At 32.9% G+C, this 144,179-nt stretch overlaps 2 protein-coding genes across 3 annotated transcripts; both read left to right on the top strand.

Moving 5' to 3' along the window:
* The first annotated feature begins 10,297 nt into the window (after positions 1-10,297).
* On the top strand, positions 10,298-39,735 carry LOC127729878 (high-affinity choline transporter 1-like). Its single transcript, XM_052237812.1, has 8 exons — positions 10,298-10,607; positions 21,212-21,319; positions 25,457-25,612; positions 29,338-29,486; positions 30,776-30,928; positions 32,742-32,871; positions 33,590-33,813; positions 38,956-39,735. The coding sequence occupies exons 1-8, from the start codon at positions 10,445-10,447 to the stop codon at positions 39,589-39,591; spliced, it is 1,719 nt and encodes a 572-aa protein (XP_052093772.1). The 5' UTR covers positions 10,298-10,444; the 3' UTR covers positions 39,592-39,735.
* Positions 39,736-65,333: 25,598 nt separating this feature from the next.
* On the top strand, positions 65,334-124,987 carry LOC127729877 (high-affinity choline transporter 1-like). 2 transcript variants are annotated; one of them, XM_052237810.1, is made up of 8 exons: positions 65,334-65,591; positions 93,383-93,490; positions 114,214-114,369; positions 115,757-115,905; positions 117,272-117,424; positions 119,281-119,410; positions 120,115-120,338; positions 123,799-124,987. In XM_052237810.1, the coding sequence occupies exons 1-8, from the start codon at positions 65,429-65,431 to the stop codon at positions 124,435-124,437; spliced, it is 1,722 nt and encodes a 573-aa protein (XP_052093770.1). In that variant the 5' UTR covers positions 65,334-65,428; the 3' UTR covers positions 124,438-124,987. The 2 variants fall into 2 exon arrangements, with proteins under 2 accessions (XP_052093770.1, XP_052093771.1); XM_052237811.1 differs by lacking the exon at positions 65,334-65,591 and adding an exon at positions 79,517-79,637.
* The last annotated feature ends 19,192 nt before the right edge of the window (positions 124,988-144,179 follow it).

The raw sequence follows: 144,179 nt of genomic DNA, 5'->3' as shown, positions 1-144,179 counted from the left end.
CTGGCTATTTAGACAAGAAAGTGCCATACCAACCGGTTTGTGCTCTACTGCAGCCAACACAAAGATCATCTATCCCACTTGACTTAGATATTACACCTGCGATAATTTCTTATAGTTACAGTAAACATGGAACAACAAATGTACTTATTTCAAATCCTTCGACAAGGACCGTTACAGTTTCACCAAACAGTGTTTTATGTGAACTTCAACCAGTCCATATTGAAAATATTGAACGATATGACGATGAACAACATCAAAAAGATAACACAGAAGTCATAGAAGGAATAACTATGTGTACAGATGGTCTTACTCAGACACAGATACAGAAAGGAAAACAACTTGTACAGAAATATGCTGATATTATGTCCAAAGATGACCTTGATATTAGACACAATAAAATGGTTAGGCATAGAATACAGTTAATAGACGAAACTCCATTCAAACAGAAACATAGACGAATACCACCATCAATGTATGAAGAAGTTAGAGATCATCTTCATCTATTATTAGCAAGCGGAATTATACGTCAATCATTTTCACCATGGGCATCAAATGTAGTTTTATGCAGAAAGAAGGATGGTAAACTGCGCATGTGCGTGGACTATCGCCAACTCAATGATAAATCTGTAAAAGATTCACATGCGTTGCCTAGAATCGAAGAAATTTTAGAAGGGCTTGCAGGAAACAAGTTCTTTACAGTAATAGATATGAAGTCAGGGTATCATCAGATTGAGATAGAAGAAGATCATAAGGAAAGGACTGCGTTTACAGTTGGCCCGCTAGGCTTTTATGAATATGAAAGAATGCCATTTGGTTTAGCAAATAGCCCAGCAACATATCAAAGATTTATGGAAACCATATTGATGGACCTAAATTTGAAGATTTGTTTTGTCTATCTTGATGACGTTATAATATTCTCCAACACATATGAAGAACATTTGAATAGAATAGATCTTGTCTTTAGTCGACTGAGAGAAGCAGGTTTAAAATTATCACCAAAGAAATGTTCTTTCTTTATGAGAAAAGTACGCTATGTAGGACACATAGTGTCTGAGGAGGGAATTGAACCTGATCCTGATAAAATAGAGAAGATAAAATCTTGGCCAATACCAACGTCACCAGAAGAAGTTAGAAAATTCTTAGGTTTTGTTGGCTATTATCTTCGTTTTGTAAAAGACTTTGCAAAGATTGCTAGACCACTTACCAATCTTATGCCAACACCTATCAAGAAGAAACAAGACAAAGGAAAAAGAACAAAGAAAGTAGAGAAAAAAACAGAATGGACATGGGGAACAGCACAGGAAGAATCATTCAGTACTTTAAAATCTTGTTTAATGACACCACCGGTTTTAGGATACCCGAATTTCAAAAAGCCATTTGAACTTCACACTGATGCTTCGGGTCATGGCCTTGGTGCAGTTCTTTACCAAGAACAAGACGGATTGAAACGAGTTATTGCATATGCAAGTCGAGGACTAACTAAAGCAGAAAAACATTATCCTGCTCACCGTTTGGAGTTTTTAGCGTTAAAATGGGCTATAACTGAAAAATTCAGCGACTATCTGATTGCCTCCACATTTGTAGTGTTCACTGACAACAACCCGTTAACTTATGCAATGAAATCTGCAAAATTAGATGCCACCACTCAAAGATGGGTTGCTGCGTTATCTTCTTACAATTTTGAAATCAAATATAGACCCGGTTCGAGTAATGCAGATGCTGATACTTTATCAAGACTGCCAGGAATAGTGTCTGAGAAAGAAGATACAGTTAACTTACAGAAAGAAACAGTTAATGCAATCTGCAATATAACATCGATACCAGTAATAGAAACAATTTCTTTTTCATCAGAAATAGTTAATAATCTTGCAGATCCAATGACAGGCTTAAAGATAGATTTAGCTGAAATTCAACAGAAAGATAAAGTTTTAAAATACTGGATAGATAAAGTAAAAATAGGTCAAAAACCACTGAAGACAGATACTCCAAAGACACCTGAATATCATGCAATGTATAAAAACTTTGAAAAGCTAAGCTTAAGTGAAGGAGTTCTACAAAGAACCATTACAGATAACATCAGCGGGGAAAAGGTCAACCAACTAGTCATTCCATCATCACACCGTTCTATGATATTAAAATACCTTCATGACGAAATGGGACATCAGGGTAGAGACCGTACACTATCATTGGTCAAAGATAGATTTTACTGGTATGGACAGACAAGAGATGTAGAAAATTATATAGCTGCTTGTGGAAGATGCTTACGTAGAAAGACGCCAAGCAGAGATAAGGCTGAATTAGTAACTATTCAAACATCACAACCACTAGAATTAGTCTGCATGGATTTTCTTGGTTTAGAAACATCAAAAGGAGGGTACCAGTATCTTCTTGTTATCACAGATCATTACACCAAGTATGCTATTGCTGTACCAACTAAAAACACTACTGCTAGAACAACAGCTGAAGCATTTATGAATAATTTTGTTGTTCACTACGGATTTCCACATCGTATCCACAGTGACCAAGGTGCAAACTTTGAAGGCAAGTTAATGAAGGAGCTCTGTGATATAACAGGAATGAAGAAATCAAGAACTACTCCATATCATCCCATGGGTAACGGAGTATGCGAAAGATTTAATAGAACCTTGATTAGTATGTTAGGAACACTCAATCCAGACCAGAAGAAAGATTGGAAATCTCATGTTGGGACAATGACTCATGCCTACAACAATACAAGACATGACACTACAGGATTTACTCCTTATAAATTAATGTTTGGTCGAGACGCAAAGTTACCAGAAGATGTTATTTTTTCAACAAAATCACCAGATACCAGTAAAGTTCCTGTTACTAAATATATCAAAGATCTGAAAGAACGAATAGACACTGCATATAAATTAGCATCAGAAACAGCTAAAAAGTCTCAAAAAAAGCAGAAAGAATCATATGATTTAAAGAAAAGGGGATCTATTATTCATGAAGGTGATACAGTACTAGTTAAAATAGTAGCCTGGGACGGAAAACACAAATTATCAGACCGCTGGGAAGAAGAACCATACACAGTACTGAAACAGCCAAACACTGATATTCCAGTTTACACCGTAAAAAGAAAAGATGGGGTTGGTAGAAACAGAACTCTTCACAGGAACTTGTTATTACCAATTGGGAACCTATCTGACGGAACCACAGATCGTCATTATGAGGATGAAATCGAAGATGAAATCGTCTATACAATTGAAGATTCAAGTACAAGTAGAATTGGTACAACAGATGCACCAGAAAAAGTTCAACTTGAAGTGCTTGATACAAGTAATTACACAGTGTCAGCAGATGAGCCCTCTGCAACTGACACATGTGGAGAGGATATGACAGGGGACGCCCTATATCCAGAAAATATAGATGATGTTTCATCTCAAGACATTCCTAGAAGCGAGACAGAAACTGAAACCATAACACGCGAATCTCCTACTCAAGTACAGCATACAGTTGAGTCAAGTCCACATAGGACTGAACAACAAGGACCGGGAGAATGTGATAGGGTCATTTATATATTGAAATTATTTATTTGCAATGTACATATATTTTATTATTTATTATTTTCCATGTCCAGATAATTGTAGTTTAAAATATATGTAGTATTGATTTATTACGAAAGTATGGACATAAACAGTAGATTAATACAGGTGATCAATACTTTATATACATGTTTTTACTATTGTGATGTCATATCGACTGTTTAGTTGTGATGTAAGTCTTGTGATGTCATTTCGTATATCTGTGTGATGTAGATTTGGTACAGGAGTTTCTTTGGACGATTATGTCACAAGGGATTAATTCTATTTTCTGATTGGTTAGATTTGACCGAGGGAAATTACAAAATTTTGATATTGTTTGAGAGAAAGCACTGGATCATTTTGTCTTGTGTAACTTTCGGAAATTTATTATATTTCTGTGATTATTTATTAGGAAATGTTCCTGTTGTCTCTAAGAATAAAGGTATTTATATTTGTATTAATAAATACACTTGGTGTTCAAAAGATTATAAAATTATACAATCAGATGTCCTGTACCATAGTCATGAAATTGTTAATAGCATTACTTCATTTTAATATTTGTATCTCATTATTTTAGTATAATGTATTGAGTGATTAAATGTTAAATAGCAAACTCTATGAAGTTTCCATACTCAATAATTGACAGTTGTATAAAGTCCCCTTTTTATGTTACTTTTGTAATTTATAGTAACTGGTATTATATTTGTTTTGAATATAAAATAACTATACATCTAAGACATAGTGTGTATTATTTTATTGTCTTATTACGAAGGGTAGTGAGAATTTGTTCAATTATGTATTTTTCAGATTTAAATGTTGACAGTTGAATTATTGTTACCAGTACGTGTGGTATTATAACCTAAGTCCCATAGACAGGTAATTAAATGTTTTATGTTATAATGTAAACAATGATTAAATAATGATTGATCTTGATTGTGGTATTTAATCAGTGTTTGTATAATGTTTACATTCTTGAAACTTTCACAGTTTGATAAACGTATAAATAAAGAAATACTATTTAATAATTATTTGAATATTGTATATTGAATATTATAGCAAATTACTATAAAGAATAACCTTCTTTTCATACTTATGTATTTGTGATACTTTGCAATAGCACTTTTATTTATTTACTGTTAATTATCAGGGACTAGATGTACAATTGTCTTTTAATGCATAATGTGATATTTTGTTTAATACATCTGTTTATACATATTATATTGTTAATTGCAGGGTTATATTCTTACCATCTATTAAATATTTCCTGTACACAAGGGTGTCTAGTTTTTGTGATTAGCCAGTGGCCACCCCTGTTACAGACACGAGATTCAACATCTAGATATAAAACATTCAAACCGAGATGTGCGTTCGACCCTTGCAATTTGCTCGCGTGGCAATTCGCAGCAACGTCATCGGCGAGGAGGAGGATACCCACGACGATAACAAAATTCATTCGGCAAACTCGGAGACCGAGTTTAGGTGGAGTAGTGGCGAATACAACCAGGAAGATTTGGACAAATGTGAAATAGAAATAAAGCTAATTCCGACAATATATTTTAAGTGCTATAGTGACAATTTATTAATCCGTTTATCAAACCTTTTACATTTCTTTGTGTTTAATTAATTCTATTGTTAAATATATGTTTGTCCTAATGGAAATCACTCTGACGATGACAAGTTAATCCTTTGGACACTAATCTTTTGCTATAGTAACTGTTTTCTATATATGCTTTTGTATGTTATTTTGTAGTCAGTTTAGGTCTTAGGTCTGGTACTGTCCGGACCTTGCTAATAAAGTTTAAAGTATTGGTATTCCGTCTTTGAATTACTATAACACGGAAAACGCCCGGTTATAGTTTTGCCAATCTCTGCATACAAAGCCTATAGAAAATTTGTAATTCGTTGAACATCTGAATTCGTGGTTGATCTGTACCCACGAAACCCACGAAAATTGGTATGCAACGAATATTAATGAATCCACAGTAGTATGAATGAAGAACGCCCCTTGCTTAATTTTGCACAGAACATGTTGCTCATTACAGAGAGTTTCCTCCAAATTTCTTGCTATTTCTACACTAATAGCCAACACTCATTTCTCATTATTTCAATTTTGTTTCCTAATTAGCAGGGCAGCAGAAAATTTATTTACTTCTATACCTACTATTTTTGGATGTAAAAACTAGATGGCGCCAGTCATCTTTATTTAAGTAATGTGCATGATAATATACTCGAGCATCACGTGACGCAACGTTCTTCCTCGCACGCGGGTCTTATTTTAGATTCAAAAGATTTCCCAAACTTTACGGGAATAATTGCATTTTTTCAACAGGAGGGAGATTCCAAGGCATGGAAGTTCTGGCATGTATACATTGTATAGATGTGCCATTTGACTTTGGTATACATGCATTCAAAATGGTTGCTGCTACTGTGGCAATGTCCAGTACGGGGGTTACATCCTTCGCTATTGCTTGCAATATCAATTCTATTTGTTTGTGTTGTTGTTGTATATATATTGTATTTATGTTTATGTATTTAATGTGATGTTATACACCAAGCCGCTCTATAGATTATACATTGAATTGAAAACATAACTTGTTTAGGGGCCAGCTGAAGCCCGCCTCCGGGTGCGGAATATTCTCGCTGTGTTGAAGACCCATTGGTGGCCTTGGGCTGTTTTCTGCTCTTTGGTCTGGTTGTTGTCTCTTTGACACATTCCCCGTTTCCATTCTCAATTTTACTTCAAATTTAAACCCAAGCGACTATATATATATATATGCAGTTTGTCCTAGTTTTCCCGCCTACCATTTACAAATGAATTAACCAAAGGTACTGAGAACAAAGCTTACAAATTGATACCAGACCTTTCAAAGTCCATGCTTTGGTAAGGGAAACCATAAAAAAAAATGAGATAAAAAACAAAATAGGAGGTGGACACTGGCGATTGTGGTAAAATTTCATTAAATTTTGATAATGATTTTTATGAGTAAAGGGGATATAAATGTTTACTGTAGTGTGCATAATGGTTTATTGAAAGAAACCGCAAAAGAGATTGCAGTCAAAATACAAATAATGTGAGGAAGTTTCAATAAATATAATATCTGGTTTAAGAGGAGTTTTGGGTACACGATGGGGACCCTAATCATAAAGCAATTTCAAAGTGCATGTTTTGGTAAGGAAAATAAATTCAGACCAAAAAGCAGGTTCGCAATGGCATTATGCAGTTAAGATTCTGAGAAAGTTTGATTAAATTTCAATAAGCTGTTAAGGAGGTGAAGAGAATGCAAATTTTCAAATATGTACTAGTATAGTGTGCAGATATGACGAAGTCAATGCCCATTTCATCCCAAAGTAAACACCTGAAAATCATTGAGATAAAAAAATGAAATTAGAGGTGCAAAAGCTCATGTCACTACAATTCTATGAAAGTTTCTTTATATTCAATTTCTAACAAGCATTTCAGAAGCAGATGCCATTTCAAGAGGGACAGAAGTACGAAAGGACATCAAGATAGATGGATGGATGGATGGATAGCTGTTTAACGTTCAGCGGCTAATTAATTAACAATTGTTACAACACCCATATTGTATTTTGTTTGTAGGCATAGGTTAATTATATACTAGTATTTTTCACTGTATTTTGTTTGTGGGCATCCATAGGTTATAATTGCGCGAGGTTAATTATATATTTTTCAAATGTTGATATAGGTTGAAGACACCTCCTAGAATGTAAATTAAAGATAGTTTATTATCCCCACTTTTCATTGTTTAGTTTCGGATTATATTTATAGTTTGGAAAAATAAAATCTTACTGAATGTTTATTTCCGTCATTTTTTTTTGGAAATGAATGATATCGGAACATACTCTCTTAACGAACGTCCCAATAACTATCACACGTATTTTTTTTTTGTATTTATGCATCCCGCACAGATGACGAAATAAGTTCAAGTGATCATTATTCTAAACCCCACATAACTTTTGGATGAGATAAAAAAAAATACGTTCATCTGCATGCTCGAAGAAATACCAGTCTTTAGTTATATCAGAGACATATAATAATAATACACTATAGTAATGATGATATTATTGTATCATATGTCTCTGGTTATATGCAATTGTCCTGAAGGAATCTGATGTCCGTGGCAGATCTTAGTATAGAATAAATCTTATAAGTTTATCATGAACATTTTGACTCCGGCGATTTAGTGCCTGTCATACCGTTTTTGACATTATCCTATTGTTGAAGACTGCCATAGATCCTTTTCAAAATATCTAAAAAATGTACCATAGTATGTATATGGGGGTGTGGATTGGGGTTTACAGAATAGAGATAATGGGCAAAAAATATAAAGAATAGAGAAAAATAGACCAAAAAAAAATAAAGAATAGAGAATAATGAGGTGCTTAAATATAAAGAATAGAGAATAATGGGCAAAAAATATAAAGAATAGAGAAAAATGGCATAAAAGATTAAAGAATACAGAAATGAAGGATCCCCCACCTATCAAGACCCTCATATTTAGGATTTTTTGTTAATCAGATAATAATATCGTGATTGGTTTTATTCATTTCAGAGACAAGTGCCTGTGAACGGCTGCCAATAATGAAACGGTAAACGGACAGAAAATCACAGGACAAAAAGTCACAGGACATAAAGTCACAAATTTGATAGGACAAAAAATCACAGGACAAAAAGTCACAAATAGTTTGTTGACAATTGTTTGAATATATAAGAGAAAGATCTTGAAATATTTTCTTTTTATTACATATATTCATTTTTAAGTTTAGGAAATTGTTCATAAGCCTTGATAAATGGAAATTTATTAAATTTTAATCGTGCACAGGATATATTTCTTGGCACCATGAAGCCATTTAAGGATCAAGCCTCTTAGACATTTTGTTTTCATAGCAATTATTTGATCATTATTAATATTTAATTGCATAAATTTTAATTGCAAAGATGCTTTATAAATAATAGTTTAAGAAAACAAGAGTGCACACGCTGAAATGTCTCGCCTTCTTTACTAATCATTGATATTATGTTGATAGTCCTAAATATAAAGCTTTATTACAACTGTCACATAAACTTAACATTAACCAAGTAAACTAAACATTGACCAATGAACCATGAAAATGAGGTCAAGGTCAGATGAACCATGCTAGGCAGGCATGTACAGCTAACAATTCTTCCATACAACAAATATAGTTGACCTATTGCTTATAGTTTAAGAAAAACAGACCAAAACACAAAAACTTAACACTGAGCAATGAACCTTGAAAATGAGGTCAAGGTCAAATAAAACCTGCGTGACTGCCAAATAGATCATAAAATATTTCCATACACCAAATATAGTTGAACTATTGCATATAGTATTAGAAAAAAAGACCAAAACTCAAAAAACTTAACTTTGACCACTGAACCATGAAAATGAGGTCAAGGTCAGATGACACCTGCCCGCTAGACATGTACACCTTACAATCATTCCATACACCAAATATAGTAGACCTATGGCATACAGTATAAGAAAAACAGACCAAAACACAAAAACTTAACTATAACCACTGAACCATGAAAATGAGGTCAAGGTCAGATGACACCTACCAGTTGGACATGTACACCTTACAGTCCTTCCATACACCGAATATACTAGACCTATTGCTTATAGTATCTGAGATATGGACTTGACCACCAAAACTTAACTTTGTTCATTGATCCATGAAATGAGGTCGAGGTCAAGTGAAAACTGTCTGACGGGCATGAGAACCTTGCAAGGTACGCACATAGCAAATATAGTTGAACTATTGCACATAGTGTTAGAAAAAAAGACCAAAACTCAAAAACTTAACTTTTGACCACTGAACCATGAAAATGAGGTCAAGGTCAGATGACACCTGCCCGCTAGACATGTACACCTTACAATCATTCCATACACCAAATATAGTAGACCTATGGCATACAGTATAAGAAAAACAGACCAAAACACAAAAACTTAACTATAACCACTGAACCATGAAAATGAGGTCAAGGTCAGATGACACCTGCCAGTTGGACATGTACACCTTACAGTCCTTCCATACACCCAATATACTAGACCTATTGCTTATAGTATCTGAGATATGGACTTGACCACCAAAACTTAACCTTGTTCACTGATCCATGAAATGAGGTCTAGGTCAAGTGAAAACTGTCTGACGGGCATGAGGACCTTGCAAGGTACGCACATACCAAATATAGTTATCCTATTACTTATAATAAGAGAGAATCTAACATTACAAAAAATCTTAACTTTTTTTACAAGTTGTCACTGAACCATGAAAATGAGGTCAAGGACATTGGACATGTGACTGACGGAAACTTCGTAACATGAGGCATCCATATACAAAGTATGAAGCATCCAGGCCTTCTACCTTCTAAAATATAAAGCTTTTAAGAAGTTAGCTAACGCCGCCGCCGCCGTAGCCGCCGCAGCCGCCGCCGCCGCCGCCGGATCACTATCCCTATGTCGAGCTTTCTGCGACAAAAGTCGCAGGCTCGACAAAAACTAAAATATTTCTTTTTAAATTAGTTCTTTCTTGTTCAAAGAAAAATAATCTCAATGACTTGTTTAACCTTTGTCATATATCGTTTTCAACACATAAAACAATCATTTTGATATCATTTCTAAGTTTATAGCTTTAAGCGGTTTTAAGGTTATGAATACATTATTTTCGATAAAGGTAAAATGTAGTTCAGACTGCATGTCGAATGCAAATATATACATGTGACGCCTGTTCTTCTTCTTAATCTTGAAAATGTGTGTCAGAGTTCAACGTGGTTCGATCATCCGTAGTTTTCTCTTAAATTTTCTGATGAACATTTTACCTGAAAGTGCTCAATATCTAAAAGTCTGATCATGGCTGTCAATGTACCAGGACTTATTGCTGTTATTATTTTTTATATACTTATATTAGTGATAGGTCTTTGGGCCGCAAGAAAAACAAAAGGGAAAGACAATGAAGATATGATGCTGGCTGGGAGAAATATTGGTATGACAGTTGGCATTTTCACTATGACAGGTAAGCATGGAACCACCATAAAACGTTCTATTATAGTTTAAACATATGTTATTGTCTAAATAAATAATAGGATCAGATACAAGTTATAAAAACTTAACATAATCCTTTCCAAATGATTACAATACACAAACATTAAAGATGACCGCAATTATATAATTAAGTACAATATGGAAAATATATACAATATAAAATATATTATGTTTAAACAATAACAGTTGGATACATGTACGAGTAAAGTTCAAGATTCAGCAATATTAATCTAAGGTCATCAAATAATCGTTTTGCATGGCGTATATAACTATGCATATTTCTGAAAAGGATTGTGTTTTGTTATAATTTCGTCTGTTCCAAATGAAATATGTTCTTCCTTCTGCCATATCTCTATTTTTTGTATTATAATTTTCTAATATCGTCTCGATCTTTTCAGGATAATTTATGATGAGAAATATTTTTAGTGTGTTTAAGCAGAGGTTGAAATTATTGGGAATATTAGTACAAATAGCAATGTAATGAACTTTTCAAAATATTTCTGAAAATATCGAGTACATGTCCCTTTTTTGAGTCTATACTTCCAGATCAAAAGGAAATAAACTCTTACATGTAGAACTAGAATTGGGATAGAAAAGCAATATGGTATTAAAAGGTGCTATATTGAATATTTTTGAAGGCCGTACGATGACCTATTTTAAATTGTTAACTTCTTTGACATTTGGTCTCTGGTGAAGAGTTGTCTCATTGGCAATCATACCACATCTTCTTATTTTTTATAAAAACACAACACAGGAATTATTTTAGAATAACAATATATTAATAAGACATTTTATTCATTGTAACATATGACAATATGTAGATTATGCATTATATTCATCGGATATGTGAACCAACTGTCAATTATAAAATAATTGTCACCAATAATTAAAGGGGTTTTTTGGCATGCGTATGCTACATTTTTTGTAATACTGATATGAGGGTCTAGCTGGGTTTACAGAATAGAGAATAATGTACAAAACGTGCAGAATAAAAGACAAAAAATAGAGAAAAATAGAAAAAAAAGTAGAGAACTATAAGCAAAAAAATATAATGAAAAGAGAATAATGGGGTGCTAAAATATAAAGGGAATAGAGAAAAATGGCTAAAAAACCTAAGGAACACAGAATTGACAAGACAAAGACAAAATATTTTATTTCTTCAGACACAAACGTGTACAAGAGGTCAAAACATGATAAAGTATACACATAAATCGACAGCAGAGTAATGTATAATAGCACGTGATTTTCATGACATTGAGATATATACATTATATATTACCTATTAAGTTTAAAGGATTACATTTGTACAGATATCTTCCTATTTATTCAGTGATTGTGAGTACCTAAATATATATATAATATATAAAAATTGTATCTACAACAAATAAGTAATCTTTCTAAAAAAAGTACATACTTTCCTATACACCTTTATGTTGCACAATGAAAGTAAACCGATTAATTTCTGCCTTGAAGGATATAATTTGTAAGTAATAATTAGGTACGAGATTTTGTCTAAGAAGTGACACACTAAGATGTGAACAAACACTCATATAATGATATTCGTCGCCAATATTTTGATTACATAGATGACATATCCTATTTTCTTTTAAAATATTTTTCCATCTTCCCGTTTCAATTGGGAATTTAAGATTTGAGCATCTAAATTTAGCCATATACAATCTATCAGTATTTCCCAATCGTAGTAGATAGGGTTCTAATTCAAATATATTTTTGAATTTACCATAGAATTCTCCTCTTGAAGAATTATTAATTACAGAAAACCATTGTGCGTGTTGTATAAACTGATCCACAAGTTTTTGTTTGACAAGAGATTTCAACATTTCTCTATTCATAGGTATCTGATCATTCCATATAAAAGTAAGACCACTTTCATCAAGAATGGATTTGATGTACGCAACCCATTTAAAATGTTTGGGTTTACTCTGGTGAAGTTGTAACATAAGTCTATATAAAATATTAGATAATTTATTCTCATTTGAGAGCATATCATTCCAAAATATAACCATGCGTAGTTTAATAGTAATATCAATGGGATAACGACCAAGTTCCCCGTAAACCATAAAATTTGGAGTACTTTTTCTCACGTGCAGAATATTTTTACAAAACTGCAAGTGCATCCGTTCCAGTCCCTGTTTATTTTCAAATCCCCATACTTCACTAGAGGTATCATTATAGGTAGAATAAGACAATCAAATAACTTTAGCTGTATATCTACGGGAATTGCAATATTTCTTATCTTTCTATATAGTGCATACAATGCTTTATTGGACTGTTCCAATAATTTTTTCTAGCTGAACAAAAAGAGCCATTATAATTAAATACAATACCCAGATAAGTATATGAGTCTAAGACATCAATATTTTTACCATAAATTTTAAATTCTGATTTAACCTTGTATTTCTTTTTACTGAAAATTACAATTTTAGTTTTACTTGTATTAACTGTGAGTTTCCATTCATTACTATATTGCTCAAAAACTGCCAATGCATGTTGCAGATCCTCCTCTGACTCAGATAAAATAACTCTGTCATCTGCATATAATATTATAAAGATTTTTACATAACATAATAAGATTTCTTGGCATTTATCTGATATATTTTCAAGGTCTTTTACATCATTATCTAGTAAAAATTTCTCCAGATCATTCAAAAAGAGGGAAAAAAGAAAGGGGGATAAATTCTCCTCTTGTTTCACTCCTATATCACAACTAAAAAATGCAGAAATATCCTTTCCCATTCTAATACATGTCTGGATATTCTGATACATGTTGTGTATAACTCTCAATATTTTGCCTTGAATATTATACTGTAGCATCTTTTGCCACAAACCAGCTCTCCAAACTGTATCAAATGCACTTTTGAAATCAATGAACGAGCAAAATAATTTTTTACCAAATGAAAAATAGATAGAAATAAGTGAATGTAAAATAAAAATATTATCCATAGTAGAAAACCCTTTTCTGAACCCAGCCTGTGCTCCTGTAATTAAGCCTATTTCATCTGACAATTTATTTAATCTGTTATTGAGCACAGCAGTGAATGTTTTACTTAGACATGAATTGAGAGTTATACCTCTGTAAGAATTCGGGTCAGATTTAGAACCCTTATTCTTGAAAATTGGAACCATTATTCCTTTGGTCCAGCATTCTGGTATAATACCGGTATCTAACACAATGTTAAATAACATTACATACACATTCATCATATCATCTAATGTACATTTAATATATTCATTCAATATGTTATCATATCCAGCAGATTTATTATTCTTTAAATTTTTTACAGCACATTTTATTTCATCTGCTGTTATTGGAGAATTTAATAATTCTTCTATATCTGGTGGTAAATTATTAACATCAATATCTATATCAATTTCATCATGTATATTATTTTCATTCATGGATTTAAAATAATCATATAATGTTTCTACAGATATATCACATTTCTCATCTTTTTTTGTAACAAATTTATTTAAAATTTTCCAAAACTCTTTCCCTTGTTTTTTTGATGTATTTCTCAATTTTTGTTCGAAGTCAAATCGATAGTTTTTGTATGCTTGGTTTTTAACCATCTTGTATGATTTACTTGTCTCGAGTAGTTGTTTGCGTGTTGCTTCATTTTTAAAACATATACACACGTGATACATGTACCCAACAAGACATCGACAACGTCACCGGAGAAATAAATGAGCTTTTTCACAATACTGCAAAGACAACACTTTCAAAACCGCACTAAAAATCACGAAAGAAACCGAACCGAAAAACCCTGGTACACTAGTAAATGTCTTTCGTCGAGAAAAAATTTCATAAAGCCAGAAAACGTTATAACGTTTTTAAAGGTCATTCATAATATTGGTCAGCTGATCTTGACTATTGTGAAAAGTATTTACAAACTCGTTTCTTTTATTGTCGTTCCACTTGATTGAAGTAGAGTTTTGTGACGTATCATGTGAAATTTCATTATGTGTCAATACTGATTTAAAACAATGTGTATTGCATTGTGAACATCAGAAAAAAGTGGTACAAAATCAAATATTTCAAATTCATCTACTAAAGAGAACAGTTTTGCTGATAAAAGCAAATAATCAATAACAGTAACATTTTTACATGTAGTACGTCCAATACCTATATCAGAACCAAGTCTGGAGTTAGCTATATAAATATTGAGTTTTTTACACATATCTAACAATTTATGACCATAATTATTAATATTACAATGACACTCAGATGTTCGAGATAACGGTATATTTTGAAGCTTCAATTGTTCATAGTCTAACATATATGACAAAATTTCATTATCACTTTTTAACTCAAAAATATCAATCAATGACTCGTCGGGAACGATAAAATCATCTCGTGTTCCCGTTTTTGCATTAAAATCTCCAATAAGAGAGACAAACGAATTAAATTTATCAGCAAATGTCAATAATTCATTTTCAATTTCTTCAAATGCATCAGTATTTCCATATTTAGAATTTTCCGGTGGTATATAAACAGCACCAAATAATACATCTTTTTCACAGTTTAGTAGACATTTTTGAAATCTAAACCACTGTACATATTGACTTTCACTTTCTATAAAACTGATGTATTGTTTCAATTTTTTTTTGTATATAATTACTATTCCACCTGACTTTTTTGCCGCACCTATTCTATTCTTTCTTACATATGAAAAACCGTCAGGAATATCAATTATATCTAAATCATCTAATTTAGTTTCAACAAAAACTAATACATCATATGTATGAAAGATATTTGAAAATTCAGTAAATTTTAGTTTAGACCGTAAACCACATACATTAAGATAATAAACATTCAGTTCAGATAAGTGTTTATTTTGATTGGATACAATATTGTTCCGTTCCCTTTGTCCTCTTGTACGCCTGTCCTATTGTCCTGTGGTGTTCTGTGGTGGTATAGACTGCATAGGATTATTCGGCATGGTCCTGTTGTTGTTCTGAGGTTCAGACATCGGAGGGCCTTGGTCAGATGGTGGATGTTGAGGTCCATGATCAGTTGGTGGTTGTGGGGGTCCTTGTTGATGTTGTGGGTTCATGTGTGGCACAAATTGACGTGGAATGAAACGCCTTTTGTCGGTAAACAATTTATCCTCGACTAATACTGCTTCATGTCCCTTTTCACGAGCATCTTTCAGAATTGGGATTAGTTTACGCCTCCTTTCTATTATTTCAACTGGAAATTGTTCATGCACATAGTATTCAGGTTTTTGTTTTAGTTTGTTTTTGGCTGCCTCCAAAACTTTATTTCTGTCCTTTCTTCTTTCAAATTTTGCAAGTATACTGCGTGGACCTCTGTCCTCTCTGGGCCTAAGCCTGTGCACAACATGAAAATTTATTTCTTCACTTTCAAGTCCCAATTCTCTTTCAATAAAGTCTTTTACTTTTTCTTCTGTGTTTTCTGTTGGGTTGTGCTCATCAGAAATGCCTTTAAGGATGTACTTAGGTGAGGTTTTGGAATAAGTGTCAAATGTTCGGACTCCTCAGTGTTTTTCGATACGATACAAGGTAAAATATTTTGCCCCATAACACCTATTTATCTTTTAACATAAGACTTAATAGCTCATAAATGGTCATTTGACAAAATTTAAGCAGATTCTTGATTTTCTTTCTTTTGATTTGAGACCAAAATAATACCAATGCAAATATAAGGTATAAGTCCGAGTCAGCCTTTTACCGCCATATTTTATAAATCAAATATCTCGAAAAGGAGCTCCATGACCTATCAATATTTTTAGCTTATTTTGATCCTTAACTAATACTCTTCCAGCTTAAAGTATCAATTTTGAATTCTTGATTTATTTAATTTTACCTTAGATCACCTAAGTACATCCTTAAATATCAAATTATCTCTCATAGACCTTGTTTGCTGATCAATGATTTTTTCCTGTAGTTTATAATTTTCATCAGTTAATGACCTATTTTGTGTTTCTATTTCTTGTAGTTTCAAGTGTAGACCACTAAGACCCTTGTCCAATAACACAATATTAGATGTATGGTCCTTTATCTCTGTTTTAATGCCACAAATATCACTGTCCAGCTTATGACAATGTGCTTCCATATCAACTAGCCTTGAAAATATATCTTCCAAAATGTCAAGTATTTGTAATTTTTCTTTGACTTCATGCATAAATTGTAGTAAATCAGGATTAGGCGGGGTTGATATGGAGTGCATAGGAATTGGCATGGAATGTGTCTGCTGACCCATCTGAGCTGGTGTTGTATGTGGGGCTTGCAGGTGATATGGGGTGAATGCATATCCATTGTCTGCTCCATAAAGTACTTGTCGAGATGAGGAAATAACATTACTTGATAGCGGCGTATCATTTAAGTTTGGTGTATAATACTGTGTAGGATATTGATTTAGACATGGTTGCATTTGGGTTGGAGGTAAAGAGTACTGTTTTGAACCTGAGTCGTTCAGGTCAGCCATCTTGTTTGGTTTGTTTGGAGAAGGAGTATCCGTTGTTTTTCGTTTATTATTATTCATACCCAATAAAATTCTTCATAATGTAGTTAAATCATCAGTGCGATTAATGTTCTCACAAAATAACTGATCACTGTGCTTTAAAACCACTTAAAACTTCATGATAAGACGTTTAGTCTCTGCACAATTTTTCATGTCTCCTACTCCTGCCGCCATTTTTCTCGACTCCCAAATCCAGACCCGCTTTTAAAGCCCATCAAAACATTTAAAGTCAGTTGATTAAAAAAAAATAACGAAAGTGGCAATGACATTGATGAGCAATTATAGTAATTTCTTTCTATTTTTTAAAACTTTTATCCTAATAATGTTTTAGTTCAACTTTACATGATGTCGGTGCAAAACTATAATGCATATCAGTTTTTGAAAGATCAAAAACAGAGTATTTAATCTACCTAGCTATTTTAGTAGTTTCTAAGTTATATCGATGTACTTTTATTTAGATGCATATAAACTGTATACTGTGCATGTGTAAAGATGTATATAAAATGCACAGTCAGTTTATATGCATCTCAACAGATGTACAGTTCATATGAATCTTAAAAGATGTACAGTTCATATGCATCTCAACAGATATACAGTCTATATGCATCTTAAGAAATGTATAGTTGACTACAGAGGAAATGAACGAGTGTTTATTTGAAATACACATCTCGCCACTCTTAAATGACCAGAAATCGCTCACGGATCAACTATGCAGTATTTGCTGGTTTGGTATTCAACAGTTCGAATCAGTATACCCGCAACATGTTATTCCAACGGTTTGCACTAGAAGTCCAAAGATCTGATAAGGCTTCTTATTTTTATTTTAAAAGTTGTATTTATTCCATATAAAAATAAGGAGATGTGGTATGATTGCCAATGAGACAACTTTAAACCAAAGTTCAAATGAAGTGGATAAAAGCTTTTTATAGGCAATCGTACAGTCTTCAACAAAGAGACAAACCCATACCGTATAGTCGGCTATAAAAGACCCCGACATGTAAATTATGAAACAATTCAATAGAGAAAACGAACGCCCTAATCAATAACAAAATAATTTACGAAAAACAAATATGACATAACATGGGACAGTAGTGTAACAGTACAACATAAGAACAAACGATAAAACTCCGTTGAAAAAGGCTTAAGGTGGTACCCAACACCTTGACTAATATTAATTTGGCTCGTTTAATTTTCATAAAATTTTGACAAAATGTTACTTTGACCCTTTGACAAAAATATAAAAATTTCAAAAAATTTGAACCAACCACTTTATCAGAAAAATTTCATTGGTTATATAGCAGTTTGACAAACACTAATTTTGATCATTGAGAAGCTTAATATTTCCTTAACAATACAACGTAATTAAAACGTTTAGCTGATTTTTACAGAGTTATCTCCCTGTAGTGTTAGGTACCACCTTAACTCATCAGATCGATATAAAGCAGAAAAACATCTGACAGAATGACAGACAAGACGTGGCAGGGTATTTTTACATCCCTCACAACAAAAAAGACACAAAGTACAGATCTGAGAGTTACTGAAAGCTATTCAAAAGCAAATAACAACTAATAAAAACTCATGTATCTAAGACTAAAATATCAATCAGTTCACATCCAACATTCAATAGATTTAGGATAAAGACGTCATTAACAGTCAGAAGAAAACTCGACCTTGTGCAATGCCAAAACATAGGTATCTCGACAGATTGTAGTTCCGTGAAAGGCATATATGTACAACAATAATATTTAGTATGGTTTTAATTTACTGATACCGAAATTATACCAATAAAACAATATCCAAAATATCTAATTACAAGCAGTGTGTAATTGGTATCTTTAGTATAAGTTTATTGAAAGGATTGATACATTTGTAAGTTTACCCCATGTATTCTAATGTCTTCCTTCGGTATATATGAGGGTCTGGGTGGGGATTAACATAATAGAGAATAATGGGCGGAAAATATAAAAAAAATAGAGAAAAAGATGTTTTAAAGCTATTTTTGTCATGCTAAGCACATAAAAGTATAAATTGTGTACTATATATCAATCCGAACTCGTTATTCCCTCTAGCGGAATGTTTTACTATAATATGTCATGATGGTTTTTATTATAACGATAGTTTTGTCAATTTCAGTGTTGAAACGTATGTCATGCTCCTTCTCTAAATGGCAAGGACATTAGTTGTGACTTTGTATTGCACCCTTTCTTTCTGTTTGTGGTTAAATACATGCGCAAACTAAAAAAAAGTTTAGATAAATATAGCATCATAGAAATAGAATCATGTGCAAAACAGTGTAGGCGAGACCATTGATTGGCGCGCTAAAATATCCCATTGACTGGGTCAGATTAGGTGAACGTTCGTCTGTAACGCCCACAACTCACGACGTATTTATTATAAACATTTAAACTGTGTGGTTGCCAAAGGGTTTCAGTATATATACGAACTACAGTGCACAGTATATTATATACATATTTTATTTTTGATCATAAAATGTACGAAGTCGTCCATTACTATGTAAATTGGGTCGATTAAAAAAAAAGCTGAATATGTTTCTGTTGCCAAGGGTTTTTCACAAGTATAGTAGTTAGCAGAAAAGTTCACCAAACTATACATTTTACCTATTCAAAAACGTAAATGCAAATTCCACAAGGCTTGATCCAAATAGCCTTTTTATTGTCTAATAACTTGCAAGTACGAAAAAGACAGGACAGAAGTATATTTTGTCTATATGTTTTGTGTACGCACACTTTTTAAAGTTGATCATGCATTCGTTCTAAAATAAAATTTTGACCAGATAAAAGTTAAAAGATGACATAATTGGACAACCGCAATTGTTAAATCGCTTTGACGTCCGAAAAAAAAGATAATAATCAACACATGCATTGTAACTTTTAAAACCAGTTAAATCCTTTTTTTGCTGAAAGAACGTGCGATATCATAAAAATTGATTATCAAAACATAACAAAAACACAAGTAAAGAACGTTTAAGTATTCAATATAAATCAAAACACAAAGGTTATTCCTGATTAGTTTTTCGAATTATTTTATTTAGGCGTTGAGACCCTTTGGTGACCTCATAGTTTAAATGTCTATAATAAATACGTCGTGAGTTGTGGGCGTTACAGACGAACGTTCACCTAATCTGACCCAGTCAATGGGATATTTTAGCGCGCCAATCAATGGGCTCGGCTACACTGTTTTGCACATGATTCTAGTCTCTAACAAAAGTTGATATTGAAAAGGTCTCTATCAAACGATTACATCTGTAAATTGTAAATATATTGTTAATTCGATTAAAAGCTTTACAACGTGAATAAGTGATCACTTTACAAATTTTTTTGTTGGGGGGGGGGGGGGGAGGGGGGGGCGGAGTGGGGTGCATCCATGGTCCTCGTAAGGCTAATCATGCCATAATGCGTCTTGGCTTGAGAAGTCCTATCGTGCTTAAATAACCACTTTGTCATTGTCGCTAATGGTGAATTTATAGCTCCCTAGAATACCACCAGACCAGGTGCCAGTGCTTCAGATCAGTACTTGTATTGTTTAAATTGATACATTTTGTATGTAAATTTTCAGTTCAATAGTTCATAAGTACCTAAGGCTGTCGATAAATCCTATCAAGTAAAGTCGGCTTTGGTTGTAACAATTGTGTTTAGGTCCAGATTGTACGGAAATTGATATGCTTTGCTATTTAGCACTTAACTATAATTTGAATTTTGTCAAGGTTTACAGTTTCAAAATAAGTATACAGATTTCAGTGTACTATTTACTAAAATGCGATCACTAATCATTATCATTTACTGAATGATACAAAAGATAGACAATGCCACAATGTAAATAAAACAAATGTGCGTGTGAGGGAGACACTAAAGGGACAATCAACGGTCGGACCACATAACACTACACAACACACTAATACATGAGCGAAACGATCCAGACAAATCCCAGGGTTAAACTTATTAAATTTATTTATTAAATATTGATTGTCCGCAGGTTTTATCTTTAAGACAGAGCTATTGTTAGAGAAACCTTTAAAAGAGTTTAATTATGTGTTTATATTTTACATGTAGCTACCTGGGTTGGCGGAGGATTCATAAATGGATCGGCGGAGGCAGTATATGTCAGTGGTTTGGTGTGGTGTCAAGCTCCTTTTGGATATGCAGCCAGCATGTGGTTTGGTTAGTTGATAGAGATATATTTTTTTTAGACAGGAAAAAATTAAGAACGTTAAAGGTGATGATATACGAACAGTACGTCATCCTAGTTCTACAATATCGGCAGTTATACATGTACTGATTATATAATACAAAATGAGATAAAGTCAATGGTGTGTCTGATAGCTGGGAAGTATATACATGAGTGATGATTTTCCATTCAGTGACGTTTAACAACCTTGTTCCTGGCTAGGTCTCACTTTTTGTCATATAAATAATAATAATAATAATGTTACAGTATTTGAAACCAAATAAAAGTATACGAGAGTAATACAAATAAAACTTATTAGTACTTAAAATGAAATAAAACTCCTTTTCCTTAAAAAAAAACAACTGACGAGTTGATTGTAATTTGTTTACTGATGCATGCACAGTTTATTCTATTTTTATATAAAATGTGTTGTATATACATGATATATGTTCAACTTGTAAATTTTATTTTGTATTTTGTGTTACAAGGTTTTTTTTTTATATGCATTACGCCAATTAAGATTATATATAATGACATTTGTGATCTATATGCATTTTTATATCAAAATTACAATGTGACAATACTGTTAAACGATGACGAGATATACATTTTGTAATAAAAACTATTGATTTACACCTAATTTGAATCTAATTTTAAAATATTTCAAATGAAATTGCATTAATGATTTGAAATTTGTTTGAAAGTCCACAATTTATTAGAGAAATGATAACAGAAATATTTTTCATTACTTTAAAATGCTAATAAATTACAACAAAACTAATATTTTTTTTTATGTTTTAAATTAATACAAAATCTTAAACGAATACCTTCAATTCGGAAGTAAATCAAATAAATACACGTATAACACCAGCACACAGGCGCTATGGACGTGGACCCCCTTTTGTAAACATGTTTTTAATTTAGTTTGGAGGGGGGGGGGACAAATGTTTTATAATTATAATTATTTTTTTCCATTTACTTATTTAAAGAGTTTTTTAATATCCATTCGATATCTTAATCAATCAAAAAAGTAGTTAAACTTCATATTCTTGTCTTCCACGAAAATAAGAATAGAGAGGCAGCATATACAAAATCTCATCAAAGATACCAGGCTTATAATTTTTACGCCAGACGCGCGTTTCGTCTACAAAAGACTCATCAGTGACGCTCGAATCAAAAAGGTTAAAAGGTCAAATAAAGTATGAAGTATAAACTATCGTATGCACAGGAGCAAGAACACATCAAATAAGTGAAAATAAGTTAAAATATTGAAGAATGTTAACTATGACAAAATATTTAGCACAGCAAAGAAAACAGCGGCGCAAATCGTTTGTACTCAGTTTATTCCTCTATCAATAAGCTTTAATTTGGTGTATAAATTTTTCCTTGATTAGGGGCTGACGGGTTGCACCAGTCCATTCCATTATTCAAAATAAGCTATTTCTTAATGTTCACGCGTATTTCGATATTTAGGTCCTTCGTTACTCCTCTAATATGCGTTGCGGAACATATTGACTATATACCTTTTGTTTCTCTCTTAATAAGCTTTCGAATGAGGTATAAGGTATATCTATAATTAGGGGCTAAAGGGTCGTAGCAGTCCATTCCATTATCCAAAATATCCATTTCATTATTCAAAATTGGCTATTTCTTAATTTTCACGCGTATTTTGGCATTTACTCCTCCGTAACCCCTCTAATGGTTATTGCTGAACAATCGACTTGTTATATACATGATTAGAGGATGAAGAATAGCAAAGGTCCAGTGAAAATAAAAAAAGACTACGTAGAGTATTTTAATTTATATATAAAATTAAAAACCAATTGTTCAGAGAACAATTGAAGGTCTTTCCACATCAAATGTCTAAATTATTGATGAGAAGCTACATCCAGTTTACTCAAAATTACTATTGGCGTCCAAGCTTTGGTTTCTTCGTACTGATTCAATTTATATATGGTTTCTATATACTTTTGCCTGAAATAAGGGAGATAATTGCCAACTTCCGGTTTAGAAAATTTCACTTCCGGTCTCATATGATAGCTTTATTTATACTGATTCCAAAAATATATGGTTTATATATACTTTTGCATGTAAAAAGGGAGATAATTAGCTACTTCCGGTTTAGAAAATGTCACTTCCGGTCTCATATGATAGCTTTATTCATATGATTCCAAAAATATATAGTTTGTATATACTTATGCCTGTAATAAGGAAGATAATATGCTACTTCCGGTTTATAAAATGTTACTTTCGGTCTCAAAAGATAGGTTAACCTATGGTCATTCAAAAAATATATGGTTTCTAGGTACTTTTCCATGAAATAAGTGCAAAAAATACTACTTCCGGTTCACTCAAGGTCGCTTCCGGTTGACATTTTTCAAGGTCATATGTCAACCAACGGTTTGCAAAAGACCCTATGGCTTTATCATGTAACAAGTTGGAGTAATAATCAATTAACCTTAAATTGAATCATTTCAAGGACAATAACTCCTACAAGATGTCATTGGATTGTTTCAGACCAAATGTATCATATCTTAATCACAATTAGGCAAACATTTTGCACTTGTTCTTTAATTTGTATCTTTAAAAGTGACAGAGGAGATCAAATAACAAGGAAAAGTCAAAATTTAGAATATGACCTTGACCTTTGACCTTGGCCTCAATTTCATTTAAATGAACCAAGGAACTCAAATCAATATACCTTAGGTCTCTATTACTTACCATTCATGCTATACATTTATATATCCCTTATGTCAAATACAGAAGGGGAAATAACTCTCATATGGAGTTTACGTATCGCCTGAGGATATAACGAGCAATTTGGTAAAATAAATTTGTCGCTTTCTTTTACGGTTACGGAGGAGATGCAGTAACAAGGAAAACAGTGTTCAGGGAGATAACTCCTACAAAGAAAATTGTTCGGCTAAGAATGGGTGAAAATAAAAAGCGCATAAACTGTATGATATTATATAAGAAATATCTAAGCGACATCTTGCGAAACAAACATTTTACGTGAGAACAAAATTAGGCGGAAGAAAAAAAAAAAAATAATAATAATAATAATAATAATAATAATAATCAGAACAAATACAATAGGTCTTTCCACAGAAAAGTGGAAAGACCTAATTATGTTTTGGTATTCAGGTCGTCCATACATTGAATCAAGGAATTTCTGTTAAAAATAGTTAGGAAAACCCACTAGTTTATCCTCCGAAACTAGGAACCAGATAAATAAATCAAATTAAAATTTAAAGAGTGTTTATATTTATTTTTTTCTGATATCAATTTGAATATTTGTTAGATAACACAAAAAAGACTAATTTAGAAATACGGGATATAGCTATAGTGTCACAGTCATTTTTTTAATTTTTATTTCACTGTTCACCGCTTCAACTTGAATAATGAAACATAAACTATTTCATTATTCATCACTTAACATTGAATAGTGAATAGTGAATTATTCATTATTCATTATTGAATTTTGAATAATGAAAAATGAATAATGAACGTACTTTAGCGCGGTCAAAAGGTCCATGTCCAAACCGCCTTTGCATCGGTATCAATTTTTTGTTAAACATTGTTAAAACTACTCTGTATAATGTAAATTAAAGCCATTGGATTTTGTTGGTTTTGTTAAATATTTGAATTCGTTGTTTCTCTGGACCCACACAAACAGCCAATATTGGAAACCACGATTCAAAGTAAATTGACCAATTTCATATTATACCAACTTTGTTTTCAATTTTAGATTTTTTTTTGGCTGAAACAGAAAATGAAAATCTTCTTGAGCTATTCACAGGACTAAACTGGACCAATGTTGAAAAAATGCCAGGTGGTGGAGGGGGGGGGGGGGGGGGGGGTGGGGGGGGGGGTGGAGGGGGGGGAGGGACATTTATGGTTAATGCATATACTTTTTACATGTCCCACTTCTAACGTTGCGTATTTTGTGCTCCCTCCCTTTCCCTTTTTTCAAAATGCTATACCCGCCGCTGTTTGCATTGTCTCATATGAAACATAAAATTCTCATTTAAAACGTGGAAGTGTTGACTTGAACATAGTGTATAAGAGAAGGAAAGGGATTTGATTAAGCTGAAAGAAGTAATTCATTATTATCTATTCTAATCTAACAGGTGGATATTTCTTCGCAAAGAGGATGCGTACCTTAGGATATGTAACAATGTTGGACCCATTGCAACTAAAATACGGGAAAAAGATGGGAGCTTTACTTTACATTCCCCCATTGTCTGGTGATATATTCTGGTCTGGTGCAATACTTGGTGCTCTTGGTAAGTTTAATATTTTATCTTTCTTTAATTAAGGACAAACATGATTTTTCATATTTTCATCACTGATAAAAGAAGATATATAGTTAAAATATATGTGTCAATGTATAAAGTAAATAATCTTCTACACAGCAAGCAAAATAATATTAAGAATATTTTTTGTTAACATGAATACTTTTTTATTGCATTTTTAAAACGATACAACCATAAACGCAGTAAACCTAAGTTCAGGTATAAGACATGGGGCGCATTACATTTGCGCCAATTTTTACAAAACCCAATCTTTCATTTGCGCCACAAGGTTATATTTCATTTGCGCCAAAAAATAAAAACTACGTTTGCGCCATTTTACAGATAAAATATAACGGAAAAGTTTAAAATATTTATTGCTACATCGCGAATAAGATTTTTTTTAGAGTAAGTTCATACTCATTTTTTAATATAAAACTGACAGTCACTTAGGTTTAAAATTATATAGTGTTCATATGTTTGAGGTGTCAAGATGGACATTGTCAATTCTGAGACAAACAGTTTTCTCGGAATTGGATTGTTTCATGTTTTTCATGTCGACTATACGGTATGGATTTTTGAAGGCCGTACGGTCGTCTATAATGGCTTTCATCCACTTCATTTAAACTTTGGTGGATAGTTGTCTCATTGGCAATCATATCACATCTCCTTATTTGTATATAGAGGAAATAAGTCTGTAATTTTTTATGACCACACATATAGGTTATCCAGTGTTGCTTACAAGTCTTGTGTCAGAACAAACTTTTAGTTTACTCCAGTGTATAGTGCCTTCTTTTAGGTTTTATGATCTCGTTTATTTATAACAAAACTGGTTTAACATTATTATGAAAAGTCTCTTATTATAGTGCTTTCATTATGGTTACGATGACTGATTTCGGAGGAATATGTTGTATTATGTAATCAAAAAATGTGTTTTAAAGTTATTATTAAAAGTCTCTTTTGAATACAACTTTTTTTTAATACTATTTACCTGTATTTACCTGTATTATTTGCGCAAATGAAATGTTTTATTTTGACGCAAATGAAATATGGTTTGTGGCGCAAATGACCAAAACCATAAAATCATTACAATAATCATGGTCATTACGTATATTAATTTACATTTCGTCTAGCATCTAGACATTTAATGATATAGTTCCTAAAATATTTTAGGACAGACACATTTTCATTAGTAAATAACCAAACAAATTTTGCCTCATTTGAGAGATATGAAAAATTAGACAAATACTGTTTATTTCCTTGAAAAATATCTCCCTATCATCTTTGTATGCTGGACAACTAGTAATAAAATGTTGTTCATCTTCAACCAAATTAAGGGTACATTTCTTACAAAGCCTTTGATCTCTTTCTATATATAAATTTTATTCCTGTCCGTTTCTATTTTGAGATCATGGGCACTGATTCGGATTTTACACATGGCACTTCTCAATTGAAATTTGTTAAAAGATAGATACATTTCTTTAGAAAAACAAGTTTTTAGTTTGAAATAAGTATCTACTTTACTACTTTTTGTATCTGTTCTTTTTGTGTTCCAAAATTTTACAAAACTATTACAAAGTGTTTGCTTAACTGACTTGATAAAAAAGTTTAGCTTTACCTCCAAAATTATAATATTCAGCTTTTTAAAAATATAATGTATGGATGAATACCAGCATTCAATATTATTAGTAAACATGTTTTTGTTACACATATAGGTATCGTACAGTAAACGATCTTTCATATTTTTTTTAATTCTAAACCAATATTTCAACATTAATAATACAACTGAAAAATATAAAGGAATCTACCAAGTTCTCCTACATTGTAGCACAGCTAAGTTAGAAAAGTTTTGTTTACACCTAAATATACTTCATATATCTTGAATTGGATTTATCTAAAAAATCATTAATATAAATGTGGTGTAATAAATATTCACTTTCTTTCTGGCATGCTACAGATCTAGTTTTAAACATAGTTTTACCTGTAATTTCACTGCTATACATTAAAATAGGTTTTATTGTATGGCCATATATATGTAATAGAGTAGAAATACTTGGATTGGGAGATGATAATAAAAGATCTTTGCAATTTGAATACAGCTTTTAGTGATTTTTTGTGCAATTCTTCCTTTCCTTGCTTAAAAAGTCCACTAGATATAAATTTAAAACCTAAATACTCATAACTGTTTACACATTCTATAGTATCTCTCTCGAAAATGAAACGAAAAACAGTTTGAACTACTAAAGTACATTTTACTTTGAAATCAAATGAAAGAAGTTTCTTGTAATAATAACGTTATTGAAGCTATTGAGCCAATGCATCCATATATACTAGTCAACAAAAGAAACGATACACGGCAATGTATTTTCCATATATAATGAAATTGGATACACTGTTCCAAGGTTAATAATTGCCCAATTGGTCTAATATTTTCAGAGTGTTATTTTCTTAACAAAACCATCGATTTAAGGCAAATACGGGAATTTTTTGTGTGTGCAATTTTTGTTATTTCAAAAATCGTATTTTCACCCCCCCAAAAAAAAAAAAAAAATCGATATTAGAACTTAAAACTTTAAACTTAAACATGGTCTGCTTAAAATTTTGTATGCCTTTGCAGATATTTGAACACTTAATTCTCATCTTCGAAATTAAGTGCCGACTTTTGTCATCATTTTCCGCAAAATAAATTTGACCCCTGTGTTCAATAACACGGTATTTTCTCACTTTCCAATTTGGTCAGATTCTTTTAATCATATGCATTTGCTTTGCAAATGAATGTTTTTCAATGGATAATTTAACAGTTTTTCCTATTTCTTATATTTTATAACAAATTGGAGTTCAAACTTGTGTATCGTTACTTTATTTGACTAGTTTATATACTAAACTAAGACCTGTATGCATGTATTTTACATTTATTAAGAATCTATAATGTATTACCGACAAATAATATTTCATTCAGAGACTGTTGAATGCAAGCTAATTAACTTTCGAGTTTGTTGCCGAAGTTTACCGGATCGTAACATTGATTAAGCATTCACCACAGAGCACGTGCTATTATTTTGTTAAATTATCTATGCGTTCCCATTTGTTAATTACACTTTTCCTTTACAGTTGTTATACGATTTGGTGTATTTAATTTGTTTTTAAGAATCAGTTATTACTTTTACCTTCAAGTCCACGTTTGTTTACATTCTTTCATCGCGGTTTTTACATCGCACTTGCGATGTACGGTGGCCGAAGTTCTAACGAGAGGTCTCGTAGTTACGGTAACTGCATACGGGAAAATATCTGCGAATTAGTGTACGGGATGACAATAATTCAATAGTAATACATCTATGAAGATTCTGATAAGATAAAGGGTTTTCTTTTACAAGAAAGTTCACGTACACGTGTTTTATAGTAAAACTTATAACCTGTTTTAACAGGGAAGTCATCTTCTGTGGAGAATGCATCGCTGATATATATTTCCGAACCCATGCATATACCTAGTCAGCTGGAGGGTAACAAAGTAATTTTACTGTATTACCAAACGTTTGTTGTAATATCAGCCCACACATTTGAACAAATATGTTGTAAATTAAAATGTTCAGCATTATAATGTATAAATGAACATTTGGTGTATAGGATATTCTTCGCCAATTTAGATTTTTTTGAGTCTTGAAAAAATGATACCTTTTATATAAAACAAGCATTCTTTAATGAGAAGTTTCAAATTGTAGGTACAACTCTCTCAGTAATTATAGACCTTGATTATAACACGGCTGTTATAATATCCGCTGGTGTCGCTGTGTTTTATACCTTGTTTGGAGGGTTATACTCGGTTGCCTATACAGACGTCATACAACTGATATGTATTTTTGTAGGTCTTGTAAGTATATAGCGTCATTCTTTGTATCGTAAGAAAGTAGGTCCTGAAATATACACTGCACCAAAGAAGAAATAAAAATCATAAGTCAAAGTAGCACGGACAAAATAAAAACAGACACCAAATATCTTCAACCACAAGACTGAGCTACATGAACTCTAAATAAATCAGAGGGAAGCTTCGGAAAGGTAGACATTTCATGCAACCATCGTGTTGTATGTTCAAATAAAGTCAAACACATATTTACAGTGAGCTGTTGTTATTTGAGAGTTGTTATTGATTGAGCAATTTAGTGATACTCGTCCTGAACATGACATATTTGCCACTGGACGTTAAGCAACCAAAAATCAATCAATCAATTGGTGATAGTTAAATCTTTGTTTGGTACTTGAAGTTTGTTACGATTCTATATCTCCATGCAGGCCATCTCAGTAGATGTTGACAATTTGCATGCACATTTGTTTATAACTGAAGACCATATGTTTACTATTTGATGTTGTTTATAATTGAAGACCGTATTTTAACTATTTGATGTTGTTTTGTGTTATCAGTTTGTGGTCTCATTGACGTAAAAATCAAAATCTTCGTTTAGTTATACTTATGCAAATTAAAACCAGAGAACATGACTGTGAATGAGTGGAATGTGAACAATCAATTAGTTAAAAACACTGAAAACTAGTTAACACCTTGGCCCAGACATCTCGTTGATCAGGTACTTGGATGTGTAGGCGTGTAATGGTTTATATGCACGGCCAACCTTCATTGTCGAGAACACAACATGAATAAAAGTATTAAGTCCATTAGGACACTTGAAATGTAGGAATGTACTGAAATTGATAAAATTATCTAGGTATTGACTTGAAAGCAAACTCACGGGCTTTGTTCATTGTTGATGTCCGTACTGTGACCTATAGTTGTTAATTTTTGTGTCAGTTGGTCTCTTGTGGAGAGTTGTCTCATTGGCAGTCATACCACATCTTCTTTTTATATCAACAGTATTGAAGATTTCCCGTGCAAACTCCCGTTAAAAGTCGGTACCAAGATAGACATAGAAACAGCAGGTAATATCAAGCGTCAAGTTGCTCTGTTGACGTCAGAATAAAGCTTTTTAAACAAATGGTTGTCCTAATGATATTAATTTAGTTCAACAGCATAACGTATACTTTTCAATGTTTTTCTTTAAATCTCCTAAACATAATTTTGCACACGTTGTAAGAGCTTTTTCTCAATGGATAAAACATAGTTTGTTGTGCTCGCTTATGAGGTTTGAAAAAAATTGTTATTACTTTCAGTGGTTAACAGTACCATTTGCAATGATGCACGACGCAGTAACAGACATATCAGTCAACTATACAACAGTCTGGATAAAAGATCTCGATCCAAAATATGCTGGACAATATATTGATTCGTACCTCCTCCTTATTTTAGGAGGAGTAGGTTGGCAGGTAAAACCAATCAACTGATTGTCAAATAAATAAAACTTCGTTCAATAACTTGTACGGTAATTTATGGATCTATCATTGATAAATAGGTAGTTGAAATTGATTTTGAAAATATTTGTCATAGTTTATTTATTTATTTTGAGATATTCCCGATATTCTGTGGTCGTGTGACAGTTTGGATAAGATTAGTAGTAGGATTAACGTCAGTTAAGAGACTTATGCAACCAAACAAACCAATAGACTCATCATAGATAACAGGCGTCAGACGCGCGTTTCGTCTACAGAAGACTTATCAGTGACACTCAAATCAAAAAGTTTAAAAAGCCAAAATAAAGTAAAAAGTTGAAGAACATTGATGACAGAAAATTCTGAAAAGTATTTCCAAATGTTTGAAAATTTAAAGTTTTGGAAACAGTTAATTTATAGTTGTGACCATGTTAATAATAGTTCATGTCAACACAGAAGTGCTGACTACTGAACGGGCGACTGGACTACTACCAAGTTTAACTTGAAGAACGGAAAACCATCATTTTAAACAATTACATTGTAATCCTCTTAGCATGGCTTAGATGTTATTCTTTGTGTGTATGGCTTGTTATTCCGAAACTATTAAAAGATAATTAGAATTATAACTAATAATTAACATATGAAAACATAATGATACAACTACACGTAGTTTATATATATATGATGTATGTTGTAAAGATAAATTAGAAGGTATTGTATACACTGACTGCCAAATAAAAATAAGAAGATGTGGTAACTACAATTTATGATTGCCAATGAGAGAAGTTACTATCCACCACAGACCAAATAACTAGGATACGAGCAATTTAATGTCACTGTAAGACCTTCGACAATAAACAAAACACATACGGTATAGTAAGGTACATGTATAAAAGGCCCCGGCATGACAAGTTGTGAAACAATAAAAAAAGAATACTGATTAAAATGGATTACACCCCCTGATGTAAGACACCTGTTTGTTAACTCCCAACACTAGACCGCCTCCCCTAACCGTGGAAAGTGGCGTAAAACATAATACAAGAAAATACTGTGCTAATCAATTGGAAAGTGTTTGATTCATCAGATCGTTAGAAGTACAAAAACAACCAATCGAAAGACAAAGGACACTTAGTACCAGTCTGAAATCACTTTCAGTTACTGAAAGCTAGTTCAAAGTCCAATTTCATCTCATAAATTGTGTTTTCCAAGACTAAAATAGGACTTGGAAAACACGCAACGAATTTACTGTAAAGACGTCATATGCAGACAGAAAAAGCATTGCTTACCTATAATTTGGTACTTATTACAGGCATTATGACCATAATTCATTATTAATGGGAAGTGTTGTAATCATTTAATTTCGTGGGTACAGATTTTCGTATTTGATTAAAAAAAAATGTGGATATTTAATTTCGTAGTTTTGCAAAAGTCTACATTCCAGACTACAGAAAATGTGTACTTTGTTGAACATTTAAATTCGTGGTTTACCTCAACACACAAAAACCACGAAAATTAATTTTCAATGAATAAACACGTTTAGTTCTGTATTAAATTATTTGAAGTACAATCGATGTTAGTACAGATGAAGGCAATAATCGAAGATCATACTACATTGTTAAACTGAAAACATTTAAGAATAAGAATAAGCTTATTTAAAGGATCAATAAATGTAGATGGCATTTTATTTAATATCTAGCTCAAAACTAATACAACATTTTCAATTCATTATCAAACCATATATTTTAGTTGTTATTAGAAAATCTTATCTATTTTTCTAACACTTATTAACTTCCTTATTTTTACTTTTAAGGTATATTTTCAAAGAGTTTTCTCTGCAAAAACGTCACGTATTGCAGAGATATTATCGTACGCTGCAGGGTTTGGTTGTATATTTTTGACAATTCCAGCCGTACTGATTGGTGCTATTGCAGCCAACACAAGTGAGTCAAGATAAATGATGTTCCTGGTATTCCGTACAAAACGTTTTTGTTTTACTATACCCTTATATGTTAACAAACGATGCTCAAACTTCGTATTCTCTTTTGTGTTATATTCTTGTGTTTTCTCTCATGAGCTCAGATAATTATTATGAGGGTCTGAATGGGGTTTACGGACTAGAGAATAATGGATAAAAAGTATTAAAGAATAGAGTAATATAGGCGAAAAAATAAATAATATAAAATAATGGGGTGTTAAAATATAAAGAGGAGAGAAATGAGGGATCACATCAAGACCCTCTATTATGTGCATTTTAAAAAATGATTCGCCCACAACATACGCTTCTAGACAACATGGCCCTTTTCACGAAGCATTTATATCGTATACAAATATTCGGTAAAATGGTTAACATTATTAACTGGTCTTAACTTCGGCAAATTAGAATTTTGATACGATATGTTCAAATATGTCCAAAAGGTTTTGCCAAAATGTTTCAACAAAACATTTAAAAACCAATTTTAGACGCTATCGATCGACCTTTTTAATTTAAAAAAATCCATTTGTTCGTACAGCATAAACCATGGAAACACAAAGTTGTGTCGAACGAATAAAATTCACATTCACTAATTTAGTTTTTATCATTATGAGCATGCATGCTTTCATCTATATCATGTAGATTTAAAATTTAATAGAATATCATTTATAACGTCTTTATTTAAGATTGGAATGAAACGGCATACTACAAGGCCACCGAATATGGACTGCCAGACGGGGATGAAAGATTTACATTGCCTTTGGTTATGCAGTACCTTTGTCCAACAGCTGTTTCCTTTTTTGGGCTAGGAGCTGTTGCGGCAGCAGTGATGTCGTCTGCTGATTCGTCTGTGTTGTCTGCAAGTGGGATGTTTTCCAGAAATATATACGGGGCTGTTATACGACCAAAAGTAAATAGATCAATATTTTTGGTAACTTTAACACGCTCACCAGTTAAAATGAATTACGACAGAATATAATTTTAGTTACATTAAACTCAGATTGAATATATCCAGAATTGATAGTAAAATACTGTTCAACCCAAACAATCTTAAAAAACTTAAACGATTTTGTAAAAAAGCACGGTTAGGCATATATGGCAGCATAAAATGCCATTACCTTAATAGTGTTTATAAATTGATAAACGTAAATCAAATGCCTTTCAGCGGGAACGAAAAAGTTCAGGGCTAAGTTCAATGCGAGAGAATGCAATTTCTAAAATTCGAAGAATCTTTTGATGTTTGAATAGTTCACTTATTTTGCATGGTTATTTGATAAATGGAAATTGATAGTAAAATACTGATCAACACAAATAGTCTAAAAGAATATATACGAGGCTGTAAAATAGCACTGTTAGGCATATTATATATATATATATATATATATATATATATATATATATATATATATATGACAGTATAAAATGCCATTACATTAATTGAGTTTATAGATTGATAAACGTAAATCAAATGCCTTTCAGCGGGAACGAAAAAGTTCATGACTAAGTTCAAAGCGAGAAAGTGCAATTTCTAAAATTAAATAAAAAAAAACATTACACATATTCCTCGTGGTTAATTTCTAAAATGAAATGTCTGGTTGTATCTGGCTAGAACTATTTAGTATAATTGTCAGTAATCTAAAGTGACACGGTCACATGGCGGTCACGGTCACATGGTGACTTCTGGCGCAGATCCAGGATTTGAAGTACATGTAAGTTCTGTCGCAACCCTAGTAATTTTGAAAACAGTTTTTGACGTATCATTTAAACAAATTACTTTTTTCGATTTGTGGGGGATAATGTGACCCAGAGCCATGCCTTGATTCTCAACTGGATTTAATACAAAAAGCGTAACTAACTTTTATTATTTGAATTTCTATAATTATTTATTGACAATTGTGAAATAAAAACATGATACCGACGTCAGTGCTGACAACACGCGTCTCAGATATAACCATAGTTGGATATGATCGAGCCAAAAACATTGAAAGCAAACAAAATGAACAAATAAGATAATGAACACTGAAGCAGTCATTAACAGGACAGTTAAAATATTTTAAACTCAACTTTGCATGAGAGAGGTGTAATCTAAGGCCGTGTTCACACCAAACGCTGCGTACTGTAAACCTGTTTACAATTAGTTTCATGTAATGAACACTGGTTTCACTTAAAATTTGTTCTCATATCTACATCGGTTTTAATTACTTGTACATGAAAATTGTTCACACCAATAAACAACATGCACACGTAATTTGCATGTACTTTTATACATAGAATTGAATTAAAAATTTCTCTGAAAACTTTTGTATCAGTTAGGTGCAGACCAATTTTATTTGGAGGGGGAGGGGGGGGGGGAGAGATAACTTGTTTTTAGAGAAAAAAAAAAAAATTTGTTTCATGAGGGAAATAGAAAAATTGTGTGATTCCATTGAAAATGAAGGGCGGGATTCAACATGGAGTTTGAAAAATGTTATTAAAAAAAATAGTGTTAGTTTTTTGTATTGAAGTAATAGAAAATGCTTTGTACCACGAAGATGAATGGTCGGTACCTTTAGAAAATCGTTCTATTGATTTAGAGGACTTTGAGAGTTCCAAAGATGTCATTATTACGCATGCTAAAACAGCGCAACATAGGCAAACAATTGATTTTGAAAGATTGATGGATTGATGACTGCTTAATGACCAGTGACAAATATTTCATGCATGTACATGACGAGAACAAATTCACAATAAATGCAATCGGTAGGTCCTGTAATAAAGGCTGTCCGAGATGAAGATCGGGACAGTTTGAACTACCATTTGAAAATGAGTATATATTGGATAGGGACAGAAATTTTGCCTTGCAACAGGCTACATACGGACCACTCAAAGAGTTGTTGCAAAGGTTCTACACGAGGCATCGGATTTAATGTCCCTGTTCTGACCGGACTTGGCCGAGTACTTGTACTTTCCACACAGCCAAATGGACGACCACTTTGGCATTGGTTTTACGGCCGATCGGATGAAGACCTAGGTGCCCATATTTTTATTCCCAAGTTACACCTTGGATGATTTAGGAAACGAAGTCTGAACTGGTACTAAATGTAAAAAAAAACTGGTCCAAGACATGATGAAAATGAATATTTTGTCTCACAAAATGTAGGATTTTGCAATTGCAAGAAATAGAAAAAGTGAAAATAGCTTTAATGAATATTCTATCAGCAAAAAAGAACCCCTCCCACTGAAAATCAAGTTGTGAACTAATGCTTTTAAAATCATGTTTTAAACTGAGCAAGTTTTGAGTTTTTGTCCTATGAATAGGTAAATAATTTATTTCATAATATCATTGTAATCATTGTTAATCAATATATGTATCTTCCGTAAATGTTCACAATACAATCCACATTCTTAAAATATCTAGTTTTATGAACACTTAACCCACAAAAGGCCTACATTGACTATCGAATGCATGTAGTCTACACCCGTTTTAAACTACACGTAAACATTGATTTTTATCAATGGAAACGTAATAGAGTTTAGTTTAAGTATGGAATGCACTTACACAACATCGAGTTAAGCTCAATCTGAACACGGCCTTTAAGTTAGTTTTAGTACGGTTATAACCTTAACTGGAAATTGTACAATTAAATTTTTAAAATCATACCATTACCCATGCAAAGTACTGAAATTGGGCGAGTTTTAGAACTCACTTCATTGTTAAAAAATTAAAATGTTAAACTGTTAAAGAAAACATCATAACCGTTTATTTTGAATTTAGAACGAACTGTCAAATTGTTTTATGTCCTGTTTGAAATACAACTTTGACATTCGTCAATTTCAATTATTGGTGCTAAGTCAGCAAAAAAAGACTTCTTACTTCTAGTGGTATAAGGGTTTGCTTGATATAGAAGAAAAGTGTTTATACCCTCCATTAGCGATTACTAAGCTGTGTACATGTTGAATACATTTAATAATATCTGTCAATTCATACGACAGTAGTAAATTTTCACAACTCTGCGCGTAGTCAAAAAAGTGATTAACCAAATTTTGCTTGGTTACTAATAAATTATGAAATTTAGTTATAATTTACCCCTTTGCCGCTAAGCATCAACTGTACAGGCTACAGTCTATAGTAAATGATCTCATCTTTTTTTATCAGCATGATTGTTTTTTTGTGAATTTAAAAAAAAAATAATTTGCTGCTCGCAAAGAGAAACATCTTTCAGGTTAAATATTGTATCATGTTCTTATGTAGTCTTTTATGTTTTGTAAAGATATGTTGAGGCGAAGAAAATTCAAAAGAATGTGTGATATTCCATTTTTCTTCAGCTTAAGTTATTAAGTGACATTTTATCAAATAAAGCGGCATAACTGAGATTCATACTGGTAAAAATTATATGTATTTTACTACTACGGTCCTTATTCTCCTCACCATTGCAGGTATCCAATATAAAAGAATAAAACAATTAGAAACAATTGATGCCTTTATAATAGCCAAAAGTTTTGTAAAAAGAGAATATCATACGGCTTTTTTTAATATCACACCTGTATCAACCCGAGACACCAATATAACAGTGCTCTGCTCGAGGAATTATATTGGTTGAGGGTTGATACGGCGTGTGATATTGAAAAAGCCATATCATATACACTTTATTATATACATGTACCTCAAGTACAACTTATCTCTTTTATGTATTTGTAACGAGAAATGACGTAATACTAGGGGTTTGATAAAGCTTTTGTCAGTTGGAAAGCGGGTCACGGTTTGACCCCAAGTCTATCAGCAACAATAGAGTCACGTGACCGTGAAAATTCAGTAAAAACTACGGATGAGACAAACCTCATTTTTACTCACTAAAATACCACTGTCATGATAACAACTTATTGGTCAAAATAATCTTGAATATACATAGTTTTAATTCGTCAAAACTTACACATCAACTCAAAGTCCTTTTTCTTCATTTTATCTTCAAACTTGAAGTTTGTGTGAAAATTGTCAAGTCTCTGATCGAAAAATCTAAATATTTTCGAGGAAACTGAAAATGATGGGCTGAATTTGAATTTGATAAAGCATCTCATTAAGACAAACACTCGATATGAATATCTAGGCAATAGAGATGGCTGATAATTTTCAGAACGGAATGGATAAAGTTATAGCAAATAAAAGTTATTTTTGACAATGTTCTATGTCGTATTGAAACTATATTGTTCACAAAACCTACAAACTTTAAAAATCAATTATAATAAAAGCATGACAAGTTGAAAAAATAGTTTAAACGTCATTTTTTTTTTGCCGATTGTAGCGCCACCTAATTAATTCCCCCTGCTATTGTTGCCGATAGAGCTTGACGACAACGGACGTTTCCGAGGACTTGCTTTCCAACTGTTGTAACCGTTACTGATTTTGATTACGTGACGTCATACAATTAAGGGGTTTGATACACCCTTTGAACCGTGACTGATATCGATATCATCACAGATGGCTGATACAGATACAGCACGATTGTCATCAATTGTATTACACATACAATTTACCTATATTTACTACTATGTATATAACAAAGGACCAAAACTATAAGCTTGAAAAAAATGAAAACAACACTTTATAAATGTCAATCATCAGAAGAGTTTCTTCTGGATTTACCTTTATCAGGAACACTCAAAGCTGAATATATGAAAACCAAGGATGTATAAGAAAACTAAAACAGTTGAAGAACAATTTGACCAAGAGACCAAAAAAGGCCATAACATAATAGCCAATTTCATCTAAGGTCAACACTGCCTGAGGGAGTTAATACCTTAGTTCCTTAATAATTTCAGTTTAGATTTATTAACGATAGATAAACTTTAATAGTCAATATGTATTTTTAATGCTGAATGTTATTTATTAACACAATATTGTAAGTACCTGTTGGACTTTCAAAAATGTTTGAATGCCTACAACAACACAAAATGCAGATAGTGCTAAGTATAGGCAAGAACAGATAACAGTTAAAACTAACAATTTGATTAAAGGGACAGCCTTGAATTTATTACTAGTTTCTAATAATATTACTGTATAACATTTCTTCTTCAGGCTTCAGACAACGAAATTACATGGGTTATGAGAATAGCAATAGTTGGTATTGGATCGTTAGCAACAATCATGGCAATTCAAGTTGGATCTATTTATGACCTGTTTGTGTTGTGTTCTGACTTTGTGTATGTTATGTTGTTTCCTCAATTGACATGCGTGATTTATTTCAGTGATATGAACACATATGGTTCTCTTGCAGGTTATATAATGGGACTATTTTCCCGATTAGCAGGGGGTGAAAAAACCCTAAGTATACCAACGTTGATAAAGTTCCCATGGTACAATGAAACGGAAGATTCACAACTTTTCCCGTTTAAAACATTCTCTACGTTGATAACATTTATCTTTATTTTTCTTGGTTCGTATTGCACGAACTATATTTTTGAAAAAGGACTTTTACCCGCCAAGTGTGACATTTTTAAGTGTTTCGTCAATCTCGACGACAAAAAAGAGAAACTTGGGACAGTCTTTTCAAGGCATTCGTTGACTACAATTGATAAATTAGAGTGTCTTGCTGATAATAAAACAATTAGAGCAGATTTAAACGAAGATTTATCAGAAAAACAAAACGGATTTATTCCAGTCGACGACGAAATAAATACACCAAATATGCACTACGGTAATACCAAATTATAAATCCATTTTTAGTTTAGACAATCCTGGAATTATAAGTCCTTAGATTTGGTGTTTGTTAAATCCATTGCTTTTGTTTTTTTTACTTTTATATTTACTTCTCTTATGGTATGTCATTAAACTTTGTTTAAAGTCTTTATTCTAACACTTTGCCTAGTTGCTTGATATTACTATTTAGAAATATTACACGCTGATATTTGAATTCGTGCAATATTGGGATTTTTATTAACAGCAACAAGATTTCTTTTCGAACGCACACAATTTTAAAGTGTTATTTTTGTTTACTAGCACTGAGTCTAAATCGCTGATTGTGGACTGTTAGTCCCCGAATGTATTTTTTTCCATTGCTTCGCCAAGATTTAGGGGACGACCATTTGATATTCTGGGGGGGGGGGGGGGGGGGGGGGGTGGGGGCAGGAGGATTTTGAAAATAAATAACTCAGCCTTGATAATCACAAAAATAAATGGTTTGTTCTGTGGTAGTTTGAAAATAAATTACCTGACTTGCAATGTATTGAAAATAAATAACTCAGCAGGTCTAATCGAAAGTATGAGATGGCACCAGATTCTTCATAAATTCATTTTTTTTCCAAAAAAAAATAATCGGGAAACACTTCCCATATCTTTTAATAATAAAAGTATAAATATTATTTAAATATACTTGAAATGTCAGAAAATTGGTTTCATTTAACTTGAGGTTAATTGTCCCAGGAACACTTACCTCACTTTTATTAAATCAGGGCCGTAACTACATTAATTGAGACAAATGCCTCATGTAGGAAATTTCAAAACCAAACGCTTGTCTCCATATCAAATTGTGTTCACCGTGAGTGCCTTGCAAGAAGCAAGTTCTGTTCTCCCTCAGACGTAGCCCCTGATTTTTCGGGATCAATGTTTCTTATTTATTTGTCTTTTGTTCATTGATTGCCCTTTTGTATTCTGTTAGTGTTGCATTCATTTTGTAATTTAGTAATTTTATTATTAACTTGATCATGAGTTTAAAAAAACACAGCAGCCACAGACTTAACTATGTGAATTACATTTTTGCTTTGTCATGCATATTTGTCTTTTGATGTTGTTCCTAGAAACTTAAGTCTTACACTGAATCTATAACGTGATTTTGCTTTGAGACCAAAATATTGTCATAAAATTATTAAAACAGAACTTGCATTTTCAGTTTAAGAAAGGGTCTGGGGAACACCCAGAAGGCATGATTTTGCATTATTTGTTCTATTATAGCTTCTTTGGCCTTCAGCGGTTCAAAAACCCGTCAAAAAATTTTTGCCTCGCTCCGCTCGGCGAAACATGTTTGCCTATACTTTTAAAAGAGCCTAAGTTACAACCAAAATACTGTGTATGTATGCAATACAGGAATATGCATTGGGGAATATAGAAGATTCATTTCTGCAGAGGATAATAATTAATTCTGATTAAATGGTACATAATGACTTGACTATACATGAATTATTTATAATAAACAAATAATTTAAAAATTGTATGTTTTCGAATATTATAAATATAGTTGTGAAAATAAATAATCAATCCCTTGCTTTAATGAAAATGAAAAATCTTGCTTCAATAGTGCAGAAAATAGATAATCTGTCCTCTTAGTTTACAAAAATAAATAACCGATCCAAAACATATCCTCCTGCCCCCCCCCCCCCCCCCCCCCCCCCCAGAATAGCAAATGGTCGTCCCCTTATAACATACAATTGTTAAATTTTCCGTTGATAAATTTAGAAATCATTAAGACACTAAAAGAAAGGCGAAGAATACCAAAAGGGACATTCAAAGTCGAAAATAAACTGACAACGCCATGGCTAAAAAAGAAAAAGACAAACAGACAAACAATAGTACACAAAACAACAAAGAAAACCAAAGATTGAGCAACACGAACCCTACCAAACACTTGGAGGATCTCTTAGCAGGGTAAGAAGATCCTGCTTCACATGTGGCACTCGTCGTGTTGCTCATGCAAGTACAAATCCGGTGATATGTCTAATTCGGTAGGTCACATTCTGGGCAAAGAGGAAGAGATTGTAGTTAGGAAAATTGGAACATATCCGTTGTCATCTGTGAAACGGATATTTCATAACGGTCAACTAACTCGTTATGCCATCCTTACAATTTACGGAGCGATGATTTCAACTTCACCACTTGAAACTCTTGATTCCAACTCCCTCAGGTAATGTTTACCTTTGGTTTTGAATATACTTTTAAAATTCCTTTGGTCACAAAGCTCCTCAAATATTATGCATCATTTCTGTTAAAAGTTCTGGTTTAAAGCTACCCTAATGAAGGTGAGTCCAAAAAGACGCTTCAGACGCACCAAATTGATAACATGTCATTTTTATTTTTCCACATTTCTCAAATACAAATTATTAAAATAAATGTTTAAATCGACTGTTTTGTTACAACAACTTTAAAATAGCCAGAATGTCCTCATCTGCCTGTCCATGTCAAAGTCCTTTTAATTTGTCCTACTTGCTGTATCCTTGTTTGAACTGTGGACTATGCACGATATGCAAACATTATCATTTGCATGTTTCTTTTTTATCATCATTCAAAGTTAATCCGTTATTATATCCTTTTAATCTTTCCCCAAATCGTTACCATATCTTTTTTTTTTTTTGCATGCGTTATTGTATCAGTGAAATCGTTGTGAAACGTAATACATTGTTAAATCCTGATACTGTGGATTCATTTATTTTCGTGGGTTCCAATTTTCGTGGATTGAGGAAAACTTGCATTTTCGTGGGTATTTGATTTCGTAGTTTTGCTAAAATCTACATACATTTCTATAGAAAATTGAAAGTTCGTTGAGCATTTAAATTCGTTGTTCCTCTGTAAAAACGAAATCAACGAAAATTGGTATCCAACGAATAATAATGAATCCACAGTATGCAAATGAATATATGGATAGAAGGTTCTGGTTCATCGATATGACAGACAGTTGTTTTCAAGTTTTTCTGTTGGTTGATATAGTCCAGCGTTTGACTTGTCATGTTTTATGGACGTCATCTTTTTTAACTAACCTTGGAGTTCGGTATTTGCGTCAATACATTTTTAATTATGGTTTTTGTCTCGCGTACGCCTTTCCTTTGCAGAACGGAGACAGGGCTTACTATCCGACGGCGGCAGCGTAAACTATCTGTATAATGCTTTCAGAAAGTAGAAGACCTGGATGCATCATACCTTGTATGCAGATGCCTTATGTTACGAAGTTAAATACTGTCATATGTCCATTGTCCTTATTTTTTTATTGTTCACCGACAGCCTGACAACAATTTAGTTTTATTGTCATGTGGAAAACGCAAATATTATGAGTTATAGGATACCTATATTTGGTATTTGGGATATTTCTAATGTCTGCATATAAGGATAAGGATCACCTAACCTCGACATAATTTCATTGATCAGTGATAAGGGTTTCAAGTCTTCGTGGTCAAGTCAATATTTTAGATATTACAAGCAATACGACAACTATATTTGGTGTATGGAATAATTGTAAGGTGTACATGTCCGACTGGAATGTTTCATCTGATCTTGATCTCATTTTCATTGTTCATTGATCAATGTTATAATTTTGTACATTTGTCTATCTCTCATATTTTATAAGTAATAGGGCCACTATTTTGGTGCATGGAATGATTGTAAGGTGAATATGTCTGTTTAGTACGGTTCATCTTACCTTGACCCCATTTTCATGGTTCATTTCTCAATGTTAAGTTTTTTTGTAGTTTTGTCAGTTTATCTGACACTTTAAACAATACTATTAAGTAAACTATATTTGGTGTATGGAATGATTGTGGGATGTACATGTCTGTCTGGCAGGGTTCAAGTGACCTAGACCTCATTTAAAAAAATCATCAAAGAAACTCTTTTAACTACTGAATAAATGCAAATGTATAAGTGAATTTTTATTATCATTATCCGACAGCTTGGATTTTAGTTGTAAAATTTCTGGTGAAATATTGTCAATACAAAAACATGCTTCAAAATTATTTATCGATTTTCGAAATATATTAATTTTCAATTGAAGAACTCAATGCAAGTGAAAGTTAAACAAATTGTTGTTTTCAACGTTTGCGACTGCGGAATGGGAAAAGTAAAAACATACCTATTGGACACACACTATAAGTGGAAGAAAGCCGATCAACACCATGGTCCAAATACAAATTACACAGGAGCAACAGTCTAAATCACTGCACAATAAACTAAAGATTGAGCAAAACGAACCCTACTAAACTGTTCATGAACTCGGAAGGGTAACCAGTTCCTGTTCCATAAGTTACACTAACAACCGTCATGTTGATAATGTCATGAACATATGCCGGTTAGAACGGACAGGACCGAAGTCTCAGTCTAAAAAAAAAGAATAGAAATGTGTCGAAATTATATATGACAATACCAGACAGACACTCCCAAAAATCCTTAAAATGTATACAGAAAGAAAATCGGCTAACGATTAAGTTTAACTTGGAAGGTTTCTGTTGTTCTGTTAAGGTTTTAACTAGTAATGCGTTCTTAAACGTTTCATATGTACTGTTGGTTTTATCAAATTTTATCTTGAGCTGATGGATGTCATTCTAGAAACATATGCATTGGCACAGAAATCTATATTATATACTATCTATCACTACATACTGACCAATTGAAGGAAGTATAATACATTGTTGTTAAAGTCCTATGAAACGAGTTTCTTGAAACTTTAATGTTATCGAAATTATTGAACCAATGCATGCATATACTAAACTAAGTCTTATATGCACGTTTTTCTTATATTTATTACGAATCTATAACGTATAATCGACAAATATATTCCATACAGTTATTATTGATTGCAAGCTAATTAACTTTCGAGTTTGTTGCCGAAGTTTACTGGATCGTGACATTGATAAACAAAAACACATAGCACGTGGAAAACATGACAAATAAGTGAATTGAAAGAGCCATGACATTTTGTTTTTATATTTTCCATGCTTTCCCATTTGTTAATTAAACTTTTCCTTAATAGTTGTTAAATAATTTCTTGTAAAAAAATTGTTCTTTACGAATCTGTTATTACAATTTACCTTCAAGAGCACGTTTGTTTACATTCTTTTATCACGATTTTCCCCTCGCACTTTCGCTGTGCGGTGGCCAAAGTTATAATGAGAGGTCTCGTAGGTAAGGTCACTGCATACGGGTAAATATCGGCAAATTAGTGTCTGGGAAGTCAATAATTCAATATCGGTACATTTATGAAGATTTTGATAATATAAAAGGATTTTTTTTTGTTTAAAAGAAAATTCACGTTCACTTGTGTTATAGTAAAACTTAGCCAATCAAGTATGTAAAAAATATTCAACTTTTTTTTGAAATTGAAGTTTCATATGACTTTAATAAAGTTCAAATTTGAAGTAGCAAAAAAGTTCCTGAATTATGATTTTCAATTAAAAAAAGACATTTATTCAAATTATTAATTGTTACATATAATTTACACCTATTGTAACATATTCTATTTCAAAGTATGATATGTATTTAAATTAAATGACACGTGTACATAACTACACACATTTCTGTATGGTCTTAATTTAGTCGATATCTATGTATTGTTTGGTACACAAAAGGCGATGATATGACTTGATCATTTAAGGCATGAAAGTTTATCCTACAGACAAAAGTCTGTTCATCTTCTACAGGTCTTATAATAGAGATCAAGGTGCAGTCAACGCAAACAATTACATTCAGCATAACGTAGATACTGTAAAAATCTTGTTTAATTCCTCTCAATGCTGCTTGTTCATTGGAAAAATTTATTTCGGTCAGAAAGAGATGCAAATTAACTCTACTACGGAGGATATTGAACGACTGACCGATGACTAGCTTATCCCATGAATATCTTCTATCTCTAACACGAAGCCCCCCTTTTGCATAATACATAAGGTAACTTGTCAATACTTGGCAGAAAGGAGGTTTTGCGAAATTTCTCAAAGTTGCCCTTTGCAAGGCGTGGTAAAAGTTTATCTGCAAACTCAAATATGCCCGTCTATCAAGACGGTATAACGAGATATATAATATCTGTGTCGTTTAAATTGTCCAAGATTTCAATCCTTTCCCTGAAAACCCTTTGTCGGATAAAGTCTCGGCGTCGGTTGTGCCTCAAGATGTGCAAGGCGACGGCCATCTTTGATGTAACAGGTTTAACTACACGCAAATAGCGTTCGCGATTCACACGTAATGTGTAAAACCGGGGTAACGGATTCACAATCATCAATCAGAGATCACGGATTATCAATCCGAGATAACGGATTATTAATCCGAGATCACGGATTGGGAATCCAAGATAACAGATTATCAATTCGAGATAACAGATTATCAATACCAGATAATGAATTATTAATCTGAGATCACGGATTGGGAAACCGAGATAACAGATTATCAATCCGAGATCACGGATGGGAATCCGAGATAACGGATTATCAATCCGAGATCATGGATTAGGAATATGAGATAATGGATTGTTAATCCGAGATCTCGGATTGGGAACCGAGATAACAGATTATCAGGAATCAGAGATAACGGATTATCAATCCGAGATAACGGATTATTAATCCGAGATCGTGTATTGGGAATCCGAGATCACGGATCAATTTTATTTTTTATGCCTTTATGGCTTCCATCTTTTTCACATGTTTCTGTTCTGAAACATCATTGGCTTTTAAATACTTGGTTTTGAACGTTCCTGATGAAAGTAAATCCAGAAAAGCGTGTTATTTTCAATTTTTTGTAAGAAGAAAAAACAGAAGAAAGTGATGTGTCAGGATATCCTAGTATCCTATTTATTTATCTGTTAAGTCCGAAACTTCTATAGCCTATATCACATGTGTTATAGTAGTTTCATGTTACTTTTAGGTAAGTGACTTAAAACACAGGGACTCGGTTAGTGGATACATATATTTTTGAATAATTATAATTATGCACCCCCCCCCCCCCCCCACCCACAAACAAAGTTTGTATGGTATATAGAAATCACCTTGTCCGTCTCTCTGTCCGTCCGACTGTCTGTCTGTCCGTCCTACTTCGTATCCAATGCATAACTTTTGTACCGTAAAACTTAGGTCAACCAAACTTGATATGCAGTTGCATTGTTGACTGAGAGGAAGATATATAACAAAGGCAGGACTAATATGCATAAAACCACTTCAGTTAAGATATCCAATCGTAGTACTAACTTATCGTAGGACATGTAGAAAAATCCGCCCGTTTGCAATAAATCTTAAGTTAAGTAGTTTTATGCATATCAGCCCAGGTCACCGTATGATCTTTACCTATGACCCCTATGATATTAAAACCTTGTCCAATTCGTGTTCGACTCATAACTGTTGTATCTTAACATTTAGGTTAACCAAACTTGATATGCAGTTTCATCATGGGCTTGGAGTGTGTCATATGCCAAAATCAGGTCACTATGACCTTTGACCCCATTGATAGTAAAACCTTGTCGGATTTGTGTCTTGCGCATACCTTTTGTATCATAGAACGTAGGTTGATTCAACTTGTTATGCTGATGCATTAGGATGTGTCATATACCAAAGTCATGTCGCTTTGAACTTGAATTTGACCTTTGAACCCTATGATAGTAAACCATTGTCGGATTTTTGTAAGCAGCAATTTTTTGTACTCTAGCACTTAGATTGACAAAACGTTGTATGTAGAATCATCATACTGACCTTTGATATGTCCTTAGATTTCTGTATTTACAGCATACAAACCTCAGACTTTGTTCCTGGGTCAGTATAATTCTTTTAGAATGACCTATTAGTATTCATTGTCATTCTAACACAGAGGCAATGATTATATAAAATGATTGACTGAAAGCCAAAAATCTCAAAATGTCATTGTTTTAATACTGAATTTAACAGCAGCAACTAAAATACTATATATATACTAGTAGTTAAAGATTTATAACATCAAGCGGCTATGAATTGAAGCATATTTTAACTTTCAAACACCAAGCCGCTCTATAGATTATACACTGAAGTGAAAACATATTTTCAAATTTAAACCCAAGCGACTATGCAGTTTGTCTTATTTCCCCGGCTACCCATTAGTTAACAACTAAATTAACAAGAGGAACTGCGAACAAAGTGACATCCCAACCCTTGCAAAGTCCATGCTTTGGTAAGGGAAACCATAAAAATAATTGAGATAAAAAACAAAATAGGAGATGAACAATGGCGATTGTGGTAAAATTTCATTAAATTTTGATTAGGATTTTAGGAGTAAAGGGGATATAAATGTGTACTGTAGTGTGCATAATGGTTTATTGAAGGAAACCACGATAGAGATCCCGGTCGAATTACAAAGAAGTTTGAGGAAGTTTCAATAAATTGCAGTATATGGTTTAAGAGGAGTTTGGGGTACAAGATGGGTAGCCTACACATAAAAAGCAATGTCAAGGTCCATGCTTTGGTGAGGAAAATAAATTCAGACCAAAAAGCAGGTTTACAATGGCATTATGTAGTTAACAATGGTTAAGATTCTGAAAAACTTTCATTTTCAAACAGATGTATATGATACTACTTTATATTCTAATTCGTCACCTCAAACGCATATAAAGTATTCATAAAATAAAAACAAACACTTGTTACATAGGAATAGCTCGCCAGCATGTGCAGCTTACTGTTAAATTTTATTAAAACAAAATATTGAGTCCCGATGTCATGATATCGGCAACACCGCTGCGTAGTACACTACAGCCTTCAAAATAGAAAAACAAAATCAGAAATCATATATACATATAAATCTTAATAATCAAACAAACAATGTCCTACTGATAGTATAAATATCTATCTATCTATGCGTGAAAACATTTCAAATATACAAGCATCTTAATCCGGGTGGGGGTGAGAGGGGTCTTAACCTAAACTAAGCTGCCTTACTGAACGGTATACGAGCTTCGAATGACCATATATCTTAAATTACTTAAACAAGACAACTATTCGCGCTTTAAAAATCCCGTGCTATTTACATAACAAATATCATACTCAATATATTTACGCAACGCGAAAAATATTGACCAATCCGAAATATCATATATTTAAAACCCAAACCTGTTTATCCAATATAAACACCAATAGATGACCACTATGCGGACACACAATCACGTGTGATTGTTTACATAATAGAAAACACGTGTATGCTCAACTTTAATAAATACATTTATAGTCTAATTCGTCACCTCAAACGCATATAAAGTATTTATAAAATAAAAACAAACACTTGTTACATAGGAATAGCTCTCCAGCATGTGCAGCTATTTTCGACAAAACAAAGAAAGGCGCAAATGTGTGTTTTTAAATTCCTAAATTAGTTACTGTCAGACGTTCACTGATGTTCTCTTTGACATATCCGTCCTTAGCCCGGTCTGATTTCTAGCGACCATGTTTTTTGAAGATTCGATCTTCCACATGCGCGTTTGCAGCAGCAGTTGCGCCTCCGGACCTCAAACTATGCAAACCAAAATACTTTTTTGTCTAATTCAATAGATGTTAAAGTAGATAACAGAATTTCTCTTGCAGTAGTATAAGAAAGCTTCCCATTTCTTAATTTGTAACCATTTACACATTTACAAAAAGATAAAGGACGAAAAATCAAATCATTACTGTCTGACTTGATGTTTGCTAAATCTAAATATTTCATCAACATTTTAACGGGACATGTAATTTTGTCCGTTTTTGAAATGAGTACATCTCTACCCTCACGGTAAATATCAGTTTTACTACTATCTATCAGTAAAACGATGTACGAATCATGAAAAACAATATTATTTCTTGTCAGATTTGCTAATTCTGAATACCTCAAAAATCCAGCAAAACTTATAAGGCACATACATGCTATTCTAACATCTTTAAGATTAGATTTATCGTTACCATAAAGCATAACAGTTTGATACAAAATTTCTGGTGTTATAGGTTCTTTCTTAACCACAATGTGTCCAACAGATCTCAAAGATCCTTCCTTCACAGAAATAACCAAATCCGATTTAACCAGACTCAAGCTAGTTATTTCTGTCGCATCGTATTTAGTTTATTTGACTAATATTGGTAAATCTACTAGCAGCATAAATGAAGCTTTTTATGCTATAAGTTGGGCTCATAGATTAGCCGGAGTTGAAAATCCGTGTAAATCGTCACCAGACTCAAGCTAGCGAACAATAAGCCAGCGAACAATAAGATGCATCAAGCTAGCGAACAATAAGCCAGCGAACAATAAGAAAACGCGCCAACATGATCATGCCTAAAAACCGAAGACTTGCAATAACACAAAACGTCCTTTTAATTCTAATGAAACTAATTTCCAGTAGGATAACGAAATGCAATTCCATTTTAACACAGACAAAGTTAATTAGTTATTCGTGTATCTAATACAACTGTTTTTTAACCGGACATCTAAAATTCCTATTAGGTAATCCTTTCTCTTTTTAGTGCTGTCTGATTAGAGATGGGTTTGTTGTTTTTATAATAATGAAACTAAACTAGTGTACATGTAACGATACAAATAAATCTTCTACTTTACATATGCGTTTGAAAAGAAAAGAAAAATAAATCATCAGATTTTGGAACGTCCAGTATTTTTTGTTAGATTTTCTTTAGAAATAAAATCATTATACGCAGTTTTCTTCTTTTGTCAAAGAACTAGTTCATTTTTTACTAATTATTCAAAAGTATGTCGTCACTCTGGTAATGTATTTACTATATTTCGAAAGGAAGAGTGATAAGTGTAAGAGAGGCACCCAAATAGAACGAAAAAAGAATTGACATAAAGATTTTGGTCCAAAGTTGGGGTAGGGTGACCCTACCACCATCCAATTTTAATTCATAAAAAAGTCCCTACGGCAAAGCTTTTGTCCACACTAGGTACAAATGATAGGCAATTGCCTAAGGTTGCCTGGATCCAAAGACCCAGGTGGGTAAAGTTACGGAACTTTTTTAATTGAGGTCCAAAGTTGGGGTAGGGTGACCCCACCACCATCCAATTTTAATTCATAAAAAAGTCCCTACACCAAAACTTTTGTCCACACTAGGTACAAATGATAAACAATTACCTAAGGTTGCCTGGACCCAAAGACCCAGGTGAGTTAAGTTATGGAACTTGTTTAACTGAGGTCCAAAGTTGGGGAAGGGTGACCCTACCACCACCAAATTTTAATTCATAAAAAAGTCCCTACGGCAAAGCTTTTGTCCACACTAGGTACAAATGATAGGCAATTGCCTAAGGTTGCCTGGAACCAATGACCCAGGTGTGTAAAGTTACGGAACTTTTTAAATTGAGGTCCAAAGTTGGGGTAGGGTGACCCTACCACCACCAAATTTTAATTCATAAAAAAGTCCCTACGGCAAAGCTTTTGTCCACACTAGGTATAAATGATAGGCAATTGCCTAAGGTTGCCTGGACCTAAAGACCCAGGTGGGTAAAGTTACGGAACTTTTTTAATTGAGGTCCAAAGTTGAGGTAGGGTGACCTAACCCCCACCCAATTTTAATTCATAAAAAAGTCCATACGACAAAGCTTTTGTCCACACTAGGTACAAATGATAGGCAATTGCCTAAGGTTGCCTGGAACTAAGGACCAAGGTGGGTAAAGTTACGGAACTTTTTTAATTGAGGTCCAAAGTTGGGATATGGTGACCCAACCCCCTCCCTTCTTTAATTCATAAAAAATACCCTACGGCAAAGCTTTTGTCCACACTAAGTACAAATGATAGGCAATTGCCTAAGGTTGCCTGGACCTAAAGACCCAGGTGGGTAAAGTTACGGAACTTTTTTAATTGAGGTCCAAAGTTGGGGTAGGGTGACCCAACCCCCTCCCTTCTTTAATTCATAAAAAAGTCCCTACGGCAAAGATTTTGTCCACACTAGGTACAAATGATAGGCAATTGCCTACGGTTGCCTGGACCCAAAGACCCAGATGGGTAAAGTTACGGAACTTTTTTAATTGAGGTCCAAAGTTGGGGTAGGGTGACCCTAGCCCACCCAATTTTAATTCATTGAACAGTCCCTACGGCAAAGCTTTTGTCCACACTAGGTACAAATGATAGGCAATTGCCTAAGGTTGCCTGGACCCAAAGACCCAGGTGGGTAAAGTTACGGAACTTTTTTAATTGAGGTCCAAAGTTGGGGTAGGGTGACCCTACCACCATCCAATTTTAATTCATAAAAAAGTCCCTACATCAAAACTTTTGTCCACACTAGGTACAAATGATAAACAATTGCCTAAGGTTGCCTGGACCCAAAGACCAAGGTGGGTAAAGTTACGGAACTTTTTTTAATTGCCTATCATTTGTACCTAGTGTGGACAAAAGCTTTGCCGTAGGGTATTTTTTATGAATAAAAGAAGGGAGGGGGTTGGGTCACCCTACCCCAACTTTGGACCTCATTTAAAAAAGTTCCGTAACTTTACCCACCTGGGTCTTTGGGTCCAGGCAACCTTAGGCAATTGCCTATCATTTGTACCTAGTGTGGACAAAAGCTTTGCCGTAGGGACTTTTTTATGAATTAAAGAAGGGGGGGGGGGGGGGTTGGGTCACCCTACCCCAACTTTGGACCGTTTCCCCGATTATAATTCCAATGTTAAAATGAAATAGTTTGTATTATTGTGATTGCATCCTGTTCTTGTTAATTTAAATCAGTGTAAAGAAATTGTTCTTCTGATTTCGGTTTTTCCGTCTGTTTCCCGATTTTTTTTTTAAATATGCCTCCTTGAAAAGCTTTGATTTGAAAATTTTGTCTGTTAAAGTAGCTAAAATCTTTATATCCATTCAGATATCGTGTCACGTGTGTCATTGTCACATAAAACACATTTCCTATTGAAATGTAATAAATAAATTGCCAGTTTTCAATCATTCCTAACGAAAACTGTGGATATTTATTAGCTTTTATTTCAACTTATAATTCTGACTGCAAAATTCTGTACTTTACGTTCCAAAATCGGTATTTTGTTTTCTTTTAAAAAGAATATAAGCATGTGGATTTAATTTTAGCTTTACACTAGTTAAGTATGGTCTAATTTTTTTATTTATTCACTATTATCATGATTATAAAGACAAACCGTTTCTACTCAAAGGTAATCAAAAAAGGGAGAGGAGAACCTAAAAGGAATTTTGAAAATCCTACAAGAGATGTCCTGTGGTCAAGAACAATTATGTTGTCTTGAATATATAAATAAATAAATAAATAAATAAACAGTTTTCAATTAATAGTCTTTTTGAAAATGTATTGCATTTCGTCTTCCTACTGGAAATGATTGTCATCAGATTTCAAAGAACGTTTCATGTTATTGCAAGTCTTCGGTTTTTAGGCAAGATCAGTTTGGCGCGTATTTCTTATTGTTCGCTGGCTTATTTTTCGCTAGCTTGATACACCTTATTGTTCGCTGGCTTATTGTTCGCTAGCTTGAGTCTGGTTCCGATTTACACGGATTTTCAACTCCGGCTAATCTATGAGCCCAACTTATAGCATAAAAAGCTTCATTTATGCTGCTAGTAGATTTACCAATATTAGTCAAATAAACTAAATACGATGCGACAGAAATAACTGAAGCAGGTAACGTGTTTGAAATATTAATAGATAAACACCACTTACAAAAAGCGTTGAAAACATATCTATACTGTCGTTGAGTGTTGGGTGCTCTAGATGACAAACAAAAGGAAGGTATCTGGTCTACAAGGAGCTGCATGGGTGGAGATTGTGACTGACGAAAAGAACTAATATCAATCCATCTTCCGGTTTTGAAAACATCTGAAAAATGTGTTACCCAATAAAGGAAAATTAAACAAGTATTCATATAAATTATTATAATAAAATGCATATGACATTAAACAATCAACCGTGCCTACTACAATATCATACTACAACATATGATACTAGGGCCATGTCGCTAAAAATCCTTCATCTTTTACATTCTCAACTGAGTAATATGTACAACGTAAAATCTCATTCACCATGCCTCTGCAATACCGAAATTGATATCAGGACCATGTGAAAAATCACAGACTAGCGTCTAGTCTAACTGCGAGAACAGTTGATAAAAATTTTTCAGTTCCAAAGATACACTTCGGACTACTTCCTTTCGAATAGATTCTATTCGTTTCTTTAAATTCTAGCACATCTTTAACATAAGCTTTGTAAGTCAAGTTTTTATTAAAAATATATGACCAGAATGGCGCAGACACCCATCGTGGGACAATCAAAGACCCTTTAGCATTACAGTAAATCAGATGTTTAATTGTGCGTATAACTGAATAAATAGGGGGGACAAGCCAATTATTTTCTCCATGCCAATTTTGTGTAAATGCATCTACAGCTTCTGCGGTCGGATTCCAGAAAAGTGAGTTAAACCTTTTTGTCTTGTTATTCATCACGCTCGCAAACCTGTCAACAGTGAAAAGTTCCCATAAACTTTCTAAAAATTCAAAAAATTCATTTGAAATTTGCCAATCCTCATGATCACTCATTTTGCTAATGTAATCTGCCTTTGAATTCAATGTGCGGGGAATCCATTGTAATTCAATGAATATACTGTGCTCTTTACAAATACAAAATATAGAATAGGCAAGATTTTGTAAATCTTCCTTCATGCTTCCAGCTTGTACTATACGTACACAGTTTTGGTTATCAGTAAACCATTTTAAACTTTTGCCCATAAATAGAGTACTAAACGACAATAGGGCCTGTTCGATTGCTCTCATCTCTCTCCAGGTGGAGCTTTTACATCTTTCTAATTCGTTCCACATTTTGTGAAAAATCTTATTTTCTAATTCTACAGTATAAGCCCCACAGGCTACATTACTAGCATCTGAAAAAATTACTATCGAAGAAGGGCTGTACGTAGCCAATTTCTTTTTATTCAAAGTAAGCACATTAGATTTCCAGAACTTAAGCTCATTCAAAATCTCAGCTGGATAAACTATTTGTAATAATTTATCCCAGCTCAATCTTTGCACGATGCACAAGTAACAATATCTTGAATCAATCTAGTCAAATTTCCGAACACTGGTGATAAAGAAATAATCTTACCAGTCACTTGAGCTAATTGCCTAGCAGAGAAAAACAAAAATCTGTCTAAAATTTCATCTATAGACTGTAACAAATCATTTAATCTTCTTTCGGGAATAGAAATGCAGAATTGAGCAGAATCCCAAGTGATTCCTAACCATTCTAACTTTTGGGTAGGTTCAAAAACAGATTTTTCTATATTGACTAAAAAACCAGCCTCTTTTAGTGATTTTTTGACAAAATCTGAATCTTTCCGACATAATTCGTAATCCGAAGCCATTCCGAAACCATCATCTAAATACAAAACAATATCAATCGAATTTTGTCTCCAATATTTGACCATAGATCTCAAACATTTGGTAAACAAGTAAGGGCTAGAAGCTAGACCAAAAACTAAAACTGAAAAACAGTAATACTTGTTATTCCAGGAAAAACCAAGAAACGTTTGTTGCTGAGGACAAATGTCGTAATGATGATAACCAGACTTTAAATCGAACTTAAACAGATAAGAACCTCTGTTGAAAAATTGAATAGCTGTTTTCCAGTTTTCAAATTTAAATCTCTCTTTTTTGACGGATTTATTTAAAATTGAAAGATCCAATATTAACCTCTTTTTTCCGGACTTATTGGTGGCTACGGATAAAGGATTAACAATATAAGGCGTAAATAGAATTTCATATGCACATCCAGAATCAACTAATTCTAAAACGGCTTTATCCACAAATTCTGAGTTAGAAACAGCAGATTTATTGTTTTTAATGTGCATACTAGCGGGAGGCACTAAAAATGGGATTACATAACCGTTTTTAATTGTATCTAAAACAAAATCACTAGCTCCAATCTTAACCCAAAAATCGTAATGTTTTGCAAGCCTGCCTTTAACACCTTTAAAGTTATGACTAGCAGAAAAATCTAATTTTTCAAGAAATTGAACTTGTGACATAAATTCGTCAAGTTCGTCGTTATTGCATTCATAGCTAGAAGATAACAAACTTATATCTAGATACTTATCATTAACAGTAACTGTATCATTGCTGTTTGGATGGCTGGTAACTGGGTGCAGAAGCTGAGGCTGACTTGAAATTGAGTGGGCAGTTTCTTCTCCAGTGACCATACTGCTTGCAGTAGTGACAGATGTCCATGGGGCACGGCTCACGCCGTGCAGTGCTGGTACGAAAGGGCTGTTGATAGCGACTGAAATCGTAAGCTGGAGGAGGAGCAGTGGCAGTAGCGATACTTCCAACTGCTGGAGTAGGTCTAGCTGTATACGGCTGAGGGCGGGTCTTTTTCTCCTTAATAGCTTTGAGGGCTCTAGTCTCGGCCTGGCGAATCCTTTTCTCGTCCTCATCATTTTCGGCGATATCGTTACTTTCATATTCTCTAACCGTAACCCATCCCCCAGTGGAGTTATCAGCGATCCTTATGAGTTTGTTCCTTTCTTTAAGTTTACCCACCAAATCACCAGTAATAGAAGAAAGGGGGGAAGCAACAGATACAAGATCCTTGTTGATTTTGTTAAGACCATCCATAATGTTCTCATTAAAACGAAACTGAATCCGATTCCCTTCTGATTTGAACTTAATATTAGCCTCATCTCTGTATTTCTTGGATAAATTGTCTAGTTCTGACAGAATGTCGGACTTAAAAACAACAAGTTTCTTATCCAATATAGTCTTTAAAAAGCCCAAAAGTGTCTACTAAGTCACGGTTTTGTTGATTAGCTTGTGAATTGGAAGCGTTAAGACGTTCGGGCTGACCATGTAAGGGGTCCCTTAACAAATCTTCTTCATTCAGATCGAGTACTGGTTCGGACATATCTTAACCTAAACTAAGCTGCCTTACTGAACGGTATACGAGCTTCGAATGACCATATATCTTAAATTACTTAAACAAGACAACTATTTGCGCTTTAAAAATCCCGTGCTATTTACATTACAAATATCATACTCAATATATTTACGCAACGCGACAAATATTGACCAATCCGAAATATCATATATTTAAAACACAAACCTGTTTATCCAATATAAACACCAATAGATGACCACTATGCGGACACACAATCACGTGTGATTGTTTACATAATAGAAAACACGTGTATGCTCAACTTTAATAAATACATATATATATGTTTATACATACGTTTATACATGTATATATTCTGATTCAAACAGATGTATGATACTAATATATGTTTATACATGTATACTTACACATGATTATAATAATGTTATAGATATATTACTAAGCTATACAGCTGGTTTTCAGCCATTCATTTCACTTTTGATTAATAATGAATCAAAACTCTGTAATTGAACAACTTACTATATCTGCATGGTATATTTATGGTCTTGGTGACAAATCAAATGATGATTTTTTTCTAAATAGTTTAAAAGGTGACATAAATATCTTATTAGAAACTTGGAAAGGAGAATGTAAAGAATATAATATTCCTGGCTTTAATACCTTTTCTAAAATAAGAACAAAAACGAAGAAAGCAAAAAGATAAAGCGGGGGGGATATTAGTATACTTCCAAAATATTACAAAGGGATTTCTCATATTCAAGAAGGTACTAATTCACAAAACAGACTATGGCTTGAACTGGACAAAAATGTCTTTGTCTTTACATATGACATATACCTGTGTGCTGTTTATACCCCCTGTAAATTCCACTCATTATGAAAATGACTATATTCAGCTAGAAAAGAAAATAAGTACATTTTCAAATAAAGGAAAAATTGCTTTAATAGGAGATTTCAACTCCCGCACTAGCAGTCATCCCAAGATTTATAGAAAATGTTGACGCAGATTTATCTAATATCCATGCTCAAAATATATTACCACAAAATTATGATGTGGATCAATATTTGAAAAGAAATAACCAAGATAAAGTACTAAATGCACAAGGTAACAATCTTTTAGAATTGTGCCTGTCATCAAGACTATGTATACTTAACGGCAGATACAACCAAACTCAAGCTAGCAACCAATTCCAGCGACCAATCAAGCTAGCGACCAATTCTATCGACCACGAAAGTTAGCAATGAGAACCAACTTGTCAAAGAATCATAATGCGGTATGTGTGAAAACTACAAAACCCCATTATGAAAAAACCGTTCTGTTTAAAAGAAATTCCATCTACCAGTACGGTATATATTGTTTTTTAACTTTTAAATGACCAGAGAAATCCAGCATTTGAAATGAAAGTGGGACACATCAACACCAATGACGTCTGTAGCTGAATGCACTGACTAGCTTGCTTGCTAAATGCCGACATATTGATATCAATGAGTAAAGAAATATATAGTTTCTATAAAAAAAAAAAAAAAAAGAAACGTGCCAACAATTCGAAAAAAGTCAAAATATCTTAATAAAGCCTGTGTCAGATGTATGATGTTTGATGAAATTCTGTATATGTCTATTATTAACACAGTCTTTGTAAACGAACTATTTTTATTCCGCTGCATCCAAACACATACTTAACATTATCATACATGTATTTATATAAATGAAAGTGCGCACCCTCCCAGGATTTTACACCATCGGGAAATGGACAAGTTGGGAAAATAACCACATTATGACGTCTTCTTTACGTTTTCTGTGTTTTCCAAACTCTAAACCTATCATATTGTAAACTTGTATCAATTTTTGCAAATAAAATATTAAAGACGTCTATCTCCTAATCATATAATGGCTATATATTAGCACATGGCGGATCAGAAATGAGAATAAAAAGTAAACACATTGAATTAAAAAAAAAACAAGAATATTTGTGAATGATGATTTGCTCGCACAATCATTTTCCATATTAGATGAACCGTAAAACTTGTGTCAAAATGCTAATTTTGGCATTCGATCTAGAAAGATCACATTATAATGAACATGTGTACTAAGTTTCAAGTTGATTTGACTACAATTTCATCTTCAACTACATTCATTCATTAATAACGTTAATCTTATGCAGTATGAATGGACGGACGGTCGGATAAAGGAACGGACGAACGGACAAACGAACGAACGAACGAACGAATGAAAGAACACACAGACCAGAGAATATCATGCGCTTTACTATCGTAGGCCGAGCATAAAAATATATATTTAATGTGAGTTGACTTAAACTTATTCCTTTATACAATGTATATGCTTTCAAATAAACGAAATAAAAAAAATACTATGTGCGATACATGTATTTTCCCGCGTTTCGGAGTATAGCGGGAAAATGTTGTCTAAAAGGAACGTTGTTTAAGAACGGTATGTTTTTGGCGGTTTTTTGTTATGTGTAGTTGTACACGTGGTTACGTGTACCAATCTTTTGGATTGTCAATAAGTATTCCTATGTTAATGAGGTGAAAGCGGGTTTTTTATTTTCTTGTGTTTGAAAATCATTCTAGCCGCAGACGTTCAACACTAAACATGTCGGAGCCGGCAGAAATAAACATGCTCATCGACCGGAAAATTAAAGACGCTATGAGCCAGAACCAAAACGAAATACTGCAGAGCATCGACAGATTAATGTCTAGTCGTTTAGACACGTTCCAGAGATCCGCACATGAAACGCAGAGGCAGCTATCAGAAACTCAGATGTCAAAAATCCAACAGATGAACACCGAAAATTACGTTTTCAAAAGAAAGGGAAACGAAGAGCAGTTCAAGGTCAACACGAAAATCGCCAACAAGATGAAAGAGGCCAGAAGTCTGCTAACAGAAACACAGGACAACAACGAAAGCACAGAGGGCGCAATGAGGAACATTTGTGAAGGTTTGGACATTTTTTATCATCGACAAAAATTGATTAAGCTCGCGGATCAGTCCGAGAACGGATGGAGAACAGTTACCGAGTATGAAACGCACAGTCTAGCAGATGATTCAGAAGACGAAAAACGCATAATACGAGCAGAAAACAAAGCGTCGAGGAAAATGAAGAGCGACAAAAAGTTTAAGACACGTACAACTCCTTACAGTGCCCCACAGTCTACCCGATTCAGCTCAGTTAATCAACATAGTACAGTTAACATTCCTGTGGTGAATCGACCCGGAAAATGTTATGAGTGTGGTTTATCAGGACATTGGAGGTCAGACCATTATAAACAGGGTTGGCAAACTCAGAAAGAAAAGTCTGATAAGATAAGTACTAGATTATTTAGTAATGATTTATCTGTTAACTTTTGTAGAGAAAACGCAATAGTTTCATGTAATTCATCTGTAGGTAAATTAAGAAGTTCAATTGATTATTGGCGAAATATTATTTGCGCTAATGAGACAGTAGAAAAAGAGATTTTAAAGTTGATAGAATTAGGATGCATTCAAGTATTTTCACGTAGACCTAAAGTGGTCAATCCGTTGACGGTAGCTAACAATAAAAACAAATTAAGATTAGTTTTAGATTGTAGACACATAAATCCACATCTTCATAAATTCAGATTTAAATATGAAGATGCTAGCGTAGCCAGTCAGATGTTTAAGAAGGGAGATTACTGCTTTACTTACGATTTGAGATCGGCCTACCATCATGTAGAAATATTCGAACCACACAAGACATACTTAGGTTTTGCTTGGGTCAAAAACTGTGAAAAAATAATATTACGTTTTTGATGTTTTACCATTTGGTATATCTACTGCTGGTTATATATTCACCAAAGTTGTAAGGTGTATTGTTAAATATTTACGAAGTTCAGGTTTGAAAATTATCATGTATTTAGACGATGGCTTAGGCGGGGCTGGCGAGATAAGTAAGGCCCAGGACACCAGCATAGTTGTTCAGAAAGTATTGAAAGCTTCTGGGTTTTTAATAGCAGAAAATAAATGCAATTGGACACCTAGCCAAAATGTGGTATGGTTGGGTTTGGTATGGCAATTTGACAAAGGCATGGTTTCAGTCACGGAAAGGCGACTTTCCAAATTGTTAGATACATTAAATAAAATTATACACAAAATAGGTAAAGGAGAAATACACGTTTCGGCAAGGTTTCTTGCTTCAATAATTGGTCAGATCATATCTATGCAAGGGGCAGTTGGTCCTGTAGTCAGACTACGTACAAGAAGTATGTACGAATGCATTTTGTATAAAGCAAGCTGGAATGCTAATGTTCTGTTGAACAGTAGATCTCTTGATGAGATAGTTTTCTGGAAGGAAAATATAGAGAAAATGAATGGCAGAGAATTGCATATTGTTGAGCAATACTCAAGTGTAGGATACACAGATGCCTCGGGCATAGGTTACGGTGGCTATTTGGTAAAAGCCACAGACGAAGAGATTATGGGCAGTTGGAACGATGGAGAAAAATTGAAAAGTTCTACTTGGAGAGAGCTTGAAGCAGTTTATAGAGTACTGCAGTCTTTATCTATGGCATTACAAGGTCAAACGGTTAAGTGGCACACAGATAATCAGAACGTAGTAAACATAATAAAAAAGGGCAGCAAGAAATCTGATTTACAAAATATCACAATTAAAATAGCAAATGTGTGTGAATCAAATAGCATTAAGATCCTACCAGAGTGGGTACCTAGACAAGAGAACGTTAAAGCAGATAAAATTAGCAAAACTGTTGATTGCGATGATTGGAAGATAGACGATATTACATTTGAATATCTAAATCAGAATTGGGGTCCACATACCGTAGATAGGTTTGCCACTGATTACAATGCAAAATGTAGCATATTCAATTCTAAACACTGGTGTCCAGGTACACTGGGTATTGATGCTTTCAATAGACATTGGGGTAAAGAAAATAACTGGATTGTGCCACCACCTTCAGACATATCCCGATGTATACACAAAATTATACAAGATAAAGCAGATAGGACTTTATTTGTTCCTTTATGGGTTTCAGCACCATATTGGCCTCTTTTACACAAAGTCTATGGTAATGTTGTAGAATTCGAATCGTTCATCAAAGATAGTAAAATATTACCACCAACAGTTGTCAAGGGGGGCCGAGGTAGAAATGGTATATTCGGAAAATCCACAGATTTCAGGATGTTGGCTATGAAAATAAGGTTTTAATGTATTTCATTCTTTTCTACAGGTATCGGTCTGAAAAGCAGGGTGTTGGAGCAGATACAAGATGGAGGAATTCTTTCGGCTGATTTTGACGAATTAGGACGTAAGATGTCATCGTATTTACTGCAGTCCAGGAGTGACAATACTAACAATAAATATTTTTATGCTTATAAACGGTAGGAGAGATTTATATTAAAACAAGGGGGACAATCTTTGCCAGCAAAGCCTATACATGTAGCCTTATATTTAACCAAACTGATAGACACAGGTTCATCTTATAGTGTAGTTCAGTCAGCATTTTACGGTATAAAATGGGCACATACAGTACAAGGTTTTTTTAGATCCCACAGAAAATGCATTTGTGACAAATTTACTGGAGTCGTCTAAACGTCAACCACATAAACCGAAAGTTAAAAAGGAACATATTGATTCTGAATCTATTATTAAACTTTGTTTTAAATATAAAGACAGTGATGATATAGCTATTTTAAGGGATTTATGTATGATTGTTCTTAGTTTCGCTGGATTTCTTAGATATAATGAGCTTAGTTCTCTTCGATGTAAAGACGTTCATTTCAAAACTAACTATTTAGAGATTGATATTGACAAAAGCAAAACTGATCAGTATAGATTAGGGGAAAAATTAGTTATTTCAGATGGTGAGTCTGCTGCTTGTCCTTACAATTTATTGTCCAAATATTTCAGTATTTGTAAAATTGAGTCCAGTTCTGAGCAGTATTATTTAAACCTATTTTTAGATCAGGCAAACGGTGTTCGCTAATTTACAAGAACAAAAAACTGAGTTATACCAGAGCTAGAGAGTGTATAGTAGCTAGACTCAAAGAAGTTTGTGGTGATATAAACATAGGTTTACATTCTTTAAGGGCGGGTGTAGCCACTGTCGCAGCTAACGCTGATGTTAACGAACGCTGCTGGAAACGGCACGGCCGATGGAAAACTGATACTGCCAAAGATGGGTACGTGGCAGACTCACTTGCACATCGTTTAGAAGTTACTAAGAAGCTAGGTCTTTAGCATTCAATTTAATGTATATTATTAACACTTTTCCGCCCTTTCTTTGTGTTTTCTAGTCTGCACGGCTAAATGCATTGCTTTGTGTTTGTTATTATTGTAGTGTAGTTAAGAAATGTATTTTCCCGCGTTTCGGAGTATAGCGGGAAAATGTTGTCTAAAAGGAACGTTGTTTAAGAACGGTATGTTTTTGGCGGTTTTTTGTTATGTGTAGTTGTACACGTGGTTACGTGTACCAATCATTTGGATTGTCAATAAGTATTCTTATGTTAATGAGGTGAAAGCGGGTTTTTTATTTTCTTGTGTTTGAAAATCGTTCTAGCCGCAGACGTTCAACACTAAACTTCAATATTTCATAATATTTGATATTATATGTTAATTTGTTTTTTTTATGAAGTTCGGCATCAATGTCCTGAGGCGTGCCTTGCACTTGCTCCGTAACACAGGTTTCCATATCAATTTTCTTTAGTAAAGTTTTTGTGGTTTTTCCTGGGCGGCGAGGTTACGTTAAAGACGGATATATTTACATACATACATAGAGATATGGGCTATTATTGCTTCATAGTAGACATTCTTTAGACGTTTATTCTTTCTGTGTACCTCAATTTGGAATGTATTTGTATTTCATATATGTATTTATAATATAAAATATACATTAAACGCCGGCTCTGTTAGTCTGCACGGCTAAATGCATTGCTTTGTGTTTGTTATTATTGTAGTGTAGTTAAGACAATTATTATATATCGGCTTTCCAAACACCCTTACTTGAAAGAAATGTATTAAAAAAATGTACACTTTGAACAATAACTTTGAACCCCTACATGCAATTGCCGAATGGGCCTAACTCCCCCCAAAAAAACATTTCAGTGGGCCCTTTCCTAAGCTATTACCTTTCATTTGAGCCATGTCCCGTAAAGAACTTTGCCGTACGGAGCTGGCGAGGCTTACCGAAAGAGTGTAGGGTGGACACGTAATTTTTTTTACAGCAATTTTGAATCCCTACAATTCCCGAATTGGCCTAACTCCCAAAAAACATTTCAGTGGGCCCTTCGCCAGCTCCATACGGCAAAGTTCTTAACCGGACATGGCTCAAATGAAAGGTAATAGCTTAGGGAAGGGCCCACTGAAATGTTTTTTTGGGAGTTAGGCTCATTCGGGAATTGTAGGTGTTCAAAGTTGTTGTTATAGAAAAAAATACGTATCCACCTTACACTCTTTCGGTAAGCCTCGCCAGCTTTGTACGGCAAAGTTCTTTACCGGACATGGCTCAAATGAAAGGTAATAGCTTAGGGAAGGGCCCACTGAAATGTTTTTTGGCTCCGGCGATTTAGTGCCTGTCATATCGTTTTTGATACTAGCCTATAGTAGAATAATAGTTATCTTGGTGTAATCAGGGCTGTAAAATTCCGTACACCCCTGATTACACCAAGATAACGAATTAATTTCTTATGAACAATTCCTTTACTCATTTTTAAACCGGGATGTAAAATTGAAAAATGCCAATGAAAAATTTCCAGTGTAACATTTTTTCAACGTTAATGTTGCTTCGTATTGTCAAATACTTTTTTCTTTATTTTTGGGAAATTCAGAAAAAAAAATTTTGTTCTTTTGAATTTTCGGGAAAACAAAAATTAAAAAATTTTTTTTTTACAAATTTTTGTCCTCAAATTTATTTATTTTGATATATATATTTTTTTTTTTTTTGACATTTTATTTTTCAATTTTTTGGCAAAATTTTATTTATCCTGGGGTGAACAAGGGTGGGTTGTTATTAATACCGGGGTAATTAACCAATCAGATTGCAGTATTTTTGCTGCATAAGAAATAAGACAATATATTCAGTCTGATTAAAGTTTTTTTGAGGACTCCAATTACCATGGAATCTGACGTCACAAATGAAATAATCGGATACAAAAGCTGTATTTTACTTTGAGTGAATATGATTATGATTTTAATACTGGCCCTTAAAAAACTGTTCTTAGATAATTAGGATAAGGATTAAAATTTTGTATGCCACTAGGTAATAGGTAAACAGTCAAGTTTCGGACTGTGGCTCAAAGGTTGTCTTTTTCATTTGAAAAATTAGATCTCCTTTACCTTGAAATGTGTGTCATATTTCAAATCAAATCAAATCAAACTTTTATTGCCTTATAAACCAACTTATACGATTTGTGACAAAAACAACATTAACATAATGACAAGAAAAAAGCATGTATAATCATATTAAACAAACTAATGAAAATAGTTCAAAATTCAATTATGAGTCCCCTATCCTTAGTGCCAATGACTTTTTAATAAAGGAACCTATATGCTTTCTACCTGTTTTTGTGTTGATAGGCAAAGAATATTTATCATTTTTTCATTTTCATAGAGGCTATCAAAATTTTCTATACTTTTAGCCTTTGTTAATTAAAAAAAAAAAAAAAAAAAAAACTGGTCTAGTGCAACTTCATGATACACCTTATTTATTTAACATTTGACATATATCGTTATCAACACATAAACAATCATTTTGAATTTCCATTCCTAAGTTTATAGCCTTAGGCTGTTTTAAGGTTATAAATACATTATTTTCGATAAAGGTAAAATGTAGTTCAGACTGCATGTCGAAAGTAATTATATTATGCATGTGACGTTCATCTACTTTACCTTGAAAATGTGTGTCAGAGTTCAACGTGGTTCGATCATCCGTAGTTTTCTCTTTAATTTTTTGATTGACGCTATCAACAGTTTACCTGAAAGTTCTCAATATCTAAAAGTCTGAGCATGGCTGTCAATGTACCAGGACTTATTGCTGTTATCATTTTTTATATACTTATATTGGTGATTGGTCTATGGGCCGCAAGAAAAACAAAAGGGAAAGATAATGAAGATATGATGCTGGCTGGGAGAAATATTGGTATGACAGTTGGCATTTTCACAATGACAGGTAAGCATGGAATCATCAGAAAACGCTCTATAGTTAAAACATACCCTTATAGAACTGAAATGTTTGCCGCAAATTTGCAGCAGACTTGCTGCAAGTTTGGGTAAACAACAAGTTTGCAGGACCACAGAATATAGTGTTTGCAGATGTTTGCCGCTAGCTGCAAACTTCCCGCAAACATTGCAGCTGTTTGCTGCAAGCTTGCGGCAAGTTTGCAGAAACATCAATGTTTGCAGTAAGATTGCAAGACAGTTAAGATAATAAAGAATGTGTGCCGCAAGATTGCAGAAAACTTTGACCATTCTATATGTTTGCCGCAAAATTGCAGAAAACTTTGACCATTCTATATGTTTGCCAGAACATTGCAAGAATTACACAATATTGACTGGGCATGCCTAGTTGGCACTTCCTGAAAAGCTAACAATTTGAAATTGTGGGCTAGGTCATGTTGATTGTGTTTGATAAATGTTACATATAAGAGATCAAGGAGGCATTTTGGTTCAATAATATAGATTATTCAATATGTAGTTTTGTGAGTACAAATTATTCATAGAACTGTTTTAATAAAATAATTAATGTCACCATCATAACAACTATGTGTTTGAAGTACTCTAGCTATTATAAGTTTGAATTTTGTAACTGATTAAATGTATACTGTTTAATAAAGTTAAGTTCAATTCTGTAATGGAATTATTATCTTAAAAAAGCTTTATGCTCAAAACACATTAGAGATTTATCCTTTTTTTATTTCTTAATACCGGTATATGATGTCATTTAAGAATGACCCCCGCTCCGTTTTTTCAAAAATGAAATGCATGTATGTATTTCCTTTAATCTCATAAGTGTGCAAGTATTCTTTCAGTGTTTGTACACAGACAGGAAGTTCTTTTTTAAAATTTTGATGTGTAATTTGAAAGAGATAAATTGAATGTGATTTACACATGACATTGGTATATGTGTAGTTCCTGCAAGTTTGCCGCAAGTTTGCAGAAAACAATTGCCGCAAGTTTGCAGCAAACAGTTGCTGCAAGTTTGCTGCAAATCTAATTTGCATAATTATGTTTGCAGCAAGCTTACCGCAACCTTCATTTACATGGTAAAATGTTTGCAAGTGCAACGTTCCATTGGAGGATTTCCTTTCAACATTTTAACTTTGAAATAACTTCTATGTGAATACATTAACATTTTTAAATGATCCGCTAAGGGAAAACAGCTAGCTGAGTGTGCTCCAACGCTGGAGAGATTTACGTAAAGAAGCAGAAGATTGCAAGGATTGCCAAATGATTCCGATAAAATACGTTCCACATTGATTTTGGATAGCAGCAAAAACTCAAAACTAGAAGAGGACCACATCAGGTGCATTTCTGCATGCTGTGATTTTAGTATGCGAGATGGTGTCCGAGAACCTGCATGCATGTAATATTTGTATGGTTCTATTTATGTTCCTTTGAGGTGGTCATTTCTTACTTGGGTTTGTCCACATAAAACTGAAAATTTGTTCAGGATCTTCCCAGTATCATTAGTAAAAGATTTTGTTTAAATGTGGAAATTGTTTCTATGAAGATATATTATGGTTTTAAGTAACGACAATATACCACTCCAGATATGGCAGATACCAATACAGATGCTCATAACTCCTTCAAACTGATTAAAATTCTTTTAGATATGAACAGGACTGATGGACAAAAGGATTAAAAAAAATAGTTTATACTTACTAACATTACAGATATGTATCAGACTATCAGTGAATGGTCATTTACACTCAGGACTCATCAGCAGGCAGCAGAGATGTTTAAAATAAATGGAGAATGTGACCATGGGATACAGATGATGCCCCCGCTTGCATATCATATAGTTATAAAGGGACATAACTAAAGAACGGTAAAAGTGATGCTGCCCAAATTTGTACTTGATCTGAGTTTTGTAGTAATAAGTTTTGTGTATAAGTTTCATAAAATTTGGTGGAGGCAAACTTAAGTTAGAGAACGGAAACGAAAAATTCAGCAGTTTTTCCATTTGTAAAGGGATATAACTCTAGAACTGTTAAAGTGACACTACCAAAATTCAATCTTGATCTGTATTTTGTGGTAATGAACATTGTGTATAAGTTTCATAGCATGTGGTAGAGGCAAACTAAAGTTAGAGAACAGAAACGAAAAATTAAGCAATTTTTCCATTTGTAAAGGGGCATAACTCTAGAACTGTTAAAATGATACCACCAAAATTCAATCTTGATTTGTATTTTGTGGTAATAAACATTGTGTATAAGTTTAATAGCATTTGGTTGAGATAAACTAAAGTTAGAGAACGGAAATGAAAAATTCAGCAATTTTTCCCTTTGTAAAGGGGCATAACTCTAGAACCGTTAAAGTGACACCACCAAAATTCAAATTTCATCTGTGTTATGTGGTAATAAGTATTGTGTATAAGTTTCATAACATTTTGTTGAGGCAAATTAAAGTTAGAGAACGGAAAGCAACTATGGGACGTACGTACGTACGGACAAGGGTAAAACTTAATTACATGTACAACAACACACCAAATATTATTGACTTACCAGTACTGGTTCCCCACAAACTGAACTAATCAGATTCAGCATCTAATTCAGAGCTCCAGATAAGAATTCACAAATTGGGGTTTTTACCCACTATTTTTTATGTTATTGAGTGAAATAGTTTTTTCAATTGCATTATTAACTCCAATTCACCCCTCAAGCAAATATCAAATTGGGTTTTTCTCCACCAAGCTCTTTAATGTAATGGTTTTTTTCATCATCAAGATATTGAATTTGGGCATGTTATAATGAAGTTATATCAAACAGAGATGTTCATCCATGATTTAAATATGTTTCCTTCATTATATATGAGATGGCTGTTTTATTTGGTTTATACCTTGATCATGTCGATGAGCAATTGTTCGTTTAATTTGAGTCTGGAATGTTTTAACTGTTCAGCCAGTTTTGTTTTTTCTCTCAAAGTTATATAAACTGGTGTCACTAGTGGGGCAGTAACAAATTACATTTCTAGGGCACATTCGATCACCCTTCGGTTTATTTGGGGTAGGTGTGGCTAAGTTTTTAGATTTTTATGTAGAACTTGTGAACATTGGATCCTGTAAGATGGTTTTGCCGGTCCTATCAACTCTTCGCCAGACCTTCTTAAAAAAAATAGTTGGATTACGATACATGCACCTTAAAACTTTGACTAGAACGACTAGGTTAAGGATATGACCAGGGGTGGTTTAAAGACCGAGATCACACTCAATTTAAATGATCCTGCAACATCAGATAAATAAATGACAATGTTGTACTACACTTGATACTTGAATGTTTTTGTTTAATTGTATTTACATAAAAGTATCTGGTCATTGCAATTGGTTGTCCCTTATTATAACTTTTGGTTTTCAATGCTATTCAACTATATATTTGATTTGGCGTATCACTGACTGTTCCAACTAATTTTATTGTTGCATCGTTGATTATTCATACGGAGACGAAACCCGTGTTTGTCATACTTAATATTTTCGTTAAGGTGCATATAGTCGCCCTGGACGCATGGTTTTCTGTCTTGAAGAGCTATGCATGAACCCGTGCGTCCGATGAACCATGCCAAGAAATTGCCTCCGTTGAAATTTTGCAAACATCCCATAGAGCAAATTACATGGATGATTAATATTGACCATTTGGTATATGGCCGTGTTCTAAGCGACACGTACTTGCAGGTCATAAATTAATTTGTTGAATGAAATCAAATCTTTAACTACTAATAGGTGCCGTAGGAGGTCCACCGGAATTTTTAGCGAGGATTTCTTGGCATGTAACAGATAGAAAACTCAGGATTACAATTTATAGAACAGACAAGGGGCAGTGGCAAATATTTCGTGTATATTATGAACACAGAGAAGATTACCCCGGCACCCTTTGCAAAAAAAAATCCTTCTTTTTCTTCTATGTGCCTTCGGACTTTATGTTTTGAACTGTAGTTTCACTTTCCATATTCGGTATTCATTCTAATGTAAGCTCCACGAGGCAAAAATCACGTGATGCAGGAATGTAGTATCTTGGAGAGGCTATTTCTTTCTTTTCGGGCGGGGACTCCAAGCAGACAACATGCATTTATATAACGGCACTGTAGATTTTCTTATTAAATAAAGAAAGTTCCCGGTCCGGTACATGAATAGATTGGTTAGAAAGCAAGGTTTTAATTTTAATAAGATTGAAAAGCCTTTAAGTTATTTGGGTGTTGAAATTGGAGAGCACCAAACAAAGAAAAGGGGGGGGGGGGGGGGGGGGGGGGTTGTTCCACAGGGAATATTTTTATCTTATGAACTCAACATTCGAAAGTTTTTTTTTTTATTTAATTAAAAGAGAGAAAAACAAATGTAAGACAAATTGTGAATGGTCTTTCTTCCTTTATCCCGTGAGGGAATCTCGCATATATCTGGTTTACCGTCAAAGCGAGCACATGTCTTTTGGTTATTTTTGTCACTAGGTGGCTGTCTCATTGACGTTTACCCCATATTTTTTTTTATTGAAGCACAATGCACACGTATATGTTTTAGAACATGAAGTTAAGGTTAAAACTTTCATGTCATGAATAATAAAGTGAAAAAAAAACAAAAAAGAGACTCAAAGAACTAAATAGAAAAAGACGAAATGATCTGATTTTCAAAAATGACCTGTTTGGTCGCTCGTAATCGATTGTCTACAAATACAGTTCCTGTCATTTGTAATGAATGTAAACTTTAATATCTGTGGGTTTTTTTTCATATAAATTTTATGGTTAAAATTATTAGTTATGTTATTTCTTTTATAGTGGATTTTAAGATATTTTTTATTATGCTTTAGAACATTAGGGCATTGTGGGACTATGTGTCAAAGGTGTATGATTGAGGGGCAACTCGTTCTATAAAAGCCGTGACTGGTCGCATGTGTCTTGTGACATCATTTCATGTCTAAGCAGTCCCAAATAAGTACATTTTTGAGTATACGCCAAGACGAGCATCAGATTTTCAACTTTTGTTTCATTTTGTAGACTGTGTACCTCAAATTTTTTAACTGAAAAAAAAAAATGTCTTCATCGGGAACTCTCCAGCTGAAACCTACACTCTTCAGTTTAGCAGGGACAATACTCTGTTTTTTAATTTTGTCATTTTTGCGCATGGGATCGTTAAAGACACTGTCAGTGGTTCAAAGTATTGCTTGTCAAAGACATGTCTACTAAGTTAGCGAATGCTGCATTCGAATAGGGACTGTTCTATTCATTCTCAGAAATTTTGCAATCTTTTGACATAGAAATTACCCTTTTCTGTTTAAAATAGATATTCTACATTATAAGGTGTCGACATTAAGTTAGTAATGTTACTTGAATAACTTTGAAAAGTTTAATTTATTTTAAGCCTTAAACAAAAGGTTGCCACATATGAAATATGATGGACACACCAACCTTAAAAGATAGGTACCTTTAATGTTGCCTTATCCTCGGAAATCTTAAATATCTGCTCAATAATGAATGCTTTCCCCTAAAATAGCTGACAAATATTTAAAATAGTTCTGCTTTAAAATTCATCTATTCTCCTAGTTATTCAAAATTATTAGAGGTTAAGCTTTTTCATGTCCAACGGCACATATTACAGTGTTATCCGGATTCACCATTATACGATGCGGGAAAATTGCTATTGTCAAATTCAATTTAAAAAAAATAGATTCGTGTTTAAAAAAACTACGAGATGTGTTTGAAACGTCTAAGATATAAAATGATTGATGTATTCATTGTTGGTCTTTAACGCCACTTTTATCATTATTTGCTATTTCATGGTGACCAGCTTTTTTGTGTGTAGAAAGCTGGGACGCCCGTAGAGAACCACTGACCTTCGGCAAGGAAACTGTCAATCCTAGTTAATTAAGATTGGAGTCGAACCAAGCTACCACGTGTAGGGTTCGAACTCTGAGATAAGCAATGAAGCAGTAATTTTCACTAATGAAAGAAACTTGTTTCTCACTTTTTCCAGTTTTCGTTTAATATATAGTTTTATTTTCTATTATTCAAGTTGAAGAAGCCAAGACGTTTAAAAAACGAATTGAAGAAAAAAAGGTAGCCAAGTGCATAGTTCTTTCGAACATATTCTTTTATCGCTGAGATGCTGTCTCGTCATGCCAAGAAATTGCCTCCGTTGAAATTTTGCAAACATCCCATAGAGTAAATTACATGGATGATTAATATTGACCATTTGTTATATGGCCGTGTTCTAAGCGACACGTACTTGCAGGTCATAAATTAATTTGTTGAATGAAATCAAATCTTTAACTACTAATAGGTGTCGTAGGAGGTCCACCGGAATTTTTAGCGAGGATTTCTTGGCATGGTTTCCTGATAACACTAGCTGAGTCTAGTTATCATAACCATACCTCAGCTATCAAAAAGAAGCTAAAACATGCTTCTATTCAATTTTTTAACAGAAATTTACTTTCGTTTTAATTCATTCATTGTCATAAATCCCGAGCATACCAAAATAATTATGATCATTTACGCTAAGTTGATAAACACGGAGAAGATCGAAATCTATTTTATACATCAGTACGTTTACCTTTTTGAGCAACAGACAATTTCAACAGGGACCCAGATGAATTATTTGATGTGACGCTCTATTTTTAGAACGCAAGGACATTTCCAGTTATAAAATTAATAATACAAAAATAGATTTACATGACGATAATGTATAGATAAGGGTAAATAAAGACAGGAAAACGACTAGAAAGGTTGAAAACCCATGGTTTTTATACGACCGCAAAAAAAATTTTGGGATCGTATAATGGTATGATGTCGTCGTCGTCTGCGTCGTCGTCCGGACAATAACGTTAGTTTAAGCAAATGGATCTCTATGAAATTTTTAAAGAAGGTTCAATACCACAAAAGGAAGGTTGGGATTGATTTTGGGGATGATGGTCCCAACCGTTAAGAATTTAGGGGCCCAAAACAAGCATTTTTCTAGTTTCAGGATAATAACTTGTGTATAAGTATTTTGATTGCTCTGAAATTGTACCACAATGTTTAATACCACAAGTAGAAGGTTGGGATTCATTTTAGGGGTTATTGGGCCAACAGTTTAGGAATTAAGGGCCAAAAAGGGGCAAAAAAAACCCAAGCATTTTTCTAGTTTACCAGACAATAACTTGTGTGTAAGTGTATGGATCTCTCTGACATTGTACCACAAGGTTCCATATCACAAAGGGAAGGCTGGGATTGAGTTTGGGGTTGATTGCCCAAAACATGTAGAGATTAGGGGCCAAAAAAGGGCAAAAAACAAGCATTTTTCTAGTTTCCAGACAATAAAATTAATTGTGTTTAAGTGTATGGATCTCTCTGAAATTGTACTACAAGGTTCCATACTACAAAGGCAATGCTTGGATTGAGTTTTGGGGTTATTGCTCAAAGGGGGGTTTCAAAAAAAATTTTTTGGGGGGGGACTTTTTTTCCAATTTTTTTTAGGGGATTCATATATTTGAAGTTTTACCTTTGTCCGTCCGTACGTACGTCCCAAAATTGGTTTCCGTTCTTTAACTTGAGTTTGCCTCAAACAAATGTTATGAAACTTGTACACAATGCTTATTACTACAAAATACAGATCAAATTTGAATTTTGGTAGCGTCTCTCTAACTGTTCTAGAGTTATGCCCCTTTATAAATGGAAAAATTGCAAAATTGTTAGTTTCCTTTCTCTAACTTAAGTTTATCTCAACCAAATGTTATGAAACTTATATACAATGCTCATTACTACAAAACACAGATCAAGTTTGAAATTTGGTGGCGTCACTTTAACCGTTCTAGAGCTTATGCCCCTTTATAAATGGAAAAATTGCAAAATTTTTAGTTTCCGTTCTTTAACTTAAGTTTGTCTCAACCAAATATTTTTATGAAACTTATACACAATGCTTATTACCACAAAAATACAGACCAAGTTTGAATATTGGTAGCGTCACACAAATCGTTCTAGAGTTATGCCCCTTTATCAATGGAAAAATTACAAAATTTTTAGTTTCCGTTCTCTAACTTAAGTTTGCCTCAACCAAATGTTATGAAACTTATACACAATGCTTATTACCACAAAACACAGATCAAGTTTGAACTTTGGTGGCGTCACTTTAACCGTTCTAGAGTAAGGCCCCTTTATAATGGAAAATTTGCAAAATTTTTAGTTTCCGTTCTCTAACTTAATTTTTTTTTAAATTGTCAAATTTCGAATTTTTGAATGTTTCAAGAAGAAATCTTCAATTGCACAGTATTGCGCAATAGATTTGTAAGATCTTTGACCACATTTCTTTTGTGTCAGAAACCTATATTATGTCAAAAATTTGATCACAATCCAAATTCAGACATTATCAAGCTTGAATATTGTGTCCAAACTTGCCCCAACTGTACAGGGTTCGACCTCTGCGGTCGTATCAGGCTGCGCTCAGCGAAGCATTTTATTTCATATATAATTGGGTTTTCCTTTGCATTAATTGGGGTTTTGAACGCTGCAATAGTCAATTGCATTGGGTTTTCAATTGTTTTTATTGCGTGATCACGCTAATACGCAGTTTATCTGGAGCTCTGTAATATATAATAAACTAACCAATAATTTTTGGGGCAGGCCCCTTGATATCAAAAGAATGAGATATTCAAATGCTCCTTCAACTGCATTATAGTTGCCAAGTACACGTACATACCATGTATCATTGACTTCACTTAAGTGTTTCCTGTTAAACTAACCTACATGTAAACAAACAGTAATGTAGTCTTATTACATAGGTGAAGGAAGCCGAGGAGAACGACCAACCCTTGGTTGGATGACTGAAATCATAGTCAATAAAGATTATATTTGAGTCAAAAATTGTAATTATAATCTTTAACAAATTGTTAACGTCATTGGCTATGCCAAAAACAGCATACATTTTTATGTACCTTAGTTAAGCTTTGGAGACTTTGTTGTAATAAGACAAAACAAATAGACAACTTTCGAGTTAATTGCATTTCCCTCAAAAAGTTTGATTTAAGTGAACATTATTCGTGCGTTTAGGGGTGTAATCACTTCCGTACCTATGTTGAGCGATTGGTTGAAAAAAAAAATAATGCTATATTGTACGAATCATTTTGGCAAATTAAATTCTTTTAATTGATCATCAACACTTCATTAGAGTTATTGTTATTCAATACCTTTTGGAACACACATTATTTCTAGTTCATCTTGACTATCACGAAGACACTTGGTGAACTTTAGTAGTGCAGGGATACAAGCGGTCCCCTCTATCTAGTAAATGACATCATAAACTTAAGGCGTGTATAATTGACAAAAGTTCCCAGAAAAGGACACAATTCTAAAGGGTTCCTCAGTCCAAATAAAAATATATGTGTGCCGTGGTTCCAGTTACCCTACCTACCCTACTTTTTAGTCTTAATAATAGCCTACCCTAAATATTTTTTTTTTCATTTATCATTAAGCACTGTTAAAGTCATTTTAACTCAATGTAAAAAAAAACATAAATTAAAAAGAAAATCCCTACCTATCTACCCTAACTTTTTTTTAGATGTAACTGGAACCACACATACTATTTTATTTGGCCTCACCTACAATTGCAGCTGTCAGTGTTAATGTGTAATTGTGACTGCCAAAAAATAAGTCCATATTAGTGATTAGTCTACAAATCACTATCTAATAACGGTGGACATGACTAAGCGTTCCATAAAACTAAAAAAGCGAGACGTATTGGCTTCATATGGAGCGTTTTAGTGTTCATAATTATAAAAAGAACAGGTTTTGGGGATAGACGTCACGTTTCTGAGTGTTACAAACATAGTACTCCTTACTTGGGACTACTCAATGTGCATTTTAAAAATACATGTAGTTTATAGTATACATACATGAAATACTATTATGAGGGGGAAAAGCATTACAGAAATTATATGCAACCATATATATGTATTTTAGCCAAAATATTTCACTGCATGTTGGTTTTTTTTTCAAGTATTGAACATGTTTGTTGAAATAATATGTTCAATGTGTTGATTCATGCAGACATCATATGGCAGACTATAGCTATATATTATATGAATGATGATGTATTGAAAAAGTTTCATGGACATTTTAGTTCGCGACAAAAATTTATATATACAAAAAGGTGGAAGTCCAGTAGTTTTTGCAAAATCTGTAAAAAATAATCCAAAATTTGGAATAATATGGAAAGTTCCGACACGTGTTCGTTTCGACGTTTGTTTACAAATAATAATGTCACATGATTATTCAATGATGTCAGATACATTATCCGCCATCTTTGTGTACTGTGCATACAAATTCCTCATCATAGCCATTTATCGTGTATAACCTTGAACAAATTGAAGATATGTTCATGGTTACACGTTAAATACAAAGATAATGCAAATACAGATAATTCAGAAATTATTAAATGGTTAGATATTAAAATCAGAGAAAAATGTCAGTGACCCATATCGTCAAGGTTCACATTTTTGTCCATTGTCTACATTTCTAAGACATGGGATTGTTACTTACCGCTCTCAACAACAAAGGTAAACAGCACCCAAATATAATACAAACGAATTGTAAATAATGCTTAACAGAATTTCTGAAAACAAAACGATTATAGTCTCCGTTTTCAAAGTCGAAGAAGTCTCATTCGTGGATTTTTTTATGGCGGGATAGATCCTTACTCACTATCTGATTTTATGTAACAACATTATATAGACGTTCATTGCGTAAACCACTGAGGGTTGGTTACTGTATAGAGATATGTTACATATGATGCGAAATTTATTATGATGCAAGCTACTTTAATAAGCATTTAAATACTTCCTTGCACGCAATTACAAGCTGCTAATATTTAAGTACATATTAGTCCGAGATTACTCTGACGTCCAACGGCTGTTTTGCCAGACAAGCTGGGGCCATGGGACGTCAGAGCTCGTCCCATATCAAAAAGTGGATATTTGCCTGTCCAAAATAGATGCGCTGCTTCGTCGCTTCTGGTGCCAACGGACGGCCTTGGAATTATATAAATCGGGTATCAATTTGTTCATTTTTCATTTATCTCTTCATTTATGTAAGTTTCGCCTACCTGCCACCCTTTATTTTCTCATATTTAGACAGTTTTCACAGTGACCCATCGATTCAGACATTTTTACTTTTATTTTCAAATGGAAGTCAAGTTACGAGAGATTTTGCGACCTCGAGACTCAAATATGCAAATATTTATACTTTTTTCACCTCCTTTATAGGAGATCGATATTTAACATTTAGTAGCAAACCACGATTTTTCACCTCCTTTACAGCAGATCGGTACTAAGCATTTAGTGCCAACCACGATAACATTCGGAAGCTCTCGGATATTTACATTGCTAGCATCGTAAATGAGCGAGGTGTTAGATTATATATTCATATTGACCTAGGGTCATATGCATACATCATGCAAGGAAAGAAGCAAATATAGGAAAAAAGAATACACACAGTACAATTACTTATAGAAATTTCAAAAATTTCAACCAAAATGAATTTTTATTAGATCTGCAAACTACACCTTTTCATAAAATTGAATTTGAAGAAAACCCCTCTGACTGTCTACAATTGTTTTATGATATGTTGAACAAAGCTTTAGATAAACATGCTCCTGTTGTTAAAAAGAGAGTCAAAAGGGACAGACAGCCTGATTGGTATAACAGTGAAATCATTTATGCTAGGAATATGAGAGATAAATATAATGCACTTGGTTTATGGAGTGAGTATAGATTTTGGAGAAATAAAACTAAACATGTCATAGATAGCTCAAAAAAGAATTATTATAAAAATATGGTAAAAGACTCCAATGACCCTAAAACTTTATGGAAATGTCTTCACAGTCTGAACCCAAAAGTTAAAAATACACCATATGAGTTAGCCACAGAAGATAACAATACAACTAAAAGTAAAAAATCAATAGCAGAAACTTTTAATAACTTTTTCACTTCCTGTGCTGAAAAATTAAGAGAACAAGGAAGTTATACACCTGTAAACAAAGCAGATTTCAGTAATCTTGGCAAATTTGTTAAAAATAAATTACATAAACATGATAAATTTTCTATACCACCAGTGATCATGAATGAGCTATTTAATGAGTTAACAAAACTTGATATAAACAAAGCATCTGGTATGGATAATATAGGACCAAAAATCCTAAGATTAAGCGCCCCTGTTATTGCATCACCTCTCACATACATATTTAACCGAATGATAGATACTGGTATATATCCTTCTTTACTGAAGAATGCTAAGGTAACACCAGTTTTCAAGGATGGTGACAAGTTTTTAGCAACAAATTACAGACCTATATCTGTTCTTCCAACTTTATCAAAATTAATAGAAAGGCATGTTTCTAATAACATGTACAAATACTTATCTAAACTTAACCTTTTACACCCTACACAATCTGGTTTCAGGCCGCAGCATTCTTGTCAAACTGCACTTATTAATATCATTGACAAATGGTTGCAAGAAATGAATGATGGTAATTTAAACCTAGCAATTTTATTAGATTTTAAAAAAGCTTTTGATTTGGTAGATCATGACATTCTTTGCTTAAAGCTTGAAATTTATGGATTTAGTGAGGCTACTGTTAGTTTTTTCAAGTCATACCTGAATAACAGAAAACAGCAGGTAAACATTTGTAATGTTTACTCTGAACAACAACATGTAAAATTTGGTGTCCCCCAAGGTTCTATACTTGGTCCTCTATTGTTTGTGCTATTGATAAACGACCTTCCCTTATGCATTGAAAATTGTGAAACAGACCTATATGCTGATGACACCACTCTTCATAAATCAGGGAAAAACATAGAAAATATACATGATGATGTTCAAGAAGATTTATACAGGGTTGAAGAGTGGTGCAAAATGAATAACATGTTCATTAATGCAAATAAAACAAAATGTTTGGTTACTGGAACAAAGCAGAAACTATCAATTCAGACTTATCAACCAAACTTAATAATAGATTCAAAAGTATTAAAAAATTCTTCATGTGAAAAATTATTAGGTGTTAAAATTGACAGCACACTTAACTGGAGAAATCAAATTGACCAAGTTTGTGCTAATATATCATCCAGAATATACCTTCTTTCTAAAATAAAGAAATTTTTAGATATAAATGCAAGGAAAACATATTACAATGGATATATTCTGCCCCTGATTGACTACTGCTGTATTATTTGGGGTGAATGTAAAAATGAAGGGATAGCAAGAATTTTAAAACTCCAAAAAAGGGCAGCAAGATTAATTCTAGATGCAGATCCTTTATCCCCCTCAGCCCCCTTATTTAAAAAACTTGGGTGGATGACAGTTGACAATAGAATAAAATACCACAAATATTTACTTCTATATAAATGTATGCGTATGGAAGCACCAATGTACCTAGTTCAAAAGTTTAAACTGAAATCAGATAATAATCCTTACTCCCTGAGAGGCGTCACTCAAGGTAATCTGATAGTTCCTAAGCCAAAAGCTGAGCTATTTAAGAAATCTTTTGTTTATTCTGGATCAGTGTTATGGAATGGACTACCACACAAAATGCGTAAAGCTCAAAACACTTATACTTTTAAACAAAGTATCAAGAAGTACTTAACACAGTCCTGATAAGATTATATTTTCTACAATGTATTTGTATATTCTTTTATTTTTATTTGTATTTGATTTTTTGACTACATGTACATCTTGAACAGCCTTATATCTTATCATGTTAGTAATATTACATTGAACAAATTGACTGTAAATTAACTTTGTGTAAATATCTGTTTTTGATTGTATTGTAATTTGTATGTGAGGGCCTCAGGGAAGATTAGTTTATTGTAACTAACTGAGTTTACCCTCTTTAAATAAAGAATTTATTATTATTATTATTATTTTCCATAGTCCATTGTGCCTTACTTTTTTCTCGTGATCACATGACAATCTTTCAAAATGAAAGTCAAAATGCCAGAATCGGTGGGTCACTGTGAAAACTGTCTAAATATGAGAAAATAAAGGGTGGCAGGTAGGTGAAACTTACATAAATGAAGAGATAAATAAAAAATGAACAAATTGATACCCGATTTATATAATTCCAAGGCCGTCCGATGGCACCAGAAGCGACGAAGCAGCGCATCTATTTTGGACGGGCAAATATCCACTTTTTGATATGGGACGAGCTCTGACGTCCCACGGCCCCAGCTTGTCTGGCAAAACAGCCGTTGTACGTCAGAGTAATCTCGGACTACCTACATATATGCGTACTTATTTTAATTAGAGTCGAACGTTGAAACAAGCTGTGTTTAGATATGAGATAAGATTTCATGTAAACAATGCGATTTACATTCGGAACGAGAATCGTTAAAACTAAAATCTATAAAAGAAGTATTACTAGCATTTCATTTAAGATTTTGAGTCTAGGGAAGATGTACTTGATGTACAAAGAAGGCTAATTCATTTTTTTTTATACTGAAATTGAAAAGAAGTCTTTCTTGCCCTTTATTAAAATTTTACGTCTAGAGTAGACCAAGGACGTATATAATCTATTATACGTCCTTGAATGGATGTAAAAAACGAGGATTTTTCGAAAAAAGATATCGTTTATTAAAAATAACGTTTAAATTAATTGTGAAAGAACATTGCAAATTGAAAATTAATACAGTTATTTTCTAATTTTAAATATTGCAACATTATTTCCTTTTTAAAAGACAAGGAGGTCATATAACGTCCTTTATTAAAATAAAAAATCAGATTGTTATAGGTATATCTGGATCCTTTTTCGTTATTAGAATGTGAATACATAGATATTGAATATGAAAAAAAAACTAAAACTGAAATCTAAATCTAAAATATATTTAAAAAAAAAACATTTGACCATGCAGATGAAAGAAATAATACTTCAAGCAATGAAATAACGAATTAAATGTGCCGCTTTAATTACGATCGATAACCTTAAAATTAATCATGCATGCAATTTCAGCAGACTTAATAGGGTCAGCGATAAGATATCAAATGTCTATTTATAGAAACCGAGTGATGACAGATGGAGGCAGGAATCAGAAAAAAAATATTTCTATTTATAGTTATCTGGGTCAGGAAACAGATTATCTAACCTGAAGTAATTAAGGCTCTTCAAAATGTTCGTCAAAATAAAAAAAAAAAATATTATTTCTTGAAAACGATCAGATGATGAATTTTCGGTTTTAATATATTAAATACGAAAATGTAAAATAGTGCAAGGAGATTTTGAAAGACGACAGGATAATTGATACTTAGGTTTTATGCATGTAAAATAGTTTTTAGGAAATTTTGAAGTTTGTTTTATTTATGTTATCATACAAATAAAGAGTTGAAAGGTGAAGCTGCATTCTGATTTTTGTGTTTCTCAGTTTCAAATCTTTTATCTCTCAACATTAAGTTGACAACTAGACATGTCAAAGAAAAACAATACTTTTTTACTCAACAATTTAAATCTTTTAAAAGGTTTTTTCCTTGTAAGAATAAGAATCATTCTAAGATCTTATTCAATTTGCATTGGTTTTTCTTATATATGAAATAAGGTTTACATGTAAATAAAAATCATTAAAGTTTTAAATGTACATTTGTGGTTTTAAGAAGTATGTTTGGGTAGAATTTAAGTTGGTTTAAATTCTAAATGATAAATGTACGGTTTTAAAATATTTGCTAGGGAAAAATGCATGTTTGTTTAAATTCTAAATAAATAATATGTGTTCTAAGATGTATGCTTCAGAAGAATGTATTTTGGTTGTACTTAATCATAGCAATGATTTTCAGACTTGAGTGTATATATAAGTGAATATGTATAGAAATATTTTTATAAACTTGCTTTTTTTCATTAATAAATGCATGGTTTTTTATGTAAACTTTGATTGGAACTTCTTTAACAGAATCCTGCTCTCTTATAAATATTTTTACAGCAGTAAAGTTTATAACTGGACATAAAATAAATAAGCTCCTTCATACCAACATATTAATACTGGTTCTCTGTAACTATTTTAATTCTTACATAGGGAGTGTGGCACACATGGTCATCGATTTTCTTCAAACTTCACACACTTCCTAGTCTTGATGAAACAAACAAAAAATGGCAAAATTTTGGTTGCTATGCATATCGGTTGCCACAGCAACCGGTGACCAGTTTTACCTGTTCTGGATATCTATGATTTAAGCTGAAAAAGGCTATTTTCAACATAATTTTTCATAGTAAATAAATAAGTGAAAGAATAATTTTTTCTGATTTTATTAAATATATGCATTTTATTAATGTAATTTAATAACTGATATCTTCATATCAATTTTCAATCATAACCACAAATACCCCCCTTTTTATGTGGTTTGCATTAGGTAAAAAATACCCTTTTGATGTCATTTTTGAATCCTCACCAAATTTTGTTGCGGACACCTGAGTAAAAGTCAACCATGAATTCATAAATACAATAGTCTTAACTTATCAATGACGCGAAAAAGTCATGGGGAAGTATGTCTCATTATTTTGTTACCATGGATACAAAATGCTTAGTTTTAATTTTTTCAGAAAAAAAAAATTGAAAAATTTTGAAAAAAAAATGTTTTAAAACCTAATTTTGCAGTCAATAAAAAATAAATAAATATACAATTTGTAGAAATGATTTTAATCATCAAAATTTTAAACATATTCATATATAACGGTATTATAGTTTAAACTGTGTCGCTATGGAAACAATTTCATGATGATACACAAGTTTAAAACAATTTTAAAAAAGTTTCAGTTAGTTTCTTAAATGTTCACAAAAGTAGGAAAACTAAAACACTTATCAAGTTTCATTGTATACACACATTTGATATAATAATAATTTTGCTAGTATAGTATATCGATAATGATGTTACCACTTGAAGGAAACAAACACAATTTCTCTAATCTTGATAAAAGTGCTGATTATGAAGCAATTTCAGTCTAATTTCATGATCATGAAAAATATGCAAGAAAAACATTTACTTAATCTAGAAAAAACAAATAAAATCATTTAAAAAATTATATATATTCAATTGTGCAATATTTGCCATTGAATGTGTTGCCATGGAAACAAGCAGTCCATTTTCAATATTACGGATGAGTGCTGATTTTTACAAATTCGTTTTAATGAACTTCGATACATATGACAATGAATGTATACAATTTTGCTTACATTATGCAGGTTTTCTTGTATTTGAGAAATATTAATAATATTGCAGGCATTATTAGTGATAGTGTTGCAATAGAAACAATAAATTATATACATAAACTTGGAAAACGCTTTAAAAATAGACTAAATCTCTCATACAAAAAACTCTCTTCTGTAAGTTTTCACTTTAATGCAGTGTCAAAAAAACGATGGTGTTTATAAGTCAGTCCATCAACTATAATTATTCAAATGCTGTAGTGAAGATAAAAGATCAAAGACGTGGTGTTGACAGTTTGGAATTATAGCTTCTAGCTTCTACCTATTTATACATAATATTAAGAAGATACAATCAGAAAATTTTGACAGTTCAAGAAAGGCCAAGCTTAAAATTGTGTGTGTGAGGCTCAGAAATAAATGCTTTTCACAAATGAAAAAAATCAATATCGTTGGGGTTTGTTTTTTGTTTTTTTTTTGGGGGGGGGGGGGGGGGGGTAAGATTTTGTAAAAAAGAAATGATCGATTAGTTGTGGTTTGCTTTATGTCCAGTATCAAACATCTCATGCATATTTCAGAAGACAACAAAATCATTTAATTTAATAGGAACATTGTAGGCCCTGCTAGTCTAGTGACCAAAAATTAATTAAAGGTAACAATTTGATACAATTCAACACAATAAAAAATAGAACAAAAAGAGTGAGACGTTGATCCTCTAAATAAATGATAATTGACCATCTAACCTTTCTTTGTATAAAGGAAAAAATACCTACATTATGAGCTGTTTATTTTCTTATTCATTCTTAAACTCAATGTTGAAATGGCAAAGCATGCATAGCTATACGTTTTGAATAATATTCGTATTATTGGATGATGAGTATCTATATGAAGATCATTTTTGAGTTAAGTTGAAAAACAAACAATTTCAGAAAGGTCCTGCAATAGGGGTAGGCTTGGATAAAGGCGGACAATTTCAACTGGTCAACTAGGGAGCTCCTAAAAGAATTAACGCAAGGGTTCTTTAGCAAACAAATGACGTAACCAGCCAGGTTGGGTACAGTCAGCCGTCGATCCGATGGTCCCTGCTATCCATCCGACATATTTCTTGTTTGCCGTTCTGGCCGGGGAGGAATTTTTGAGATTTATTCCCAAAGTTCCATTTCTCTACGAGGACCCGCGGAAAATCTGTCAGCGGGTAGCTGCGGGTCTTACGACGAGCAACCGTGGGGGGGGGGGGGGATATAACATCTAGACAATTTTCATATAAGGGGTCCCACTGACTGCCTCAAGAGAGGGCCCGCTACATACATGCTTCAGTGATTCCATTTGTTATCAACCAAATGTTTCCAATGAAAGGCGGGGGTAGGTCCTTCGGGCCCCCAGGATCCGACTAAGGTAGCACTATCTTAACATTAGTAATAGGCATTGGATTTTTCAAATTTGAGAAAATAACGATTATCTTTATGGATTTTTAACAGCAAATTAAAAAATATTGACAATATGAAAACTTAACACAGGGTAAAGTTAAAAGAATTATATACATGTAGCTGAAGGACGCCCCCGGGTGCGGGAGATTCTCGCTGCATTGAAGACCCATTGGTGGCCTTCGGCTGTTGTCTGCTCTATGGTCGGGTTGTTGTCTTTTTGACACATTCCCTAGTCCATTCTCAATTTTTTTGTACATATAATTTGATTTTCACTGAAAGCCCATTACAGAAAGATGTTTCTCAAAATTAGTATATTGGCTTTCTTTTAACAAAAAAAAATTAGATTTTACTATGAAACAGAACTCAATGTTTATAACATATTATACATGTGACTTTTTGTCCGTGCCTTTTTGTCTGTGACTTTTTGTCTGTGACTTTCTGTCCTACATTCTGACAGTTATCTTGACCAGGAAAAATGACTATATACCTATTTATATGTAAAAGGCTTTGCATCAAATTTATAGAAACACTTAGATTGAACCATTAATTTTATCAAATAAGAAAATATAAAATGATTTTCAAACATATTAGCAAACGATAAATGTATTGACTTTCGGATACATTTAAACTAAGACGAGGCTCTTGCATACCTCAAGTTAAGTCCGCGAATATGTTTACTTATATTTTATGAAAATATTTTTAACTACCAAGATATCGTGCATACAGGGGCTCAGGCATACCTCAAGTAGTCCTCAAAATGTTTTTTGTTTGTTATGAAAATATTTAAAACTACCAAGATATCCTGCACAAGGTTCGGGCATGCCTTAAGTAGGACGTGGAAATAATTATTTACTGTTAAGAAAATATTAAAAAACAAACCATATTGGAATTATCAACTTACATGTATTTGTGGCCTACTTCACACCTGTTTTGTGTTACTTTATATTTGTGATCAAACTTGTCAAATTATAACCGGTAATATACGACATGATTTACAACACAGTAAAATACAATCTACTACTCAATACTATAAAAAGTTTAAATAACCCCGTGCTCGTCACAGTACCCTAAACTGTTTTCCCCAGGTTTTTTTTTATTATTTGATAAAGACTTTACCATTCAATCTTAATGTTGTTTTTTATAATAAATTTTAAACAAATCCTATAAGATATAAATAAATATTAGGTAGTACAACATTCAGGACACAGTCAACGTTGGTCATGTCAAGTTTTTTACCCAAAAACATATATTTTTCCTATTTTTTTTTAATAATATAAAATAACACAGAAAGTTTCATCGGTTAGGTCATTGATGTTGTTGGTCAGTTTATTGTCAACGTTAGAAAGGTCACTTTTTCGGATTTTTTTATAAATTTTTCCTATATTTATATATTAAATGATGAAATTTTATTATTATTTCAAATTTAACATAAATCTTTTAAGAAATCAAAGAGGTTATTAGCATATTCGTTTGGTCCTGTCATTGTCAGCGTTGGTCAGGTCAAGTTTTCTGAAGATTTAAAGAAGTTTTCAATATGTTTTCTTATATTTACGTATTAAATGGTCTAAATTTATTACAATTCAAATATGACATGAATCCTTTGAGAAATAAAAAAGTATTTAGCATTTTCGCGTTGGTCCAGTCATTAGTGTAACCCACCAAAGGGAGATAATTCGTATTGTGAGGAATATTGCACATGATCATTTTTTAGAAATTAATTTCACATGTTTCTAGGTAGATTCCCCATAACTTTTTTTGAATTTTGATAAAAACAAGAATGAAATTAATTGTTTTTGTGTTTCTTTTTAATAGATGTAGCCGCATAATTTCACAGCACTACACCAAATATTGTATTTTTCTCAAAAATACCAAATTTCTCCGCTGTTACCATGGTAACCAACCAATATATATATCGGTTGACATTATTTTTCTGACTAGGCTTATAGGATCTACATATCAGCCAATTTTCAGAAAGATCGGTGATTATGCGTGCCGAAAAAGTTTAAGTGGTTACAGAGAATGAGTATTAATCTCTATACATTGAATGTCAGATACTAGTATCTAAATGTTTTTAAACTCAAAATTATTATTGAAAAATTCAATATGGTTTTGTACATATTTATATCTAAAGCTTAGATTTCATAAACTTTTTAAGGAGCCTGAAAACTTCAATTCTTTTTTGCAATCTACTTTAAGATCATTATTGCTTAAAACATGTATACTATTTTATCATAAGTGTAAATATATAATTGAACCTTACTTTAATTGACGAGTGTTAATAATTTGTACTTTATAGTGCACATTATAGTAATACCATGGACACTAGAATTTAAGATTATTAGAACACAAGTTTATTGCTTAATTATGATTAATCTGTCAGAGGAAAGGATTTCATAACCAGTTAAAAAAATCAATATCTTAGCCAATTTCTTACTTAAACACTTTCCCAATTAACTTCAAGTTTCAAAATCAAAATTTGTTCAAGTAATATCTTTGCATATAAATTGATACATTGTATGTGTCTGAATGTTTGAAAGAGATTCTTAATTTTGAAAAGTTATATGAAACTTTATTATTTTGTAGTGCCTGAGCTTTTGTATTTTCTCTAAAATGATCTTGCCATGTTTGTTTAAAATAAAATATTATTGGTATTAAATTGCTTTGTTGTTTGCATTTACGATTTCTTTCACTTAAACATAGAAGCAGCAAGAAACACGACATTGTATGACATATATAATTGAGGAATTAGTTTCTTTAGTATCGACTAATTTGAGTTAAAAAAAAAAATCAATATTGGAAATCAATGATTTTTTTTTCATTCAAAACAGCTTCAATATAAAAATCAGAAGATGTGGTATGAATGTCAATGACACAACTCCCTTTCAAGACACAATGTGGTAAAATTAAGCAAAATTTTACAGGTTACATTTTTTCTTTCAATACAAGCCATCTCAGTGATCAGTAGGCTATACAGTGCCCCCAAATGACTAGTGTAAAACTATCCAGCACGAGAGAAAAAGGATAGGTCAATATAAGAAACCTACAAGGCAACTTCAGTTCCATTTCAATATTTAGATTATTCTAATGGATTTGTCAAATGTCAGAGGGAATATCTGTTTCAAATATGGTAGGAATACCAATGAGACAACTCTTCATCAAGACACAGTGTAGTCAAAGTAAGCAATTATAGGTTATAATACAGCCTTCAACACAAAGGCTTTGCTCACATTGAACTGCATCCTACTAGGGGCCCCAAGACACTGTTATAAAACAATTTAAACAGGAAAAATCAAATCTAATTTAACTTCAAACCAGAAACAAAAAGCAAATATGAACTGCACCAAAAAAAAAAAAAACCCCACTAAACAACATACTTCTGACTTGGGACATGTGCTCATGAATACACCTGTTTTAAAAGAATTTACATGCATACCATAAGACAGTATTGTTACTTTACTATGTAAAAGACACCCTTTAAAAGTTAATAAAAAAACGTGTTCAAATAAAAAAAGTTCATAAATGTGGCCTTTAAACAAACTAATGTTTAGAAATGGGTATTCAGTGATAATTTCGGGTTTGATTATGTTAGTTGTTTTGTTGTTTTCAATTTAGTTTGTTTATTTATAAGTACAAGGTGTAAGCTGTTTTGTCTAGGCTGTAAATAGCTTTCTTAATGAATTGGTTTTGGTCATCAAGGTGAAGAGAATACAGTGCAATTCAAGTTATATATATTTACAATTAAACTTGCAGGCCTTTTTTCATGACCCACAATTTAAAATATAAGAAAACATCAAAATAAAAAGGGACATTCAAAAAATATCTTCAAATCGAGTTAAAGGTTTTAAAAAGTTTTTGTTTTTAACAAAAGAGGTTTGTCATCTAAAACACAAAGCACACAACTTAAAATTGCCAATGCTTACTACCCTAAGCATCACAAAAACCTTGCAGAGCAGGTGTAAGGATCTTAATAATGAACAATATCAAGCCATTGTTCAAATAACCATGAATATATCTCAAATTCCAATAAAAACAGCTATTAAGTTTCACGTATTGCATTTCTTTTTTTAAGCACAAATAATCATTAATTGATTAAATTTCTTCACATTTGTATTTGAACATAAGCCTAGAAACTAACTCTAACTTATAAAAAAAAAAACAATTATCTAATATTTAATGCCAAACAAGCATTTTGGTTTACGATTGCATTTCTTTTTTTAAAGAAAGCAACTTGTTTAACAATCTGTCAGTATCTTCTCTTCTTTTGATATACAGTTTCAGCTTCATTTAAAATTGAAGATTACATCAGGATTAATATATTACCTTTAGAGTAGCTTCACAGAGGAATTACATTTCAGCGGAGGAAATGTATTTATAGTTATGTTGTGTGAATCTTAGGGATCACCTCAGTTATTCAACCAATCAGCGGAATTTTAACTTTGGGAATATCTATTTTTAATGCAGTTTTTTGCACACTTTAATAGGAATTATTAAAAAACGGAATGCTGTAAGTATATATAAAACAGGGAATGATAAACTATTTTTATAAAAGATGGATTGGATCGGGGTTCTGTGAATTCACAGTATTTGTACAACTGTCTTTACTCTTGGGAATTTTTTGGAATTTTCGTGACCTAAATGGTTCGCACAAATTAATATTTTTGGTTTTTCTGATATATCACATTCGACCCGCAAGACAATTTATTTTTATTTATGTATGTGTTATAATAATCAATATTATGATTACCAAATGATTATAATCGATATGTAACCTGGGATTCGTATTCGCAAATATTATGTCCCGGTTCTAACGTATCAAATAAAATGAGTTATATTTTAAAGACACGACACCTGTAGTCCTTTTCACAAAAAATCTTAAGTGTAAAATTTATCGTAAGTCTAAAATATTCCTTAACAATTCAACTGAATATTTTTATCGTAAGATTAATTTTACACTTAAGATTTTTTGTGAAAAGGGCTACTGGCCTGCAATACACTTTTAATTTTAATGTCCATTCCTTATCTAATTACTTTATTATTTATTTTGTAATTTTGCCGAGGTCAAGTACGCTTCACATTCTTGTGTTTACGTTAATTATATGCGGTCTGGGAAATAGATGTATATCTTGTTTACATTTTTTCACGGTTGTAGGGGTAAATTCAGTAAAAAATCTTCCATTGACTTTAATGCTAATCTATGTCTTGAATTAAATTTATACCTGATTTACCTTTAGAAATTGGAAGCTTTCATATATCATTCATGAAAGTACAAATGTAGCCCTATCTTTTGCAACAATAAAAACATAGGGTCATGCGGCATTTTTGGGCATTCACATGGCCTTGTTTACAAACACTGTAGATTCGCACTTAATTCCTTTACTGGCCCCCATTACTTTTCAACCCTGCAGTAAAAATAAATAGTACATTCAGCATTCATTTTTTATTTTTTTTTTAACTCTAGTTTTGATCCATCTATCAAAAAATATTTATTACAAACATTATCTACCAATCAGAAGAACACAGGACTTCAGTTTTGTACAGAAAGATCTCCCCCAAATGGGCGGTCCCTGATGACGTATATTTATTTACTGAATTTACCCCTGTAATGGCGATCGTACTACAACGACGCCTAGGAGTCGCGTCACAAACTAAGGTAGATAATTGGAAAAACCTGTCTATAGTATAGTAATAACAGTTGGATACGAGTACAGTTTAAGATACAGCAATATTAATCAAGGAATCGTTTTGTATGGCGTACATAACTATGCATATTTGTGAAAAGGATTGTGTTTGTTTAAGCTTAGGTTGAAACTATTGGGAATATTAGTACAAATTGCAATGGAATTGAACTTTTCAAAATGTTCCCGAAAATATCTATTACATGTCCCTTTTTTGAGTCTATACTTCCAGATGAAAAGGAAATTAGCTCTTACATAAAGAACTAGAATTGAGATAGACAAGCAATATGGTATTAAAACAATATTTTTTAGCTCACCTGGCCCTTTCAAAGGGCCAAGTGAGCTTTTCACATCACGTGGCGTCCATCGTCCGTCGTCGTCGTCGTCTGTTAACTTTTACAAAAATCATCTCCTCTGAAACTGCAGGGCCAAATTTAACCAAACTTGGCCACAATCATCATTGGGGTATCTAGTTTAAAAAATGTGTCCGATGACCCTGCCTGCCAAACAAGATGACCGACATGGCTAACAATAGAACATAGGGGAAAATGCAAGTTTTGTCTGTTATTCTGAAAACCGTTATAAATAGAGAAAATCTGACAGAAACAGAAATGTTCAGATTGTTGAGCGCTACCAATCGTCCATATACTTCAAAACTGTCAGACGACTCCTTAAAGGAGTTATTGCCCTTAAATGACAAATTTTACCATTTTTTTTCATTTTTGCCTATTATCTTGAAAACTATAATAGATAGAGAGAAACTTTAAATGCGAAAATGATCATCAAGACAAGTGCTACAAATAAATCTCATGGCCGAAATCGTCAGTTGACTCCTTATTAGAGTTATTGCCCTTTGATGACGATTTTTACCCTTTTTTTGCGTGTTTGTCTTATATCTTAAAAATTATAATAGATAGATAGAAACTTAAATAAGCAAAAAGGATCAACAAGACAAGATCTTCAATTAAGACAATATGGAGGAAATAGTCCGACGACTCCTTGTTGAAGTTATTGCCCTTTAATGACGATGTTTACCAATTTTTTTCGTTTTGCCTTATATGATAAAAATTATAATAGATAAAAAGACTTTAAATCACAAAAATGATCAGCAAGGCAAGATCTACTAACAAGTCAAATTTCGCCGATATAGTTAGTAGACTGTCATTCCTCATAGGAGTGATTGCCCTTAAATGAGTATTTTTTTATCCTCTTTTGTTTTTTGAGCAAAAACTAAAGAAGATAGAGAGAAACTAAACAGACTAAATGATCAGCAATACAAGATCAACAAAACAGATTTTTGTCATGAATTCTATTCTCGTCTACAATGTTGGAGAGTGTCCTTTGTTGAATATGAACATAGACCAAGGTGAGCGACACAGGCTCTTTAGAGCTTCTAGTTTTACCAAAGGAGATGGTATATTGAATATAATTGTTGAAGGCCATACGGTGACCTATAATTGATAATTTCTATGTCATTTGGTCTCTGGTGGAGAATTGTCTCATTGGCAATCACACCACATCTTCTTATTTTTATAAAACACAAAAAAACATATACTATTAGAAACAATATCAATCAGTTAACATCCAACATACAATAGATTTAGTGTGAAGACGTCATTAATAGTCAGAGAAAAACACGACCTTGTGCAATGCCAAAATATAGGTATCGACAGATTGTAGTTTGGTGAAAGTTCATATGTGTATAACAATAATATTTAGTATGGTTTTAATTTATTGACAACACAATCAATATTTATACCAATAAAAACAATATACAAAGATCGAATTACATGCAGTGTATAATTGGTAACCTTTTAGAATAAGCTTATTTAAAGGATTGATACGTTTACCCATAGATGTATAAACCCATATGTGGGTATTTATTTCTATTCCGTTATATTTTGATTTTCCCTTTTCTATTTCTATCTTTAGAAACTGTGGAACTATTTCGTAGAACTAGTTTGATTAGTATTTAATTATAAGTCTTTGTGTTAGTACTGCACGGACATTTCTTTGGCGCTATTACGGGTGGGGTTCCATAGTCATATATAAGTCCTAAACTTGTATAGTATGTATAGAGGTGCCCACAGTAACTTATAAGTACAACACATTCTGCATAGTATATTATTTACATTATATTATATTGATTTAGTGTAGAATAGCTAGATGTGTGTTTGTTTGGAGATGTTTGTAATGTTTTTTGTTATCTTTATCAAACGTTGCATCGCACAGAAAATAAAAAGTTACTGCGAGCAACCAAGCTTACATTTTGACTTTCCTCTTATTTTGCCATGTAGATATAATAGAAATGTTTTAAATTCGGACGAATCTATGATGGAGAATTTAATTATACATCTATGGTTTACCCCATGTATGTTAATGTCTTCCCTCGGTATATATAGAGAATTAGTTATCACAGATTTTTAAGTACATAATGGTACTATCTGCCAATCTGAACTCGTTATTCCCTATAGCGGAATGTTTTACTATCATTGTCATGACGGTTTTCATTATAATGACAGTTTTGTCAATCAAAGGCCAGTCATGGCATAATGCGTCTTGGCTTGAGGTGTCCTATCGTGCTGATATAACCGCTTTGTCAATTTTCGCTAATGGTGAACTTAATATAGCCCCTAGGCTACCGCCAGACCAGGTACCAGTGCTTCAGTACTGTTAATGTTTAAATTTATACATTTTGTTTGTAAATTTTCAGTTAAAAAGTCCGTAAATGTAATTGTACCTAAGGCTAAGGATGAAATCCTATCAAGTAAAGTCGGCTTTGGTTGTAACGATTGTGTTTAGGTCCAGATTGTACGGAAATTGGAAGCCTTTGCTATTTAGCACTTAACTATAATTTGAATTTTGTCAAGGTTTACAGTTGCAAAATACGTATACAGATTTCAGTGTACTATTTACTAAGAAATGATCATTAATCATTATCATTTACTGAATTCAGAAATATATGCCAAAATGTTAAAAAAAAGTGCGTGTGAGGGAGATACTAATTAAGGGGACAATCAACGGTCGGATCACACAACACTACACAACAAACTAATAATTGATCAAAACGATCCAGCCAAGTCCCAGGGTTAAACTCAGATACCGCCCGTGGAAGGGTCAGCGGTTCCTTCTTTAATAATGACACCCGTCGTGTTGCTCATGTCAATAGTAGATAAGTTAGATTAGATAAAGCAAATTGGTAAATGTCTCCAGAATAACCATTAATAAGACATTAACATATTAATAAAAAAGAATCAGTGGAACCGAACTAGTAACAGTAATAAAAACGTATGCTAACTAATTAAGTGCGTACGACCAATGCCTAAACCAGATACGAGTCTCACCGGCGTGTTCCTCAACACAGAACTATTTAACTAATGAATTTAGCACTGACCACTTTCGGAAGGCAAATTTATTAAATATTGATTGTCCGCGGGTTTTATCTTTAAGACAGAGTTGTTGTTAGAGAAAACCTTCCAGATGTTTAATTATTTGTTTATATTTTAAATGTAGCTACCTGGGTTGGCGGAGGATTCATAAACGGATCGGCGGAGGCGGTATATGTTAGTGGCTTGGTGTGGTGTCAAGCTCCTTTTGGATATGCAGCCAGCATGTGGTTTGGTAAGTTGATACAGATATATTTTTTTTTCATTCTGATCAGTCATTAAAGGACAAGGTACACTAAGGGCCGTATTTGGCCCCCTATCCCCTATTTTGTCACAAAATCATTTTCATGAAATAAATGAACTTAGCCTCGGAAAAGTTTTGCATATATCTGTTCTTCAGTAGTACAAGCGTATTTTATCTGATTTTAACCTGATTTAAAATACGTCAAAAGATAGAAAAATGTTGATGATTTTTGAACTGAAATCCGTCGTTTAAAAAGGCCTCCGCCAACGTGAGCCACTGTAAAAATTAGTGATAAAGATGGCATACATACGGGGTTTGCCGACTTAGAACAGAAATTATTGGCTCACGTTGGCGGAGGCACTCAAAAATTAAAAAAATCTCTCAAAAAATATCAACAACATTCGTCGAAATGGTAATATCGGACCGAAATCGGAGTAAGGGCTGAAAATATCCGCAAGAATACTTTCATAGGTGAGGTTTTTTAGGTTTAAGATTTGCTATCATTCTTCAAATTGTACTTTTTATCTTTTTTTCAGGATAGATTTTTTTATCGATTTAGATCAACACCTAACATGGTGAAAACATATGCACATGGCAGACACGATAAACAGCCATCTTGTAATTGTCTCTCCTGTTGAGTCACCTAATAAATTAAAGCGACAAATGATAATAAAATTATTTTTCTTTTCAAGTAAAAAATGCTCAGAATATGTAAAAGTTCGGGACAAAATAACGGGCCGGTTGCAGACGACTTTGAGAAAAAGACCACCGCCGAAAGCAACTTTGCTCTCAACTTTAGTAATAACGTGAAATTTTTATAATGAGTAAACATGTAAAGTAAACATTTTTGCAAGTTAGTTTGTCCCAGTCCCAGATTTCTTTTGTAAACAAATAAAAAAAAAGTGGAGAAACGTTACAAATCTATAAAATGCAGTAGTTGTAAATACATCTTTTTAACACCTTTCAGTAAAGTTGTCGGAATCAGGACAACTCGGACCAAAGACAAATCGGACCAAGACATCTCTAACAAATTTAAAGACAACTCGGACCACTATCAAAGACAACTCGGACCATTTTGAAACACTATTCAGACCAGTGTTTTTTGTCTAGATTTGACTGGTTCAGAAGTTGTTTTATACGTATACATGTATAACATTGAAATTAATTCGAACATTTCAAAGTTTAGACCCCAAAGAATTTTGTTTAAATATTCTTAAAACTCTTATGTAATCTTTTAAAGTACACTGATGTCTGTAAACCCAATTTTAGTTTAATGCAAGTCAAACCATTAAGCGATGAACATTTTCATTTTTCTTTAGAAATAAAGTAGTTATATTTTATAAAAAAATTCAATTACATCATTCTTGACTTTAATCCTCTTTCAATGTATAGATAATTGAATAAATAAACGCTCGAATGAATAAGGATATCGATTGGATCCGAATCTTAATCAAACACATGACACATCATTTATAACGAGGTATTTGTTTTTTTATATTTCAATAGAAATAAATTATTAGCTGATATTACAAAAATCGACAACTCGTTATTTACTGAATGTATATCAAAAATATGTGTTGATCAGCATTTAATGTGAAAATTTAAAGAAAACACTGTGTTAATATTTTCCGTTGTACTTTGTCAATAAGACAGATGAAATTAACAAACAATTTATTAAATATGACTATTTTGCAATTACAGAGACAATTATTTAAATTGTTCTAATCAAACATTTTCCATCCTCCTTTGCCGACTGTACTCTTTACAGCAAAGTTGAATTATTTACTTTCATGTGATAAAAACGCGCCATTAGTCCAAAATGTTATATGAATTAAGCGCGACCTTACAAGTTAAAAATCTCATCAACAAGAGGTTCGTTAATCTCTAGTATTTTTATATTTAGATGAGATGACATAGCTGATTAACACATCTCTCTGCTGTTTCTTTTTTAGTAGAGATGATGTAACTTTGCTCTCTACGATTACCTTATTTGGGCCTATTATGACCTAACGGGCGAATTGTTACTATCTTTCCAAATGGTTCCATCGAAATTATTTCACAAAGTTATTCTTTATCGTCACGCTCCAATATGTATCGTTAACGTCAAAACAGATTTTTTTTTACCGTTAACGTTATTCAGTGGCAAGATTTGTGACGAATCGTTATTCGTCGTGAATGTACCACCATTACAACCCTATTTCAAACATTTATGTGTTGCCTTCAGAAGTGGTCCGAATTATTTTTCAAACTGGTCCGAGGTGTCTTTAAAAGTGGTTCGAGTTGTCTTCAAGAATAGTCCGAGTTGTCTTAAGATTGGTCCAAGTTGTCTTGGTCGACTGGTCTTTGGTTCAAGTTGTCATGTATTCGGAAAGGTAATGTAGAGGTAACGCGCCCGCATTTGCATCAGACGTTTTACGTTTTACGTTCGAATCTCACACAGTTAAGTTTTTTTTCAATATTTTTTTTCTGGTATTATTTTAACATATTTCAATGAAAAAGAATGGCAGAAGTATTTTCGGGATACTAATAGCCAGCAATTTGGTCGAATGTCTATACGCACATATTTTTTAGTCTTTACAATGGGATGTTAAAGGATTTTTTTCAAGGTACGAGTCTCACTCACATTTTTACCCGTTTATTTTTGATGTTTTATTTTTTTAACAAAGGCAGTAGAGTAGTAGCCTTTTGAAGAAATAATATTTAAGGAAGTACCTTTCGATATAGGAGTAATACCACCATTGATTTTCCCCTATAAGTATTTGTTAAATTGGCACTTTTCAAAAAATTGTGCAGAATTTATCTTTGTTTCAAATAAAGAAATACTTGGCATGAGTAAAGTTTTATCCTGTCCAATACTACAGACAAAATGTCACATAACATTTCATTGCATATAAGATAATAACCATCACTGTAAGTTAACCAATCAAATTTTCACCCCTTTTTTCCCTGTGTACAAGCTTTAGTAACCATGTAACCTCAAGTTCCCAAATTATTTTGTAGAAACACCAAATTAAAAAGAATGGTACTTTGAAGCACCCAAGCTATATGTTTATGACTCATAATTTTTTTTCTGCGATGAAATGCAGGGTTAATTTTCTACAACTGTCAAATTCAAGGGAATATTTTTTTCAACCCTTTTTCGTATGAACCGGATGTGACGTACTATGATTTGGTGGTAATACACCTATAGATTATATATATATATATATATATATACGGTTTAAAACGCACGCTATTTTTTTTAAAGGTTTAAATTGTGTAAATGGATAACAAAAAATGTCATTTTAAAATGATTTCCGGTCCTTGTTTTTAAACATTTGCGACCGTATAATGGTATGGCGATGTCGTTGTCAGCGTCGTGAGCGTCGTCGTCCGAAGACATTTGGTTTCCAGACAATAAAATTGAGAATGGAAATGGGGAATGTGTCAAAGAGACAACAACCCGACCATATAACAGACAACAGCAGAAGGTCACCAACAGGTCTTCAATGCAGCGAGAAATTCCCGCACCCGGAGGCGTCCTTCAGCTGGCCCCTAAACAAATATATATACTAGTTCAGTGATAATGAACGCCATACTAAACTCCAAATTGTACACAAGAAACTAAAATTAAAAACAATACAAGACTGACAAAGGCTAGAGGCTCCTGACTTGGGACAGGCGCAAACATGCGGCGGGGTTAAACATGTTTATGAGATCTCAACCCTCCCCCTATACCTCTAGCCAATGTAGAAAAGTAAACGCATAACAATACGCACATTAAAATTCAGTTCAAGAGAAGTCCGAGTCTGATGTCAGAAGATGTAACCAAAGAAAATAAACAAAATGACAATAATACATAAATAACAACAGACTACTAGCAGTTAACTGACATGCCAGCTCCAGACTTCAATTAAACTGATTGAAAGATTATGTCTTCATCATATGAATATCAGGCACAATCCTTCCCGTTAGGGGTTTAGTATCATACCATCATAACATATATGAGAAGAACATAACCCGTGTCATGCCAACAACTGGTTTTTAAATAAATGTGTTTAGTGCCGATGCAAAGACCCTATAAGTGAATCAATATTAACGCCAAAATATGCAATCTTTAATGACCTGACAACAGTATCGTAACTATATCCCTTCTTAATAAGTCTATTTAAAGGTTTTGTTAGCTTCAGAGGTGAATACTGACATTTTTGTGCTTTATAAAGAATATTTCCATGAAAAATTGGATGTGAAATACCTGAACGTATAAGAAGTCTGCATGTTGAGCTATATTTACGAATGATGTCCTTATACCGATGATAAAATTTAGTAAATGTTTTGACTAGTTTGTGATATCGAAAACCCTGGTGTAATAATTTTTCAGTAATACATAAATTTCTCTCGTTAAAATCTAAAACATTGTTACGTACACGAGCGAATCGTACAAGTTGAGATATATAAACACCGTAAGATGGTGACAAGGGAACGTCACCATCTAAAAATGGATAATTAACGATAGGAAATGAAAAATCATCTCTTTTATGACTTATAAGTGCATAAATCGCTATGAAATTGTACCGATACCACAAAAGGGAGGTTGAAATTGATTTTGGGGGTTATTGTCCGAACTGTTCAAGAATTAGGGGCAAAAACAAGCATTCATATATCCCTTTCCACAGTTAATTAATTGCTATCTTTAACCTGTTTAAGGATAAGAATATGTTTGCACACGTTTGTGGTCACATGGCAGAGGGTCGATCCATGAGAGTTACAGTCGTAGCTTAGATTCCATCGTGATGCATTGTACATCAACTTTTGATGATTTTGCTGTCACTGAAATACTCTACATAAAACGGTACAGCAATCTATATTATGAATCATTAGTATTGAGAAAAAAAATCGTTGGTGAGGATTATCAGCAAATATTGTCATAGTTTGTAACTGATTGACTTGGGATTTTCACCAATGGTGTGTATGTGGTTGTTAATATCTTATGATTGTATTTACCCGTTTTGGGGGTAATTTATACTAACATAGAATGCAATACATGCTATATTTAGAGAAAAGCTTTATTCACCAAGTTGAACTACTCAGAAAGATTCTCATTGGTTCCATGAACATCCTACAGAACATGGTTTAATTTTATATTATATTTGTCAAAGAAAACTGTCTGTTATTTCATAATTTCCATAGTTCATATAATTGTTGTTTGATAATAGAATAAAACAATAGTTCAAGTTATGAATATAAAAATAAGGAGATGTGGTATGATTGCCAATGAGACAACTATCCACCAAAGTTCAAAGGAATTGGATGTAAGCAATTATAGGCAACCTTACGGCCTTCAACAATGAGAAAAACCCATACCGTATGGTCGGCTATAAAAGGCCCCGACATGAAAAATATTAAACAGTTCAATTGAGAAAACTAACCGCCTAATTTATAACAAAACAATTTACGAAAAACAAATATGACAGACATGAACCAACGACAACCACTGAACTACAGGCTCCTGACTTGGGACAGGCACATAAAGAATGTGGCGGGGTTGAACATGTTTGTGAGCGTTCAACCCTCCCCTAACCTATGACAGTGGTGTAACAGTACAACTTAAGAACAAAATATAAAAATCAGTTCAAAAAGGCTTATCTCATCAATCTGTTTTTTTTTAACACAACTGCTATGGGGCAAGGGTTTTGATTTTCGGAAGCTAGAGCAAATAATAAGAAATCCTACTGGATAATATATTGTCGCTAATATTATAATATCAGGAAGAAACATATTGCTTATGAAGTCAGTAGGTCCGCATTAAGGTCACTATAATTTCGTTTTTTTTTAGTAAATACTTTTTCGTCAGTCCGGATTATTTGGGGTTGGGGAGGCGCTTTTTTCCTTTAAGTGAACACCAAGTGACTTCCATCTATAGTCCGGTAGAGATAAATCTACAAAAGATCAATACCATAGATGACAAAATACCATCAGAAAAGTACAATATCAACATGTTCAACGTAAATCATACATGAAAACGGTCGTAGCTATGCAGTGCGTACGGTTGCTAGGTAGTTTCTAAGCATACAACTAGCTAACAAAATGTAAGATTTGTACAATCCCGTTTAAGTACCTACATGTACAATAGAAACATAGCTTTGGTTAACACATTATTGATTACATGAACCTTGAGCAGATACCAAAGGTTGTGGTTGCTTAGTATAAGATATTGTTGCTAATTGTTGCTAATGGTCATCTGGTTGTTAAGGTGTTGATAAATACTCGTTTAAATAATATAAATAAATAAAACGTAATTGTTTGAGATTTCCATATATGCTTTATACAATGATACGTTTTGATTCATACGGAAAAAGACGCATTTTTTGATAAATAATGTTTATAATAGTGTATTAATGGCAGGTTTCAAATCTGTTGCTAGGCAACCAAAAATAATAATAACAAAAAAATTTAAAATTTCTATACGTAGTCTATTGAAATTATAAAATTCAATTCATTTGAAGAGAGCGCCAAACATGACCCTTATTGTACCTTGTCCAGCCAGAAAAAAAATTAGAACGTAAACGATGATGATATATGAACAGTGCGTCATCCTAGTTCTACAATATCAGCAGGTATACTGATTATATAATACGAAATGAGATATAAAGGTCAATGGTCTGTCTGATAACTAGCTGGGAAGTATATACATCAGTGATGATTTTCTGTTCAGTCTAGCCTAATTCATGACCTTCAACGACCTTGTTCCAGGCTAGGTCTCACTTTTTGTCGTATAAATAATAATAATAATAATACAGTATTTGAAACCCAAATAATAGTATACGAAAATAATAAAAATAAAAGTTATTAGTACTTAAAATAAAATAAAACGGCTTTTCCCTAAAAAAATAACTGACGAGTTAATTGTAATTTGTTTACTGATGCATGCACAGTTTATTCTAGATTTATAATGGAACTGAGGACAAGGGACTCTTGATACCACATCTCCTTATTATTAAAAATGGCGGCAGGGTTAAGAGACATGAAAAATTTGCAGAGACTAAATATGTTATCATGTTGTTATATAGTGTTTATAGAGGAAAGTGATCAGTGATCGTGTGAGAACATTTACAGCTCTTTTCATAATGCTAGCAAGACAAAGATTTGTTTGGCTTGCTTGCTTTGTTTGTATCAATGTTTGCTCAAGCATTGTAATTACGATAGGCGGGGCTTCATCATACTTAAATCTTATTGGACGTTATGTTTGAGGTTAAGGACACCAAATTGTATAACTTCACATGACAAATATTATTCTCACATGTTTCATTACCGTTAAAAAAATATGATGTGTGTGATAACATTTAGTGAGGGAATTCGATATTTGCTATACCTCGGTTCATTTGAACCCACTTTATGAAAATACCTCTGTACCAATCAGAACGATTTTTTTTTGGAGTGTCTCAAGAAATGATTTTACTTTATATCCAATTATTATTTTTGAAACAATAAATGTTTTACATGTAAAAGGGCGAATTTTCTGTATAAAGTCAATTATTATGTAGACTTTTGAAGCCAAAACTTTCTATTGCCTTAAATATGCAAAAGAAAGATCCGAAAACTATACCAATACAGAAAGACATGTTTTTAAAATTATAGCAAAACTTTTGGTTAACAAATTATTATTCTTTATTGCAAAAATAATGAACTTGAAATATCTGTCATTTTCTCCCTAACCAATTTACCCCTATTACTTATGATGCGAACCGGCAGTTGTTATTGAATATCACGCAATTTGATTGAATAAATTTTTGCTAGTTTACCTTCAAACTGTTTATTTTTTTTATACATGTGTATCGATTAAATCAGAATGTACATGCATGTGTACAGTAACTTAAACGACCTTCAAACTGGACACTGGAAGACTCCATATTATTTTTCCATCTACCTTACAAGGTCTTGTACGACACTACCTTGCTTTAAATTTATACAAAGTCACAACTGAATCATTTCATTCTTTTCGTTGTAAAAACACTGTCAACCCCCATCCCGACTTCTATAAACACAAGTTCGATATTAACGATGTTCTGGTAATTTGAATTTATTTGTATTTCTTTACTCATGATTTGTTTTTGCTTTTATTCTTTGTTTTTCTTTATAAATTATTACAAAAATCTCTGCTGGTGTCCACTTTGGTGTAGGTCTCGGGATGAAACCTAAATGAATGCAAAAATACATGCTGTATTCCTCAATAATTTAATATCAAGTCATTTTTCATGTATTTTTTTTTTTCAATTCAATATACCGGCGTGCTTTAGAAGCCTGATGCACGAAGAGAACAACCAACCTTCGGAAATGTAGCTGCAATCCTCGTCAACAAAGAAAGGAATCAAAAGCCTGCCACTGGTGTGCTCAAAATATCCAAGATTGATCGGACCTCTTACGGCTTTAAAGGACTTGTTGGAATCAAAGGTCCTAAAGGGACCGTCAAATGTCAGAGCTATCTCGGACTAGGTTCGAACCACAACATTAGAGTTAATAGACTAGTCTTTTGAACTCTGGTGGATAGATTTCTCACTGACAAATAAACCACATTTTTTTATAGTAATTAATTACTGCAGTTGAACTACTTAGACCACTCATCAACAGAGCCACCGCCTTCCCACGACCCCCTCTCTATGTCTATATTTTTTTGTCGTTGAATTACTTTCTCAATATTGTTAAACCAAACATCCCTTTCTTTATGTTGATCTACAATATTTCAATTCAGTTCCTATAGGTAATATTTTAATAGAACGTATCAAATTAATCAATTGAAGAATTAAATTATTTACCTACAGTAAAGATATTTTGTTTGCATGTGCCACTACCAATTAGCTGTCTGGAGTCAGAAACCTGTAATTTAGTGCTTGTTGTTTGTTGTTGTATATCATAATTTTTCCCGTTTACACGACCTGAAAATGAAGCAGGCCGTTAGAGCTCTAGTTTTCTCGTTTAAATTATTTTGCATTTGTCATGTCGTGGTCTTGTACATACAGCAAGCTATGTCGTATGTTGAAAGCCGTACGGTGACCTTTAATTGCAACCTTCTACATCATTTGGTTTCTGGTGGGGTTGTCTCATTTGCAAATATACCACATCTTCTTATTTTTATTAGTCCTTGTGGTTTTTTAGTTACTATACCTTGAATAGAAATTTCTCTCAATACAACAATCTAAGTGGTAGCTTTCAAATAAAGCAAGGAAGTACGTAAGAGGTAATGTATCCCTGCCATTCTTCGTGAAAATGATTCAATAAATTAATTGACCATATGGTAATTGACACAAAAATTTTAAGAGAAGGACAATGCAACAGAGAACAACAAAACAACAACCGATTTTTGTGTTTTATTTTTTATGTATTGCTTGTTTATTTTTTTTGTTGGATTTTGTGCGTGTTTGGAATGGGATATAATTTTGATGTGTAAACTAACATTGGCGGATCATAGGTTTTTGGAAAAGTCGATTGGAACACTTACAAATATCAGTAGAAATAACAAAAATTATTTGTTTTTGTTTTAATTGTTCTATGCTTTAACCATGCACGAAGCTTCTCCACAGTGCAAACACTATTGAAAATAGTATAAATAGTATTATAGAGTCTTTCATGAAAAATTAAACTCGTAACTTTACTTTATATGTAAGTTGTAGAAAGAAAGTGGGTGCAGGTGAAATAACATCTTCCACATAAAACGATAACAAATATCGTTCTACATTTCTGTTATTCAATGAATAGGCTCTCGGTTTATAAAGGAGCAATATCGATCTTTCTCAAATTCTTTCGATAGCTATCGAATTTAAATGGAAACTTTATTTATTAAAAATAACGAAAAAGTATGAGCAAGTTTTGTGATCAAAAACTTTTAATTAGCCTAAACTAGATAATTCTAAGTAACATTTTTTTTATTAGTCACTTTCATCGTCAGCATCACAATCAGTGTCGAAGCTTTCCATGGAAACACATTTCAAAGCTGCATCAGTAAGAAGATCCATAGAAGACTTTGGATGTATGTGGATTGGTGCTGAAGGTTCCTTTTTCACGGAAATATCGTTACCAAATATACTTGTAGATGTAGGTGACGTCTGAGTATTTGTGCTCATAGATTGGAATGGCGGTGGATATTGCCACGGATAACTGGGGAAATATGGCATCATGGGAGGATAGAACTGCTGGAAGGAAAATTTCATTTGTTGAACGATAGGAAAAATTTTGTCATCTTCATCTTCTTGATCTTCAAGTTTTCTTTTTGTGGTGAATGAAGGACGTACATCTTTGGATCTTTTTGCAACATCTTCCCGTTTGTCTTTAAATTCAAGATAATCATTCCCACGATCCTCTGGTATAAATCCATTGTATCCTATTTTAAGACAGTGAAGGTCTTTCATCAGTTTTGATCCATCCTGATATTTTGTTGGGTTTGTTTGTCTTAATCTGTTTCTCATGGATGACATGAAATCTGTTTTCTTTACACCCATAAAGGATTCTAGTTGAACTTTTTCTTCGTCCAGTTTTCGGATCTTTTGCTTACGGTGCGCAATCTCTTTCTGTTTTGTTTTGTTTTCATTTAGGTATACAGGATGTTTGTCTGCTTTGCCACACAAGTGGATGCTTGCACATGGATAATTATAGCACGATTTATTGTTTTTATTGTTATCGGCTTTGTGTCCAGTTTTGTGGCAGTTGGTACACCTTCTAACATCCTTTTCCTTCTCCGAAAGAATAATTGTTGAGTATTCGGCCTCTGCCAATGTTAATTTTCTCTGAATCTTTTTCAATGTGTCTTTTGAGGACTCAACAATGTTATTTAAACTGGGTTTCTGAAGCCCCATTTTAGAATTGTTTGGTGAAATTTCCTTCAAATTTTTTAAAGCTTTTTGCAGTTGCCTTCTTCTCCTAAGTAACAGTTGAATATTGGCCTGCTGGAACATTTGTCTTAGGTCTTCTCTAATATCAATGCACCTCAAACTTCCAATTGTATAAAAACCATTGCTTCGAAATACACTTGCAAACTCGGTAAATTCACTCCCTATTTGCATTAAAAATTCCTCAACACTTAAATTATCCGTTTTCAAGAACTGATTTGAAATCTAAAAACAATGTGCCTCAAAGCATGGAAAAATGTTATTTTACGTTTGAGCCAATGAAAACACTACTATGAGTATATATACTGAACAAAAGTAGAAACGCAAGACTTTTTTCGTCAGATTGTTACACTGTTGTGGTGTATTGAAAGAAGTTTCATCAAACCGAAAATCATGTTTACGTTATGTATCATATTCCCTTTAGTTTGGCTAAGATACCTGTATTGTCGAGCCAACCAAATTTAATTCGCAAAAACGAGACATATCGATCCGAGATTCTGTCGCCGGACGGCGTCGGCGGCGTCAACATTTATAGGTTCAGTCTGTGGTTTAAACTATTTTATACATCAATAACTTTGTCAAACCTGCATGGAATTTATACGATTATTGAACAGAGGCTTGTTTATGACCAAACGACAGTATCCAGAGCGAAATTGTGAAAATATGTGTTTTCATTTTTTCAGTTTTATATATATTGATAAATGGACTAAGTGTTTTTACAATTAACATACAGATTTGGCCTCGGGTCAAAGTTATTTTAGACACCAATAACTTTTTCAAACCTTCATGGGCTATTATGAAATTTGGACAGAAGCTTGTTTATGACCAAAAAGACAATATCCAGAACGAAATTTTGAATATACTTATTTTCATTTTAAGTATTTTTCTGATAGATGGATGTAGTCTTTTTACAGTTAACATTTACAAACAGTCTGGGATTAAAAATTTTTGACATTATAAATTTGTAAACCTTCATGGATCGTTATGAATCTTGGACAGAAGTAATCTTTAAGACCATTAAATAGCATTTAAGGAAAAAGTTTGATTTTTTTTTAAAATTCTGTACTCCACTGATTAATGGACTCGCTTTTTTAAATCATAATTACACTTTTACACTGACAGCTGCAACCCTTTGTGAGCTTTTGGCTTCATCTTGACAACCGTTTTCTTTAAGAGTTTTTAAATAGTTTTAATGGTTTCCGAGTTATAAGATATGCACATAAGGTTAACCTCAACAATTATAGTTCTTATATTCAAGTTCGAATTTAGCATACTTTGTCTTACAGCTCAATATTCAATTTCGGCTTTGGTCGTCAGTAGTACATTTAGAACAATATTGAAAGCGGGGACGAGTTTGCGCTTAGATCTTACATGAAAATTATCACGTCAAACATGAGTTTTTATTCCAATTTAGATTGATAAATTTAAAATATTCCTCCTGGAAATCTTTTAGAGGGAAAAAATCCTAAAGTATCGGGTTCGTAAAAGATGTGATTCAACATTAACGTTAACAGTTTGCGTAAAATTAGATTATTAAACATTGACGCCTGATTTTCATTTGTTCAATACACCATGCAGTCGTTGCCTTTCTTGTTTTTTTTTTCAAAATCAAACTGAGTGGACAAATGTTAAACTGGTCCGCCGTTCGGCATCTACATCTCTGCACGCAACGTTAGTGTAGCGATAATTGAACACAACAGGGGTCCAGTTTAGGACAAATGTTAGACGCGTATTGCATAGGGTCCGAAAATGAACATAATTACAGAGGAATTTGAATATTTCCGTTTCTTTTATTATAGAAGTAGGATACAAGGAGACAATATTTTTACAGCATTTGCAAATACATTTTTTGTGTACGCTTTAAATGACAGAGTACGGGATAAACACTTGTTTTGTTTTCTTTGTCATCTTGCACTCGATCAATATATCCCTTTGTTGCTGGTGATATTTGCCTTGGATGTGACTTATTCTAAATTGACTTTATAAATGAATACACCAAAATCTAATGTTTATGATCTAAAGTAAATAATTTTGATAAGGAAATAATTTTGATCCGTTTTTTTTTAAATATGACAATTAAAAATTGCTACATACATTTGTCTTTAGTATTGTATTGCAGTCTCGTGCATGTTGACCGTCTTTGGCGTATTATGCTGTAATTGCATCCTAAAATTATTTTGCATTATGAATTTAAAATCATTAAACGTAATCTTTAAGTAATCTGTACACATTTGACAATGCATAGATGATACATGCCTAATGAAACCACCAAAAGTAAAATGCCTAAAATATAACTGACAAGTTTTATAGAATGACTGTTTCAATATTGACATTATTAAAATTATCTGATTTCTTTCTACTGTTCAGTATACTTTAAAAAAAAATACATTTGTGTTGATAAATATATTAGCCAATCATAGAAGAGCTACACCAAACAATAGAAGTTGGTTGTTGGATTTGCAACATAAACTCATGCCATGGACTTGGCCAATTACCAAGTAACATTTTTATCAACGGGAGGGCAACAAAGGGGTGTATATCTAAACCATATTGTATAAGTATATATACAAGCTGTATCAATTTCTTAAGAAACATCTTCAGTGATGATATATACTAATAGATACCAATCCAAAAAATTAGAAAAGGTGCAGGAAAGAGCACTCCGTTTTGTATATGAGGATTTTACCAGCCCCTACGAGGACCTCTTACTTAAAGCTAAGGTGCCCTCCTTGCAGATTAGACGGATTAGAACAATGGCTCTAGAAACTTTTAAGATTATAAATAATATAGCTCCTGTGTGCTTACAAAATTTGGTGAGTGTCAAAAAATCTAAGTATTCTTTCCGGTATGTAAATATTCTAGATGTTCCACAGGTAAAGTCAACCCGTTACGGTAAAAAATCTTTCAAATTTGCTGCTGCTACTTTATGGAACAGCCTTCCAAACCATTTCAGGACTGAAAATAGTTTTTCACATTTTAAAAGTCTTGTTCAGTCCTGGAATGGTTTGGAATGTCGATGTTCTGCTTGCAGATAATTCTTGAGATGTTTATTATTTATGTTGCTTTTGTTTGCTCTGGTCTAGCATGTTTTATTTCATTTTAAATTTGTTGCTAAATTTTTATTGCATGCTATGTAAGTGAGATTTAACTTCGTATAACAGGTTGTTTTATATGTCAAATTAGACTGTTTTTATGTTATGTATATGTTTTTATATTCGGTCAAAAGCTCCTTAGAGCTTGTGTTGTGTCTTTTAACTTATGCCGAATCAAAATAAAGTTTTCTTATTATTCTTATTCTTATAATCCATAACATGTATATTTTTCTTAAAATCAGCATTTCCATCATAAATTTGTAATGAAGATTTGAAAAAAAATAAATACTAAATTGCACCTCTGAAGTTTATAATAAATCTAGTTATACCTGTGTATCAATCAAGCAAAATTAAATTCAAAAAAATTACTGTTAAAGCGAAAGAAAAGTTATAAATGAAGAGGTCAAAGGCTGGTCGTTTTTACCAATCTGGAAAAAAACTACAAATTGAAATAAGACGTGCAATTATAGATCAATATGGAGAAGGAAAAAATGTTTATACTGTTGCTAATGAAACCAACTTAGATACAAGAACAGTTAAGAAAACGTTAGAAGAATACATTTCGACAGGTGACTTTGACAATCCAGGAAAAGCTCATGGTCCAAAAACGAGTGTCGCAAATGAAACAGTAATACTTGCAATAGAAGATTATTTACACCAAAAACCATCAATGTATCTAAAGGAAATTCAAAAAAGGTTATTATCTGATGGGATCTGTCTCCGACATAACGTTCCAAGTATTTCGTACATTTACAAGATTATCAAAAATAGATTAGGATATACGCGGAAAAAGCTTACTGTGAAAGCCAAAGAAGGATTGACAGACCCGGTTCAAGTAAAATTTGACCAATTTTTGGATAGTATTGAGGGCATTAATTCATTAAAAATTCATTGCTTTGACGAATCATCCGTCATCATGACAACAGGTAACAGACACTATGGTTATTCGAAAATAGGCGAAAGAGCTTTCGAAATTCAAAAGTATGCTTCAAATGTAACTTTTACTGTAAATCTTCTGCAAAGTCCATTAGGTGTAGATTACTTTAATATGTTAGATGGACCTTCAAATGGATTACAACTACTAAACTTTTTTGTTGAAGCCTTAAATGAAACAGATATCTATGGGAATAGTAAACTTAGTCCGGGAGATGTAATTGTATTGGACAATTGTGGTTTTCATCATGGTCATTTAGCAGAAACACATTTACGAAACTTGCTACAACAATATGGAATAACACTAGCATTCCTTCCACCTTATCACCCAGAACTTAACACATGTGAACACAGTTTTTCAAAAATGAAATATTATCTCAGACGACATGAAACTTATACTACGATGTACCCTGAACTAGCAATTTGTGACGCTATAAATGAAATATCAAGAAACGAATGTTTTGGTTTTGTCAAGCATTGTGGATATTTACTTTGAACTGACGAAACTAAATGCTTTGAAGAATTTCTTTTCATAGTAAAGATTTTTGATTATAACCTGTGCTTCATTTTAATTATTTTATGCACTTAGACTGTTGAAGATATTATCTTTTGGTGTCCATCCCGGTCTATCATCAATTAGTTGTACATCGAATATCACCTTAATTTCTTGTTTATTTTATTTTCAAAAATATTTTTAGTATGCAGTGCTTCCAGAAATGTGTATTTATTAATAATGATACAAATATCGTCCATATGATTATTTTACCTAATTCTTTTATTATACTTCTAATATGTTTACATGTTAGGGGACTTTCCCTCCCATTCATCACTCCACAGAGATTACAAAGATTGCGTAATGTCTTGGTAGTATTTTTCAAGGTCACTGTCCATCACATCTTTGTATACTGTACACACGCTGAAACTCCGCCCCTCTATTGATTGCAAATGTCAATCTTAATTACAATGCTTGAGCAAACATTGATACAAACAAAGCAAGCAAGCCAAACAAATCTTTGTCTTGCTAGCATTATGAAAAGAGCTGTAACGATTAGTTGATTTAAATACAGAATGGTGATCTTTGATGGGTAAAAATAGAGGTCGGTCAATTTAAAACGTATCCAAAGTATCCGATACGTTGACGTATACAACGGTTGACATTCGGTATATCAAGAACCAGATCGTGAAAGAATACCTAACGGTGGTCAAGTAAATGCGATTGGATCGTGAAAGCTCTGGTATAGGATCGTGAAGGAAATCGTATCGAGAAGACATATGCAAGCTAGGTCAATTACTAATTTAATTTAATATACTATACAGACAAATTTACAAAAAAATAAAACTGTCTGTCAAAATGGTTTAACATTATGATCAGTATCTGAGAAAATCATTGTTTAAAAGTAAACCGTTTTTACAAAACTAAAAAAGGCGGATAACGCCTCGACATTTCAATGACATTCAATACGTAAACAAACAAGATTTTTTTCATAATTCGAATGACTGAACAACTTTTTTTTTAAAAATATCATTCCATTTTAATAATTCAAATGGTTCTTAAAGTTAGTTTGTGTTAGCATAATCCGAAATTTTGCAAAAAATGAAATATTTACAAAAAATTGAAAGATCGCGTACCGCTTTTTGAAGATCTTGAAAAGGATCGTGCAAGATCTGATGCTACGAAAACGCTCTAATCATTATTTAATTATATGATAATTTATATTTTAATTGGTATAGCAAATATTGGATTTGCATGACTCGTTCCGGTTCTCTTTTGTTGGTGAATAGGACTATAATCGTTCAATGCCATTGGATCTGATTATCTTATAATACCACACCGACTAGGTGCTTTATAGCAATATCAGTCTATTTGTCCGTCCTTCATAAGTTTTGATTTCGTATACAAGTTTAAGATTGAGAATAAAACCTAATTGGCTAAATTACAGTTCAAGCTGGGCATCATGCACAATCGATCGCGAGGTACGTTGATTGGTAATTTCCCCACTAAGTTGGTAAAATGACGTACAGCTATTGTTAATAGACTGATCAAACAATCAAGTAAAAATAACGTTATCTTGGTACCTTTTTAGTTTATGTCAGCGCAGCCACGAAATAAACAATATATTAGCCAATATTGTCATACGATGTACACACGAAGGACACTCCATATAACTGAAAGTAACAACACAAAAAAATCAAAATGCGCACAAATGCATATATTTCCAGGGCGGATGCATTAAGCATTATAGATAACTATATACTTTTACTTTACGGAAATTTATGCTCCTGAAGGTCCTTTTATCTTGGAAATCTATTTATCTAGACACGATTTTATTTATTTTAATAAACTTTATGGAAAAGTGTTGAATTTAAAAAAAAAAGTGAAAAAAAAATTTAAAGCATTAATGTTCGTTCTTACTAAAATAATTACACGCTTCAATTAGTTGCAAGTATATAAATTGGTAAACGAAATATTGTTTTCTGATTATTAAGTCTGGTCCGGCGCGGGACGTTTGCGCTTTTTGAATAGGACATTTGCGTTTTTTTTAATGGACATTTGCGCTTACATTTCTAGGACATTTGCGCTTTTAAAAAAGGACATTTGCGCTTTTTCAATAGGACATTTGCGCTTTATCAACATAACATAAAAAATCATTTAATATAAAAAAAACACAAAACATTCATATATTTATATACAGCTAAAAGCATCAACCTTTCCCCATCATGCTTGTGTCAGATGAAAACGATAACACTCCAAGAGGGTGGATGGGAGTAAATTCCTTATAAAAACCATGACTCTTTCTAAAAGGTACAGCAGGTGGTTTAAAAATAAAATTTCAGTCTTCACTAATTGAAACAAGCTTATATAAACTATGCTGATAAAGTTCCTCGGACTATTCATGCAACAGAATAACCACAAGAGGAATACAGTTTCCAATTTTAATCCACTAACAAGAAAGCTAATTGAAGAATTTCGGTCAAAATTTTAATTTTCCATCCATAAAAGTTTCGTTTTCTCTATCGTTTACCCAGAAACGTATACTATATTTTTTATAATATGTCTGGTTTACCCGAATATTTTTTTCTGATTTTGTCGTTTGTTCGGAAGAACTTTCATTGAATATGTGAACATCTTTCCATGACTTGGGTAAATTTTCTAAAGATTACAGATAAACTTTTATAGGTAAAAAGCGTAAATGTCTTATCAATTTTGTTCACGTGTATCAAAGTTTAAAGCGCAAATGTCCTTTAGAGTTACAGGTAAAAAAGCGCAAACGTCCTGCGTCCGTCTAGTCACGCCTTGTCTTTCACGATCAAGATAATGCGTTGCCCGATCTTTCACGATCAATTTTGATGAAAAATCAACAAAATTCAATGTTTTCAAAAACAAAATGAACGGTTTCAAGGGGGGGAAATACTTTTATTTTACTGTACTATCTGACACACTGAAGATTCAGTTTCAAATATATCATTATATATTGGAATGTGACCATTATAGGTACAAAACGTGCTTTTTTTTAATGAATCCCATAGACTTGTGTTGCGCCTTTTGTGTTTTCTCATAAAGTACTGCATATTTTCTTTATCTTATTGCACAGTATTATTGAGAAAGTTGAATAATTTTGACAGACAGATTTTTTTTTCAGATTTGTTCCGCCTTTTGAAAATACAGCAGATTTTTTTTCACAGATTTTGAAGTAGAATTACAATTAATTACATTCACGATCCGATACCATTTCTTTCACGATCCGATTCCAGATCTTCGATCGCGAGTTTTACTCGATGTACTATTTTTAAACAATGGCGGGGATCAAAATGTGTTGCCACAACTGATTAATATGCATCTGCTTATTTCTGAATGCCTCACTTAAATTTCGGGCCATAGTGATTAATTGGTTTGTTTAAATGTCATATGTCGTACGTATGAGTAGTAAATCTTGGCTTGATATGCCACACAATCCACATGTTATATCAATTGCAATGAAACAATAGATATTATTGCTCTGCATACATGTATGTACGGTATATGTACAATATGACACCTCTCTTTTTTACACAGTATTTTTGCTGGGTTTCTATTATTCCGCTTTGAAAATTTCGTTTTATACAGGCCTATAGAAGGGTCTTAAGGATTATGTACTAGGACCCTTTTCTTGTTTCAATGCTAAACATATGGAAATTTTATAGAAAATCCACAGCCTTTCTCTATATGAAAATAAGGAGAAGGAGTATGATTGCCAATGAGACAACTATCCACCAAAGTTCAAATCAAGTGGATGTAAGCAATTATAGGTACTCTTATATTTGGCAATTCTGTACTTAATAGATAGGGATTTACTACACTCAGTGCTAGCAATAATTTTCTTATACAAGTTTTTAAATAAAGATATTTGTTAAAACAACTACAACTTCTAGGGTGCGCTCGACTTCATTAACTCAACACGAGGTTGGTTTTTTTTTGGATTGTAAAGGTTGTTTAGGACTTTTTGTAAACACTAAATGCTTGCACAACATGGATGAAGTAGTGAGTAATCGAGGTTTCAATCAATTCTTGATGAATGTGGTCTTACCTATATATGGAATGATCTCTTGGCAAACAGAAAATTGTTGATGAACATATACAACACTGGTTTTCTGCAATTAATAACTCTTCAAGAGGAGAATATTATGGAACATTTAAAACTATGTTTCAATAAGAACCCTACCTATTAAGATTTGGACAGACTGATAGGATATATATGGCCAAATTTAGATGTGCAAATCTTAAATTCCCAACTGAAACGGGAAGATTGATGAAATTTTAAAGAAAGATAGGATATGTCATCTTTGTAAACAAACTATTGGCGATGAATACCATTATCTGTTTGTTTATTCACACCCTACGGTGTCACTTTTCAGGCAAGATTTTATACCGTCTTACTATTTAAATAATCTTTCAAGACAAAAATTGATTGGTTTACTTTCATATTGTAACATCCAGGTGTATAAGAAAATATGTATTTTTCTTAGAAAAAATATTCATTTGTTGTAAAATATAAAGTATTTGTGGATGGGGAAGGTGGCCCGGCCCTCCCTTCTGAAGCTACATATATGTTTAATGCATTGAGGTCTGGAGCTGGCATGTCAGTAACTGCTAGGAGTCCTTAGTTAATTTATGTATCATTGTCATTTTGCTTAGTTTTTTCTGTTATCTATTCTGATATCGGACTCGGACTTCTTTTAATCTGAGTTTTACTGTGCGTATTGCTGTGTGTTTGTTTATTCTACATTTGCTAGAGGTATAGGGGGAGGTTTAACGTTGAGATCTTACAAAACATGTTTAACCCCGCCGCATTTTTGCGTCTGTCCCAAGTCAGGAGCCTCTTGCCTTTGTTAATCTTGTATGTTTTTTAATTTTAGTTCATTTATATGTTTCGGAGTTTAGTGTGACGTCCATTTTCACTGAACTAGTACACATTTTTGTTTAGGGGTCAGCTGAAGCCCGCCTCCAGGTGCGGGATTTTCTCGCCGTGTTGAAGACCAATTGGTGGCCTTGGGCTGTTTTTTGGTCGGGCTGTTGTCTCTTTGACACATTCCCCATTTCCATTCTCAATTTTATAGACTTTTTTCATGTCCCACTTCTAACGTTGCGTATTTTGTGCTCCTTTCCTTTTTTCAAAATCATGGCCCCGCCGCTGTACTGTTTGCATTGTCTCATATGAAACGTAAAATTATCATGTTAAACGACAGATAAACGTTAAAAACATGAAAGTGTTGACTTGAACATAGTGTAAAAGAGTACGAAAGGTATTTGATTATGTTGAAGGAAGTAATTCATTATTATTTATTCGAACAGGTGGATATTTCTTCGCAAAACGGATGCGTTCCTTAGGATATGTAACAATGTTGGACCCTTTGCAACTAAAATACGGGAAGAAAATGGGAGCTTTACTTTACATTCCCCCATTATCTGGTGATATATTCTGGTCTGGTGCAATACTTGGTGCCCTTGGTAAGTTTCATATTCATATAAGGACAAAAAATGAATTATAGCATGTTTATAAATATATAGTTAAAATACATTTGCCTATGTAGTAAGTAACAACCTTCCATACAGCAAGCACAAAGATATAAAGAATGGGTTTAGTTCGAACATAAATACTTTTTTTTATGAATGTTTGAAATGATACAACCATAAAAGTAGTATACCTAAATATGGGTATGAGACATAACTACTGAAACGAAAAACAGCTTGAACTACATTTTACTTTAAACTGAGTGTGATCAAGTGCATGATTGACAGGGTAATCATCTTCTGTGGAGAATGCACCATCCGATCTATATTTTCGAACCCATGCGAATGCTTAGTCAACTGGAGGGAAATATATAGTTATCAAAGGTACCAGGATTATAATTTAGTACGCCAGACGCGCATTTCGTCTACATAAGACTCATCAGTGACGCTGATATCAAAATATTTATAAAGCCAAACAAGTATAAAGTTGAAGAGCATTGAGGATCCAAAATTCCAAAAAGTTGTGCCAAATACGACTAAGGTAATCTATGCCTGGGATAAGGAAATCCTTAGTTTTTCGAAAAATTCAAAGTTTTGTAAACAGGAAATTTATAAAAATGACCACAATATTGATATTCATGTCAACACCGAAGTGTTGACTACTGGGCTGGTGATACCCTCGGGGACGAAACGTCCACCAGCAGTGGCATCGACCCAGTGGTGTAAATAGTTATGAAAGGTACCAGGATTATAATTTAGTACGCCAGACGCGCGTTTCGTCTACATAAGACTCATCAGTGACGCTCATATCAAAATATTTATAAGCCAAACAAGTATAAAGTTGAAGTGCATTGAAGATCCAAAATTCCAAAAAGTTGTGCCAAATACGGCTAAGGTAATCTATGCCTGGGATAAGAAAATCCTTAGTTTTTCGAAAAATTTAAAGTTTTGTAAACAGGAAATTTATAAAAATGACCACATTATTGATATTCATGTCAACACCGAAGTGTTGACTACTGAGCTACTGAGCTGGTGATACCCTCGGGGACGAAACGTCCACCAGCAGTGGCATCGACCCAGTGGTGTAAATAGTTAAAATATCAAAGGTACCAGGATTATAATTTAGTACGCCAGACGCGCGTTTCGTCTACATAAGACTCATCAGTGACGCTCATATCAAAGTTATTCTACTGTATTACCGAATATTTGTTGTAATATCAGCCCACACTATTGAACAACTATGATGTAAAGTAAAAGGGTGTATTAGGGAATCTTCACCAACTTAGAGTTTTTTTTAGGTCTTAGAAAAAATGATATATGTACCAGTGTTTAGTTTTCTGTTATAGAGAATAACCATTCTTTAACGAGAAGTTTAAAATTGTAGGTACAACTCTTTCGGTAATTATAGACCTTGATTATAACACGGCTGTTATAATATCCGCCGGTGTTGCTGTGTTTTATACCTTGTTTGGAGGGTTATACTCCGTTGCCTATACAGACGTCATACAACTGATATGTATTTTTGTAGGTCTTGTAAGTATATAGCGTCATTCTTTGTATTGTAAGAAAGTAGGAACATACATTGCACCAAATAGGTAATAAAAATCATTAGTCATAGAAGGACCGATAATAACATTGACAAAATAAAAACAAAAATGAAGATGACACCAAACATCTTCCAACACAAGAATGAGTTACACGAACTATACAAAAAAAATAAAAAAATACCCAAACAAAATCGGAGGGAAGCTCCGGAAAGGTAGACATTTCCTTCAACCATCGTGTTGGATGTTCAAATAAAATCAAACACATATTTATCTTCATATAGTGGAATAACATAAACTGTTGTTATTTGAGAGTTGTTATCGATTGAGGAATTTAGTGATACTAGTCCTTAACATGACATATTTGACACTGGACGTTATCAACCAACAATCAATAAATCAATCAGTAATAGATTGTTTGGTATTTGAATTAAGTCACGATTCTATATATCCACTGAGACGATTTCAGTAGATGTTGACAATTTGCAAACTTGTTCATAATTGAAGACCGTATGTTTACTATTTGATGTTGTTTTGGGATTTATTGTCTTATCATTTTGTGGTCGCAGTGACGTAAAAACCAAAATATCCGTTTAGTTATATTTATACACAATAAAACTAGAGAACATGTGAATAAGTGGAATGTGAACAATCAATTAGTTAAAAACACTGAAAACTACAGTTAACACCTTGGTCAAAAAGAGCCCAAACATCTCGTTGAACAGGTACCTGGATGTGTAAGCGTATACTGCTTTACATGCACGGCCAACCTTCATCGTCGAGAACACAACATTTATAAAAGTATAAGTCCATTGAAACACTGGAAAGGTAGGAATGTACTGAAATTTATTGAATGATTAAGTCATTGCCCAGAAAGCAAACTCAACAGTTTGGAAAATTTCACATGCAAACTCCCTTTAAAAGTCGGTACCAAGATAGACATAGAAACAACAGGTAATATCACGCGTCTAATTGCTCTGATGACGTCAGAATAAAACTTTTAAATGTTTCAACAGCATAACGTAAAGTTTTCATTATTTTTCTTTAAATATCCTGAACATAATTTTACACACGTCGTAAATAAAGGCAACAGTAGTATACCGCTGTTCAGTAGTCATAATTCGATTAAGCGAAAACAAATCCGGGTAACAAACTAAAACCGAGGGAAACGCATCAACTATAAGAGGAAAACAACGGAACAACAGAAACACTCAACTGCAACGAAAGCAAACGCCAACATACATAGAAACAGACTGTTTGATAACATTTGCCGTAAGAGCTTTGTTCTAAATGGGTTAAGCATAGCTTCTTGTGTTCGCTAGTGAGGTTGGAAAACAAATTGTTTATACTTTCAGTGGTTGACAGTACCATTTGCAATGATGCATGACGCAGTAACAGACATATCAGTCAACTACACAACAGTTTGGATAAAAGATCTTGATCCAAGATATGCTGGACAATATATTGATTCTTACCTGCTCCTTATTTTAGGAGGAGTCGGTTGGCAGGTAAAACCAGTTAACTGTTTGTCAAACAAATAAAACTGAATTAATTAACGTATACGGTAATTTAAGGATCTATCATTAATAAATATATATATATAGGTAGTTGAAATTTATTACCAAATTATTCGTCATAGTTAATTTATTCATTTTGATATATTCCCAACATTCAGTGGTCATGTCAGTATGAATAATACATTTTTGTACCAGAAAAAGGATTAACGTCAGTTAAAAGACACTGCAACTAAACAGAACTTAACCAATAAGCTAATCATAGATACACGCTGGCTTAAAATTATGGACGTGAGACGGGCGTTTCGTCTACAGAAGAATCATCAGTGCGCTCGAATGAGAAAAGTTAAAAAGACCAAATAAAGTACGAGGTAGAAGAGCATTGAGGACCCAAAATTCTGAAAAGTGTTTCCAAATACAACTAAGGTGATATCTTCCTGGGGAAGAACATTCTTAGTATTTCGAAAGATTCAAAGTTTTGTAAACAGTTTAAAATTTATAATCAAGACCATATTAATGACAGTTCATGTCAACACAAAAGTGCTGACTATTGGGCGACTGGACTACTACCAAGTGTAATTTGAAGAACGAAAAACAATTTTAAACAATTACGTTTAATCCTCTTAGCATGGCTTAATTGTTACTCTTTGTGTGGTTTATTATTCCGAAATTATTAAAAAATGATTAGAATAATAACTAATAATAAACATATGAAAACATAATAATGCAACTACACGTAGTGTATATGTGTTGTCAAGATAAATAAGAAGTAATTGTATACACTGACTGCTAAATGGAAATAAGAAGATGTGGTAACTACAATATGTGATTGCTAATGAGACAAGTTACTATCTACCACAGACCAAATAACTAGGATACGAGCAATTAAATGTCACTGAACGACATTTGACAATAAGCAAACACATACGGTATAGCATGACAAATTGTGAAACTATGAAAAAAGAATACCAAAGACCTAATTAAACTGATGTATATGCCCCAGACTTAGGACACCTGTCTGTCAACTCTCAACCATAGACCCCTCCACTAACCGGGAATAGGTGGTGTAACAACACAACATAAGAAAATACTGTACTAATCCATTGGAAAAGGCTTGATTCATCAGATCGTTATAAGTACAAACACAACTAACCGAAAGACAAAGGACACAAAGTATCTGTCTTAAAGTACTTTCAGTTACTGAAACTAGTTCAAAGCCCGCTTTCAAATAGGAAATTGTGTTTTCCAAGACTAAAATAGGAAACTGAACACATGCAACAAATTTACTGCAAAGACGTCATGAGCAGACAATGCTAACCTATGAGTAACGACATGCTGTATGACTCCAAAGACGTCGTGAGGACCATATTTTCTCATTAATGGGAAATGCAGTGGATTCATTTAACTTGGTACCGATTTTCGTGCTTGATAAAATTTATTTTTGTGGATATTTGATTTCGTAGTTTTGCAGAAGTCTACAAACAAGACTAAGGAAAAAATGTGTACTTTGTTGAACATTAAAATTCGTGGTTTACCTTAACACACAAAATCAACGAAAATTACTATTCAATGAATAAACACGTTTAGTTCTGTATTAAACTATTAGAAGTACAATAAATGTTAGTACAAATAAAAGCAATATTCGAAGATCTTATTACTATGTTAAATCGATTACCTTTAAGAATAAGAATAGTCTTATCAAAAGGATCAATAAATGCACATGGCATTATTTAATATTGAGCTCTAAACTCATACAACATTTTCGATTCATTGTCAAACCATATATTTTTGTAGTTATAATAATATCTATTTTTCTAACACTAATTAACTTCCTTATTTTTACTTTTAAGGTATATTTTCAAAGAGTTTTCTCTGCAAAAACGTCACGTATTGCAGAGTTGTTATCGTACGCTGCAGGGTTTGGTTGTATATTTTTAACAATTCCAGCCGTACTGATTGGTGCTATTGCAGCCAACACAAGTAGGTCAAGATAGATAATGTTCCTGGTATTCCATACAACAAAATTATTTGTTTTTACTTTTCCCTCATATGTTAACGATACTCAAACTGATTACCTCTCTTTTGTGTTATAATCTTGTTCTCTCTCAAGAGTTCATACAAATGTTGCATTTTGCAGATTGGAGCTTTGTCACCATACACATCTAGTCAACAGTTCCCTTTTGACGAAGCAGCTTTTATTTTTTACGACAATGCATTGAGATATTTTTTTGAGATTAAGGAGCTTATATTTGCTTACTTCTAGTTTTTTTCCCTATGAAACGTTTGGTGTTGGCGTCAGCAATTGTCAGGCAATCGGTTGAATTGTTAGCATTATTGAAATTATTCACAACTTGCCTTAATTTCGGCGAATTAGGCTTTTGATACGATGTGTCCGACGTCATGTCGGACGCATGACATTGACATTAGTTTTTATCACATATTCACGGCACCACCTTTACTGCACTATATGTGCATTTTGACAATATATGTCTCTTCAGTGATGCATGAGGCCAAAATATTTGAAAACCCAAACGTTGAAGAGCTGATTAAACCAGAAAGGTGTTAAATTATAACCAAATCCGGACAAGGACAAGAAATCAGATAAATCGAACATTGCATGCTTAATTCTATATCATGCCGATTTAACACTTAAAAGAATATCATTTATACCAACTTTATTTAAGATTGGAATGAAACGGAGTACTACAAGGCCACCGAATATCGATTGCCAGCTGGTGATGAAAGATATACATTGCCTTTGGTAATGCAGTACCTTTGTCCAACAGCTGTTTCCTTTTTTGGGCTAGGATCTGTTGCGGCAGCAGTGATGTCGTCTGCTGATTCGTCTGTATTGTCTGCTAGTGGGATGTTTTCCAGAAATATATACGGGGCTGTTATACGACCAAAAGTAAGTAGATCTATTTTTTGGGGGTGGGGGTAACTTTTACACGCTCATCAGTGAAAAGGAATTATGACGAAGTATAAATTGAACTATATTGAACTCAGACTGCATATATCAAAGAATGGAACGTTATACTAATCAACAACAACATGTATAACCCCGCCACATTCTTTATGTGCCTGTCCCAAATCATGAGCATGTAGTTCGGTGGTTGTCGTTGGTTCATGTCTGTCATATTTGTTTCTCGTAAATTGTTTTGTTATAAATTAGGCCGGTGGTTTTCTCATTCAAATTGTTTCACATTTTTTATGTCGGGGCCTTTTATAGCCGACTATTTGGTAAGGGTTTTTCGAATTTGTTAAAGGCCGTACGGTTGCTTATAATTGCTTACATACGCTATATTTGAACTCTGGTGGATTGTTGTCTCATTGGCAATCATACCACATCTCCTTAATTTTATAACAAAAATATGTATACGATGTTTTGAAATAGCACTGTTAAGCATATATGGGAGCATAAAATGCCATTACCTTAATTGTATTTACAAATTGACAAACACAAATAAAAGCCTTTCAGCAGGAACGAACAGTTCATGGCTGAGTTCAAGGCGAGAAAGTGCAATTTCTCAAATTTGAAAAATCTTTTGATGTTTGAATAGTACAATTATTCTTCATGGTTATTTGATAAAAGGAAAATGATAGTAGAATAGTGATTAACACAAACAGTCTTAAAGAATGTATACGAGGTTGTAAAATAGCACTGTTAGGCATATATGACAGCATAAAATGCCATTACCTTAATTGTGTTTATAAATTGATAAACAAATATCAAAAGCCTTTCAGCAGAACGGAAAAAGTTCAAAGCGAAAAAGTGCAATTTTTTAAATTTAAAGACTATTTTGATGTTTAAACAGTACACATATTACTCATGATTATGCTAAAATGAAATGTCTGATTGAAACTGGTTAGAACTATTAAGTATAATTGTCAGTAATCGAAAGTTACACGGTCACATTGTGACTTCTGGCGCGGATCCAGGATTTTAAGTACACGGAAGTTCTGTCCCAAACCTAGAAAATTTCGAAAACAGTTTTTGACGTGTTTATTTAAAAAAAACAAATAAATTTTTTTCGATTTGTGGGGAGTGAGATACCCAGGAGCGCTGCCTGAATTATCCCCTGAATTTAATATAAAAAGCGTAACTTACTATTATTAATTGAATTTCTAGATTTTATATTGAAAATTGTAAAAACAAAGACATGATACCAACGTCAGTGCGCACGACACGTGGATCAGATATAGTTAGAAAACAGATTTAAACACAACTTTTGTTCTAAGCAGAACAGTTAAAAAAAATTAAATTCAACGTTGCCTGAGGGAATTGCAATCTCAGTTTTCGTGCGATTATAAAATAAACTTGAAATTGTACAATTTCATCAAACATTTAAATAGCATTAACTCCGAAAAGAGCGAGACCAGGTGCGTCGAGAGGGTAAGTATATCCTGCGATGCATGCATCACCCGTCTTGCGAATCCACACGCAGAAAACATGCCATAATCGGGAATATGACACACTCGCTAAAATTACAGATCAGACGACTTAGCTTGTATCTTAAGATCTAAGACCGCGAAAACATGTCGCTAGTAAGTTGAGACACCATCACATCGTATCGGTCAATTATTGGCGATGGTGGCCGTTACACTTATGTAGTATCGAGTTTTGGTTGTTATTCCTTATAACTCTGTTAGAGTAGTTTTTGTGTAAGGAGCACGACCCTCTTAACGAAGTCCGCAAAGTGTGAACAATGACAGACCTAAACATCATCAGTTGAAATTTAGAAAAGTTTAATGTCCCTGAAACAAAAGAACCATTTAAGGGTAGATTGAGTTTTGGTTACAAGGAACAAGGCTGGCAAATAAACAATATTACTTGGTTTACCAAGTTTAACTGTTACCCGTTGAAAAGTAGCTTACAAATAATTTGAATCACAACCTAAACTGTTTTAAAAGTAAGACAATCGTTTTTTTTTCTTAGCGAATATTGTGTTCTATAAGTTCAATCAATGGTGTACGGGAGGCAACTCTTGACATCCATTTCATATGAAAAGCATAGGAACCATTTAAACTATGTTTAAGCATGTGTCCGTGAATGTTCGAAATTGGAGATTGTTGTAAGTGCTTCGTAAATGCATGCTAATTTGAATTTTGTAATTTTGAATTTCTAAGTTATGGTCCTCAGTGCTCTTCAACTTCGTTCATTTTTTGGCCTTTTGAATTTTTTTTTGATTCGAGCATCACTAGTCAAATGCTGATGAGTCTTTTGTAGATGAAACGTGCGTCTGGCGTACACAATTTAATCCTTGTATCAATGATGATCTATTGAAAGACGATTTTAAACGAAAAAACACATATTTCAGATACATACTTATATATTATCATTTGTTTTTAAATATTCTTATTTTATTTTCATAAATAATAATGTCACAACTGTAGGTCGTAGATCCTTAAAAAGTATAAAAATCCCGAATTTGTCAAATTTGCCAAACTAAATTCTGAAATATATTGATAATTTTCCCCTTTGTCGCTGAGCGGCAACTTTAAATGCTACAATATATAGACATGCCAATAGACAATTTATCTCACCTTTTTATAGATATGTGTGTTTTCTGTTAATGTTTTTTAAATCTCCTATGCTGCTCTCAAAAATCCGTCAGGATAATAATTGTATCATGTTCTTATAGTCGTTTGGGTTTTGTAAAGATAGGTTGAGGTGACGTAACTGTAAAAATTGCGTGATATTTCTTTTTTCTTCAAATGAAGTTGTTAAGTGATATTTGCCGGACAAAGCGGCTTAACTAAGATCTATTCTCATAAAAACTATATGTATTTAACTACTATGGTTGCTTTATTCTTTGCTATTTTAGGTATTCAATTTAAAAAAGTGAAACAAAAATAAATTGGATGCCTTAATGTTAATCAGTTGGTTTTGTAAAAGAACAGAACGAGACTTGAAAAAAGGAAAACAACACTTTTTCATTTCACGCGCCCGGATCTACCTTCACCAGAAATGCTCAAAGCCAAATATTTGAAAGCCAAGAAACCGAAACAGTTGAAAAGCTATATTTCCAAAGAGTACATAAAGATAATATCCATCTTAGGTCAATTTTGCATTATGGACTTGAAACCATAGTTTCCTAATATTATTTAAATTTATAAACGGATAAATAATCTGGAATAGTCATTATGTATTTTTAATACATAATGCTGTTTATTGACACGGATTGCTTTTACATGTTGCAGCTTTAAATTGTTTTGAATGCTACAATAAGAAAGAATGCAGATGTTGCTATTTCTTGAATAAAAGACTAGAACAGATAACAGTTTAATACTTACAGTTTGATTAAAGGGATGACTATGATCTTATTACTAGTCTCTAATGATATTAATGTATAATATTTCTTCTTCAGGCTTCAGACAACGAAATAACATGGGTTATGAGAATAGCAATAGTTGGTATAGGATCATTAGCAACAATCATGGCAATACAAGTTGGATCTATTTATGACTTGTTTGTGTTGTGTTCTGACTTTGTGTATGTAATGTTGTTTCCTCAACTGACATGCGTGATTTATTTTAGTGATATGAACACATATGGTTCTCTTGCTGGTTATGTAATGGGACTATTTGTCCGATTAGCAGGGGGTGAAAAAACCCTAAGCATACCAACGTTGATAAAGTTCCCATGGTACGACGAAACGGAAGATTTACAACTCTTCCCGTTTAAAACATTCTCTACGTTGATAACATTCACCTTTATATTTCTTGGTTCTTATTGCACGAACTATATTTTCGAAAAAGGACTTCTACCAGCCAAGTTTGACATTTTTAAATGTGTCGTCAATCTCGACGACAAAAAAGAGATACTTGGGCTAGTCTTTTCAAGGAATTCATTGACTGCAATTGATAAGTCAGAGTGTCCTGCTGATAATCAAACAATAAAAGCAGATTTAAACGAAGAGTTATCAGGAAAACAGAATAACGGATTTATTTCAGTCGACGACGATAATAATCCATCAGATATGCATTATAGTAACACAAAATTATAATTCCATTTTTAGTTAAGAAAACCCTGGAACTATAAGTCTTCATATTTGGTGTTTGTTAAATCCATTGCTTTTTTATTTTTATATTTACTTTTCTTATGGCTTGTTATTAAACTTTGTTTATAGTCTTTATTCTAACTTAACCTAGTTGCTTAAAATAACTCGGTATGCAACTATTTAGAAATATTGCACGCTGACTTTTGAATTAGTTCAATAATTGTTATTTTATGTTGCAATTAACAGCAATAAGTTTTTTGCGGACGCACACAATTTAAATTTCTTTAATTTTCCGTTGATAAATTTAGAAGTTATTTACAAACTAAGGTTTCGACTCCCTCAAGTAAAGTTGACCTTTGGTTCTGGCTTTACTTTTTATAATTCCTTTGATCACATAGCTCCTGAAATATTATACATGATTTGTTTAAAAAGTTCTTGTTTTTAGCCCTCCTAATGAGGGTGAATCATGAAAGGCGCTTCAGAAGCACAAAATTTATAAAGTGTCATTTTAATTTTCCTACATTTCTCAAATAAAAATTATAAAAATAAATGTTTATTTCGACTGTTTTGTTTCAACAACTTTGAAATTGCCATAATGTCCACATCTGCTTGTCCGTACCAAAGTCTGTTTCCTTTGTCCCATTTGCTGTATCCTTGTTTGAACTGTGTACTAAGCACGATATGCAAATATTATCATTTGCATGTTTATTTTTTATCATAATTTATAGTTAATCCGTAATTATGTCCTTTTAACCTTTCCTATCGCTCCCAATCGATACCAAAAATTCATTGGCATGCTGTATTGTATCGGTGAAATCGATGTGAAAAGTAAAACATTGTTAAATCCTGATATGCAAATGAATATGAGAATACACTGTTCTGGTCCATCGATATGACATTTGTTTTCCAGTCTTTCCGTTGGTTGATATAGTCCAGCGTCTAACTTGTCATGTATTATGGACTTCACCTTTTTTAATTAATCTTGTAGTTCGGTATTTTTGCTAATACATTTTTCATTATAGTTTATGCTTCGCCTGCGATGAAGGTCGCATAATGCCAGACATAGAAATTACTATCTGGCGGCGGTAGCGTAAACTATTTGTATAAAGCATCCGACTTGACCTCATTTTTATGGTTTATTATCAATGTTCAGGCCTGTTTCTCAGATGGTATAACAATTAGGTAACTTTATTTGATGAATGGTATAATTGAAAGGTGTACATGTCTGTCTGGTCTCTGACCTGACCTGTCATTGACCTCATTTTCATTGATCATTGACAATGTTTCGTAAATGCGATACTTGTAGTAAAACCTTCATATCACGGACTTTTAACACACGTTTAATCACGAGAAGTTAAGCGGGCGAGATATTTACTTTAGACTTAGACACCACGGCCCAAATACAAATTTCCCAAGAACAACAATCCCTAATGACTGCACAGTAAACTAAAGATTGAGTAAAAGAAACACACCAAGCTGTTCGTGAATTCGAAAGGGTAACCAGTTCCATAAGTAACACCCGTCCTGTTGATAATGGCATGAACAAATACCGGTTAGAAAGGACAGGGCCGGAGTTGCAGTCTAAAAAAAATTGTCGAAATTATATAAGACATTACAAGACAGACACACCACGGAAAAAGCGCAAAAATGTTTACACAAAGAAAATCCACTCACAATTAAGTTTAGCTTGGAAGGTTGCTGTTTAGGTTCGCTTTTAGTATTATGTTCTCAAACGTTTCATATACTATCAGCTTAATAAGGTTTTTCTCTAGGTGAAAGATGTCATTCAAGAAACACATGAATGGGAACATAAATCGGTATCATGCATTTATCTTTCACTATATTCTGACTAATTTAAGGACGTATAAGTTTAAAACAGTGATGTTTATTTTGTTCGATTTCGAAGTAACAGAAACGTTCATCAATTCTGAATTGCTATTGAAAAAACAATCAGTCAATTATTCATGCCAGGTATTAATTTTTACACCTAATTTACCCCCAGTGTAACATTATTTCCAATGTAATACATATATTTAATAATAAATGAGGCATCAATGTTTTAAAGATTTACAAGATTAACAGATGTCTGTTTGTTTTATGTGTCACGTGTTACTGTCATATATACTCCAAATCTCCATTGATCCCCATTTAAAGCTCTTTACACAAGCGGATAAATGTTAATTATTTGAAATATACAATTGATATGATTTCCATGCTTTTAATGTGTTTCTCGAATAGTCTTCACCAGGTACTATCGTGACCAAAAGTGTGAAACCATCGACATTTTGTCAATCGTGATATTTCCCATATTTATATACTCCTTTCAACCAATATACAGGAGTATTTTAAATTGAAATAATAAAGTCACATGTTTTATTCCTTATAGTTTTTAAAATAAATATCTATTTAACGACGAAGGCCTCGGTGGCCAAGTGGTCTAAGTAGTCAAATAACTGTATCACTGGTTGTGAGTTCGAATCCGGCACGTGGCAGGTGCGTTCGACTCCAATCTGTATTTACTAGGATTGTCAGTTTTCCTACCGAAAATCGGTGGTTTTCTCCGGTCATTCCGTCATCCTCCACCAATAAAAACTGACCTCCACGAAATTGCAAATAGTGCCAACAGTGGCGTTAAACACCAATTAAGCAATTAATTAATATATTTAACGCTTTAATATGGTGTAAAATGTAAAACATTTAAATGAGTTTTTGGGTTAATATATTTTCGTTATTTTTGTTTCGCCTGCGACAGAAGTCGCAGAATGCGAGACTTAGGGATTACAATCCGGAGGCGGTGGCATAAACGTACAGGTTTTAATTCTAAAAACGCATAATTATATGCGAAGTTCGTTTCTTTCAACATTTCGTAATTCTGTACTATCAATAGTATCTGTTCAGTGAGTACTTTTAAGGTAATTTGTATACATTATTAGATATATTTTCGATAAGTTCGATAAGTTTCGATAAGAGTGAGGTGCCTGAACTTGTTAAAAAAGACATCATATGGTGAGAAAAGTTTCTACCTTTATATAACGGTGTATCAATGATGTTAATAGAAGAATCGTCGAAACCAGATGAAATATTCTCTTCGGATGCATGCATGACAGGTTGTGGTGGCATGTTCAAAGAACATTTTTTTCATGTTGAATTCCCAGATTCTATTGTAAATGAACAGCTTCATATTAATGCATTATAAATGTTAACAGTAGTGGTATGCCTGAAATTGTGGGGAACTAAATTTAAAGGAAAGAGAATTATAATTGAATGTGATAATCAGGTTACAGTAACAGTAATACACACTGGAAAATCAAGGAATCAATTTTTACAATCTTGCTTGCGTGAGATCTGTTTTGTAGCCGCTATAAATGAATTTGAGTTGAAGGCAGTTCACATTGCAGGTGTTGACAATAGTTTGGCTGATATGTTATCTCGCTGGCATTTACATAGTAATTATGATAAAACATTTTTTGAAGAGACAAAATGTATACATGTAGAAGAATTTGCAGTGTCAAATGAGTTGTTTCAGTTTATTCACGAATGGTAAATTACGTTTTCAGATAGACAAATTAGAGAACTAGAAAGGGATGTAAAGATATCGACACTATCAGCCTTTGCTGTAGGAACAAAAACGAATTTAATGGTTCAGTGGCGAGCCTTTTTGCTTTTTTGTACATTTTTTAATTTAAAGGAATGTCCTGTTTCATTAAAAACGATCTGTTTGTTCATTCAATTTTTGAGTAGATCGTTCAAATCAGTAAGTTCTATAAAAAATTATGTATGTGGGGTTCAAACTATGCATTTGATGTTAGAAAAACCTTTTGTTCATTTAGATGAATTTTCTGTCAAATTATTATTGAAAGGGATTACTAGAGAGAAACAGCATTTACCACAACAAGCATTAGCTATTACTGTAGATATTTTACTAGATATTAATAGAGTTATAAATCACGACGATCCTAAGCAGTGCACTATATGGTGTTTGATTTTATTTGCCTTTTTCTAATGGCGCGTAAATCAAATTTAGTACCCGATTCTAAAATGTCATTTGACAAAGATAAACAGTTAACTAGAAATAAAGTAATTTTAGAGGGTAATATTGCTATTGTAATTTTCAATTGGTCAAAAACCATACAGATGGGTAATAGAATTTTGAAGATACCATTAGTTGAAAATACTAGATCTGCATTATGTCCATTGAGAGCGTATAGGAATATGTGTAAATTAATTCCTGCCGACGGAGATAGCCCAGTTTTTCTATTTCCTAGTAAACACAAGTTAGTTCCTGTGACTTATATAGATTTTCAGCAGTATATTAAGGAGTCTATTATTAAGATAGGTAGGAATCCACGACTATTTTCTACACACAGCTTCCGTCGAGGGGGTGCTACGTTTGCCTTTGAATCTAAGGTACCTGCGGAGTTAATACAAGTTCATGGCGATTGGGCAAGTGATGCTTATAAATTGTATCTTCAATTTTCTTTATCAGAGAAAGTCTCCGTTGCTAAGGCTATGACTAAATTTATCCCTTAATTGCAGTAATGAAGAAGAAGGTGTTGATCTTGTGTGATTCTATCGGGAAATATTTGGATGGGATAAAAGACACTGTAGTACAGAGTTTTAGTGGAGCTAATTTAGGTTACATTAAATATATTATTGATAAGGAGTATTTGTATCTTCATGATTTTGATAGCTTTTCTCATGTCATTTTACATTTTGGTACCAATGATGTACAGAATCATACTCTAGAGATTATTTTATGTAAATTTAGAAATTTATTCTATAGTATAAGAAAAAGAAATAGAGACATAAATATATTGATATCTTCTATTTTACCGCGACCAGTTGATTTTGTTCAGTTAGGAATTAAGGTTGTTGAGATTAATAAAGCCTTTATTAATATTTGTAAAGATGGAAAAATAAGTTTCATTAAGTCTTATAGAAGATTTTTATTAAAGGGTTCTCCAAAAAGAGATTTATTTGCTATTAAAGATGGAGGTTTGCATTTAAATGAAGCTGGAGTTTTCCAGCTTAAAATGTGTTTTATTCATGTTATTTCGCATTTGTAAATTGCATATGTTTAATTATAGAGTTGTAGTTTGTTAACTTTTTCTTTGTTTATATTTTTTGATAACCATTCAGTAGGTGGTGGCTTACAATGAAGTTCGTTATTCATTGAGTCAGAAGATTTACAAAGAAGTAGCATATTCTTTGGATCTTCAGTAGGAGATTTACAAGAAAGTATCGTATTGATTTCTTGAGTCTCTTCAGGCTTATACAAAAGTATATCAGTTTGTGGGTCTGATTGATTACTATTCTATGATATTGCTTTATCTGTTTTGGTTTATTTTTTGCGGGCTTGTTTGGCGGGTTATTTTTGTAGGGCCCGCAATTTTGTATACTCTATTTCTTGTATATGTGTAAACTATTTGTTAAATGAATTTGTACAATAATTTTCGGCCAAAAATAAAAGTATTATTTATCTTGTTTTCTATTCTGAGCCAGAGATAATTGTACAGTTTTTAATTCTAAAAACGCATAATTATATGCGAAGTTCGTTTCTTTCAACATTTCGTAATTCTGTACTATCAATAGTATCTGTTCAGTGAGTACTTTTAAGGTATTTTGTATTCATTATTAGATATATTTTCGATAAGTTACCCTCCCGCCCATCCCTAATTTTTAATTATTGTACTAGTGAGTTTAGATTTAACTTATGCGGGTTATTTTTGTAGGGCCCGCAATTTTGTATACTCTATTTCTTGTATATGTATAAATTATTTGTTAAATGAACTTGTACAATAATTTTCGGCCAAAAATAAAAGTATTATTTATCTTGTTTTCTATTCTGAGCCAGATATAATTTATTTGTATTTAGCTTTATACTTCAGAGGATAGTAGACCTGGAGGCTTCATACCTTGTATACAGCTGATGCCTAATGTTGCAAAGTTTCCGTCTGTCATGTGTTCGTTGTTTTTGACCTCATTTTCATGGTTCAGTGACTGCTTGAAAAAAAGGTTTAGTTTACTTGTTATATGAATTTCTCAGTTATTATAAGTAATAAGATAACTATATTTGGTATATGGGTTCCTTGCAAAGTCAACATGTCTGCCAGACAGAGTTCACCTGACCTCGACCTCATTTCATGGATCAGTGCTCAAGGTTAAATTTTATGATGAGGTCCACTTCTCACATACTATGAGTAGTAGGTCAGCTATATTTGGTGCATGGAATGATTGTAAGGTGTACATGTCAGTCTGGCAGATTTCATCTGACTTTGAACTTATTTTCACAGTTCATTGGTCAATGTTATTTTTGTGTTTTGGTCTGTTTTTCTAAGATACTATTAGCAATAGGTCAACTATATTTAGTGTATGGAATGATTGTAAGATGTACATATCTATCTAGCAGGTATCATCTGTCCTTGACCTCATTTTCATGGTTCATTGATCAATGTTAAGTTTCCTGGTTTGGTCTGTTTCTTGTATACTATAAGCAATATGTCAACTCAATTTGGTGTATGTAATGATTTTAAGGTGTACATGTCTTTTTGGCTAGGTTTTTCTGACCTTGACCTCATTTTCATGGATCATCGATAATGTTAAGTTTATGTGATACTTGTAGTAAAACGTTATCTTTAGGACTATCACCAAATATAAAAAAGAAATGTGTATCTTCAAACCCCATTTTTGAAGAAAAGGCTCTCTTTAATGAGATGATGAATTCCATTTTTCAATTAGAAATGGAGAACAGTAGTGTTTAGCGTAGAAAAATTAAAAGTTATTACTGCAAAATTTAAAGATTGCGATTGAAGATTTTGGTGTAGATCTTATGAATTGTTTAGAATTTTTATAACACATTTATTCATTATGTATATAAGTGTCTAAAAGTCGACAATAACGTCAACAAGAGGAGCACAAAACAATCCACAAAATAGCAAAAGAACTAACAACATGTGTAATTCTACTTTATTAGTTCAGCATCATGATTATGAATGTGAGACTGACAATATTCATCCACCTTCTTTCAAGGACAGGATACGAACTACTTATGTTGTACGTAATAGGATCGAATATTTATGAATTCAATAACTTTCAAGATACTCCGGATATTTCTGTGATAACGTTTAAAAAAATTAAAATGTTGATGTTGGTCCGCAATTGGAGGCAGCAGTAGTTTACCGATGTTCAAACTCAAAACTGCATGAAGAACATACAAATCTATCGAGAAAACAAGCAGTAAAGCGTATTAGTTCATAGCATAAAGTACAACCACGATCGTGACATAACATATAGAACAAAGGACAACGCTTCTATTGGTTTCCTTATCTCAAACAAGTCAAAGCACACAAATCACAGTTTCGTAACACCGTTTTGAACAAATTGAGATGGATTCGTAAAAACATTCAAATGATGTATTGGAATATTTAAATATAGAAAACATTCAAATCTATTTCTACGCTCATTTGTAATTTCGATCATACACTTTACACCCTGGTCCCTCTTAAGAGAAATCAAAAGATAATTGTTTATTTCCTCAAAATATTTAAATCATTTTGTTCTTGTTTAATAAGATAAAATGCTCTGTGACATGAATGTGTTGTCCTACAATTTTGTGCCTTAATTACTAAATTTTAATTTGCAGTATGACAATAATGGAATGCCAAGTTGCAAAAATTATCATGGACTATTTATTGACGTTTCAATTTGCCATTAACTATTTCCCATTACATTTACACCGAGCATGTCAAATTCAACCGCAATACATATCAAATGTTGTTGTTCCTGGATGTAAACATAAGATATCTAATTTATTAATATTTCATTCTGCACGTAAATGTCCGTACCAACTTAATACATTTTTACGCTTTTTTATTCGTTCAAACGTCTGCTTTTTTTTAGGTAACTCTGCCTGGGGAAATTTTTATTTATATCCGGGATCATAATGTCACATAAAAATCCTTTTCAAGACAAGTATAAATTGCTGTTCCACTTTCCACTTTTAAGTTATTTAAGATATCAGAAAAATGAGGAAAAGTATGGTACAAGTGAACGTATATTGCACCTTGTTTCTTGGATTGTTTGCCATAATAGAGGTATTTATCAATTATGCAATATATCATATTACCTTCCAAAGTCGGACACATTAATGTTTTAATTTAAATGACAAGATATAGGGTAGATGTGTACAAGACAAGATCACATGAAAATACAAGGAAGACAAAAGGCAGGATTAGACAAGACAAGTAATTGAATGTTTTATTGTAGGCGTTATAATAAATCTTAATATAAGCAATACATAATTGTTGTTTATTACTTTTTACAAATCTGTTTAAACGGATAACAAATGCATTGCAAGACCTGTTTTAGAAAGACTGCAGGACTATCATGAATCAAAGCCCTCATACAATAGTCATAATCGGATTGTCTAAGAGCTTTTTGTATGTTATATTCATGTTCTTTTCAAACAATTTCTTTTTCTATGTTAAATAATGAAATGCCTTTTTTGTCCCCCGCGCGACGCGTTGAGAGGGACATAGAAATACCGGGCGTCAGTCTGTCCGTCCGTCCGTGCAGTCTCGTAAGTGCTCTCATGTACAAATCTTGCAATATTTTTTATCAAACTTATATCAGAGTTTTATATCAGCAATGTCTCGGACAAGTTAAAAAATCAGTGCCGATCAACTATTTTTAAAAGAGTGATGCCCCTTAGAAATATTTATTATTCAGAAAATTGCATTGTAAGCGCTCTCATGTGTTCAATTCTTGCCAGATCTTCATCAAATTTATATTAAAGGTTTTTATCAGCAATGCCTCGGACAAGTTTGAAAAAGTAGTGCCAATCAACTATTTTTTTCAAGAGTTATTATAGAAATAAGAAGATGTGGTATGATTGCCAATGAGACAACTCTCCACAAGAGACCAAATGATGCCTCTTTGAAATATTATATACATATACAAGCCTCGACTTTTTAAGATATTTATAAAATGTTTTAAAGAACAAAAACAGTCTTTTTTACTCAATCCTTTCGTCCACAGATAAAATATGTGCAACGCGGATGACATTATAACACTGTATACATTTTGTGCTTCCGAAGCGTGAGAATATAAACAATTTATATGATAATAATAACGATAATAAAATACAGATGACAAAATGAAAAATAATAAGAATGGAAATAATTACAGAAAAGTCATAAATGTATACAAAGTGCTAATCCATAATATTAATTTTCAATGCCAAAAGAGAGTATTACCATTGTAGAATAAAGAATGATGGGAAAAACGGTGCTGGTTTACGATTTGAAAATACAAAATAATTGATCTGAAAGTATTTATAACACAATTTTATTAGAATTTGACTTTTCAATGTACGCTTACAGGATTGTAGTACAAAAATGTGTTATTAAAACTGCAAAATCTAGAATATTGACAATTGAAAGCGATTCATTTGAACTGTAAGTGTGATGTATTATCACTGAAAGTGAGATATGTTGGATTCTTTAACGTGCGATACATTTTCATTGTGGGTTTTTGTGATAATTGGACATGCAACACCTGACAATATTCACATGATGTCTTTAGTTTTCTCAGTTGTATTGTTTCACACTTTTCATGCCAAGGCCTTTTACAGCCGACGAACGGCAAGGGTTTTTCTCATTGTTTCTATTCTTTGTAATAACTGAACACGCCTAGTTCATGCGTAACCCATCTCCAGCTAAGGGGTTAAATTGAAGGTCACATGAATACGGATTCAATTAGGTCGAATTATTCACTTGTAAGTGAATAATTCATCAGCGATGTTTCTTAGCTTATTTTGACAAAATTGAACCAATTTGGCTTCTAAAAGCGAATTATTATTTCACTATTTCACTTTGATCAATTATTGAACAAAAAAAAAAACATTTTTTATTTTATTTTTATATCTCGTAGCTAATGCCCTTTTAATATTGATGATATTTACAATTTAAAATCTAAACTTATAGACATGCTTACTTAAATATCAACGAAGTATAACCACCGTACATTTGATTCCGGCCGTCGTGCGATATGAAGCGATACACAATAAACTGGGAGACACCGATATTAGATTTTAAAAATATGCTTGAAAATGTACACAATTTGTATACAACAATATATTGTACACGTTGTATGCATGATAAGTCATTGATATTTAAAAATGCAAACATTCAATTACTTTGAATAACGACTGATGTATCTGCAGATATCGTATCTTCCTTCAGAATATATCCAGCATACCTTAAGTATGATATTATAAAATAGTGATCTATTTATAAATTTGTTTACTCTACCGTTCGTAAGGCGTTTTCGTAAAAGTACTGGACCCTCCGTTGCTAAAAACATCGAGAAGAACATAGAGGTAAACCCGTAACAGTGTGGACGACCCCAATACTTATGTTCTTAATAATAGCGAATCATTTACCTTTAACTTGTTTGTCATCGGCAATCGATAACAATGATTTGACGCTCACACAGTCTGTCACAGGCCCTCCAGTGGGGATGTCAACAATCACTTGTTTCACATTTCGATACATAAAATTAAACTTTTTTTCAACAAAATTTAAAAGAATATTTGTTTTAAACATTCTTTTTATCATCACACCAAAAAGTTTCATTTGAAATAACAATAAATGTGCAGAGCTAATATCATTCAATTTAAGAAAAATATATTACGTGTAAAACATTTCGATTTTTATCATAAAAAAAAACTTCAAGTTTATGGGGTTATTTCACAAAAAAATATCTTACAAAGGAAAAAATACTCCCACGTTGGTAACATTTAAGAATAACCTACCGTTTATTCTATGGATTATATTTGTTTGTGAAAAGAGCTCAGGATAATAAAGAAAAGTCTTGCGCATGGCACATCATTTGAATCGTTTAGTCATTTAGAAGACTCGTACGGTCAATTTGCTTTGGATATTCAAGTATATTAGACTACTCAATTGTCTCTATTTAAGTATATTTCTAAAGGCATATCTAAATAACAGAAAGACATTTCTGAGTTTATAATGCTTTATGTAAAGGGAAAACAGGTGCAGTTTATTAGTAGCAAAAACAGAAATTAATGAATAAATCAAAAATCAAAAGAAGTAACAAATAAACAAAAAAACAATTTTTTTTGAATTTTTAGTCCATTTTACGGAATTTTACAATCGCTTTCCCTTTTTTACTGAATTACTAAAAAGTTCATGCGACTCCCGTTTTCGGAACCTGGATGCATCACTCTTTGGTCTTTTGAGTTTTTATGTCTCTGTCAATTGTCTGGTAATTCGTGAACGAATACATTACGTCTGTGTGTTCATCCTTGTGGTTGTAGTTCGGGTATTTCGCTTTTTTTCGTGAATTTTCTTTGTTTATATTCATAATATTAGCGACTATGGTTCGAGTATTTAAAAACCTTTTTTCATATATATAGCAACGAAGTAATTAATCGTGAATATGAGCACAGAACAAAATATTTTGTATCATAAATGTAAACACGAATGACGAAAAGGTATAAAGATCAATTTTTTTCGGCTATGTGTTAAAAATGGTGTTGTATGTCATGCAGTTATAAACTACTGTAAACTCATAGTAGTCCGTCATGCATTTCAACTCATTCAGTGGATTGGTCGTTAAATAGTCAAGAAAAAATGCATTATTTGTAAACTAACACTGATACATGCATGTATTGGCGGGAGCATTTGAATGCTAAATATTGTATATCCGTATAGGGAAATCAGATGTGGATCCAGGATTTTGAAAGGGGAAAGAAGACAACGTTAGGAGTGGGACAAGCAAAATGTCTATACATGCATTAACCATATATGAAGCTTCATAAGGTGGGACAGCCCCATCCACCCACTTAAATCCGCCCCTAGAAATGTCCCGACCTGTTAAATGCAGCAGTTGGATCACAACAATCTAGTTAAGAATTGTACTTACATTTTTTTAATCTATCCATGAATTAAATCATGTGTTCACAATATATTTAATCTATCCATGAATTAAATCATGTGTTCACAATATATTTGTATAACAATAATTAAACTAATTAAACAAAAGCCTCATATTTAACAGATTAATTTAACACATAGGTTATAACACTGTTACAGGGTTTTGTTGACGTAATAAACTACAAATTATCAGATGTTACAGTTCATCAGCTCTATGTTTATTATTTGAATCTGAGCATACAACTTATGCTTTAAACGTAGACACAAAAGAAGAAAATGTGAGTTGTAGGTCACTAAAAACATGTGTTTTTGGTATGGTACGTAGTAGTCCATCATGCATTGCAACTCAGTCAATGGATTGGTTAATTCTCTAAGGCAACATGTATTACTTATTATGCAAACAAACAAATTATACATGTTATATTGCGGGAACGTTAGTATGCCAATGAATGATAGTGTACCCGACCTGATTAAATGTATTTATGTTTCGGAGGGTTACATGATTTTTTTAAGCGGTCCTCAATCATTCAGAAAAAAAAGTTGAAAAAACTAATTAATTTCAATTTAGGACAAAAAGAAATACGACACTGAGATTAAAAATATTGTTCCTGTATGTTCATAAGAAACGAACCAGCTCCCTCCCATAAAGTGAATTAAACTCAATTAAAATAAAAGTAACACTCAGAACAAATGAGTGGTATGTGCGTGATCATGAACTCAGGAATATGATTCTGCAACCAAGCATGGATTTTTATCAAGTAGAGTGGTTAGCAGAAAAATTCCGAAGTAGGTTATTGCTAACACATTCATTACTACTTTTGAAGCAAGTGAAAATGTATTTTGATGTTTAAAGAACGTACGATATGATAAATAATTTGATTATCAATTATCGGTGAAGAAAGTCAAAATATTCAATATTAATCAATACGCCTGTAGTCTTTTATACGGGTTACTTGTTTTCAGGTGTTGAGAACCCTTTGGCGACACCATATGTTTAAGGTTGCAATTCTGTAAATATAGACAATGCAATTTCCCATAGGAACTCCTTTTATGGCTAAAACTGTACCACTTTTAATATAAAGTTTTGTAAAACAATATATCCTAGAATGGAAAGCACTATTTTTTAAAAGGTCAAAATATAGGGCTGTGCAGCATATTTTCAACATTTATATGCCCCGAACTTCTAAGAGTTCAAACTTAAACTAAAATTCTGTACTACACCTCCATGCACTTTGGGTTTTCCTCAGAATTTGATTTCGCCGCTATCCGTGTGTATTTATACTGGTAACATTCCCAAGTTATGTCTCTAACAAAATATCTATGAATATTATATATCTCTCCAAAAGAGGCGTGGTTTGTGAAACAGCTGTATTTACAAAGTACAACCTTAAATGTCCCTTGTAAAAACAACGTATTAAGTGGGCGTCACAGACAAACGGTTACCTGATATGACTCAGTCAATTGGAGAACTGAGCGCACCAACGAATGGTCTCGTCAACACTGTTATGAATTTGATAATATGCTGTCTCTATTGAAATTCCCATCTTTTTTTTGTAACTACTTAATTATTTTCCATTTCTAGCATTTCATATTGAAAATTAAAACACCTGAATTTTGTATATGTTTAACGTCAAACATAATTTACTGGAACAAGAGGAGCCCATTATTCGGGAGCATCTGATAACAATCAAATCTCTGAGATATTTCGCTAGAAAATACCCTAAAAATCTAGTATTTTGATTTGAAGTCAAGATCAAACGACGGTCATGGTATGCGATACATTGTCTTAAAGTGATTCATGTTCATATCATGCATATTCCTAGATTTTTGGTGAGTTTCCTATAAGTGTGTCATGGATTGAAAAATGTGCTAGAGTACAAAATGCATGAATAAAACGTATCTTTATGGTGAATTTACCCTGAAATGTGTTAGTACTTGCATAAACAAGCTTGTTGTCACGCACCACATTGATCAGATTTAAATAGTCAAAACACACAACGAAAAGTACAAGAATTTACAAACACACTATGAAGATAACGAACCGTACAATGACGCAATTTCGAGCTCAGTCTTGAAACATTATTCTGATAAACTAATATAACAACTCGTTTCTCATTCATTGTGATTATCTAAGATAGACAGTATTTACTTGTAATCATCGCAAAACAACGTCTATGTGCAACAAGCACTTGATTGAACTAAATAAAGCATGGTAGGTTGACTCGAAAACTAAATTTGACTGTGCATTTCGTGTTTTTTTTTTGTTGTTGTTTGAATTCAGAATAGGTGTTAATCTAATATAAATAACATACAATGCTGTCAGATAGCAGTAAACTTTGTTGTTTGATAAATATTGAATACTAACTGTATCGGCAATAAGATTTCGAAGAAATATATTTGGACGTTTCATATACCAATCTCGCTTCGCTGCGCAAGAACGTTCTGAATCAACTGTACGGCGGTTATACCCCTTGAGCAAGAACCATTAAATAAAGGCAACAGTAGTAGACCGCTGTTCAATACTCATAATTCTATTTAGAAAAAAACAAATCCGGGTAGCAATTTAAAACCGAGGGAACACACCAACTATAAGAGGAAAACAACGGAACAACAGAACAACAGAAACATTGAACTACAACAAAAGCAAACGCCAATATACATAATAACGGACTGTCTGATAACAACTGCCATACTCCTGACTTGGTACAGGACATTTTAAGAAAAATGGTGGGTTTATCCTGGTTTTATGGCTAGCCAAACCTCCCTCTAATATTGCAATGATAAAAATACCGCTAAAATGACAACACTACGTGACAAGAATACAGTAAAAACAAACGCAAGAACACTCAGCACAGAGAAATACATAAATAAATAATATAATAGTACATGACAACATGTAAACCGCAGGATTACAATGGACACCTCCCATGAATTTACGACAGCACACCAGAACACCACAAACGAAATATAAACTGCGCGGAAAATGAATGGATCAACGTCACAAAAGGTCATGTATTGTTTGTGACGTTTATATTATCTTAGGTAATTCTTTTAAAATAAAATAGATCTGTTTTATTTATAGACGCGTACAAGAATAAACTAAATTGGGATAGAGTTTGTAAATGTGTTATTTTATGTATTTTCTAACCATGACAAGAATATTAAAATGGAATTGTGTTTGTAATGGTGTTATTATTTGTATTTCTAACCATGTCGGTTTTCTTCTAAATAAAAACTATGTATAAACAAAACAATCCTGTGCATATAGTTGCTTTAAACTTAAAATCATATAAATGAAGTAGCTGATTTTTTATCTTAACTTTTACATACATATAGAAAATAAAAATAAAATAACTGTAATATAAGGCAAGATCATGTAAGACCAAACAGTAAACACACATGAAAACAAACAACATAAAACAAAAAAAACCTGTAGACTTAACACGAGTAACTCGGCTATACTGACAAATAAGACATATGTGAAATGTACTGAAAATACAGAATTCAAACCACAAACGAAATAAACAGACCACAACTCAGCACTAGTATTTAAACCACAAACGAAATAAACAGACAACAACTCAGCACACAGAATTCAAACCACAAACGAAATAAACAGACAACAACTCAGCACACAATATTTCAAACCACAAACGAAATAAACAGACAACAACTCAGCACACAGAATTCAAACCACAAACGAAATAAACAGACAACAACTCAGCACACAGATTTCAAACCACAAACGAAATAAACAGACAACAACTCAGCACACAGAATTCAAACCACAAACGAAATAAACAGACACCAACTCAGCACACAGAATTCAAACCACAAACGAAATAAACAGACAACAACTCAGCACACAGAATGTTCCAATAAACTGTTCTCAATATGTCATGATAATCTTAAAATTACTTATTTGCTTATTTGTAGCAACAATTTGTATGACATTCAAACATGAATTAAAGTAGCTCGATTATGACTTAACCGTTCTTTACTGTTCAAGATGTATGCACTGGTAACGCTGCAATGACATGCGATATATAAATTATCTAAAGTCCTTCAAGCGTGAAACGTATGTCAAATTGCGTTGCCGAGCCTTTCCTTCAGGTTATACGCCGTGATGAATAACACCTTAGATATAAACCCAAACTGAAAACGTAACCAATCATTGCAGCGTGGAATTCAAGTCGTTATCTTTAGTATCCCTTATGCATTCGTAAATTATGTTTCATTAGTATGTGCAGTACAGTACCTTAGATATAGATATAATCCGAAAAAGTGGCCTGGATGTGCTTTTGTATACACGATGATGAAGTATCATTTGATTGGGTATATTTTATCCCACATATAGATCTGGACGAATTATTAGAGAAATCGATTTGAATATATTTAGAAATTAATGCTATTATTACGGCGTTTATTGCTGTATTACCTCAGACTTTCTCTCACAAAGCAAACATTACCAAATGCTTCTGACATTATTTAGTTTGTGAGCGATTCGGCATGTAATGAAAATGAATAATATTCTATTATTAAGATGGATCGCATATACAATACAAATGAATAGCCCTACAGTGAAAAAGAAAGTATTGTATCACTATTCGACAGTAAACATGAACTGCATATCGAAAGCAGCATAGTGGAATTTAACTCAATATTAACAAACTGATTGACAGAACCTGTTTTCAGTTTCTACATTAATGATTATGTTAAAGAGTATACGTTTAAGAAAATAACACTTCACTGCTGCTTTTAAACTCCTGCATGCCCTGTTCGTGAAACATTCTTAATATTTACCCATTTGAGTATCGATTTCACACCTAGTTGGCTGTAGTCGCGATAAAATCCCGTTCTCGGATCTCTTACCTGTAACATCAATTAATAAAAACATTAGATTTTATATGTGATTTGGTTTAAATCAAAAAGCACAAATTTTTCGTCTGTTGTTTATCATTCAACATTGTATTTAAGAATCTTCACTTTCTATATACACTGTGTCATGAGTACATTGTACTTGTACGGCAGGAGGTTTACAATTCAATATAATATCTGAAGTCTATTGCGAAAGGGGAAAGCAATGGTTAAAATCAAATTTTGCATTTCGTACATGTAGCATTGTTAATCAATTTATGATAATCAATAGATTTTTTAGTACTTGCAACTAGCATTTAAAGTTGGACAGTTACTACATTAATTCAGTTATATACAGGTGCATGCTGGTATGATAGGAATCTATTTAAAGCACAATATGTATTTTAGAAGCAACCATTAACAGTTGAAAAAGTTACATTTTTTTTTTGCCTGCGATTAGATAGACTAACACGTATATTATTTTTCAATTTATTTTCGACTATTATTTGGATACAATATTGGGTTAACCTTGTTGAAGTTATGTAGACATCATTAATTTCAGAGAATGTTATGAAACGTTGATAAAAGCTTATTATAATTAAGAGATAACACTTGAACCAAGATCTTTAAAAATTATATACGTTTGTCATTTTTCCGTTCTCCCTCTTGTTTTCTAAATATTAGCATTTGCATAAGTATGGAAATATATCAAGAACTCTGTCAAACCACATAAACTTCTTGATTATCAGGAAAAAGTATCGGAAGACTATTTGAATTTCCCGTATTTTACTGAACAGTTGACTAGGTTTTGGCAGTCAATATTACATTTTTTTCACTTACACCAGCAATCTAAATCGAGGAACTGGGTTCCACAGAAGCCTTTTCAAATGTTTGATAACACCTTAAAAGCACGGAAAAGGTTAACTGTAGCCACAAAAATGGTTTGCATGTTTTCCTATGTCTGCAGAGGAAATAATTCTATAATTTTCCTGGAACATTTGTAAGGCATGTATGATTTATGTTCTTACTAATGATAAATTTTAAGGCATATGTTAGAACACTTCCAAAATCACTTATGTGGACTTAGTTTTCATAAAACCATCATATGAGGTAAGTTGGTCCCAAATAAATGAAAACAAAAAGTTATCAATTTTATGCGTCCGAAACGCTTTTCTGGTTTTACCTTCACCAGGAACGCTCAAAGCTTAAGATACATTCGAAAGGTATCAATCCCGATAAAATTTATTTGATTATCGCAGCGTTTGTTCTCACTATTGACCTGAGATAATTTGAAATGACAGTTTGCTTTACAACTGTTTTGGGGAAAACCAAAGTGTTTAATTGAAAAGAAAAATATGCTCTGAAGTGTCAAAAAGGAAGGTTCAGTAAGGTTCAAAACGAATGATTTCAGCTTCCCAATTGTCAACTGTCCATTTCTATGTAGCAACATTCCAGCAGCACCTGCATACAGAGTACATATCTCTACATATACGATATTCCAGGGCTTGTATTTCCCATCATGATTTCCTTGATAGAGGGTTGCTGCTCACAAGGAAGCTATTAAACCAAGAGGTCCATGTGGTGAAGTTGAAGTCATTCGTTCGTAAATTTCACGGACGCCATCACGAGTTGGTTGACCGTTATGGAATGTCCGTTTCACAGTTATAGCGAATATGTTCCAATTGTCGTACCTACAATACCGTACCTTTTCCCAGAATGTGACCTACCGAAATATACTCATTATCGGGTTTGTACTAACATGACACGACGGGTGCCACATGTGGAGCAGGATCTGCCTACTCTTCCGGAGCACCTGAGATCACCCTTAGTTTTTAGTGGGGTTCGTGTTGCTCAGTCTTTAGTTTTCTATGTTGTGTTTTGTGTGCTGTTATTTGTCTGATTGTCTGTTGGTCTTTTTTTTAAATTTTTTAGCCATGGCGTTGTCAATTTATTTTTGACTTCATTATAAGTTTGAATGTCTCTTTGGTATCTTTCGCTTCTCTTCTTCAGTTACCTATGTATCTATTTTATGCACACGATTTAAATCAGAAAGTTGATAAAACCTACTTGTATTGAATATTAAAAAGTATTTGTAAAATAGTTATAACCTTTTCCAAAAAACCATAATCGTTAGACAAGGGTTATCATCAAGTCCCCTCCTCTCCACCCTTGGTGGATCAAGATAGAATTTTGGATCCACGAGGTAATGATTTCCATTGATCGGCAGTTGTAACTGGCTGCAATCAATCAAACAGCAACTATAAGATGATAACGTTTAAATATAGAATATGTAAATAAACAATTGATACGTGCTGATTGTGCCACAAGATTTTACCTCCAACACATAGGACGATATTAAGTGACAATTCTAAAATTCTAAATCAAATAATGGAAGTTCCTGTGTAAGTTTCTAGCGCTAATGTAGAAATGTCAACGTATATTTTCGGTTCCTGCTACATAAAATTTGTAAACACTAGACCATCGTTTTACGCCTTCACAAGGAAGAGAGTTCAAGTGCTGGCATTGGTAAAGAATGATGAAGTCAGACTGAGCGTGACTTTCATCTACCGTTAGATGGCGCAGCATTGTAATCGCAAATGTTGGCTTAGTTTGCAAAGAGTAGAGGGGAGGGGATTAGATCGTAACCCTTGGCTAGCGAAGATTCCCAAAATCTTACATCTTCTTTAAAAAATCAGTGAGTTGATCAACGCTACATATTGCTGTCGACGACAACAATATATTATTGCATATTATACATATTTTGGTAGAATTTTATATAATAATTAATCAGCAGCAGCAGCATTGTGATTATCGTTTTTGTGTTTTTAGGCAAACCATCCAGAACTAGGCTCTTGTCCGAGCTTGGGCATTGTCCTAGGATGTGCTGTCGATTATGACTTGCAATGTAACGAACAAAAACAATGCCCAAATGGT

The sequence above is a fragment of the Mytilus californianus genome, unplaced genomic scaffold (genome assembly GCF_021869535.1).
Source record: "Mytilus californianus isolate M0D057914Y unplaced genomic scaffold, xbMytCali1.0.p SCAF_2, whole genome shotgun sequence".
Taxonomy (NCBI): domain Eukaryota; kingdom Metazoa; phylum Mollusca; class Bivalvia; order Mytilida; family Mytilidae; genus Mytilus; species Mytilus californianus.
The sequence above is the reverse complement of the archived record's forward strand: the minus strand, read 5'-3'. Positions and strand labels throughout refer to the sequence as shown.

What these genes read in the sequence shown, in the direction of transcription:
- LOC127729878 (XM_052237812.1), top strand. Translation starts at nt 10,445, where the DNA reads ATGGCTGTCAATGTACCAGGACTTATTGCTGTTATTATTTTTTATATA. An exon ending in TGCAGCCAGCATGTGGTTTG is followed by an intron (nt 21,320 to 25,456) that starts GTTAGTTGATAG and finishes CTAATCTAACAG; the next exon opens with GTGGATATTTCTTCGCAAAG. An exon ending in GGGCTGTTATACGACCAAAA is followed by an intron (nt 33,814 to 38,955) that starts GTAAATAGATCA and finishes TTTCTTCTTCAG; the next exon opens with GCTTCAGACAACGAAATTAC.
- LOC127729877 (XM_052237810.1), top strand. Translation starts at nt 65,429, where the DNA reads ATGGCTGTCAATGTACCAGGACTTATTGCTGTTATCATTTTTTATATA. An exon ending in TATGTATTTTTGTAGGTCTT is followed by an intron (nt 115,906 to 117,271) that starts GTAAGTATATAG and finishes TTATACTTTCAG; the next exon opens with TGGTTGACAGTACCATTTGC. An exon ending in GGGCTGTTATACGACCAAAA is followed by an intron (nt 120,339 to 123,798) that starts GTAAGTAGATCT and finishes TTTCTTCTTCAG; the next exon opens with GCTTCAGACAACGAAATAAC.